At 41.8% G+C, this 115,693-nt stretch overlaps 4 protein-coding genes and 1 long non-coding RNA gene across 8 annotated transcripts; 4 read left to right on the forward strand and 1 right to left on the reverse strand.

Moving 5' to 3' along the window:
* The first annotated feature begins 9,809 nt into the window (after positions 1–9,809).
* On the forward strand, positions 9,810–18,666 carry LOC140122473 (sex hormone-binding globulin-like). The gene is made up of 8 exons (XM_072143388.1): positions 9,810–9,966; positions 10,988–11,097; positions 12,612–12,801; positions 14,451–14,618; positions 15,007–15,172; positions 16,095–16,237; positions 16,313–16,538; positions 18,322–18,666. The coding sequence occupies exons 1-8, from the start codon at positions 9,856–9,858 to the stop codon at positions 18,450–18,452; spliced, it is 1,245 nt and encodes a 414-aa protein (XP_071999489.1). The 5' UTR covers positions 9,810–9,855; the 3' UTR covers positions 18,453–18,666.
* A 4,294-nt stretch (positions 18,667–22,960) lies between these two features.
* Positions 22,961–35,486, forward strand: LOC140122474 (uncharacterized). The gene is made up of 9 exons (XM_072143390.1): positions 22,961–23,356; positions 23,874–24,022; positions 24,101–24,241; positions 24,432–24,571; positions 24,996–25,106; positions 28,124–28,259; positions 31,111–31,217; positions 33,684–33,799; positions 34,992–35,486. Exons 1-9 carry the CDS (start codon positions 23,225–23,227, stop codon positions 34,998–35,000), a joined length of 1,041 nt encoding a protein of 346 aa, XP_071999491.1. The 5' UTR covers positions 22,961–23,224; the 3' UTR covers positions 35,001–35,486.
* Positions 35,487–40,838: 5,352 nt separating this feature from the next.
* Positions 40,839–44,608, forward strand: RNF7 (ring finger protein 7). Its single transcript, XM_072143391.1, has 3 exons — positions 40,839–41,056; positions 43,134–43,181; positions 44,297–44,608. The coding sequence occupies exons 1-3, from the start codon at positions 40,900–40,902 to the stop codon at positions 44,413–44,415; spliced, it is 324 nt and encodes a 107-aa protein (XP_071999492.1). The 5' UTR covers positions 40,839–40,899; the 3' UTR covers positions 44,416–44,608.
* A 3,776-nt stretch (positions 44,609–48,384) lies between these two features.
* Positions 48,385–107,016, reverse strand: LOC140122477 (uncharacterized). Of its 4 annotated transcripts, XR_011854332.1 has the most exons (7): positions 106,625–107,016; positions 85,303–85,479; positions 80,615–80,734; positions 76,154–76,461; positions 74,484–74,643; positions 73,688–73,889; positions 48,385–48,741 (listed from the first exon to the last, which is right to left on the reverse strand). It is a non-coding gene; the product is annotated as an uncharacterized lncRNA (long non-coding RNA). The 4 variants fall into 4 exon arrangements; XR_011854329.1 differs by lacking the exons at positions 48,385–48,741; positions 73,688–73,889; positions 80,615–80,734 and adding an exon at positions 64,633–64,961 and having other exon boundaries at positions 106,625–107,014; XR_011854331.1 differs by lacking the exons at positions 73,688–73,889; positions 74,484–74,643; positions 80,615–80,734 and having other exon boundaries at positions 106,625–107,012.
* On the forward strand, positions 49,718–76,783 carry GRK7 (G protein-coupled receptor kinase 7). Its single transcript, XM_072143392.1, has 4 exons — positions 49,718–50,816; positions 57,166–57,603; positions 70,226–70,494; positions 76,175–76,783. The coding sequence occupies exons 1-4, from the start codon at positions 50,211–50,213 to the stop codon at positions 76,515–76,517; spliced, it is 1,656 nt and encodes a 551-aa protein (XP_071999493.1). The 5' UTR covers positions 49,718–50,210; the 3' UTR covers positions 76,518–76,783.
* Positions 107,017–115,693: the final 8,677 nt, after the last annotated feature.

Raw genomic sequence — 115,693 nt, forward strand, 5'->3', positions numbered from 1 at the left:
ATTAGGACATGCGCTACTTTTTAATGGCTCGGTTGTATGGACTGTTAAGATAACACCCATAGGCCATAATCCATTAAAGAGTATTGCATCTAGTGCAGCCATGTGCTGTCCATTAGAAGGGGTGATTTTCACTGTCTAGGGCAGGAGACTCCCTGCTGGACTAGGGAAGTCTACATGCAGAGATGGGCCATATCAGCAAGAAATTAAAGGTGTTCCTGAATGGCCAATATTTGACTGATGGGTGGACAACACCCAGTCCCCTAAATCAGTCAGCTGTTATTTTTTTCCATGATAAACATGGGACACTGAAGCAAAAGCCATCACTGCAGCTCAGGAAACCATTGAAAATGAAAGGAAAGTGTGGCTGCAGTACATGAATATACCCTATTAGTAGGATGTATGATATCTGATATCATATATAGGATATAATTTCTGGCCAGTCCCCTTGTTCTTTGAATTATCCCAATACAGTCTTTCAGAAATCCTTTTTTTTCTAGGTTTAGTGTTCCTTTACACTAATCATTTTCACAGCGTTTACATGTAATACATGGTTTGTCAAGCCCAGGGATTACATGTGTGGTAGAGACGTATTCAGACAAATCATAGCAGGGTAGATATTGCTGTAGGGAGGTTAGCATAGCAGAAAACGTGGGCATTTTATACCTACACCATCCAATTAAAAGGTAGTAGGACCACCCGCTAGGGAGAAGTTTACTTGCTTTTTACCTTGGATTTACATTATGGTAGTATTCTCCATAATCTAGTGAGATGAGTAGTGCAGCCGCCATGTATTGGAATGGATAACCTTACATTCCCTCTTCATTCATTTTGCTTAGGAATGAACACTAGATGGCCATGAGCCATTGCAAATATCATTCACAGTTACTCTGCATTTACTGAAGTATATACCGGCAGCTCGAAATGTGCAGAGCGGGCAATGCCACCATCATGAGTGCCACTAAATGCCATAGCCAGGAGAAGGTGTTTTGGCTTTGCGCTGCATCATAGCACAGAGCATCCATATTTGGCTTGCCAGGCATGTGTTACTTGCCCACTTTTTATCATGTTTAGCCTACAGATATTTTGGAGTATCAGCAGTCGTCTTCAAGATAGGAATGGCCACGGCAGGGCAGCCACTTTCCTTACCACTCTGAGCACTTTAGTAATCCGCTGTGTCCGGGTTACACGTGTCTTTTTGTTTTTTCTTTTTAATATAAGATGCATAATGTATCAAGTTGTTTTCTTCGTTAAGATCAGTTCCATGATCGATGCTGTAATTTCTTTTAAATGATAAAAAAAAATCATTGGAAAAAAAAAAAACAAGGTTTTATGAAATGTTTAGACCAAAGATGATTTATAATCTTTCTGTATATATTTATTTTGAAGTCTTTGCTTTCATTGTGGAAAAGATGAGGTTTGCTGTTTGTCAGTATTATATTATAATACAGGTACTGCTTTACTCTGCCTTATCACAGTATTGAGGGATTAAAGGGCTGTTCCCATTTCAAAAAATTAATGTTATTTTCTGCATTCTAAAACCTCATACAATTTTCCAATATACTTTCTATTTCAATTCCCCACAGTTTTCTAGATCTCTGCTTGTTGTCCTTCTATAGAAAGCTTCTATGTTTACTACCATTGGATAGAAATCTGACCCTGGTCACACAGGTGCACGGCTCGTTATATCACACAGATCTGATTACTCTCTGTGATACTAACGAGCTGTGCACCTGTGTACCTGTGTGACCATGGTCAGATTTCCATCCACTGGAAGGAAACATAGAAGCTTCCTATAGAATGACAGCAAGCAGAGATCTAGAAAACCACAAGGAACTGATATAGAAAGTACATTGGAAAATTGTATAATTATAATACAAACAATAACATTATTTTGCTGAAATGGTAACACTCCTTTTAAGCTTTTTTTTGTTTTGTTTTTTCATCCCAGACAAAAGGATCGTGTGCAAATTTTCTGGAAGTGTTTTGCACGGTTTTGATGGAAACCAATCTAAAAAAAAGAAAAGAATTTATATCCCGTCCCCTTAAAGGGATGGCCATTTATACTAAACTTTAACGCAGTATGTATAAGACCCTGATAGATTATACTTAAGCCTCATCCACACATCCATATGGGGGCCCGGGTCCCAGCTGCGTAATTTGCAGACAGATGACAGCCCCCATAGAGGTCTATGGCACCCGGTCACAGTGCAGGCAGCACACTCGGGAAGATATTTCAAAACTGTTGATGAATGCACCAAGTGTCCGACTCCACAGGTATATTCTATCTGGTTCAGTGTAAGACTGTGGAGTCGGACCTTAGACCAGCTATTAGTTGGTCTAGTTTACACCAGAATTTTGTGGTACATGGCTGAATTTTTCTGGCGTGCAGGCTTGGCCACACTTCTTTTTCGAAACTGTCTGAAAATGCTCTAAAACGCATAATAAAGGTGGCGCTTTGCATTTCTGGTGCAAATTACACCAAAATTATGGCGGACACAGGTTGATGTATCTCCCCCTACTGTGTCTCACCACACTGTTACCTGGCTCTCTACGATGAGGGGAGGGGTGAGGAGCGCTCACCCCCTCCATCCTCCACCCAGCTGTGTTCTACGCTCGGGGTCCATCATGTGTTTGTAGCCTTACCCTGTTAAAGTTTGCTGGAAGTGACAGGTCCTGTGACCTTCTGGCCTCTAGGGGATGGAGGAGGCTGTGCAGTCATGTGACCCACAGCTCCCGGCAATCTTCACCAGGGTAAGTATAATATGGCTGATTAGTATTTTTACCTTGCTCTGTTAAAGTTTAGTACAAGTGGCCAACCACTTTAAAAATTTCTCGGGACTGGAGTTGGGTCCCCACTACAAATTTGTGTGTGTGTATATGTATGTATATATGTATCTGCACAAAGAAAAATGTATTTGGACTTGTGACAAAAGAAACTATTTTAGCTAATGTGCTCAATCTATAATGTTACCGCAGAAGAGCAAACCCAGAATTTAAAGCAAATGTCCTTTTTTTTGTGTGTGTGCTTGTTTGCAAAGTGAATCAATATTGCAAATAATCTCAATTTTAGTTATTTAAATAGTTTTCTTTGTATTGTCAACATTATGTACCCCTGTCCTTCCAGGACTATAGACTGCACACTAGCTCTGTGTAGGTTGGTCCTGGGATAGACATGATGCACAGGTATACACAGAGCAAATGGCAGAATGTGTATTTATGTTATATAATGGTGTTTGCGTTGTTGCTGAATTAGTTATTTTCGATGCCTTGGAGCGAAAAATCTGCAATAATCCTCCCAACTACAGAAATCAATAGTACGAGCAAAGATATAAATCCTTGTGTTTATAGGGGGAAAAAATGCATCTCTTTAGACCCCATCTCTACTTTCATCTCTCTAAAATGAATCTCCATTCAGTTGCTGTGTGTAGAAGTCTATGGAGAGGGAAGGCTGAGGAAGAAACTGCTGAAGAGTGACACATGCAGAGTTCCTTATGGAAGTTCTACTTTTCTATGACATCATAATTCTGGATACGAGGCACAATCATCCCCGTCTGTCTAATCTCTTCTGCTGCTTGTGATGGAATGAATGAGGAGAATTAATAGTGTTGTCTCTGTGTGTGCCGTGTATGGGAGACCCGCGTAGCAGCTAGTCCTCTTGTCCCATCTTCTCCATAGGCTTCTGCAGGCAGCAAAGTATATAATCGGTGCAGGAGGACAACAAAGGGGAGAATTTACATTGTAAATTTGTATTATTGATCTCCAGGTGGTTGTGTACTGTCATAGGCACACCTTAAATCTTGGAATACACATGGACATGAGGGTCTATGCAAACTGGTGGATATATGTTGACCTTACAGGCAAAATCGATCACTTTCTCGGTGTATGGAGCCAGTACTAATTCTGTACATCTCAGCAGGTTAAATTTTGTATATCATTTGAAATATACAGGTTCGTCGTATTTTTTGGGTGAAGAATATGACCCAACGGTGACCTGTGTGAACCGTACAATCCTTTAGTAATCCTAAACCTTAGTTTATACAGACCTTTGAGTGCCATGATGTTAATAGCTAACAATATAGTTATTGGCAAGAGTAGAGGTGTCCAACCTAGACAAAAATCTTTCCTAAATAGGAAATGAGACCCTCCACGTGACCTTATATGATTGCCGAGCTGTCAGACCAAGCCCATAGATCTCCCAATTATTGGGAACTATCAAGGTGACACTTTGACAACCCGAGGTAATAAATATATTAACATTATGTGCAGTTTGTATTTTCTCCCTGTAGTCTCATTATGGTGTGGAATATATAATAAGTAATATTATTAACTCCCCATAAAGCAATATGACAATAATTGTTACGCTTAAACTACTTTTTTAAAATTTGCTCCAGCACATTCCTCATATATATATATATGTACACACACACACACGTACACGTGTGACAGGCTGGAAATTGTAGCCAGGTAACTGATCTATTGTCCTATGAACCATGTCTAGGAGATGTATATCTTTAGCTGCTGTGCTGCAAGTCCTTGGACGGGGCAGAAGGGTGTGTCGTGAGACCGAGTGTGCACATGGTCCACTGACTCTTATTTATATAATGTAATTTAAAAAAAAAAAAAAAACTTACGTATGAGAACAATCACTTTCTTATATGCGTAAACAGGGTATTTTTTATTTAGACCAATATGGACTTGCACACAATCATTCCTCCCATTTGTTTTGTAATTTTCCATTTTAGCTTCCAGCCGCTTACAGGGTTAATAGAAAGCTCCTGTTGCCCTCAAAAAAGGGCAGACCCAGAGGCAGAGCGCTTGTGGACGCTATTGTCTCCTGCGCTGGGATCGTGCATGGGCACTGCCAGTTCCCGGGACACTGAGCTATTCATTTTCCCACATTTTGCTTTTTTGTAAAGCTTCTCATCTCTCATCTCGCTGTGAAGTCTAGCTCCGTCTTTTAACCTTGAGAAGTCGTGGAAATGTTTATTTTAATTAAAAACTGTTTTATTTCTCATCAGGCGTATTTCATGTTTTGTTCATTTTTTTTATGCTTCTTTTTGTAAACTACTGGTTGGAGAAGAACCTCTACTGAATAAAATTTCAGAAATTAAAGCTCAGCAGTGTGCGCTTATTTTACTGCAGCCACGTTCACATGTAAATGAATGGAAATGGGCCTCGTACACATCACCTCGTGACTGGCCACATTGACCTACTCTATGTTTTGTGTCATGCCTGGTTAACACGTTCACCATGCCTTAATGCCCAATAAAAGGCGATGGGACTATGCATTAACTGCAGTTTGTGCGGCTTTCTCACTGCTCAAGTCCATAAGGCCCAAGAGCGACTTTATCTATGGTGCTTATAATCAGTATCCTCACAAACTTTAATAAATGGCAATTGGCGCTGTGTATGTCTAAGACATACACAACTGTGATCACTGGACGCAGGCAGTGATGTTACCGCTGCCTGTGTCCTTAGTGCGACCCAGTCACTGCCGCCATCGTTGCTTAGGGAATGGTGCCTTGGTTGAGCGTCCACTCCTCTCTATGACCCAGGCACTGTCACCTAAGCAACAGCAGCGCACGCCTGGCTCATAAAGAAGAGTGTGGGAGCGATGAGGAGCCGGCTGCTGTGAGCTGTTTTCTGTGGCTACCTATCTACTGGGGGCATGTGCAGTGACTACCTATGTATTTGGGGCATGTGCCATGGCTACCTATATACTGGGGGGGCATGTGCCGTGGCTAGCTGTGTACTGTGAGCATGTGCCGTGGCTAGCTGTGTACTGTGAGCATGTGCCGTGGCTAGCTGTGTACTGTGAGCATGTGCCGTGGCTACCTGTGTACTGTGGGCATGTGCCATGGCTACCTGTGTACTGTGGGCATGCAGTGTCAGACGACTGGGATACCTTGGGCCCACCAGTAAAATCTGATCTTGCTGCTAAAAGTTTTGTTACATAATCTATTAATATAGTCTTATAAATACATAGGAGAGTTGAAATGCTCTATGATAAATATATGTATAAATTACAGAGAGGGTACATTGTCAAGCACTACTTATGTAGGGCCTGGGGGCCCACCGGTGGATCCCCCTGTTCACCTGTGGGCCAGTCCGAGCCTGGACTGGATTAACTCAATAAGAGGGCTTTATTCCAACCAAATGCAATGTTTCAATGACATGTATGCTTAACAAAGATCACAATGCGATTGAAAGTTACTTATGTGATAGGTTCACAGCTGTGATGTGTGCTGAAAAAAATCAGCATGACCTCACTTTTAAATACTGTTGATAATTATCATCAACCATCATTAGTAATGATGCAGAAAATCAGTTACTGACTGAGCACTATAACAATATAAATGATATCTCAATAATTATAAAGATCTGACAAAAAAATTATCATGTCAATCATGATATAACAAACTACAATGGTATTGCAAATTTTTTTCACTCTGTAACCACCAAAATTAACTCCTCCTGCAATTATCCTACTCCCTTGTGGAAACAGGAATATAAAGTTGAGACTCCTGAAAGGCAGGCAAGAAAAACCTGAGGCCATGACCTAAATTGTAGTAAAAGGCTGTGTCCTAGAGGCTTCACTATAGGGGTCACATAGTTTGAATTTGTGACTAGCCTCAGAAAACCCCATTAATTCAAGGTAAGAGACTTTCCTATTCTGAACTCTAAAACCAGCAGTTGTCAAAATAAAAATAATTGCATACATAGAGTTCTCTTTTTTTTTTCTTTAATACAGAAATAATTTCTATCAAATATAACTTGGATTGAAGGAGTTTTCTATAACCCCTAGTGATGTTTTAAAAATCATTTTGAACGCCCTTTACTTTACAATTTTACCCAACTTTATTTCTGTTTTAGCTCCTATCACTCAGCGATGATCAGTGTAAGATTCCAGAGTTTGAGCGGGGACTCTCTAAGACACTTCATGATCCCTTTAGTGCTATGAGATGCTGTGTACTGACAATGTGCTTATATTATCAGGGTACAGGGTTTATATACACTTTTATTTAGCTTCTGAACATTGTACTAGTATCTGACACAAAAACCAAACTAATACAAAGTAATGCCAAATAAACTTTATTGATCAAATAAATATAAAAACTCATAAAAAAAATGAAAGGAAAGATTAACACAGGAAAATCCAAATGTACTCCCATAAATGACTAATGTGGGAGGTGTTAGATATCTCTAAACTGTAAGTATTCCTGTGCTACTCAATGAGTAGAAAAAAATGGTGCACAATATTGAGAACTTCATTCAGTGGTGTAACTAGAAGCTGATGGGCTCCAGTGCAAAGTCTGTACCAGGCCCCCGACTATAATGTATGGTTTATAGTACTAGTCTTCTCATATGGGAAAGTGACACCATAAGGGCCCCCTAAACCTCTTGGGCCCAGGTGCGATCGCAACCTCTGCACCCTTTAAAGTTACGCCCCTGAGTTCATTAGTACAAATGTCATGAGGTTACCCAGGAGACAGAAAACATATAATAGCAAAGTGCACGCTACATCGTAGCAATCGAAAAAAAACAAACCTGCTTACAGAAGTGACGATCAGAGATGAAGATATCCATGAGATATAACACACAATGACACTCTGAGGTGTGGTAACTCGCCTATCACACACACAGTCAGCTCTGCTATATGCCTCCCTCCTGGGTAATGACATTCTGTCTGTAGCTTGTAGAGTAATTCTCTGCACACACTTGCTTGCTAGCAGGAAGTGCCTGTGTCTGAGCTGGTCTTGTATTGCAAGGAGCAGGAGGCAGAGAGCACTGCAGCATGCAGACAAGAGAAGCTATTCATGAGAATAATTCAACCATAGAAGATTTATGGTCGTAAATAATAACTGTGAATTAGAGAATGTTTTATTTTGTAATCCTGAGTATATTAAAGAATCTTGTCATCGTGGAAATACCCCTTTTAACTTTTTTAAATTATTTCTAGGTAGAAGGTCTCCAGAAATGATGCTTATCCTGTAGGAATTTCCAGTGATGCTATAATCCGTTGGGGAGCCTGCTAAATTTCCCTATAACACCACCATAGGGTAGTGAATCATAACAATTATTAAGATTATGATCATTATTAAGATTTGTCTGGTGCCAGATTAGAGCTCCTGCTCTTGTAATGTGGTAGCATCTGGTCCCTGTTGGAGATGATAGATGAAGTAGTTTATAACAACAAGGACTCACTTTATGGGACCCAGCTGTCACATGGTCAATATGGGAAATAGCCCAGATCAGCTCTGCCACTATAGACCCCTGTTTATCCAGAGCTCTTATCAATGTGTTATTGTGGAAATAGAACCAAGATAATTTTTTTCTTGCTGGACTTTTATGTAGTAGTAGTAATAATAATATATACAAGAACAATGAGGAAATTATTTAAATGAAGTCCAAATAATAAACACAGCAGTCATTTTAGTGATGATCAAAAACAATGCACTCTTGTAGAATTTACTGCAAAACTTGGTATTATATGTATAGTCTAATTAGACTTTGTGTCTTGCCATAAAATCATGTAGAAGTCCACTGCCCAATAAAAAGGCGCTCGGAGACTACTTTTGGGTAGTGTGTTTTGGGTAATGTACCATGACATAGACATGACTGTACATTACGGACAGAAACTACAATATTCTGCACAGTTTACACCTTGATGCGCAGCACTGGAGTGAGAGAAGTAGGATAAATTGTAATAACTGGCCCACCATCTAGGTTGCTCTGATCTCGCCGTTGGGAACAGTGATTGTATGACGGCACACAACAATGGTCAGGATCACTATGCCAGCTGCCTGCTGCCTTTGCTGTTGAGCAATGCACTGTCCCAAATGCTGGTGTCTTAGTGGCCACGAGTGACAATCGTTCACCCCTAGTGGTAACAGGAAGAACACCGTGTAGCCTCAAGTGTTGCCCCTCATGGTAGGCTTTTCAACCAGATAACCAACACACACCAAGGGTTTCCCAGGGATGTCTACCCTGGCTTTATCACAAATGGAGCACTTTTACAGCATCTACAGTTCGGCAATCTAAAAGTGTTCAAGTTTTACAAACCAACTGCAACATCTGGGGGAAAATGTCCTGCAGAATACCCCATCCCCAACCATACCGCTCTATCTTATGCTCAGGCTAATGGCGGCCAATGGAGGTTAAAAATACATTTCTCGGCTTTCCATCTAGTGAATAAAGCTCTATGACTGGTGTATCCACTGGAAGCATCTCCAGGTATATATGTGAAGCCTCTGATGTGATGTCAATAGGCTCTTTGATCGTCTTCAGTAGAAACCATGTATGCTGTTGGATTCGGGGTACCTTGAGCCCACCAGGAGGATCATGCTGAGATCTTACACTCCATCTAAACATAACTAGTGCAGGTCCATTCGTCAGTCTATCCCATCCAATAATGGATCAAGTAAAAATCTAGTCAAGTGATTACCATTGTTAGTCTGGGTCCACCGATAAATACTCAAGTGGGGCCAGTCTGTTCCATACTGGGTAGTGATATTACCCGTGGTTATAATAAGGCAGTGTCCTTGAAGAGTGGGAAGCGAACAATCCTACATCCCTGCTTCAAAAACATCTTTCAAATCTACACTCAGGAATAATATTTTAGAGCCAATGATATATTTTAGGACCATGAGACTATATTTATCAGTACTGCAGATGTCACACATCGTTGAAGGGTTAAATGTATGTCTTCTGTGTTCCTGTAAAACATCTGCAGGACGCATGTTTTGGTTGCAGCCAAGGTTGGCGTTGGAATAAGGGACATAAGGAGAACCCGTCCCCTCCTATTAATATATAAAGGACAGTGAGTGTGTGACAACCATTCATAGCACCAAGAAAATGAAGCTTCTCATCGGTGTGTCCATACCTGTCATTGTATACCTTCTATCTTATGGAGATCCTTCTGTGGGAGCTATATTACCTGACCATAACCAGGACCACACAGCCAAGGTAACACTACTACTACTTTATATCATGTGTACCATAGAAATAAATGTATGAATGGTAAAGTTTTATGGGTACATCATTTATCATGTCATCAGTATAAAATCGTGTTGTATGTTTTGAATAATACAATAATATAATTGACTGGTGTTTCCTAACTTTTTATGACGTCTAATGAGTCTAAACATTGGACTTTGATCTTTTAAGGTTTTTGTTGGTTCTCAGCTATAAGCTACACTTTGGTGGTACTAGCCTTATAGGGTTAAAATCTGTGTACCTATCAGTAAGATCATAATTTTCCTTTACTGACTTTACAGTGGTGACTCTATGACTCTAGAATTGTGCAGTTTATATGACTCCTGACTGTTCCAACCTCGCATATTTAACAAAACAGTTCACCAAAATGTCTGACACAGACACCTAGTGTACATTGTGTACGTAATGTGTTTTTTCTGTTAGTCCTAAGTGAAAATGGTTCCTTGCCTACAGGTGATGACTTATTAGGAGGGGTACATGAAATAGTTGAAGGTCCCAGAGAAATTGTCACAAAAGTCTGAGATGGGAAAATCTATTAAAACATACTTAGAGTTTGCACATAATTCAATTAAATTCTTTATTATTTGATTGTTTGGGCTCGACATCCCACACCCACACTCATCAGCTGTTTGGATCTGGAACAAAGTCGGAGCAGGTGACTGTGTACCCTATGTGATGCCCAGGTCATGTAGCAAACTAAGAAGTAAATGGGAACCGATCCTGCAGTTTAGCCGCTCCGACCAATCAGATATTGATGAATTTCATTATATCATAAATTATGGACAACCCAATTAAAATGGCACAATCTCACAGGTCCCTTCTACATTGTTGTCTTTGACTTGTGGTGACAACTGATTAACTCTTAAGCAGCAGATCATACTGAATTGTACCGAATTACAAACTCATCAGAAAATTAAAAGGGGTTTTCCCCTGACAGAGTTTATGGGGCAGCCGTTGGACTATAATAACCATATGACGGTGTGTTTTTCAGGTTTCATGTTCTGTTGAGAAGCTGATGAGATCCTCAGAGAGTTTGTACATAGGGAATGGAGATGCTCGGAGTGTTCTGCGTCTGGAATTCCAACTTTCCGAACTAACAAGGTATTAACTGTCTAATTCTAAAACAGTTGTACAGTACAGGCAGTCCCAGGGTTATGTACAAGATAGGTTCTGTAGGTTTGTTCTTAAGTTGAATTTGTATGTAAGTCGGAACTGTACATTTTATCATTGTAACTCCAGGGAAATTTTTTTTGTCTCTTTGACAATTGGATTTTATAAATGTTGGGTTGTCATAAGAACCAGGATTAACAATAAAGCTTAATTTCAGGCACATTTGATTACTGTTACAGCTGATTATTGTAGCCGAAGGCTAAAGTACAGTAAATTACCAACATCCAGAGGTCAGTTTGTAACTAAGGGTCGTCTGTAGGTCGGGTGTTCTTAAGTAGTGGACCGCCTCAGGCAGTCCCCGGTTTACATACAAGATGGGTTCTGTAGGTATGTTCTTAAGTTTAATTTGTATGCAAGTCGAAACTTAACAATAAAGCTTAATTGCAGGCACCTTTAATAACTATTATAGCTCTTTATTGTAGTCTAAGACTAAAGTACACTAAATTGCCAACATCCAGAGGTCCGCTTGTAACTAGGGGTTGTCTGTAAGTGGGGTGTTGTTAAGTAGGGGACCGTCTGTAGTGTACAAGTGATATTCAGTTCTTTATCAGAACAGCGGATCCACGCTTAATGATCCACATAAACTGAGTGAATGGAGGCGGAGACCCATCTGTTTCTCTTACTCCATTCCATGGTGTTTCTGAACGAAGATTCAGTAGAGCAGCAGTATTTTTGAATATAGATGTCTACCTTGTTTCCCCCAGAAAATAAGACACCCTCTGAAGTTAAGACCTAGTGCAATTATTTCAGGCTTAGAAATATAAGGCCAGCCCTGAAAATAAGACCTAGGGGTAGTCATTGCTACACGCCATACTACTACCCCCAGGGCAGAGTTTGGAAAGTTATATGGATGTTAGAGAAGTTGTTGATATTCATATATACTAATATTGTTAAATGTATTATAGATTGAACTACAAAATATTACTAAATGTAGATTTATTTTTTTGTTCAACAATAAATGTAAATTCTTGTTAAAAAAAATGCATCCCCTGAAAATAAGACCTAGTGGCTCTTTAGGAGCAAAAGTTACTATAAGACACTGTCTCATTTGCGGGGGAAACACAGTAGAGGCAGTCCCGGGTTATGTACAAGATAGGGTCTGTAGGTCTGTTCTTTAGTTGAATTTGTATGTAAGTCGAAACTGTAGATTTTATCATTGTAACCCCAACCAAATTTTTTTTGGTCTCAGTGACAATTGGATTTTAAAAATGTTGGATTGTCATAAGAACCAGGATTACCAATAAATATTAACTACAGACACTTTTAATAACTGTTATAGCTGTTTATTGTAGCCTAAGGCTAAAGTACAGTAAATTACCAACATCCAGAGGTCCGTTTGTAACTAGGGGTTGTCTGTAAGTCGGGTGTTCTTAAGTAGGGGACTGCCTGTATATGTTTGTAATCTACATCCGCTCTGTAATGTGTTGCTGTCCTTTACTCCACAGTAATCTCTCTTCCTTTGATTTCCGGACCTTTGACCCAGAAGGGATCATCTTCTATGGAGATGTCGGAAGAGATAATTGGTTTGTACTTGGGGTCCGGGATAGTCGTCTTGAAGTACAGATGAGCAATGGAAATGGGCAGATGGTTCTCTCCAAGTGGGGGCCAAATGTGAGCGATGGACAATGGAGAAAGGTAAGATGAAATGATAAATCCAATAATTGAGAGGGGAAACCACAATGTAACTGATCATTGTTGTGGCCTGGTTATTGTCATTAACCTCCTAACCGTTTTTTTTTGGGGGGGGGGGGGTTTGGTGCACAAAGGTCGACTTCGGTGGCCAAAATTGTGCACTAAGCAAAAAATGGAATCAAAAATATATAAGATATCTAGAGTTCATAGATAACACAGAGGGCTGTGTGTATGCTTATCTCCTGAAACCTAACTAATGTGATAACTAAGGCCTCTTTTACATGGCCGTAATAAGGGGGCCCTTGTATTATGAACATAAAATGTCCTGCGATCCATAGAACAAGTGTTTGTAGGAGGTCTAGTTGTAGTGTCTGGAACATGAGTGTAAAAATGAGCCAACCAAACTACACATATAAGGCCAAAGTACTTTGCATATTTTATTACAACCACGGAAAGGAATATAAAATGTATCCCTCGATTAGTTAGTGGATGATGTTCAAAAAAAGTGTTTATAGTTTGGATGGCTCATTTGGAATAATAGATATCCTTAAAAAGCCACTAAATACTTATACATATAAATATATATATAGTTTTTGAGGTAAAACTGTTCTAGTTGCCCATGGAAACGAATCAGAGCGCAGCTTTAATTTTATAAACAGTTGTGGGAAAAAGAAAGCTGACCTCTGATTGGTTTACATGGGCAACTAGAACAGTTCTGCTCTAAGAGACTTATGATGGCAACTAGAACGGCAGTTCTCATTTAAAAATGAGAATCTTCTCTTGAAAACCACACAAGGAACTCATTTACAGAGTCAAAGGTAATGGCAGTTCAATTTTGCCTGTTTACCTGCAAAATGAGGGAAGCATCACTGCAGATGCAGGTTCTATAGAACCTGCTTCTGTAAAATGCCCATAGCTGAGTGCCCCCCATTAATATAATGCCCATAGCAGAGTGCTACCATTAATAAAATGCCCATAGTAGAATGCCCCCTTAAAACAATTAATTTAGTACTCATCCTCTGGCGATGTTTTTTATATAACAGAACATAAGCCGATCGGGGCATTCTCGGCACAAAAAAATTGTGCTGAAAACTCTGCTTATACTCGAGTATATACGGTATGACTTTTAAAGGAAAATTGTCACTGGTTAATAGTTAGGTAGCTCCCAGCCGGGTGAATACAATTATAAGTCAATTAGGAGCTCCTGTAATTTGATTATAAATGAACTTTAATCTTTATGTAAATAAAGTCGGAGTGCTCTGGGAGGTGTTACCAGAGCCCCTCTGGTCTCCAGGGTTCTGGCTCTGGAGCACGATTTAACCTCCTCCCACTGCATTCGCCCTCTTCCCTGCCACCTAGAAAGGATATATAAAATATGTTCCTGGCAGGGAAAGGTATATAGAAAAGTAAGTGGCAATCGCTGCTCGCAGTGGTGACAGTGATTGGCTGGCAGAGCAGGAAGTTCCTATGTATTGAGATGGTATTGGGTAAGAATGGAAAAGGCTAAGCTGGGATCGGTGGGGTGAGTATTAACCTATTCTGAGCCGTATATAAAAATGTTTCTGCTTTAATTGTTAAGTGCAGTATATACATCACAATGTAGCAGGAGATCTTCTACAGAAAATGTCATTGCTTACTGTGTTGTGTTACAGGTGACTGTGGACAGTACCATCAACACCATTGATGTCCGAGTGAATGGAGAGGTTGTGGTGATGTTGACTTATCATGTGAACAACGGGCAGGGGTCTCCAAGCTACTCCACGCTTGGCATCGTCCTGGGAGATCTTCCTCCAGGCAGTGATGTGCAGCTCCTGAGGCCGGTACTATATCCTTCATATAGACCCAGGGAATAATGTACAGGCAGTCCCCGGGTTACATACAAAATAGGGTCCATAGGTTTGTTTTTAAGTTTAATTTTTATGCAAGTCGAAACTATATATTTTATAATTGTAGATCCAGATAAAAAAAATTTGCCCGGAGTTTCAAAATTTTTTGCTGGGACCTTGGGACCAAGGATTATTAATAAAGCTTCAATAGAGCGGTCCGTCTTTAACTAGGGGTCGTTTGTAAGTTGTGTGTCCTTAAGTATGGGACCGCCTGTACTGACATTCCATAAATAACCAATAAATGTAGAAATATAGAAAATGTTCTACTGTGAGTTAGAGGATGACAGGATAACTAATGGCACCATGTGCTCTCTCTGTCTAGCTGGTCCCTGCATTAGATGGGTGTTTGCGTAACTGGGCTTGGGTGAAAAAAAATACAGAAGTCTTGGACAGCGCAATGGAAACAGATGAGAACCGGCGCTGCTTTCAAAATGAGGAACCTGGAGCTTTCTTCCCAGCTCACGGCTATGCTACCTTTAAACCAGCCGGTGAGTTATTGTTATTTTTAGTCTGTAGCTACTTGGGAATATAGGAAATTTTACTGGAGAAGCCAATACCATCAAATTAAGGGGGTTGGCCACTTTACCTCATGTATTTTGTAATGTGTATAAGTGTGGGGGGCAGGATATTAGCTAATTTACCAATAACATCTATTAATAGTTCTTCTCCGCTTTCTTGATCTGTAGAGTGAAGCCTCCTGTCTTTTAGCCAGACATTCCTGACCATAAAATGGCCGCAGATTGAGGGTCATGTGATCTCTAACTGTCCATGAGCCCTGCCAGGACCATTTCTTACTATCATAAGGTCCTGACAGGGCGATAGTTCATAGACAGAGATCACATGACCCTCCATCTGTGGCAATTTTATGGACAGGAATGTCGGGTTAATGAGGTAAAAGACAGGAGGCTTCACTTTACATGTCAAGAAAGCAGCGCAGGACTATTAATAGATGTATATTGGTTAGTTACCTAATATCCTTCCCCTCCACACTTACACACACACACACACACACATTACAAAAACATGAGGTAAAGTAACTACCCCTTTAATGGCAGTCTGTGCAATATATGAAAAAATGGAGCCTGTCTGGGTCGTAAAGATGATATCCCAAATGGGAACCCCTACTCTATGATGTCCTCTATGCTTCTGTTAGGCCCAGTTCACACTTGCATAAGGACCATCTTTATCTTACGGGCCTAAAATGCTAATAACATAAGTCTAACTGATCCATTAAAATGTCTATTGATTTCAAAGGACTGTTAATGAAGGTCCAAACACTGGTACATAACCTAGGCCTTAGATGACTGTTTTAGGAATTTGATGGAGATGAGGCTTTTTACCTTCAGTTTAGACAGCTTTCATGTATGGAAAAATACAAATATCAATGAAATTAATATTTTTTTGTTGTAGTGTTTTCAACAAAAGACAAAGATTCCTGGACATTCCGCCTCCAGCTCTCATTCCGGGTACTAGAAGATGGCGGTATCGTACTGGGACTTTTTGGAGCAGGGAACATTTCTGCACTGACAATAACTTTGGATTTGGAGAAGCAGGTAGCAACCTTTGATTTTATCATATCATTGAATGTTTTATGAGAGATTTTTATTATTATTCTTTATGGTCTTCAGGTTTTGGAAGTCTCCCTTCTGGGAAAATTAGCACATTCATTAAAGTTCCCACCAGGGGTGTGTCTCAAACACTGGCAAACTGTGGATGTGGTCATCCAGTCCAATCAAGTTGTGCTGAGTACTACTGAGGCCTCATCTTCCATGGACATTCTGCCAGCAGACTTTAAGGCTTTGGAAGACATATGGCTGGACCCTGATTCTCACATTTCTATTGGAGGCACTTCAGGTAAATTTTGGTTGTCTAGACAGTCTACAATATTTGCTGATATTGTCTCCCCTTCTCGTTTTCACGGGGGGAGGAGCCGAACCAGAGGATTTATCCCACAGTGGTATAAGTTGCCGGCCTCTGTTAAAAGGATAAATTTGGAATCCTCTAGACCAGTGGTGGCCAACCTATGGCACGGGTGCCAGAGGTGGCACTCAAAGCCTTTTCTGTTGGCACTTAGGCCATCGCCCCGAACAGGCCCAAATTCACCGAATCTTCCTGCAGTCCCAGGCAACTTAAGTGATTCGAAGTGCTATTATAAAGCGACATTTCATTGGCTGTTTGGAACTGTGGGAAAAGTGAGAAGGGGGTTAACAGAAGTGCATTATTTTTGGAGGTCATCCTGCTGGACCCCCCATTCTTCCTGTACAGAGAGACCCTGGAGAGAAGCTACAATGATAGTCTGAATTTGCCCTCCTTCTTTCAACTGTATTGGTGGGCTCAGGGGGCCGATACAATTGAAAGATGTGGAAAAACAGATGCAATAAGTTATTGCTTAAAATGCCATGTTGGCACTTCACGGTGAATAGGAGAATTTTAATTATAATTTGGGCACTCGGTCTATAAAAGGTTCGCCATCACTGCTCTAGACATATACTTACATTGGAGAAATTAAGTGTGACCATAGACATAGATGTGTCTAATACATTTATTAATGTAGTTATTGTTAGTTTTCTGCTTCTATTCCTGGTTTTCAAGATCTCTACTTGCTGTCATTCTATAGAAGTCTGTCCCTGGTCATGTGATGTCACACAGGTACACAGCTGGCCACTGGAAATGAAGATAGAAGCTTTTTATAGAATGACAGCAAGCAGGGAACGAGAAAACTGTGAGAAATTGATACAGAAAGTACATTGGAAAATTGTATCACATTTCATTATTCAAACTATGAAATTTATTTGCTGAAATGGGAGCACCCAGCGTGCCTCCAGGCCTAGTGGATTTTGCCTCTTTTTGACTGGAGACACTATTTACTAAGGGTCCCGTGGCCGCATTTTTCTCGGGTTTCCCGGTTTTTCGGGGATTGCGTGGGTGATTTGTATTGCACGCGATCGAATTGTGTTGCAATTACGCCGGCTTTCATGCGACACAAATCGTATGATCCGACAGATTGGACTAAGCGCGGGATTTAACATTTAAATTTGTGTCGCAAGCCATGCACTTACATGCACCGGGAGGAAGATGGTGAACTCCGGCGGACCTGAGCGGGGGAGCAACACATGCAGGATATCAGGCGCACCATCTTCTTCTTGAATCGCGGCAGATGTGCATTCCGGCGGACATTCGGGGATCGCGCAGGGACCGGGTAAGTAAATGTGCCCCACTGTGTTTGGCTCTGCCAATATATGCATAATAATCAGTAGTCTTAGCCATCACATATGAAAGAAAGTGCGGATTTATCCTGTTGATCCATCCTGCTCACATTGAACTGATGTCTTATCTTCAAATCCAAGTGGAAGCCTGAGGGACCAGAGCAAGGGAGCTGGAACCAGAGGGCATCTGGAGAGGTTTTATTTTTATTTTTCACAAAAATCTCTCTACCACTTTTTCTAAATCTTGAAAATCTATATATATAATATATATTATTATTATTATTTAGGACATGCCTTAGCTTTCTGAATGGTGGTGTAGGCCTGTTTCTGCAGTGTGTGTAGACCCACCTCCCCATTCAAACACACAGGTGACACTTATTGGTACTTGGTGTTATATATTCATCCTAACATCACATCATTTTATTTTGCAGAACAAGCTGAGCCTGGAGCACGTTTTTCTGGGTGTCTTAAGATAACTCTTCAAGGAACCGCAGTTGAGCTTGACTCGGCCCAGTACAAGCACCCCCTTATCCACAGCCACAGCTGCCCCTTGGCAATATAGAGAACAATGCAAACATCTGGAATGGTGTCTAAGTGTGTTTTATAATTATTTTTTTTACAGGATACTGATTGTTGGTTATTATAATGATCTTTTATTACTTAGTTTACTCAGTGGTCTTTTTCTAAGGGTCTGTTATCACATGAAAGGAATGTTGGTGTTCTACCTTCACATGGACGTAGACATGAAAAATAAATTGTATTTACATTAACATGAATTGTATTTCTGTCCTTCTTTACACATGTATCATCCCACTACATAAGGTATAACCAGAAGAAAGATAGAGTGGGACAATTATAATTTATGATGAAGGTCCCACCCCTCCGGTGATACTAGACACATCAAGAGTCTCCGGCCTAATGCCGGTCGAGCTACGCAGCCTGGCCTGGTGTAGATTTGCGCTATTAAGAAGCCACCGTTCAGCTTGAATGGTCGCTAACTGAAGCGAGTGTGCGGAAGGCCCCACCACTGCCCTGCTGACCACCCCCTCCCCTCACATAATAATCACAATTACTGACTTAGCAATTTCATAGTTTGTATCCCCTATAACTTTACTATTCTGAAGCACATTTCATTATAACTCTATGTTGTGCTGTTCCTCTATTATTCCACCTAGAAACTTATAAAATGCCAACTGGGTGTTACCATATATCCTTACAGGGGTTCTACCAAATTTAATTGTTGTCCTGTTGCTCTATCATTTAGTTAGAACAAGACAAGATTGGTGGGGTTCCATTCTCATGTTCACTGGGGGTCATGGTCTCATGATCGGTGATGGTCCTGTTAGTCTAATCCCCACTGATCAGTTTGTTATCTCCTCTCTTTTGCATGGGGATATCGATCAAACTTTGTAAACCCCTTTAAAGGTTTATTCCATTTCCAGCTGTCAAAAATAATTTTTCCAAAATTCACGATAAGCTGTAATCCTAGTTCTTACCTTTGCCTTTGCTTTATCACCTCCCGTTGTGCCCTTGGTAGTAATATAAATATAATTCTACAATGAGAGAGGAATAAAAAGATGGCAGCAGACTAATTCTCCTCTGCATCTGTACTAATAGTATTCAGTGCAGACACATATACAAGATGTCCACTGGGATGAAATTTCCACCATTATTTTTCATATTATAGACAAAATAATGATCACAATACAAAAATCAGTAGTGAAATATTTCTGATGGCTCACGTTAAAAAATATAATTGCCAGATTAAACTGTATGTTATCCTACCAAACTGCAATGTTTTCATTGTGTATAACCCCTTGGGTGTACCATGGGTTATAAACCCAATCGTTAGTTTAGTAAACGTTGGTTTAAAGGGTTTGTCCAAGGTTGTAAAAGCATGTCTGCCTCCTTCCAGAAACAGCGCCACACCTGACAATGGTTTGTGACGGTATTTTGGCTCCGTTTTTTTAAATAAATGGAACTAAGTTGTAATACCACATACTACTCATAGTCAGGTGTGGAACAGGTTTTTCATACCCCTTTAAGGTGCTGTGTTAGAGCTCTGTTATCTGATCTTAGACATTAGACATCTTATTTGTTTGTACTCTTACAAGGCGTGCTGTCAGTCCTCGGCAGTGTATATAGGTGTGGCTCAGCTGGGAACACGCTCAGGACTGAGCTGAGAAGAGAAGTTTGTAGGAACCATAGAAACCGCAAACCAATGCCAAACTTTTCCTTCACTGAGCTCCCTGGATCTCACTTCTATAGCAGGTACTTTCTATCCTGAGACAATATATTACATACTTATATACTGCACACCCCACTAGGTATAGAATTAGGTGCATAAGTAGTCTTATGTCTTGTATATACAATTACTCTAGGCTATGACTTCCATTCATTGAATTCTAATGAGGTTGGGAAAGATTTTAGTTATTTTCAAAGCAACATCAGTGCTGCAAAAGTTGCCAAAAGTTTCTAGGTATCCAGCGAGAATGGGGAGACACAGATATGAGCATAACCTGACATTCACAATAGCTTGTATGAGTCTGTATTTTGTCATTAGATCCTTGGATGATTGCTGCCACCACTAATCTAGATATCTGACACCAGAATACAGTATCCATTCAGGACATTAAACCACAGAATAACATGTCTTTGTGTTGGCGAAGTGACACAATCTATAAAGTGATGGAAATTGATAGTTAATTATTCACTTGTTAGAAGAAACAGGAATGAATCCTCTGCTTTCTCCCCATTGCATTGCCAAGGACGAAATCTGTAATAAAATCCTCTGCATAAAACCTCAGATTTAAAATAAAGTGAACCAATGAAGTAATTCTGTGCTACGGATCAATGTGAATTAGATACGTTTAAATACCACTTCACTGCAACTGTAAATCTCCTGTAAATTCAAGTTAGGTAACCCTTGGCAGGTTTTATTGGGTGTGCACCTGACATAAACTGTAAAAGCCATTTACTTATTCCCACTACAGGTTACTTAAAGGACATCTACCACCAGGATGAAGGGTTGTAAACCAAGCACACTGACATACTGGTATGTGCCCCCTCTGGCAGGATCTGCTCTTCTTTTAGCTTCTCATGCCCTGGTTTTTTACAAAATAGGCTCTTTAAAACTATGCAAATGAGCCTGAGGGGCTCCGGGCTCGTTTGCATAATTTTTAAAGCCCTTTTTTTTTCTTAAAAACGAGGGAATAAGAAGCTTTAATGAAGAGTGGATCCTGCCAGAGGGGGCACACTCCAGTATGTCAGTGTGCTTGGTTTACATCCTGGTGGTAGATGTCCTTTAAGGACACCCGACTTACAGAGGACCCCTAGTTACACACAGACCACTCTGCCCATTGTGACCTCTGGTGAAGCTCTCTGGTATCAATGATCAGCTGTAAGGTGTCTGTAATGAAGTTTTATTAATAATACTTATTCCCATGACAGAAAAGATTTTGAAAATCCAATTGTCACAGGGACAAAAACAAAATTTGTCTGGAGCTACAGTTATAAAATATACCAGTTCTGACTTATATAGAAATTCACCTTAAAAACATTCCTAATGACCCGGGGACTGCCTGTCTTTAAATCCATTTCAGTGTCTCAGTTGTGTATTTTTAAATACCTGTGTGTTTCTATTTTTTGACAAGCAGCGAATAGATTATTTGTAAAAGAACAAGGAGTGGGTTAAAATAAAAAGCAATACCATAATTATCACCATCACTCCCAGACCTCCTCCTTCCTCATCCCATCTCACTGGGTGCTCATTTATCCGGTCATTGACTAAGGGCAGCTGCCAATGTGCATAGTTCAGTCTGAGAAACGGTGTCCTTGCTATGGCAGGAATTCCCAAACCAAACCTTGAATCACTGGACTCAACTTCATTCAGTACAGATCCTTGGTTTTAGATTTGGTACGGGAAATCCCACCAGCGCACAGATTGGTGTCTCAAACCAAACTTGCTTGAGGGCTTGCTCTGGTCACCTATTCCCTAAAGAAGACTAGCAAAGATGCCTTAAAGGGCATCTATCACCAGGATGAAAGACTGTATGCAAATGAGCCTGAGGGGCTTCATTGAGCCCCTCAGGCTTATTTGCATACAGTATTTCATCCTGGAGGTAGATGTCCTTTAAGATTCAGAACAGAAGTAGTTAGGGATCTGCAATCATCTAATTTTAACCGGCTCTGAATTATTTTCTAATTTTGTTCCCTTCTGGACAGTCCTTAACTGGCCAAACAAATAGCAAAATAGTGTCTTTGAGGCCATCTACCCATGTATCATTGCAGGCAATCAATGGCCTCATCTGTTAGGTCAGTCCATAGGGCCGGTGATAGACTGCAGCAGTCATCTGATTGGACAGCACTACTTTTTACCCCAAATCGTCCCAATGATACAAAAGTACTTTAATTTATGGTGATGATAAGAACCATTGTCTATCCTCAGCATATGGCTGTAAGTCCATGTCGGACCATGAGTCTTATGAACAAAACTAACAGGATCTGGATCAGGATACTTATGGCTATAGCAGATCAAATAAAAAAAAAAATACATATTATCTCAGCAGCTTTTCACATCAAGTAATCAATTACATGCGTAATCTCACTGGTGTAATATTAAAATTCAAAAATCCAGTTGTTCAAACAATCAATCATGTAATGTAGATTTGTTTTCTGTCACATTTTGGTCATTTGCAGGTCATGGTACAATCACAATGCCTCTAAAAACCAAGAAGAAAGGGAAAAGGGCAAAGGTTAAAGCAGTAGATACATCAGCACTGAAGAAATTCCTGAAAAGATATGAGAATCATTGTGCTCAATGTCAGTCAGCTGTCAGCCCCTCCATCACCCGTGCCCTCAAAAAATGTATTCAATATGGATCCGAATACTTGAAGGTAAGTATCGGATAATAAATCGATACTGGTAATGCCATATTTTTATTACAATATTATCACACAAAGATATAAACAGGTGGTCCCTGACTTAAGGACACCCGACTTACAGACCACTCCTAAGTACAGACAGACATCTCTGCCCACTGTGACCTCTGGTGAAGCTCTCTGAAGGGTACTTTACTCCCAGATTGCAATGATCAGCTATAAGGTGTCTGTAATGAAGCTTTATTGATGCAGGACAACATTTTGAAAATACAATTGTCATGTGACAAAAAATAATTTACTCTAGAGCTACAATTATAAAATATACCTGTTCTGACTTGCATATAAATTCAACTTAAGAACAAAACTAAAGAACCTATCCTGTACGTAACCCGGGTACTGCCTGTAATATTATATTGTGCTCTATTTCCCACAGATCATCTTGTCCGGACCTGAGATGTTGTTGGATGCTTCTTCTCCAGTTTTACTAAGACCACTATTGATGACTATACGGGATGAGCGATATATGCTTGCCACAGACTTGTACTTATGGGGAGTTCCTCTCAGTAACCAGGATGTTGCTAGTCTTGTGCGTTTGTAGGTTACATGCATTTAGGATATTCTCATATTTAGAATTTCTCAATGACTCGGGTTCTACATCTGGTCTTATCTATTATCCGAAACCAACTATTTATATCCAGCCTGATGTCATTTGATATTACATTCTTATGTATATGCATAGATGATCAGTAGCGCAGCTATACTACAAATGTCAAGATTGTGCATAGTAAAGTAAAGCCATCTTTTGCATGAAGAGGAGTTAGCCACCGTGTAGCCAGTTGACAACCCTAGGTCACCCTTTGCCCACTACTATTACCTAAGATCCAGCATTTGATAGGGACTCCTTTGGCCCACAAGAGAAAATGATACTGCAGTCCACCATTTACGCTTAATTGCTTTAAGTATGCTAAACTTCTCGGACATTTTAGTAGAGTTTGCACTCACTGTAGAATCCTCTTGTATTCCGGTGGGTCAGTCCACCATTTTCAAGATCCACCTGTATCCTTTTATCCATTAGTTACACATGCTTTCTTTTCTTCATGCAGGCTATACTACTGGAGTTGAAAGGGAGAACTTCATATCCCTTCGTAAAACTGGAAGCTATAGCTTGTGGGATTGACTTGTGGTCAGTGGAGAGGTTGGGGAAAGCTGTTCGGTACAGCCAATTAACATCCATAACACTAGATCACAATGAGTAAGACATTGTTCTGCTGTATAACAGAAGCCATGGATACAGGTCAATCTAGAGACCGACATGTTATTGTTTCTTTAGATTCAGAGATGAAGGACTTGAAGGTCTTATCCGAGGTCTTGAAGGAAATATGAAGATGGTGTCCCTCAGCCTATGTTACTGTAACCTTGGTCCTCCAAGTGGAACAGTACTGGGTAAACTTTTGGCTGAATCGGCTATTAGGTAATCTTCAATTATATGGACACTTTATGCAGCTCGATCTACGATGGGAGGGTGCTGATGCCATCTGGTTAGTCATTACATAAGATTATTGGCCGATGACTGAACAGTGGTCCATTGTAGAGGTGACTGCATGTCGTAGACCAGCTCTAACTTTAATGGCTGACACCATCTCATCTTCTTTGTCATGCAGTGAACTGTATCTCACTGGAAACTACTTGCAGTGCTCTGGGGCAGTGGATCTAATTACTTCAATAGCAGAAAAAGTCCAGGAACTAACAACAGAGAAGCCAACTGAAGAGGCAACCAGTCTAGCTCATCAGATACTGGAAGGTAAAGTGGAGGTTGTCTTAATTTAATGAGCTAGTATCTAAAAGTTTTACCATATAAAGTGAGACTAGACAGTTTTGTACCCATTCAGCAACATATTAGATATCCAACCCTTTGTGACCAGAGCATAGAGGATAAAAATCTTAAGTTATAATTAAATTGAAGTAGTGACACACATCTCATGGAATTTGGCTCATAACTAAGCATTGTTCTTCACAGTAGACTTTAACCAGAGCAACAGGCCTCACGTGTGACCACCATTTTGTTTGAAAGCAACCAGAATTGGGGCTCAGTATCTCCCAAGTGAAGTGATGGTTGGGGGTTTCAGTGATGGGCCTTAAGCAATTATCCATTCGTGTGATCAGGTAATAAAAGTGTGTTATGATATAACTCCTTAAAGGAAATGTTCTGTTTTTTTTCTGAGCAGCTCAAGACCAATCTGGTATTCACACAATGATGTCAGGACCCCCAACACCAATGGAAACTCCTGCAATATCACCAGACAGAGGTTCTGAAAAGGGGAAGCGTAAGAAAAAGGGTAAATTTGTGCACAATCACCTCAACAGTGTATAGGATAATATCCACACGGTCACAGGGAGAACATGTAGAACTATAAGAAATACACTTCCCAAAAATATTAAGGGAACACTCAAATGACACATCCTAGATCTGAATGAATGAAATATTCTCACTGAATGTTCTGTACAAAGTTGCATGTGCTGCTAACAAAATCACAAAAAAATCATCAATGGAAATCAAATTTCCATTGTGTCCAGAGGCTGGAGGTGCTAGCAGGAGACCTGAAGGAGGCCGTAGAAGGGCAACAACCCAGCACCAGGACTGTGCATCGCAGCCTTTGTGCAAGGTGGAACAGGAGGAGCACTGCCAGAGCCCCTGCAAAATGACCTCCAGCAGCCACAGATGTGCATGTGCAACATCCCCCACCGGTGCCTAGCCTTTTCTCGGGGCCTGGAGTCAGCCGGGGCCCGCAGTACCTGAGTGGCTGGCGGTTGCGGCCTAGGCACGCTAGTGTCACGGTGCTGGGTATGGGGAACCGGAGGGCTGTCCTACAGCCTGGCAGGTCTCCAGCAGGGTGGTGTTGGCAAGAAATGATGAGGGAGAGGCTGCTATAGCGGATCTCCCTGGGGCAACCCTTTGGTGTCTAGAGTATGACAGGGTAATGGACAGGGTGCCTGTGATGATGGCAGCCGTAGTAGCAGGGACCAGACGGAGGCAGAGGTTGAACAAAAACAACTTACAGTTCTTTATTGGAACCGACAGGAACCGCAGCAACGTGCCTTTAACAGAGTAGTGGAGTGCTGAGATGCAAGTTGGAGGAAGCCACAGGAGGGATTCTCAGCCTGGATGCAGAGGGCAGGCTGGGAGGTAGCTGTGTCCTAATAGGAAGCTTCAGCTTTATCCTGGATTGCTTCAGGTATCACCCTTAAAGGTAGGATGATACCCCTTTCCTCACTAACTAGCTATTAGCTTCACTCTTCAGGCAGGGGCTAGGCTCACCTGCCCTTGGTCTGGTGTGCTGACTGCACAGACTCCTCTGAGTCTCTAATCTGAGAGAGTCAACTCTCTCCTCACACTGCACTCTCTTCTGAGAGAGGACTAACTTCTTCTGGAAGTTTCCAGGGATCTTGTTACTTCCCCTGGTCAGGTGGTGGCTGCTCCTCCAATTACATCTCAGCTCACAGAGACAAATTATAACACATGTGATTGGCTGACACATATGACATCAGACAAAACACTTAACTCCTGCCTTACCAGGCAGGATCTACCACTGCAATGTTCATCTGTGTTATGTAGTGACATGCTGTGAGGCTAATCAGACCCTACACAGGCTGCAAGCTATATGGTGGGACGTATTCGCAACCACTCCTCTGCCTTGCATCGGCGAGGGTGTTGCACATGTGCCTATATAAATGGATAGAAACCGACTCCATGAAGATGGAATTAGGACCCGACATCAACAGATGAGGGTTGTGCTCACAGCCCAACACGTGTAGGCCAATTGGCATTTGGCAGAGAACACCAGTATTGGCAAATTCACCACTGGTGCCCTGTGCTCCTTACAGATGAAAGCAGTCCGGAGACACAGTGGAGAGCGATCTGCTGCCTGCAGCTTCCTTCAGCATGACCGGTTTGGCAGTGGGTCAGTAATGGTGTGGGGTGGCATTTCTTTGAAGGGCCGCTCAGCCCTCCATGTGCTCGCCAGAAGTAACCTGACTGCCATTAGATACCCAGATGAGATCCTCAGACCCCTTGTGAGACCATATGCTGGTGCGGTTGGCTCTGGGTTCCTCCTAATGCAGGACAATGCTAGACCTCATGTGGCTGGAGTGTGGCTGCAGTTCTTGCAAGAAAAAGGTATTGAAGCTATGGACCGGCCCGCTCGTTCCCCAGTCCTTAATCTGAATGAGCACATCTGAGACCTCATGTCTCACTCCATCCACCGTCACATAGCACCACAGACTGTCCAGAAGTTGGCAGATGCTTTAGTCCAGGTCTGGGAGGAGATCCCTCAGAAGACCATATGCAACCTCATCAGGAGCTGCCGAGGCGTTGTAGGAAGATCATACAGGCACGTGGAGGCCACACACAATACTGAGCCTCATTTTGTCTTGTTTTACGGACATTACATAAAAGTTGGATGAGCCAGTAGTGTGTTTTTCCCACTTTAATTTTGTGGGTGTCTCCAAATCCAGGTCTCTATTGGTTAATAAATTTGATTTCCGTTAATAACAAAGAATAAAGTATTCAATGAGAATATTTAATTGATTTAGATCTAGGATGTGTTATTTGGGTGTTCCCTTTATTTTTTTGAGCAGTGTATATTTGTGGGAATTCATGGTACGCCGGTCTTAAATTCTCCCCCTACCGGAGCTCCAGCGCCCATATTTACTCTGAGGATCCAGGGCCGATTGGGCGCAAACTCCACCATTGTGACCTATGACCTGGTCTGAACTGGTGGAGTTTACTGCTAAATTCTCCAACTGTTTTCCAACAGATACTATAGTAAATCCATCAATCCATTAACGTCCTGCCTGCTGAAAACTGGAGGAGAAGGCATAATGAATCTGCTCCATTGCCTTAGAACATCATCTACCGTTAATAGTTTGATGTATAGGGTAGAGTATAATACATTACATTATTATAATACATTGCATTATCAGCCATCATTTCCAATATTGATCGCTATCTTCAGAGATTGCCATGGTCTCAATTCTCACTTACTGCCAGTTGGGTCTGCATCAGGACCATACACATATCATTCTTAGCAGTCCCTGATGTTGTTCTGTATGGTGGGACAACCATTGTTCCATTACAAATGGGCATCTCCAGAGTTATCTAGTAGAAGCAGCTACTTACTGTACACTGAGAAAATATATGGGTATGTTAGAAGAGGTAATAGACATCTATTAAAAGTCTATGGCCAAGTTTTTAAAGTGTCTCCAAAATTCCTTCCCTGCTGCTATCATGTTAAACCTCTGTAGATTTTTATTTTATGGAAATAATGAATACAGATAATGTCATTTTATTTGCCAGGAAGAAAGAAAAAGGATAAGCCCATTGCTCTCCCAGGACCCTGGGTAAGAAAGTTATTTCTGGCTAACAACGGCATTGATGCAAGGGGGATAGAAGGAGAGACCGGGGTCTTGGAATTCTCACAGTTACTTAGTAGGTAAGTACTATTCCCAACATCAACCTTTTACAGAAGCATCCAGCTGAGTTCCATTTATATGATCAGTTGTAAAATGCAAGTGTACTATTGCAAATGTACATGTACTATTTGCAGATGTGTCCCTGTTATGTCTGACATTATCCAATAAAATTTAAGTAATAACCTGTAGCTACTAGACCAGTGATGGGCAACCTTTTGAGCTAGGTGTGTCAAAATTCGCCAAAAAAACGAGCATAACTCGGGTGCTGTGTCACCTTTAGGAAAAACCTAATTTTGTAATAACATGTCCAGCAGCGGCCTCCCCTTATTAATAACATGTCCAGCAGCGGCCTCCCCTTATTAATAACATGTCCAGCAGCGGCCTCCCCTTATTAATAACATGTCCAGCAGCGGCCTCCCTTTACTACTAAAATACCCCTAGCGCCCTCCCTTTACTACTAAAATACCCCTAGCGCCCTCCCTTTACTACTAAAATACCCCTAGCGCCCTCCCTTTACTATTAAAATACCCCTAGCGCCCTCCCTTTACTACTAAAATACCCCTAGCGGCCTCCCTTTACTACTAAAATACCCCTAGCGGCCTCCCTTTACTACTAAAATACCCCTAGCGGCCTCCCTTTACTACTAAAATACCCCTAGCGGCCTCCCTTTACTACTAAAATACCCCTAGCGGCCTCCCTTTACTACTAAAATACCCCTAGCGACCTCCCTTTACTACTAAAATACCCCTAGCGGCCTCCCTTTACTACTAAATTACCCCTAGCGTCCTCCCTTTACTACTAAATTACCCCTAGCGGCCTCCCTTTACTACTAAATTACCCCTAGCGGCCTCCCTTTACTACTAAAATACCCCTAGCGGCCTCCCTTTACTACTAAAATACCCCTAGCGGCCTCCCTTTACTACTAAAATACCCCTAGCGACCTCCCTTTACTACTAAAATACCCCTAGCGGCCTCCCTTTACTACTAAAATACCCCTAGCGGCCTCCCTTTACTACTAAAATACCCCTAGCGGCCTCCCTTTACTACTAAAATACCCCTAGCGGCCTCCCTTTACTACTAAATTACCCCTAGCGGCCTCCCTTTACTACTAAATTACCCCTAGCGGCCTCCCTTTACTACTAAATTACCCCTAGCGGCCTCCCTTTACTACTAAAATACCCCTAGCACCCTCCCTTTACTACTAAATTACCCATAGCGGCCTCCCTCTACGACTAAAATACCCCTAGCGCCCTCCCTTTAAATATAATATAATAATAAACTTACATACTTACCCAGTGATGTCTTCTTCCCTGTAGCTGTACTGCAGGCGGCTCGGCTCCTCCAGGTTGCACCGCGCGCCTCCGGTCACGTGACTGACGTGACCTGACGTCAGGTCGCCTCAGTCACGTGACGAGCAGCGCGCATTGCAGTCTGGAGGAGCCGGAGGAGTAGCAGAAGGTGGGCGGACCAACGCGGCGCCGGACAGGTAAGCAGGGGGCAGAAACACAGGGACGGGGGCGGGACATTACCACAGGGACAGCACATTACACAGGAACATTAACACAGGGGGAGCACATTGCACAGGGACAGAAACACAATGACGGGGGCGGGACATTAACATAGGGGTAGGACATTACACTGGGGCCGGACATTACACAGGGAGGGGGGCGGACAGCGGGAGCTGGGCGGCCGCGTGTCAGCAAAAATGACTACGCATGTCAGTGCTGACACGCGTGTCATAGGTTCGCCATCACTGTACTAGACAGTTCAAAATCTGTGTATTTATAGTATTCCTCATATGGGCTAGAACCACCTTAATAGGTCTTTTGGCACCAGGTTTTACCTCATTAGTCATGTGAAAATCATCAGAGAAGAGTCATATTTTGCCAGAGAGGAGTCAAGTTTAGAGGCTGCATGGGAAGTGTCACTTAAGATGAATTAGGCTAGTTGTATGCTTGAGGCAGTTAAAAACTTAATTGGAAATTAGAGCTGCCTAATTCTTTACCTGCCTGTATCTCTAAGGCTACATTCACACGGCCATATGGGGAACGCATATACGGCAAACGTATATATATGGTGTATATACATCCCCCATAGACGGCAATGGGCGCACGGAGCTGTACGGGAGCGCTATGGTGCCGCACCGTACCCTTCTGCAGCCGGACATATACTATCTTCCCCCGGAATACGTTGCCGTGCGCCATATATCGCTATGGAGAGGGCCGGGATTGAGCAGTGCTCACCCCTTCCTCCTCTCTCCGGCGCCGACGTGTGCCCGACGTACTAAGGCATGTCGGGCACACGTTAGTGTGAATATAGCACACTGTAGATAACACTCAAGAACCACAAGCCTGATGCATTCTCAGATAAAATTCCTTTTTTCGCTATAAAAGACATGTTGCTGGGTATTGTAGAACATATGGTCCTTTGAAATGATGCCGCCCCTTCAGCCTCCAAACCTGACTTATATCCCATCTTCTCTGCACATGACTTTGGAGGTGATTCTTTTTATAGGTAAAAGGGCAAGATTTCACAAAAAAATGTGAATTCTAAAAAGGACATTTCATACCCCAGATGAGGGGGCTGGTAGTTTATTTGGGTATAATCTGGTGACAGTGTCCCTTTAAGGGCTCTCTATGGGTACACTTTAACATTGGCAAGATGGTGTAGGTTAAAAGACAATAAACAAGACTCCCCACCCCCGAAAAAAAAATCTAAACAACAATACGAGTAATGGGAAGAAGTGATCAGACAAACAATCTAACCCAATACATATTACATTGATCACAATCTCTGAAGAGACTGATTATAGTTGCAATGACATGAACTGTAATCAGTTTGTGAGTTGATCAATAATAATCACTTTTCCAGTCTCATCCGCTATTCCGAGCAGCTCTCCGAACTTGACATTGATGATAACTGCCTGGGAGAGCTGCCAGCCACCGACATCCTAGAGGCTCTAATGGAGAGAAATCAAAGTAAGTAAATGATCCTATCACTAAAAAACAAATCTCAAAAACAAATCTCAGCAGCTGGGACTCAGTCTTCCCCCTCTCCCTTACTCACAGCTGTTTTGTTATCTGACACCTCAATGAGCTTCTGTCTGTTTGCTGGCAAGATGGAATTCAGAAGGAACTTTAGGCTGAGAAGGATGTACAACAAGAGCAAAAGAGAAGATACTAATTTGTCTGATGAGTAATTTGTCTGAAGTTTCAAGACATGTTACTTGTCCGATTGATTTATGTTAATTTGGTTGCTGACTCACTTGACTGCTTGTTATAAACTTAGACCCCTATTAAATTTTTCATTCTTCATTTCAACCAATTGGTAAGATCAAAAAAGTTCTTTTTTTGCTCATTAATGTACACTCAGCCCCCATCTTGGCAGAAAAAAAGCAGAAATGTACAGTAGATATTTTGCTAATTTAGTAAACAAGAAAAGCTTAAATATCACAGGCTCATAAGTATCAGCCCCTTTGCTCAGTATTGAGTAGAAGCAGCTTTTCGTGTTTTTTTTTCTGGAGTTTACATTAAAGGGCACCTACCACCACAAATCTACCTATAAAGGTAGATTGGGTGGTAGGTGGATCAATGGGACGTGAGGATAGCCCTTTTAAGGGCTAATCCTCACGTCCCTGCACTTTTTTAATAACTTTAATTTGATATTTATTCAAATTTACTTATGCGGCTACCGGGGCGTGGAGTAGCCGCATATGAGATTACACGAGGCGGCTACTCCACGCCCCGGTAGCCACTTTACCCCTCCTACTCACCCATCTTCGGCGCGCAGCTCCGCGTAGCTGCGCGCCCTCGTCCGGCGATCCTGCCGTCTGCGCATGCGCAGAAGAGCAGGCCCGCGCCTGTTTCGGAGTTGTGACCGCGCAGGCGCGGGCCTGCTCTTCTGCGCATGCGCAGACGGCAGGATCGCCGGACGAGGGCGCGCAGCTACGCGGAGCTGCGCGCCGAAGATGGGTAAGTAGGAGGGGTAAAGTGGCTACCGGGGCGTGGAGTAGCCGCCTCGTGTAATCTCATATGCGGCTACTCCACGCCCCGGTAGCCGCATAAGTAAATTTGAATAAATATCAAATTAAAGTTATTAAAAAAGTGCAGGGACGTGAGGATTAGCCCTTAAAAGGGCTATCCTCACGTCCCATTAATCCACCTACCACCCGATCTACCTTTATAGGTAGATTTGTGGTGGTAGGTTCCCTTTAAAGGAAATCTACCATCAGGATGAAGGATTGTAAACCAAGCACACTGACACACTGCTGTGTGCCACCTCTGGCAGGATCTGCTTTTCTTTTAGCGACTCATTCCCTGTTTTTTTTTTTACAAAACAAAGCTTTTAGAATTAAACAAATGTCCCTCAGGGGCTCCAGGCTCCATAGGTGTTAATGCAGCCTGGAGCCCTACTGTCCATTTGCATATTTGTTTAAAGTATTTTTCTTAAAAACAAGGGAAGGTTGAAAAAGAGCAGATGCTGCCAGAGGGGGGACACACCAGTATGTCAGTGTGCTTGATGTACAATCCTTCATCCTGGTGGTAGATGTCCTTTAATGAGCAAAAAAAAGAACATCATATACATGAATATACAGTGTATACAGATCTAAACAACAATACGAGGTTATCACATGGTCAGAAGTATCAGCATCAACAATGACCTGGGGAAGGGAGAACTTTACAAGGGACATCAACTGAATAAAAGAAATAACGCAGCATGACGGCCAGATCTGTCTTGTGTTTTATCCTATGTGTGGAGAAGTTGATGATTCCTACTGGAGGATTTACCGGTCACGGTCTCTCAGGATCTCTAGCAGCGTGTAGTGGCACATTAGCTATAGCCTGCGCCTGTTTTTGGTGCAGTTTATAGCGCCAGAGCCTCTTAGTATACCCTGTACAGCTTGTGGGGTGGTGGAACATGAAGCACTGGCACACAATGGGGAGAAGTTAGACTGGAGTTTTTAATGCCAGTCTTAAAGTTCTTCCCGCTGTTGTTCCAATGCCCGGATCCACTAAAAGGCTTTGTCATCTTAGTAAATACAGGTGCAGGTTCTGCCAGTTCGCACTTGTAGATAAGATCTGAACAGTTTTTTGTTTTTTTTGCTATGGTACTATAGCAAATCTTGCTCGTACCAAGTGGTGTGCATGTAGGGGAAAATGGCAAAACTGGGGGTAGAGGGAAATTCATGGGCCTTTTCTGACATTTTCTCCACCAATGTGCAGTAGCGTAACTAGAAGCTGATGGGCCCCAGTGCAAAGTCTGTGCTATAATGTATGGTTTATAGTAATAGTCTTCGGAAAGTAACACCATAAGGGCCCCCTAAACCTCTTGGGCCAGGGTGCGATCGCAACCTCAAGTTATGCCCTTCCTCTCATGGTTTAATGATGTCACACGGTGTATGATTCTCTCTCTACATGAAGCTTCCTCTTCCTCTATCCTACCAGGGAAACTGCCTCGCTTGAAAATTAAAGTAACGGCCCAGATTTCACCTGTGACATTTAAATCCATCCTAAAACAGAGCGGGAAACTCAAAACCTCGAAAAAGAAGAGAAGAAGAAAGGTAAATGTATTATATACCAATAATCGTGTTGAAAGAATTGCTCATAAAAGTTGCAAAATTCTTTAAGCCTAGACTGTATTCGATTAGATGACTCGAGTCCTGACAAATTGTGGGTCACAACAAAACTGTGTTTCATTACTTCTACTCAAGACAGCGCCATACTGTGGGCATGTCATGTACGTCAAATACAAAAGCGCCACCTAGCCTAATCCTCAATCTACGTCTTCAATCTGATGATGAGATACATTTTTGGGTGGTATTGTTCTGTAATTGTATACAGGCAGTCCCCAGGTTAAGTACAGGATAGGTTCTTTAGGTTTGTACTTAAGTTGAATTTATATGTAAGTGGGAAAAGGTATATTTTATAATTGTTTCTACAGACAACATTTTTTAGTTCCATTGACTATTGGATTTTCAACATTTTTTTCAGTAATGGGAATAAGGATTATCAATGAAATATCATTACATACATCTTACAGCTGATCATTGCAGCATGGGACTAAAGTATTCAGAGAGCATCACCAGACGTCATAGTTGGCAGAGAGGTCCACCTGTAACTAGGGGTCGTCTGTAAGTCAGGTGTCCTTAAGTAGGGGACCGCCTGCATTGTACTTCTGTATTTCTCCCAAATCCTTCCAATATAGAGTACACCAATGACAAACCAATGGTTGTATTAGCGAAACGATGGAGAATTCTGCAGTTCTATTTTTTCCCTACAAAAAAACTTTGATACAGCGGCTTCTTCTCCCATTCTTCCTCCTCAGCTGTGATTGGCTATGACAGGACTGAGAGTTGCATTGAGTTAACTTTTGTGCACAAACAATATTTACAACAATTCATTTTCTCTAGAGAAAAGTAAAAAGAATGATTTCTCTCAAGGTCTCTAGATACATAATTCCAAGGTAACACTGAGTTCTTGTGTCGTTGTTTAATTTCCACTGAGTAATACAGCGAAGAACAGTTTGTGCCCAACAAGGGACCTTAAATGTCTCAATGAAAAACACTGCAGGGAGAAGCAACACATCTGGATGACCCAAACAGGGGCAAATATGAGGGGGGAACTATCTCTGCACCCCCAGTCTTAATACACCACATATTTTGGTGCTTACGTCTATAGATACAACTCCTGACAAACTGGGTGGCATCCAGCAATAATTTATCTTCTTTCTATGACATTTCATATTATTCACAGAAAAAATGAAGAAAGCGTCATGAATATCATCAATCAAACCGTAACTGGAAAACATGGAGGCTACTGACGGAAAGAAGACAATCAAAAGGATCAAGATCAGAAGCGTGAACCCTGGTTATATTCAGTGGTATCAGCCAGGTCACTGTGGAATAACCATTTTTTTTAGTATATTTATACTGAAGTTAGTCCTGATGTGGCTATTGCACAAGTCCCCAATCCCAAGGTTACCTACCTAGTTCTTTCTAAAGGTCCACTTACCTGGGTCAAGTGAAGGTCTGAGCTGAGTTACAACAGTAATGATGTAATTTTGTACAATACATTTGTAAATCACTATTATTTTTTGTTTGGGGGAAAAACATTACTAAACCCTACATTAATTCAAACTAGGCCCATAAAATATTTGAACCCTTGACCAAACCTTGAAATGAATCCAGACTCCAGAACGGACCACTAAAATTAAATCAGATTAGAGCTGTACAATTAAATAAAAAAAAGTTTTTTTGCAGTGTGTGTGGGTGTAAGTGTGTGTGGGGGGAAGGGTTTATTAGGCAATTTACCTAACCCCTACCAGGGCCGGTGTTAGTGGGCAGCAAACTGGGCATTTCCCCAGGGCCTCCAGTCCTAAAGTGGTCCCCGTATGTGGAGTTTTGTGGGCAGAGGATGTATTGCTCCATTAATACCCTTGGTTGAATGCTCGGGTGAAGATGCTTCTATGATCATCTATCTCCTGTCTATATATCTATTATATATCTGTCTCATATAACTTGTTTATTTATTATCTATCTGTCTGTCTAATCATTAATCTATCTAGCATTTTGTCTATCTATCTATCTATCTATCTATCTATCACATCTATCTCTCATCTATCTATTTATCATCCATGTACCTATCATCTGTCTTTTTCCTACAGTCCCATATTACAGACACTTACCTACTACTATCTGTAAACTACAAAGTGTTATTATTGTGCAGGGCTATAGGAGCCTCTTACGGACTGTGACTGTTCATAAATAGTTTTATTTTGGGGCCCCACTTATTACAGATTCTGCTCTGCTTTCCTAAGGTGAAGCCTCCTGTCTTTTACCTCATCAGCCAGACATTCCTGACCATAAAATGGCCACAGATGGAGGGTCATGTGATCTGTATCTGTCCATGAACATTCGCCCTGCCAGAATCTTGATCTTACCGTATATTCATGAACACTATCATAAGATCATACAGATTTATAAGGGATTGTTTTCTTAGTAACAAATTATACTATATACTATAAGTATAATATAATTATACTTATATTATAAGCAACAGTATTTAATATTCCACAGGGTGGTTCTTTTTCCCACTTTGGAATTTGTTATATTGTTATTACTGTTTTCCCACAGTTATTTGTTTATTCCTTACCCAGAATCACCAGCAGGTATGATTGTGAAGATTATGTTTGCCTGAAAAGGTGGCCTTCAAAGACCATCTCCATAAGGAGAATTAATTCCTTCCTGACTCATATCCTCTCCCCTAGCTTATCCGCTTTACTTTACTGCACAGTTGAGAGATTCTAACCAATGTTGTCTACAATTGGGCAACTATTCTTCATGGTTGCAATCATACATCATGTACTTAGGTTTCTTGAAAGTCAGGCATTGATCTAGAAGGTGCGTCTAAAGGCATCTAACACCAGGATGAAGGACTATATGCAAATGAGCCTGAGGTGCTCCAGGCTCCACAAGTATAAATGGAGCCTGGAGACACTCAGGCTCATTTGTATACAGTCTTTCATCCTGGTGGTAGGTGTCCTTTAACATATTATTTGTATATACCTTACCTCTAATTCCCAGCGGTGCATGCATGGTCTTTGAGACTCCGCACACCTGAAAAGGCGGCCTGCAGAGGGAATCTCCAGAATGAGAATTCCTGACCTACATCCGTGGTCTGTCACCTAGCCAACCCAGTTAACTATATAGTACTGTACAGACAAGATACAATAACTTTAAATCAACACCGTCTACATTTGGGAGTCTATTCCTTTTGGGTTTGGCTATTTGTTATGTCACTAGGCCTCTTTAAAGTCAGGTAGAAGGAGCTGTATTATATTATTTGCATATTCCTTCCTTAGAATCCCCAGTGGAGCATACAAGGCCTCCATACACTTGAATAGGTGGCCGAAAAAGGTCATCTCCAAAAGGAGGATGAAATCCTTCCCCGGTCAGAGCATACCCACAGCAGTTTTCCTTAGTAAATATTATAGGGATGTATACTATTATTATAAAAAGTAGTATCTCTAAAAATACATTATACAAAAAATGACAATTTTACATGTATCTTCAGGAATTGGAGCTCAAAACCTTGAGATAGAGTCAGCCTTGGGTCTCACTGGTTTCTATTAAGTAGGAGCCAGTTCTGGACCAGGACAGGGATAATACTGACTAGGACATTGGGTGTAAAGGATTAAAGTATTCAAGGTAACCTGGCCACAATGTTGTTTCTGCGAATCACCTCCAGCCCCGATGTCCTGGTCATAAGGTGTCATAGCCGATAGTCAGGTTTTGTAAGTAGTCAGAGCTGCAGCAGGCCTGATGGGGTTGGATTAGGGTAAGCTCTGTACACTTTTTTTTATTTGGCAGCTCTGCCCGACCCCCAGGGGAATTTTCAGCATTCCTGGAAAATCCCTCTTATCATACACATTACTTTAGGTCAGATCTTTAAAGGGATTGTTCAGTTCTAAGTTATTATTTTTAAATGACCAATGTTCAAGTCTAAGAGTACTATTAGGATGGTATATATCCTGAACATGTTCAGGGGCCCCTTATTTTCCAAAACAAAAATAGAAATTGAAGCAAGTGAGCCAGATAGAAATTGAGCCGGATAGAAATTGAAGCAAGTGAGCCAGATTTTCCAATTATTTCTATTGCATTGTGCGTACATGAACAGAAAATGATCAGGTCAAATGCGAAACAATAGCAGAAGTGTCAAGTCCACATGACGCTAGCAACAGAACATCATGAGGCGGCTCCATTTGTACAACTTCAGTAGAGCCCCCCATCTGCTATATATCTAACCAAAACAGGACTCACCCCTCTCTCTACCCAAACCCACAGGTGGACAAGGCGCCCTTGAATTGTCCTTATATGTACCACTAGGTGAAGGTGAATGGTTTCACTAGGTCAAGGTGTTCTGCCTGGTTGAAGTCATGTAGGAAGAAGTACTTCCATTTCTTGAATAACTTGCCATTAAGAGAGGATTTTTTTTTCTGCCTCCAATTTTTTGAGATGGAAGAGCTTTTTAATATGGGTAATCATGCTGTGCAGAGTGGGCACTTAAAAGGCACCGCTTGGCAACCGGGCACCGGTAATGGAACAATTTTGGAAGTCTTAGGCTCACAGATTTTTCCTCTCTATCACGTTGTGCATCATAGTGGACAAGATAAGTGAGATGTTCCTGGGGCACCTCACTTTTCACATTCTCTCCCTCATCCCTCTATTCTCCCACCAAAATGCAGGCATCCCCACGACTCATGCAAAAGGTCGGTCGCCGTGGTCTGCTAATTCGGACAGGAGGTTAAGCGGTATGGACATAGCGCAGAAGGAAAAAAATTAAAGCCAAAGATTGTTTTATACATTATCCTAAATTGGGTTTCCCATAATACCTTGTTCAGAACCCTGTTTCGTACATTTTGCCATTCCTTCAGAAAAGTTTTTCCCCAACGTCCAGGTCGGTTTACTGGGCCGCTTAACTTGTGAAGGAGAGAGCCTATTTATCTAAAGTAGTAACACTCCTTTTTTTCACAATGACGTTGGTTGAAAAATTTTTTTTGGGACTTGTGGACATTAATCTCATAGATTCTATACATAAAATATGTGGTGGAATCCAGGTGATTGGCTCATACTTGAGCCTCAGCAACCCCCTTAAAGCATCCGTTCCAGCATGAGTATCGCCATTTTATAGCAGTTTGTTTTTATGGCTGCCCCTGGGTCAGATGAAAGTCCCCAGGGCTTCCTCCAGTAAATCCCTGTTAGATCATGCTGAAAAGAATTCATATGCTGCAATATATCAGTATCTTAATATATTCAGTGTACAAATGATCATTTGTTAAAATCCAACAATGGGACAATATACAACTGTCAAAAAAAGCACAAATAAAATCATTAAAAAAAAGAATAAAAAGACACAATTTTGTTTTTCTATTTAATAAAACTTTGTTGAAACAAAAAAAAAGAATAAAAGTCTTTTAATGACACATCCGTACAATAAAATAAAAATTCTACTGAAGCCATATGGTGAAGGGCATTAAAAAAAACACACAAAAATTACAACATTTTCACATCTAAGCTCAAAAAGTAACATTTGCCCCATGATACCAATAAAAAGTACAACTCACCCCGCAAAAAATAAGCCCTAAAATGGGTCTGCCAACAAAAAAATAAAAGTGCTAAGCCTCTTAGAACATGGAAATGTAAAAACATTTTCGCCAAACTTTCTATACAGTCGGTCCCCTACTTAAGAACACCCATCTTACAGACAACCCCTAGTTACAAACGGACCTCTGGATGTTGGTAAGTTACTGTACTTTATCCCTATGCTACAATAATCAGCTATAACAGTTATCACAGGTGTCTGTAATGAAGCTTTAGTGTTAATCCTGGTTCTTAAGACAATCCAACATTTTTACAATCCAATTGTCACAGAGACCAAAAAATATTTGTTTGGAGTTACAATTATAAAATATACAGTTCTGACTTACAAACAAATTTAACTTAAGAACCAACCTACAGAACCTATCTTGTTTGTAACCCGGGGACTGCCTGTATGCTGTAAAACAAGTCAAAATAATGAAATAAGGTGCATCAAACAAAAAAATATTTTATTGTCAAAATATGAAAATTCCATATAAAGCCTCCCTATTGTTTTAACTAATGTGAGATGCTAAAAGGGTTAAAAACCTTACCAAAGGCGGTTTTGAATAGTGCGAGAGCTGATGTTTTAATAATAGAACTTTTAAAATCCCTCAAATATTTAATAATTGAATCTAAAATTACCTTGAAAACTCGAAAAAAAATTGCTATTCGATTTGTAAGCCTCCGAACGTCCTAATAAAATAAAATAACATGAATAAAACTTTGCCAACACAAAGTGGACACATGGTAAATGTTATTTAGTAACAAATTTGGGCTGTTGGCCTAACTGTATGATGTGCATAACTACCCTGTTTCCCCTAAAATAGGACATCCCCCGAAAATAAGACCTAGTACATTTTTGTTCAGGCTTAGAAATATAAGGCCTCCCCTGAAAATAAGACCTAGCGGCAGCCATTGCAGCAGCTCCCCCCACGCCATACATTAGTATTAGGAAATCTTTTATATGCTGCAGAAGGTTGTGACATTGGGAAGAATTCATGGATTCAAGAGATTGGGGCCAATGATTCTAATAGAAATGGAGTCACAAGAAATACAGCAGGAAATTCAGAGTTTGGAGAGTCATAAGGATGTTAGAGAAGTAGATTTTTTGTTCAACGATAAATGTAAATTTTTGTTCATGGAAAAATAAGACATCCCCTGAAAATAAGACCTAGTGCCTCTTTAGGAGCAAAAATGAATATAAGACACTGTCTTATTTTCGGGGAAACAGGGTATTAGAAAAAATTTTTAAAAAGAAGGGAAAAACCTTCATAGGAGACAGGAGTTCAGACAATGCAGTAAAATGACATAAAACGCGCTCCCCCTGCTGGTCTTCAACTGTAACTACTCCCTCACGGCATCACTGCCGATGACGTCATCGTCTCTCGCTGTTATTGGACGTGTAAGGCAATGCTGCACGCTCCTGCTACGTGATTGGTCGCTTCAGCCATCCGGGGTTCCGGTTTTTCCGTATCACTTCCCTGATTGGTCTCCCTCCGTCAGCACGCCGTTCTATAGGGCAGATGACATCCCGCCCCCATACCGGTATGGCTGATCGGCGGGCGGAGCTCACCCGGCCGAGTGTCAAGATGTTTTCTCTAAAGAAATGGAACGCGGTGGCGATGTGGAGCTGGGACGTGGAGTGCGACACGTGCGCCATCTGCCGGGTGCAGGTTATGGGTGAGGACGGGTGCCCGGAGGGGACAGGGCGCGGGCTGCGGCCCTGCACCAGAGCTGCGTGCACTGTACATCATTGTGTAACTTGCATGGAGGAGACCCTCAGCCCATGTCCTTTTGTTAAAGGGTTTTTTTCCCTTTATCATTGGTGAGACATTGAGTGATCAGACGCTTCCCCCTCTCCATAGGAGGAATGTGCTTAGGCTGAAGACACACAATTTTATAATTATGCTAATGAGCCTGAAGGGCTCTGGGAGGTGTTACCAGAACCCCTCTGAGCTGTAGCTCCACAAGCTGTTACATTGTGCAGGAGCTTTACCCCACCACTATCACTGTGAAGCCAAAACATGGAGGGGCTCTGGTAACCTCCACAGGAGCCTTTCTGGCTCATTAGCATAATTTTAGGAGGAAGCGGGCCGTGGATGACAAATATAAGATTACCACAGTCTCCACTGTCTTGTACCTTGATGGTAGATTTTCTTAAAGTCGTGCCTGAGAGGATTTAGCATGTGGAAGTGCAATGCACAGTGTGATTTCCATGATTTCCATTTATTATTTCTGCCTAATATGCTGTTGCTGAGATATTCTCAATTTAATCCTTATGCTAATGAGTATGTTGATGCATGAAGGTTGTGCCCTGAGCCCCTGAGCACAACAAATCCTGCATAAATCAGACAAATCTTCAGCTTATATGACAGAGGCTGGAAGTCCAGACAGGGGTAAGGTCTACCACTGCTGAGGACATGCCCCAAAATCACTGACTGCCTGATTAACATAGGGATTAAAATGGGAATTTCTCAGAAAAGGCACAAAGGTATGTTAGAAATCACAGTGCATTTCAACATGCATGACTTGTGGTAAACAGCAAAAAGGGTAAGTATAATGTGGATAACCCTATTAGGGTCTTAAAGAGAACCTGTCATCAGGATAACACATTATCACCTAATGACAGGTTCCCATAGACTTAATACCAATTCTCAGTCTACTTTTATAATTAACATTACTGGCTCAACTCATTTTTAAGAGTATATGTGTCTCCCTGCAAGCAAATTGCATCGGGTCATGGGGGTGTCTGCGGGTCAATCATCATCATCATTACCTGTTCTTCTAGACCAGTGATGGCAAATTTTTTAGACACCGAGTGCCCAAACTACTACCGAAACCCACATATTTTTAGCGAAGTGCCAATGCAGCAATATAAGCAGTAACTTATGACTCCCTGCTCTGTCAAAGGTTTAAATTGTAATAGCACCAATACAGTAGAAAGAAGAAGATGTTTTAAATTATCATTGTAGCTCCTTTGAGGGTCCTGGCTGTCTGCCGAACTCTGTGCTTGGGTGATGGCCGGGTGCCCATAGAGAGTGCTCTGAGTGCCACCTCTGGCACCAGTGCCGTAGGTTCGCCACCACTGTTCTAGACCTTCTTTCCTCCGACCCTCCTTCATGCAGCCCTTAGCTGTCTCCATGCTCAAAACAAATCTCTGTGAGATCATGTCTGCAAGAGGTACAGCGCTAGCAGAAAATAGGGGAGGAAATGATGATGCCAGCGGAGAGCACATAATGATGATGACGATATACGGATGTCCCCATGAATTAGTTTGCTGGCAGGGAGCCAGGTTTAACTTTTATAGTGAGCGACAGCAGTAATATCAATTATAAAAGCAGATTGGGAATTAATATGGGCACCCGTCATTGGGTGAAAATGCATGATCCATGTGACAGGTTCTCTTTAACATTACCCTGTTAAACTTTGGTATCAGTGGCCAGCCACTGATACCCCCCCCCCCACCCCACCACCACCCACACGTTTCGTTTTAAATTCAGCTTTTCTATTCTGGAAAATCTGCAGAGTAACAGTTGCAGTGTAGTTTATATTTCATGAACAAAGTACAGAAAAACTGCTGCGGATCCCAATGCAGATTGATACAAGTGGACGTCTCATGCATCTGGCGGCACTTCCCCTCTGGCTTTTATATATACCGCGCTGTAGAGAAACTCGCCAGTACTGCGCATCTAGTGTAACCTAACGTGTCGCCCGGCATTCTGTGGATGTGAACCTGATTTCATTTTATTATTTTTAGATGCCTGCCTCCGATGCCAAGCTGAAAACAAACAGGAGGACTGTGTAGGTAGGTTACCCTGTATTCTTGCACATCTCTACTTTAAGGAAACCTCCTCCCCACCGGGAAAACCTCCATCACAGATTTTTAAGCGCTTCACTCGGCATCTCCAAAGCTTCCATTTACTGTCTGTTAGTCCTAGTGATCACTGAGCGCTGTGCTCAGCCTTTTCTAACCCCCTCCCTTAGTATTAAATGGAGTAGCGGGTTGTGTGCTCATCCTGCGGAGCCCAGTGGTGGTAGTAGTTATCCTGAGCACAGATCGGCTTGGTATCACCTATCCTGTGGATTTGGGACATCTTAGTTGCTACAACCCCTTTAACGTAGACTCACTCTGTAGCCTTTACTGTGTTACGTGGTGGGGGGTCTTCCTCCTCAGTGGTCGCTGCAGGGAAATGGCTGCGTATTCTCTCTGCCAAATCACAGGGTATAAGGCAGTGTCTTAAAGGGGTTGTACTAAGTTTGATATCCCCTAATCAGAAGATGGGGGATATCTGTCAAAACCCCACCGATCCCAATGATCAGTAATTGATGGAGTGGTTGGTTCACATCTAGAGAAGCCCTTTAATATCACTCTGCTATGCTTTCCTATATTTTACCAAGAAAATATGCATAATTTTGTCGCATGACAACCTAAAAATCCCCAGACGCTGAATTCCTTCACCTCTGATACTGAACGTTGTGCTGCGTCTTTCTGCCTATGGTAATTTCCCAGGTTAGTAGGGTCAGGGACTGCCGGGATTAGCAGGGTCTTTACTTTTAATCTCTTTGGTCTCTTAAGAAGGTATTATCATTTGTGGGTAAGTCTCTTAAAAGAGCATGCTGTGTACTAGTACAGATCCCACATTGCTGGTAATAGCTGCGATCCGCATACAATTCGCATCGCCGCTACGTGAACGCAGGATAGGAAGCCCTTTTTCCTTCCGAGGAGTGCAGTGTCTTTCGTCTTCTTGTACCTCTTCTCTATAACTTTCCTTATATATACTGTATATTATTGTGGCTCATGATATGTGAATAATAAAAGCTGTGACTGCCGCCTCCAGATCCATAAAGCGTCCAGACCCCACACCTTGTGCGATCCATTATGGCGTCCTAATCCAAACACTGTGCTCTGTTCTCTTACAGTGGTATGGGGAGAATGTAATCACTCGTTCCACAACTGCTGCATGTCCCTATGGGTGAAGCAGAACAACCGCTGCCCATTGTGCCAACAGGACTGGGTGGTGCAAAGAATAGGAAAATAATTTCCCGGATCCAGACATCAATAATCGCTAGTATTCAACTCCGGTGCAGAGATCTCTGTACTCCATGTGAGGGACTGGAAATATTTAATAAGACACTAACTGATGGATACACGGATGGAAACTTCTGGAATACTCTCATGTATCCTCCGAAGATACTGATTATACTTATTGCTGAATAAAGTTACTTACCTTTTGTGTTGCTTATTATTAGAATTATATAAATTACCATATATACTCGAGTATAAGCCTAGGTTTTCAGCACAAAAAAAATGTGCTGAAACCCCAAACTCTGCTTATACTCGAGTAAAAAAAATATAGGTTTTACCAGGTTTTTGTGGTAAAATTAGGGCCCTCTGCTTATACTTGGGTCGGCTTATACTCAAGTATATACGGTAGTTATTCGTTTGTTTTTTTTGTTCAGATATCTGTGAAAGTGGTTAAAGGACATCTAAAACTGATGGTAGATATGTCCTGTTAAGTTCCTGAGGAACTAAAAATGATGATAATTCGTTTGGGACCTTGTTCTGATACAGGTCCCGCCAGTGCATAGAGCAGGTGAATGGCACGACAAGTATTGGAACGGGGAGGAAATAAATTAAATGGTGAGGCGCTCCAGTGACTTAGCCAGAGCGCCCCAAACCAAGTAGCATAACTTTCATAATACTATATTACCGCAATCACAGGGCATAGAGTTATAATTAAAGAAGTCCTGTGGATCTTCTTAGTAGGACACATCTACAATCGGTAAAACTGATGGTAGATGTCCTTTAATTGTGCCTAAAGTGAACCATTTAGGTGATTTCTGGTGCCTGGTCTGAGTAAGGGATATGGAAACAGGTTCTCCAGGGTTGGAAAAATAAAAACTTTAGGTGCTACCTTAACAAAGACAACCCCTTGTATGTCAACGTCTGACTTCCAAGAAGCCTATTAATAATAATACTAATAAGCCTTGTGAAGGAACAGACTCCCAAATGTACTTTGTTTTCTCTTCCGTACAGTGAAGGGAACATTTCTTTTGGATATGGTGTCTAAGAGTATAAAATGAGGGGGTGTCAGTGGGGTAATATGGGTTCTACAGGAGGATTTATTATACACAGGTGAGCCAGCATATGATGTAAACCGCACCCTTCCTGCCATGCCAGTAATAACAGAAAGCCTCGGCCTCCAGATATATCCAGTGGCTGCTCGGCAGTTCTACCTGCTGTAGAATGGTGCTATGACCTGTGCAGGGTAGAGATGCCTGGTGCCAGCCCACTCTGCTGCCCGACACAGCCCTCTCCACAGCCGCCTCATATGGAGGAATTATTTGCAATTCCTGACAGAGCCTGAAATTGCAACTATTTTATGGCTTGTACGTTTTTTGTATCATCCATATTGCGCCAATGATATATGATTAATGGAACAAATACACAGTCCATTTTAAAAAAAGTATTACATTTAGTTTAGCCGTATGTGAATAAGCCCCTACTGTCTTACCTTAGGGGTCCTGGTTGTATTTTCTTATGCTCAGAAACTCAGCGTTTCTCTTATTTATCTTCTACTGCACACTATCTTTCCTTTGGGAGATGTTTAAAACCATTGGACGGGTTGGCACTGGATCTGTTCCTCACATCAGTCAGCGGCTACATAGATAGTGACCATTATCACTGAGAAGCTGCTCAGCGTAGCTGCTGCAGAACCTCTATTTAAAGGGAACTTGTTATTGTAGGTTAGGGAGGTAACACACACTTTGATATCACTTTGACAACTTTCTTACCATGACCTGTAAATTTTAGTTAGAGAAAGAAATTACATTTTGTGAGTAGTAAGTGGCAATAATCTGCCATGGCCTGACATAAGCTAGAGCTGACCAGCCTGATGTCATTGAGGGCAGAATGGGCACAATCAGGCCAGGGCACCGTGTCTAGGAAGAGGGTACTTTTTAAAAAAAAATATATATATTTTTTTTCACTTTCATAAGTGTTTTTTTTTAACACCGGCAAACTAATATAGCGCGTTCTAACACATATCTAACCACCGGTTTACTTCATGAACCTACCTTATTCTAGCAACTACAAATCCCAGCCTGAGTATAGGTCTAAGAATCCGAACTTCCAGCATCACCAATATCTACATTGCAATTAGTTTAGGACATAAGACCAGCAAGTAATACAGGTATGTGTAGTGTAAAATAGATGGTACACTTCATGATGGTGCCCATTATGGAATCCTAATGATCTTTGGGGTTGTAAATTCTAGAATGATTGCAGACCTACAGCTTAATGTATTCCTATGATGCTGTGAAGACAGCAGGTTCAAGGCCAGGAGATGTGGCTGGCTCATGTTCCCCAGCTCCAATAGTGCTATCTGAATTGGATCCAAATGTAATGGGCACATTAGATTAAAGGTCATCTACCACCAGGATGAAGGACTGTGTGCAAATGAGCCTGAGGGGCTCCAGGCTCCATAGGTGTTAATGGGGCCTAGAGCCCCTCAGGCTTATTTGCATACAATCAATCCTCGTGGTGGTAGATGTACTTTAAATGAAATCTACCCTATGGATCATACTTATTAAAGCAGCTCCTCAGGACAAGACTTTTAAAAATATGCCAATTAATCTCCAGTGATCACTGATAATTACCCGTCTTCCTGAATACTGAATACACACCTCCCCCATCATGTTCTCACCACCTCCCTCTAGTGGAGGCGGGTAATTGTCAATGCTGCTGGAGCACAGAGGGGACCTGAGGGCTCCTGAGTTTCATTTGCATATTTTAAAAAGTTATAATTTTTTTTCAAACAGGAGAAATTAAAATCAAAATTTAAGAAGAGATCCTGGATGAGGGTGGCTTAGGAATCTACCACTAAATATCCAGAGGTTAGATCTTCTTCAACAGTTACTTTTTGGTAAAAAATTATTTTTAGGGCCCATGTGTTGGGCAGATATAACCCACTACAGTCGAACTGAACATGACCTGCAACGCTCGGTGCTGCAGAGCTAAGTTTGGGTTTTCCAACACACAGCCTGAGTAAAACAGAGCTCAGCTGTTATTTGCCTTGTCTTTCACCACCAGGGATTTCTTGGGGAAACATGTTCAAGGCTTATGTTATTACATGCTGATTTGTTCCCATTGCATTACCTAGACTATTGTAGGGAGGGTAAATAGTACAGACCGGCTGTAGCTGGATCACTGTGCTGCACCAGGCTAGAGAGTTCTGGCATTACAAGGCTCTTATTCAGGTCAATCATAGAGAGGAAACTGCAGTACAGCCTATAATCTCTAAGATTAAAATGCTCAGGCATTTGCATGAAAAAGAACAGCGAGGCAGGTGGCACCGTTTTTTTTTTCTTTGTAAAATTATGGACCCCATGATGTTACTGTCCAACTCCCATAATAAGGCAATTCCATCGCCACTAAAAGTTCAAGTGTGTTCTGCTCCTGTAACAGAACAGAACGCCGGAACAGAAAATGCAGATCAAAAAATTACATGAAATGGAACGAAGATACACTACACTACAATAATGCAGTATTGCAGTAAATATTGAATTCACTACAGATCAGGCTGCATGACAGTCCTGGGAGACAACCAATTGATGATGGGAGACAACCTATGATGATGTCATGAGACCACAGCACTTAACAGGCTAACTACAATTAATGGCAAGTGTCGCCTTTATGGAATATGCTTTCTCCATACAGCCCCTATTACACCATGTTGTACTATAACGTTGTGTTGCGTTACAGTGTTATAGGATTTATTCTTTGCCACAATTCAATTTGTTATTTTGCATTAAAGTGTATCTAAACCTGCCATAAAATTGTATAAATAAATGGTGCATAAAAGTAAACTTTGTAATATAACTTATTAACTAAATATGCCCATGTGTCCTTCTTTTTCCCCTGCCTTTCTTGTTTGTCAACAGATTTTACCCCAATAAGCTACTAGCCCCCTCTGGTAGTGTACAAAATGTGCTTCTAGAATCCCCTCTTGGATGAGTATTCTCTCTTTAATATGACCTCAATAGCATGTTTCCATAGGTTCCGTAGAGATAGGGGTGACACAAGTCATACTCCTCCTGTAGGAAATTCTTTATTGGAAATTCTGGAAAGGGCATTTCATACCCAACCAGAGTGGGCTTGTAGTTTAATAGTGTAAAATCTGGTGACGTGTTCCCTTTAAGCGGTTTGTGTAAATCAGCTTTCTGTCCTGTTCTCCACTGACAGAGCAGGGAGATAAAGTGTTGATTGACTTTATTGTTTACAGACAGTCTCTGGATAGTCTTCTCTCCTCAGAGCTGAATCACCAAGGGAAATATTCTTAGAAGAATTTCAGATTCACTGCTCACTAAAGGAGAAAGATGCAGAAAAAATGAAACAAAACGTTAGCTTCAGTTAGAACAGGGCCCCCTATTAGAGCTTTGAGTCAGGAGCTGCAGTATGGAATAGTACAACACATGCTACCACTGGGGTTGTTGTTTTTTTTTTACTGTTTATAGTCCTTATTTCCTTGGTATGACATCTACAAAAAGTAAATAGAAATAAATGCCAGTGAGTTAAAAGAGATGAGCGTAGATTTAACATTCCAAAAGAAAAAGTGAAAAAATTAACAAAATTTAAAAAAAAAAAAAAACCTAACCATAGCAGATTGGACTGATAGAGAAAAGGTATAAAGTATAGGATGAGGCATGTTCCATCTAGGGGAAAAAGGGAGGTAATTTTCTTTGATCTTTTTAAAGTTGGAACCTTATTTTCAGTGTATTATATTGCTTCCAACTTTATGGCAACTATTTTGGGAAGTCACTTTCTGGGGCGCATTGCATAAAAGTATTTTTTTAGAGAAAACCTAATTTTAATAAGCTTATGTGTTGGTCCACTGTTTGTACAATAATAGGGTGATAATGACAAAATACAATTTTTGTAACGTAATATATTTATTGTTGTTGTCTTGTATGATTGTGTAGTCAGAACCCCTTGTTATTAGTGCGCAGTGGTCTGTTCCAGATCAAACAAGGCATCACTCTCTGTTGTCCTAACTGCATTCTTGTGGCACATACCACTATGCACAGATGGAGGGGTTGTTGACTACATTAAGTCAGTTGCTCGAGAAATACTTTGCAGCTCAGCATTTAAGTATATAACAGCCTTCCCTTTACAATGCTCAGCCACATTTCCTAAACGTAATATACAGACAGTTTTTTTTTTGCTTGTCTGTACTTTTTAGTCTGTGGTTAACCTGCATAAGTCTTGCCAAATGTTTGAAATGAGAGAAGTTATATTTTTATACTTTTATACTTTGTCTAATAATCCATTTTCTATTTTGCCCAGAAATATAGTGGGAAATGGGAATCTGTCAGTCCTCCCATTGTTCTTTTATTTCTGATATAATTAGAGACAAAGTCAGCCCAGATTTGCACAGCTAGTATTTCCGTGCGGAAACAAGTAGTGTAAGATTATGTAATTTATTCAAACTTTTTCACAACTTCTGCTTTGCATATCCTTCTTTCTCTCTTGTACATGTGCTGATGTCCCTCTGCCTCTGCCTTGCTGTATGTAATCAGCAGCTATACATAGCATGCCAAAAGCTCCTTACAGCAGGGAAACCTCTTACCAGTCACTTTCCACAAATGGTACAAGCAAAGGGTCTTAATGAAAATCCCTTAGTGGTATTTAACGCTAACTCCGGCAGCTGGACCCTCTGTCCCAGTTCCTGTGGAGCGGAGGAAGAGAGCCACAAGAAGGCAGAGAGAGGAGAAGTCATCGGTCCTGTGACCTCTGTCCTGGCAGGCAGAGTATAGCTAAGGCTCCGAGGCAGCTATGTGTGACATGGGAGGACTAGATAATCTTATAGCTAACACAGCTTACTTGCAGGCCAGAAAAAGTAGCGAAGGCGATTTGAAAGAGTTACAGAAGAGGCGTAAGAGTCTTTCGCTACCTCCCAAAGATGCTTGTCGCAATGAAATAAAAGACTCTATCCCCCTGGACTATCAAAGTATCTGTGTAGAGCAACCCATCGGCAAAAGACTATTCCGAGACTTCCTAACCTCAGTGCCTGAGTACCAGGTGCCGCAAACTTTTCTGGATGAAATAAACGACTGGGAACTGGAGGAGGACGCGCTGAAGGATCAATTGTTGCAGAATTTTGTTACCAAAAGGTTCAAAGAAAGTTCTGAGAGTCAGCTGCCTTTCCTAAGTGCAGATCTTTTCAAAAAGATCCGGGAGGCACAGCTCAGCGCGCTCCCACCATTACTTCAACAAGCTAAGGAGGAGGTAAATAACTACCTGAAGGAGACACCATTCCAAGACTACCAGAACAGCGTCTTCTACGATAGGTTCCTCCAGTGGAAAGCCTTTGAGAGGCAACCCATCACGCACAAATACTTTTACGAATTCAGGGTACTGGGAAAAGGTGGCTTTGGAGAGGTATGGACACTTTACTGCTTCTAGCAGATAGATGTATTGAGTACTTTTCATAGTGGCACCTTTTAAGCATCTAGATATCTCTATTTCTGTCAGAAATGTAATAAATGCAGAGAACATGGAGTTCTTAAGACTGATAATGGGTCTATGAAACCAGTTTATAGCAGTTTGATCTCCTTTTGCAATGAAAGTTAGATCTGTATGCAATCTCTGGAGAAGAAGTGGTAGAGCATTGCTGGTTTATTCACTTCTCATCCTAACAGTAAGCTCAATTAATAGGCCATGTCCATGGATATATCTTGAAATCATTACTCAGATCTGAGTATTATTACTGCTTTTGAGACCACCACTTTGAGTTTTCCTTAAGACATTTAGCCACATAAATTAAGTGTAACCTCTTTGAGACAACCACCAAGAATTATATTTGATCCTTTAGGGTTAGACTGCCATTATTCATGAAATATGGTGGAACTCAAAATGTTGGATAGTAAATGTAACCTGAGTAATTGTTCCTTGACTTTTTGAGCCATTGATTTTATAGGCTTGTTACTTTCACCTAAATAACGTAAGGTTAGGTTGTCCATCGCCCATACAACTATTAAGGTGGGCACAGATATATTACCTTGTTTCCCCCAAATTAAGACAGTGACTTATATTAATTTTTGCTCTTAAAAAGGAACTAGGTCTTATTTTCTGAGAATATGCTATCCACGACCAAGAATTCATATTTGTTGTGGAACAAAAAAAATCTACATTTATTAATATACTGTAGTCCTGTCATCACTTACATCAGCACAAACATCTGAATAGAGTCTTGTGACTCTATGTACATGTACAACAATTCAGGGTACACTTAACTATCCCCGTCTTTTTTATTAAAAGACCATCATATCAACAACTTCTCTAACATCCTTATAACTTTCTTATCTCTGAATTTCATGGAGCTCCATTTCTATGGGAATCATTTACCCCAATCTCTCATGTTTAGCGATAGGACTCTTCTTAAATGACCCCTTCTTGTCCAGGTAGCTGCTTGTAGAGCATTTGCACCACCATAGTCAGTGATCCTGTCTAATGACAGTCGCTAGGTCTTATTTTCAGGTGAGGCCTTTTATTTCTAATCTTGAAAAAAAAAATTGCACTAGGTCCTATTTTCAGGGAAAATTTTTACACCTTTAAAAGATGGAAGTTACACTTTGTGGTGGATAGTTGCATATGCATGAAGTGATGAAAAATAGATCACTAGATCAGATATTAAAGGGGTCAGGAAACATTAAAATTACAATACCCCAACAACGTCCCTAGGACTTCCACTGGAGGGTTCCCGTCATTTCCTGAATTTAAAATCTGTTGGGTATAAGCAATTCAGACAAAAGTCAGATATTGAATTTTTAAAGGATGGAGAGACAAGGAAGAGGAGAAAAAGCACTGATAGAGTAGAAATTTCTGTAATAAGCTGTAGCTTGTGCTCAAGAGAAGAGGAGAGGGCCACACCAGATTTGGTTGTGCAAGTTTTTAGGCAGAACTATAAGTCTCTTCTCATATAGATACCATACGGTGCTGCTTTCCAAAAGGGGTCACAATAGACACCCTGGATTGAATCGCAGTAGGGAAAAGTTTAAATGTAAACAGCTGGCGCACACTGGTGGTAGGGAGGATTCATATAATTATTATGCTGGAAAAAGGAGTTTTATTTTTAATATCTCAAATAGCACAACACGCTTCAGGGTAGCAAAGAACCCCTTTTTCAAGTGAACAATGACTGATGTCTAGGGTGGTGTATTATTTGCCCAAAGCCATTCTATTGAATTGGCATGGTGCACAGAGTTGCTAGTGGGAGCCAAGCAGCACAGATCCTTACCATTTACATCCCCTGAAGATTTTTTAAAAGTTTTTTTTAATGATTTATAATTAATTAATTTGTTTTAATATACAGGCAGTCCCCGGGTTATGTACAAGATAGGTTCTGTAGGTTTGTTCTTAAAGGAAACTTGAAGTGGTAGGTGTTAGATGCATATACCGAGCACCAGCTCAGGGTGAGCTGGTGCCGGTGCTTACTTTCATTAGCGATACAGCGGTTTAGGACACTAATGAAAGTAAGCACCGGCACCAGCTCACCCTGAGCTGGTGCTCGGTATATGCATCTTACAACTACCACTTCAAGTGGTAGGTTTCCTTTAAACTGAATGTGTATGTAAGTCGGAACTATATATTTTATAATTGTAGCCCCAACCAATTGGACAATTGGATTTTTAAAATGTTGGATTGTCATAAGAACCAGGATTAATAATAAATCTTAATTACAGACACCTGTGATAACTGTTACAGCTGTTTATTATAGCCTAAGACTAAAGCACAGTAAATTACCAACATCCAGAGGCCCGTTTGTAACAAGGGGTCGTCTGTAAGTCGGGTGTTCTTAAGGAGTAACATATGAAAAGTGTAAAGGGTTTGGGCCAAGTATAAAAGTTATTCCCTATCCAAATTCTTGGTAATTGGTGGAGGAGAGCATTCAATATCAGAGTTATATTCTTTTTAATAGAATTCCAAAACTCATTAAGGCATAGAATATGTAGAAGCAAAAAAAATATTAAATAAAAGATCAGCTTAATTTATTATAGATTTGTACAGGCGTTCCCCTACTTAAGAACATCCGACTTACAGATGGTCCCTAGTTACAGACCTCTCTGCCAGATGTGACCTGTGGTGAAATCTCTGGATGCTTTACTTTAGTAATGAAGTTTTATTGATCATCCTTGGTCCCATTACAGCAAAAAAATGTGAATATCTAATTATAACTGGGACAAAAATAAATTTGCCTCGCACAACAATGATAAAATATGCCAGTTCCGACTTGAATACAAATTCAACTTAAGAACAAACCTAAAGAACATATATTATACTTAACCCAGGGTCTGTCTGTACTAGAAGAGTGAGGACCCTGATCACAAGAAAGAAGATCATCAACTAAAAGTAATTTTTCCTGATTGTGTTCAAGGAAGTTTGTAGCCCTGTTCCTATGTATTAATAGGCTCCTCATTTGGGACTGGGACTAAATCTGTGAGTGAGGTTTTCTGTATATGTTCTTCCTTTGTAAGAACTTATTTAGGAACTTAGATTTCCTCTCTTGCTTTCTTACATATTGGTAGAGAACATTGTGATAACTTGGGTATCATCGAAAGGAAGTTCTATAAATGAGTGATTATCCCTTACATTTCAAAAAATTCCATTTATCAATAAAAATTAAGCCATCCCGATAAACGTGATGCCAGCAATAGTGCCAGTAGCCATGTCTGAACATAATTTGTGAAAATAACTTTTATCTCTCGATCATTTAGTTAATGCTTCCAGTACTGGATGAGGATTAAATTATGTAGTAGAAAGACTTGGTGCTGGTCCAGGATTTATATCCTAGGATTTATATTGGCTTGAATTATATCAAATGTCCAAATCATTTGATTCCCTATTTGTTTATCTCCTACACTATGATGTGTGGACCAGAACAGTAGAGATAATTCTGCTTTCACCATTCACCTTAGCATAAATGAAAGCAAGCAATATGGCTTTATGAACCCCCTAGTGAATCACTGACCTTTGACTCAATCAATATCTAGTCAATATAAGCCATCGAGAGTTATGGCTTTGTGGTAACCACTTGATGAGAGTATAAAAGCCTGAAATATAATAACTATAATACTCATAATCAAAACTCACCTATAAGCTTCGATAAGATTGAGCACCAACACATAAATCTAGATGATGTAGAAACCATGAAAGCTAGATGATATCCTGGAGGGATCATTGGCAAATGATGGGTTAGCTTTAATATCCACAGAAGACATTGTAATATATAGATATGGTTGAATTAGTTTCTTTTGGAAGAAGTAAATGTGACTTAAGCCTTTGATGGCTGGTTTGATGTGTAGTCGATATGTGGATGGATTGTTCTACTCAATTCATAAATAATCGCAAAGTTGTTGAGACCCATGGATGGGACTGGCTGACCCATACCTAATATGGATAAGGACTATTGTTGAGCGGAGAATAGTTGGGCCCCCCTTACCCATCCTTAACACTCTTAAAATGTGCTGGCACCGATTGCAGGTGTTAACTCGGCAACATTTAAATCAATGTAACGTGTGAGCACTTGAAGTCACAGGGAGTGATGATCCACCCCAAAATGGAGGTGCCCCACACCTTTTGGATTTAAAATCTGCCCTCATCACTAATGATATGAGAAGAAAAAAGGATCTGGCAGTTCATATCTAAACACATAAATAATTATTGTTTTTTTTTAACGTAAGATAAGTAGCCAAGCTAGGAACTCTGTAATATCACTGGAGGCTGAGAAGGTCTCATCCCATAATGATGATGATGATCATGGCACATCCCTTGGTTCAGCCAACCACTGGCCTCAGTGTTCATGTATGGTGCATGTGCCAGTTATGTTACCTAACCGAGGCCAGAGATTAGATGAGAAGTCATCAATATGTTGGATATGTCTTTATCACTTCCAACCCAATAAAGACAGGGTCCTGTAATGTTGAAACGGGAGGTCCTTCAGAAAAACCTATTTTAAATGACTGAATGTCTATCTGTTTGATACAAATAATGGGTGGACTAGAAGCAAGGCCCAAGGTGAATGATTTCTCCTTGGAATTACTCTACATCAATGCAATTAGGAAGGACTTGAGACCTGACATCCCCTTCTACCTTCTCTAATTCCCTGTAATCCTCTGTATGCAGTGATGACTTCCCGCAGTGAAAAGAAGCATTTCTTGGGGTAATTACCAGGGTGAAGAGGTGACCACATCCAACCTGAGGCACAATTATACTAACATGTCAAGATTTAGATGGGCTGCCTTACAAAAAGCAGATTAGTGAACGGAGGAACACAAACAAGCTTGAGTGGGTGAGGTCACTCTTAAGTTGGTGAAAAATACAGACGTTTAAGACTCTTCTAATATTAGATTAATAGAATATTGGTGTTTTGTTCTACTAAAGAGACCCCGTCCTCACTTTTATGACTGGAGCCTCATTTTGGCACATCCAAGGCAGGTATAATAATAACTACATAGACAATGTTGAAATACTACTAGCAGTATGTCAATGCCAAATTCTGCTTTTCCTTAGCTGGGCAATCAGATTCAAATATAATCACATCACATTACCATTTATTATCCTTTATCAAAGCAGGTGACTCTTTTTGGGCCTGCTTGGTGTTATTAGAAACACATTAGGAGAGCATCCAATGCTTTAGGGCTCATTTAGACAAGCGTTATGGCGGCCATGATATGGTTGCATGATTTGCGACCAGATCAAGTAACCATAGACTTCTATGGCTCCCAATGACAGTCCAGTGAGCACAAAGTGTGTCACCACACCATCACCGAGTTGGGTGGCCGTGCTGAAAAATATAGGACATGGAGGGAGGAGGGAAGAAGGGGTGAAAAGTGCTTACCCCTGCTCCCTTCCTCCTCCTGCCCCTGTGCTCTGGTCTGGGTGAGCACCTGGCCATCTGAATAAACCCTAAGTAAGGCTTCCTACACACAAACATGTTGAATGAATAGAGATGAACAGGCCCAATGGAGGGGTTCGGAATTTGGGATCAGCACTAACCCGCCAATATGTCTGGGTCAGCTAACCGAACTGACCATCCGGTCTGCTCAACTCTACGAATGACTTTTATCTTCTGTTGTTTGTCATGGCTGATTTGTATCATCTTGGAATTAGCTTTTACCGTTTAATTCATAGCTCACCTAAAATCTAAAATGTCAGATAGCAGTCTGTATCGCAGAATTGGTTTAGTTATTATAACTTGTGACAAGAGGTCGCAACTGTGGACAATAATTTAGTAATTTTGTATAGATGTTCTTTACACCCCATCGCCTACATGATTAGACTCCCAAATTACTACCTCGGAAATGGACCATTGAGAAAAGATTAGAGGATACTTTTTTCTACATACAGGCAGTCCCCGGGTTACATACAAGATAGGGTCTGTAGGTTTGTTCTTAAGTTGAATTTGTATGTAAGTCGGATCTGTATATTTTATCATTGTAATCCCAACCAGAACTTTTTTGGTCTCTGTGACAATTGGATTTTAAAAATGTTGGGTTGTCATAAGAATCAATATTAACGCTGAAGCTCCATTACAGACGCCTGTGATAACTGTTACAGCTGTTTATTGTAGCCTAGGACTAAAGTACAATAAATTACCAATATCCAGAGGTCCGTTTTTAACTAGGGGTCGTATGTAAGTCGAGTGTTCTTAAGTAGGGGACCGCCTGTAGTTCAGCCTTACAGATCTCACATGGAAATCTTGATGTAACCCATGTGTTGTGTCTTGCAGGTATGTGCCATCCAAGTAAAGAACACGGGACAGATGTATGCATGTAAAAAACTGGACAAGAAGCGTCTTAAGAAAAAGAATGGGGAAAAGATGGCTTTGTTGGAAAAAGAGATCCTTGAAAAAGTTAACAGCCCATTCATTGTGGAATTAGCCTATGCTTATGAAACTAAAAGCCACCTGTGCCTAGTGATGACCATTATGAATGGAGGAGACCTGAAGTTTCATATCTATAACATTGGAGAAAAGGGTCTAGAGATTAAGAGAGTGATCTTCTACTCAGCTCAGATCTGCTGTGGGCTTTTGCACCTTCATTCTCTGAAGATCATCTACAGGGACATGAAACCAGAAAATGTTCTCCTGGATGACGATGGCAACTGTCGGCTTTCTGATTTGGGACTTGCAGTCAAAGTAAAGGAAGGACAAGCCATCACAACAAGGGTGAGTAGCACATTGTTCAATGACTACTGACATCCCATGGCAAAGGAGAAGAAGCAAGTGAGCTATTTTACCTTGTATTATAAGAGCAAGTCTTAATTCCCTAGGATTTGGTCTTCGCTAAGGACCTTATGAGGCTATTTAATTTAAAGGCAGATGGTAAGAAGATTTTGCCAATTAACCATTTGAGAACTACTTAGCTGCTAGTTTACTTGAGACACTGAGGTCTACATGTCTCTGATGGCATTTGTGTTTCACATGCTTTTCAGCCACGTGACGTACTATAAGATTGTTCTGTATATATTGGTGATGGCTGAGAATTGGTAGCCATATATTACTTCACTACAGGCAGTCCCCGGGTTATGTACGAGATCTATGGGTTTGTTCTTAAGTTGAATTTGTATGTAAATCGTAACTGTATATTTTATAATTGTACCAAAATTTTTTTGGTCTCTGTGACAATTGGATTTTAAAAATGTTGGATTGTCATCAGAACCAGGATTAACAATAAAGCTTAATCGCAGACACCTGTGATAACTGTTATAGCTGATTATTGTAGTCTAAGGCTAAAGTACAGTAAATTACCAACACCCAGAGGTCCGTTTGTAACTAGGGGTCTTATGTAAGTCGGGTGTTCTTAAGTAGGGGACCGCCTGTATTCAGATTCTAGGATTAGTCCGGCCTACGGTTGTTGATCCATTGATAGTTGCATCACTTTGCACAGTCAAATTTTGCTAAATATATGGACCAAACTAAGTATTAGGTAGATAATTGGATGTTTTTAAGAGTATAATACAAACTAAGAGTATTGACAACAAAAGGCATCTCTAAGAAAGAACAAGATAAGGAATTGGACATGCATGTAGCGTGTGTATACCTGAGAGTCTGTAGCATTAAATATTGCTATTTTAGGATCCAGGTGTGACATGACCATTTTTGAAAAGCGTAATTAAGTTTTCTATAAAATTGCACACATCAATAGTGCAAAAAATAATAGTAAACTTTGTAATATACTTTATTAAAAAATGTTTGTGTCCTTATTTTTCCATCCTTATTTAAGAAGTTTGTGTACATCAGCTTTCTGTCCTGTATCCACTGACAGCTGAGAGATAAAGGTAATGACTCAAAGAGTAAATAAACTAGCTATTTTTTTTAGAATAGATTAGGTGATAATGGTAAACTTTGCATGATAATTCATTTGTTCATCAAGTAGCTTCTCTGTACCCTTTTTCTGCTCTTCTACTGCATTGAGCAATGCATCTGAGGTCCACCCACATCAGACAGATAAGGAGGCTAAAGATTAACTCTTTCCATACCTAGAGAATATATCCCTTCATGATTCAGCTCTCTGAGGAGATTAGACTATCCAGGGATTGTCTGTAAAGTGGGAAGTCATTAGACTCTTTATCGGGTTCCTTTATCTCTCAGCTGTCGGAGGATACAAGCTGATGTTCAAAAAATGGAAATAAGGAAGAAAGGCAGAAAAAAAGATGGAAGCATGAACACATTTCTTTAATAAAGAATATAAAAGAGTTTATCATAATCTGCCATTTTTATTCCATTTTGTTGAAAGTTTATTGGCTCATTAGGCTGTCACTAGGCTGCAGCAGAAACCAGGTGTTGTATAAATACACCTTGGCCCAGATTTATCAAAAGTAGTGCAAACCGCACATGGGGGGACATGTATTATCATATCTGCTCCTAAAAAATGCAGTGATCTTTTCGGTTTTTTGGGCGCAGAATTGTTGCAGATCATTTATAATGAGTTTGCGCCAGAAAGAACAGATGTTTCCGACTATCCTGACTCCTCCGTCTTTTTTTGGCTCAAGTGGGTGTGGCCTAACTTTTCCACATTATCCGTCACATTTATGTGTATTTTGTCAGCATTTTTAGACCAGGAAAAAAAATGGTTAGAGAGCAAAATTAAGGCGCAGTCCATGTAAGATTTTGGCGCACATCTCATTGATGTCGGCATTTTTATGGCGCTCGAATGATTATTAACCCATTAATTACTTACACACGTGCGCCACTTTAAAAAGTCAGGCTGTGCTTTCCGGAGACTGATCTCTGATGCCGACAGTCGTGCTTGTTCCAGAATGTGTAAATCCTGCCCATAGAGCAGTTTACCTCATTAATGCGCAGGCTGCTCCAGATTATTGAATACTGGTGCATGGTCTTTGTTGATTTGGCGACCCTTGCACTGTTCGGGAAGTGTGCACCATCTTTTTTTGCACATCTTTAACATAGAGAGTGCAACACAATTCTTTCCAGTTGCGGTAATAAATGAGGTGCACTGAACGCCCCGGATCGGCATCGAACACCCCAGATCAGCATCACAATGCCCCTTTAGCTGCAAAGTCAGACAGAAAACTACCGCAAACACTTTAATAAATGTGTCCCATTGTCTCAAACCAGATTATACGTACCCATATGTGAGCGAGAAATTGTTCTATGTTGTGTCTGGATAACCTTTATTTCATCATAGTGCAACTAATGAGTTTCAACCATCCACAAATGTGATAAATTTGTTATTTTTGCTATTTGCATCTTCCCAAATGTATTTTTCATAGCAGATCTCTTACCATGTAATTTATAGATTTGTATCTTTCCAAAAAATGTCATGATTCATTGGTTGGATGGTTATTATGAAGTCTTTTCTGCTACCACTTATAATTCATCATCAATCATCTTGCATATTTTCCTTCCAAAATTTGTTCTCATATATGAATAATGATAATGTAAATTATTGATGCAGGACAAGCAGATATCAGAATGGGGTTGTGTATGCTAGGCTTTTATACATAGTATTGCTGTAGCTAGCATAGCTGTATCAGGGCCCCGTAGGTAAGTAGGACCCTCTATCACCCTGATGCAGGTTCCTATGTTTGAGATTACTTTTAAAAGGCTCTTTACAGTTTTTGCATTTGCATTTTTTTTTGTATTAGTCTGAGATTATAGCTTATCATATCATGTCGGACATAAGGATGGTGCTTTATGAAAGGAATTGGGATAATAAGGGGTCCGTATACTGTTTCTGTCATGGGTCCCCTCTAATGTCTTAAGAAGACTCAAGAAGTGGTCAGCAGATTCAGATTGCTCAAAGTAAAAAGAAAAAAAATAACAAAAAAATTGTAAAAGTGATCATCTTACCATATGGCAAATCTGTAATTAAAGAATGGAGGCACCCCAATGGTGGGTGCCCAGGCCTCAATGCTCCTGGGTGTTTCTAGTGAAGGGGTTTTCATCTGTTTTTGGATTTCCTGTTGATTCACCCTGAGACAGTTACTCAGCCTCTATACAATAAGGTATCAGAATCAGATATTGAAGTCAAAAGTCAGTTGTCAGAGTCAGTAGTCAAGTGTCAAACTTTGCTTAAAGGGGTTGGACATTTCTTTACATAAGTTGTCATTTACCTTTACTACCTTGTACCCTGATTGTCTCTGTGAGCTCCTGACTAGCTACTATCCACATTGGGACCCATAGGGATCCATTAGATACTACTGACCAAGGCTTCTAAGAATACTACTTGTTTATTAGTTGTTTAAAAAGTTGTTCTATGTATGTGGACTACTGTCAGGATCCTTGCTGCTCGCTGACCGGGAGACAGGGAGCCTGCCTGGTCTCACTGGACTTTGCTCTGATACGTCTACACCCTCAAGAACCTGAGTGATTATATAGGCTGACAAGACACCTAATATATATTATGCACCAATATAATATTACAGTCACAAATTAAGCTATCAATTTAGGTAATGTCTCCTCAAAGATATGGAATTGTTAGAGCACGAGAAGGCTCTTATTAAATTGAAGTTTAATATCAAAAGGACAGTGCTTACAATTATACAGGGTTATTATACAAAATGGGTGACACATTACACATACACATACAATGCAAAACATAACAGATTGGTTAAATAAAAAAGAACTGATTAAAACAGAACTGATCAAAGACCTAATCCAACTGTACACCTGGGACCCCCTAAGAATGGACATTTATTAGCTGGAGACTTTCATCTAAATAGATCCTAAGATTCCCTGACCACCCCCTTGTGATGACACCAGGAGGCCTGGCATAGGATAATTGCCTTTTTATCGCTAGTAGGTGTAAACCAACCTTGTAGCCTCAGAATCTCTCCTGGCTGATATCTTGCCCTGTGGGCATCCTATCCTAATTCCAGCTTTTCCCTTATAAGCCACCTCTTTGCCAGTGACCTTGTTACTGCAGAAGCCTACCTGTAATTATTACGGACATTGGTGAAGCATAAATGTCTATTATGCCACATTTTCCTATGATCTATGAATCAAGATGAGGACTTATACCTGTGACCTTTAGTGAGTAGGCCATAACCTATAGTTGAACTGGGGAAAGGACGTAGACGTAGAGAGGTTCTTCTCCCCACACCATTAATTATATAAGGGTGAGCACTGCTGGGGTGTTGATTATCCTGGCCTCCGGCCTGTCTTTAGAGTCTCTCTCTCATCATTTAGTTCTTATCACTACAACTTCATATCTGAGTTCAAGATAGGTGGTTAATTTAGTCTTTGAAAATTCATACTTTAAATATTATCCCTATTTGCTTAAAAAGTGTTGGCTACCTTTCCTCATGTATTTTGTACTGTGTGTGTAAGTGCTGGGGGCAGGATATTAGGAAATTTACCAATATACATCTATAAATAGTTCTGCTTCACTTTCTTGATATGTAAAGTGAAGCCGCATGTCTTTTACTTCATCATCCAGACATTCCTGTCCATAAAATGGCCATAGATGAAGGGTCATGTGATCTCTATCTATCCATGAAGAATTGCCCTGCCAGGACCTTAAAGGGGGTTGCCCATGAAAGAAAGTTCTTAAATTTTACTCAGTTTTATTGCTGTTTTAGCTCCTATCACTCAGTGATGGTCAGTGTAAGATTCCAGAGAGTGGACAGGGACTCTCTAAGATGCTTCATGATCCCTCTAGTGCTGTGAGATGCTGTGTACTGACAATGTGCTTACATTATCAGGTTATAGGTTTATCTACACTATTATTTAGCTTCTGAACATTGTACTAGCATCTGACACATAGAAAAAGAGAGATGAGACAGATCAGGGATGAGAGATGATGAGGTCCATGACATGGATATAAAACACAATGGGGCACATTTACTTACCCGGCCCATTCGCGATCCAGCGGCGCGTTCTCTGCACAGGATTCGGGTCCGGCTGGGATTTAAGATGGTAGTTCCTCCGCCGTCCACCAGGTGGCGCTGCAGCGCCGAAAATAATCTTAACGCCCCGGAATGCACCATCCCATAGAAGGTGAAGGTGAGCGCTCCCCAAGCGACACATTTCCGGTTTTTAAATGCGGCGGTTTTTCCGAATACGTCGGGTTTTCGTTCGGCCACGCCCCCCCGATTTCTGTCGCGCGCATGCCGGCCCCGATGCGCCACAATCCGATCGAGTGCGCCAAAACCCCGGGGCAATTCATGTACAAGCGGCGCAAATCGGAAATATTCGGGTAACACGTCGGGAAAACGCGAATCGGGCCCTTAGTAAATGACCCCCAATGTCCCACATTTATTAAAGTGTCTGTGCCAGTTTTCTGTATGACTTTGTACTGATTGTGTGCACAGTTTTATGTCACGGCTGCGCTGTGTACGACAAGACAGAAAAAATGTGCCACTTTTGGGGCTGTTACTGCTTAGTCAGACCGTGCGCCAATTCTGTCTGACATGTGCCACAATTGTGTCTGTGCCACAGTTCTGCAACATGAACAAAGTGCACACCTCCAGAGCAGTGCAGGGGTGCCAGATTCATGAAGAACGTGCACCACAATTCAAGAATCATGTGCACCTTGCTTAGTTCACATAGTGCAGTTTGCACTGTTTTGATAAATGTGAGCCAGTGACACTCTCAGCTCTGCTAACTCACCAAATCAATAAAACACACTCAGTCAGCTCTGCTATAAATAACTTATCTGTCTGTAGCTAGTAGAGTAAGTCTCTGCACACTGTTGCTTGTTGACAGGAAGTGCCTGTGCCTGAGCTGGTCTTCTAATGCAGGGGGGAGGGGTAGGAGGCATAGAGCACTGCAGTGTGCAGACAACAGAGGGCTTTTCATGAGAAGCATCTGACCATAGTCATAATATTTATAGCCGTATCCAGAGCCGTTACAACCAAAATTGTATACACCACCACTTGTTAATGAGAGTGAATTAGAGAATGTGTTATTTTGTTATCCTGAGCATATTTAGGAATCTAATCTTTGTGAGAATACCCCTTTAATCTTATATTCATGAATAATATCATAAGGTCGTGGCAGGGTGATTGCTCATGGACAGATAGAGATCACATGACCCTCCATCCGTAGCCATTTTATGTACAGGAATGTCTGGCTGATGAGGTAATAGACAGGAGGCTTCACTTTACATATCAAGAAACTGGAGCAGAACTAGTAATAGATGTATATTGGCAAATTACTTAATATCCTGTCCCCCTACACTTACGCACACATTACAAAAAACAGTCCAACCCCTTTAAGTTAGAAACAATGGGGAAGATTTACTTACCCGGTACTGTCACGATCCCGCAGTGCGTTGTCCGGACTAAGCTCGTGCGCCCGTGTTCCTGCATCCGTTGCATCCGCGCTGAGGTTCGCTGAAGTTCACCTTCTTCTTCCTGATGCATGTGAGTCCTTGATTTTACGACACAATTCCTTTTTTAAATTCCACGGTTTGTCTGAATCCATCAGCCCGCCCCCCGACTTCTGTTGCGTGCAAGCCGGCGCCGATGCGCCAAAATCCGATTGCGTACACTAAAATACCGGGGGAATACAGAGCAAAACGGAAATCATTGGGCAACCCGACGAAAATGCGTCCGCCAGAACCTTTGTAAATGAGCCCCAATGTTTCTTCAATTTCCTTAAGATGCACAATTTATATTATAACATTCTATTAAAACAAACAAAAATTGATATCCATATCCATGGGGTGTTTGATTAGAAGACTTTTGGCAATTCTGAGAAAGAAAAAGTAAGTAGAAGTGAAACGCGTACGTTTATTTTTGGATCCATAGCGTCAAAGTTCTTTGTAACAAGACATTTTATCCGACCTAAAAAAATCACCCGCACAGCACTGACATGGCTAGCCTTAGTTTTGATTTCCTTTGTATACATTACTTAGGCTACTTTAAGGATGAAGGGATATTTTAAAGAACTTCCAAATTAAATACATCATGCCCTACCAAGCGCAGTGTCATACATTGTACAGTGATTGTGCTTGGCCTTTCAGGTCACCCCCATTTCTTTATATCTTGTTTAAGAAAAATGTTTCCTTGTCCTTCTGCTGTGTATGGACTTGAGAAAGCTTTCAGATACACTGCTCACTACAAGAGAAGAAAGGAGCAAACAAAAATAAAGTACAATACAAAGTTTCTTATTATCATTTGCATGATTCACTTCTAAAATAATAAAAAAAATCTAGGTTATGCTTTCAGCTATGCAAAAATTTTTTTTTTTTTTTCGGGAGAAAAAGATTAACGTTGAGGATGTGGATGGTTCATTTAAATTGAAATCCCTGCATTGCACTTTTTGGAATTTACTTGTTGCAGTATTGGAATCATTTCCGTAGAAGTGAGTAGTAACATTTCGAGTACTTTTTTTTCTCTGAAGGACATCAGAAATTACAACATCTGAGTCATCTCCAGATATCATAGGGTGTATTAGTCTGTGGACTAATATCTGACAGCAATTATTTTCTACTTCTTTTGATATTATGATATAAAATGACTTTAACCTCATTTCAGCTCCAGAGTTTGCAAAGTTGTGAATCCCTTAGTTCTCTTTTTCCAGTAATAGAATTCTCTCTTCTCTCTAAAATGATGGCTAATTGGTCTGACACTACTATTCTTGGCACAAAAAGACAATCTCTGTGCGGAGCAGCTGCCAAGTTTTGCTGTGCCAAGTATCAATAAGTCTCTTATAAGGCATTTATTGGAAGGCACGGTTGGTTCTGAGCTGTGTAAGTGCCCGGGCTGCAGTTGCCGCACCCAGCCTAAGAATACCATAGAGCTTTTCCTTCATATTAAAAGCATTTGCAGTAAAAAAAAAAAAAAAAAGTGGTTATCATCATCCTAATGTGCTCTGCATACTGACTACATGGCACTCCGAGGGAAGCATTGCATTCAGGGTTGTTATAGAAAAGTCAGGAATTCATGAAGGAATCGTGACTCCATTGCCCCCTTCCACACATTGTTACAGGCCTTCTGGCTAGTTAGTATTTTTCCATTAAGAGTGGTTCTACTCTATGATGAATACCATGTAATACTGCACAGTGGGAAATGTGTCATGTTATATCCTGTGAATCTTGGGGAGAGTGAGCGCACACTGGCCAACTGCAATGCAGCAACAATAAATAATGAATACATGGAGAATTTCATATACACCACTAGAATCTAAAAAAAAATATTTTTTGGAAATTAAAAAAAGGAGCTAATTTGTTATAAATATGGATGTAGTATATTATAGATGAATGAGCTTGTTTTGTAATAATAATAATGATTCATTTATTTATATAGCGCACACAGATTACACAGCTCTACACAGAGCTTGCCAAATCAGTGACTGTCCCCATGGGGCTCACAATCTAATCCACCTACCAGTATATGTTGGAGTGTGGGAGGAAACCGGAGAACCCGGAGGAAACCCACGCGAACACAGAGAGAACATACAAACTCTTTGCAGATGTTGACCCAAGGCTTTAATGCTAACCACTGAGCTGCCGTGCTTCCCCTGCGTACTGATGAATTAATGAAATACGTCTTGACTTCCTAAAATTCTCTAAGCATTAGCAGCCATCACATCCGGGACATTTTGTTGGTCAAGTTTCATCTCTAATTGCAACCAATGAACCGACTTCTCATGGCTTGTATTCTACTTTAAGTATCTTGAACACACCTACCTAGATAATCTCGAAACTGGATTACAATCTGGAGTCTGAGGACCAGACCATATTCTTAGCACATGTTGTTGTGCTTTTAAACATCATTTTGTTATGAGTCATTATTTTTCTGAAACCACAACCACTGGACAGTATGGCTGTAGTGATCAGAGATTCTGAACCAAGTGGTTAGACTTTCCGCCACTGCCAATTAGTGTTATTCCAGCAACCTCCCTGGTTGTCACCCTTAGATCCCTCTACATAGATCTGGACTTTGCTTTAGGGAGATCACCAGACTTCTACATCTAAAAGTGGTCACAGTGTAGGTGATGGCCAGTCTAGGGCTCAGACACAAGTTCCAAGTAGATGTCAGCCAGAGGAGTTGTCAGGTACAAGCCGAGGTCAGGGCAGCTAGAGTCAGAGGCATCTTCTAGTGTTGTGGAGTTAGGTTGTGAAATATGTCAGGACCGGAGTGTCAAATACAGTTATATTATAATAATAATTATTAATATAGTGCCTACAGTTTACGCAGCACTGCACACAGCTTGCCAAATCGGTCCCTGTCCCCAATGGATACTAAGGAAGATCCCGGCACTCATCAACTAAATGCAAATAAGTTTTATTGTAAGTTCAACTTACAGCATGCTGGGCAGGGACACCCAAGAAATGGGAACGCGTTTTCGGCTCGGCACACGAGCCTTTATCAACCACATTAAATGACTGGACATAACAAACTTAAATACAAAGTGGCAAACTAAGTCCTGCCCACTGACGTCACATCCTACCGGAATCCTCCGCGGTGTGACGTCGTGGCCTCAGGTATTATCCTCATTTTGGCTGCGCTTCTGAAAAGAGAGGTAAAAACAAAGTAAATAACAAATATGAACAAAATTAACATTAGGTAAATAGATATAAGGCAAGCTACACATTGTGATCATGAGAAAAGACTTAAGTCATAATCGCGATTTAACCCTCGCGGTTCCAAGGTCCCCAGAGTGTGTATCCAGTACGCCTCACGGCGACGGAGAAGATTTTTAATATTTCCTCCTCTTCGGGGGGTTTCAATCTGTTCGATCACTTGAAATTTAAGCTGGGATATGGAGTGTTTCCTATCATGGAAGTGGTAAGGGATGGGTAGTAGTCTATTATTGCATCTGATGGTCGATTTGTGTTTATTAATGCGGGTTTTGACAGGTTGTATTGTTTCCCCTATATATAGATACCCACAGGGGGCACTTGATAGAATAGATCACATTTTGTGAATTGCATGTGTAATATCCCTGTATCTTAAAGGGCTGTCCAGTGTGGGGATGATATAATGTATCTCCACGGAGTATATTAGTACACTCAGAGCAATTGAGGCATGGAAATGTGCCTTTCTTCTGTGTCGCTAAGAACATTTGTTTGGGCAATTTCTATCATCCCCGCATCCCATTTTTTAATGGCATTTCTAAATTAGACAACCTCTTTCAATAATAACTGTTGTGACTAACTAACTTCAATGTGACTAACTGTTGTCAAATGTATAATTTACTACGATATTTGTGTAGGTTCACAGCACGGTAACATTTTGGGACTCAGCACCTGCTCAGTCCTGAACAATATAGAATTCATCAAGTACTAATGTACAATATGCTGTGTATACAGGAGCACACAGCTGCCAGACCAGCACAGGGATTCGTGCGACTCACAACCAACACACACTTGATTAATTTACAGTTGTCAGCACAATTAGTTATGGATGTCACATGCATCAATGCAATCAATAAGCCGTGTTGTATTACATTGGGGGAGGGGCTGCTTATTCTTTAGGGCACATTTAACATATATATTTAGTATAAATGCAGAACTTTTACAGAGATTGAGTAATGAGGTCCATGATGATGAGAAGGCTGTTAGCAAATTATAGGTCACTCTATTTGTATATTTGATATGTGGGTACAAAATAAGTAAATGGATTCCTGATTTAAAGGGGACTTGTCAGCTCCCCTGACGAGTCTATTCTATTTCCCCTGAATTTACCATCCCCTGTCTTACAATTCTTCCTTCTGTCATTCCTCTGTTGTCCCTCCTAGAAATGTATGAATAAAATGACAACTAGACGCTCCAGAAAATATCTAACTTGAAGGGGGCACTGTATACTACATATTGGGTGGGAATGAATATATTAATTTATGGCGGTCTGTATATATTCTATGGGTACAGTGTAAGTTTATAGTGTGTCCTGTAGTAAAAACAGTGTATTATTTATATGCAGATGATATTGTGTATTTTGGGATATATGAATGGAGCATAGTGTGGCCATTTACACTTTTTTCTAAAAAAAAAAATCAGATTGATCTTTACTGATTTTCCATTTTTATATAAAAAAATACAAAAATGTGTGCTTTTTTGTGGTATTTATCTGCGGATGGGATTTAGTTGTGGTGTCATAGGTGTTTTTTATAGGTGAAGGGGCAGAACGCTTTGGCGTAACTAGAAGCTGATGGGCCCCAGTGCAAAGTCTGTGCCTGGCCCCCGACTATAATGTATGGTTTATAGTAATAGTCTTCTCATATGGGAAAGTGACACCATAAAGGCCCCCTAAACCTCTTGGGCCCAGGTGCGATCGCAACCTCTGCACCCCCTAAAGTTACGCCCCTGGCAGAACGTGAACATTTCTGGTATCTGGGCTATTTGTGATACGTGTAACAGCCGATCATGGTCATTTGTGGTGTCTGGTGTTTTTGACATATGTAGAGACAGGGTATGACCTAATGGATATCTTTTATATATTCAGGTAGCACTGCACATTCAGTTCTGTTGTGTGGAGGAATTTGTTGTTTTTTTTTTACACAGAAGCAGAGTGTGGAAATTATGTATATATTAATTATTTAGATAATTAATAATATTTATTATTACTATACTGTAAGTGACTGGTATTTTTAGGAGCACAGTGTGGAAATATGCTGCATGGATATACCTAGGTGGAAATCTCTGTGTGATCATCATGCAATTCTGTGTCTGATTAAGCAGAATGAACAAATATCAGTTTCTAGATGCCGCTTCTGCCTTTGCCTGATCAGTAGTCACAGACTAACCTTTTAGTGAGTCATACAACTCTTAGGCTACATTCACACTAACGTATGGGGGACGTATATACGGCCGACGTATATACAGCCGATATACGTCCCCCATACACTTCTATGGGCGCACGGCACCCTACGGGAGCGGTACGGTGCAGCACAAGTGCGGCACCGTACCGTTCCGTACCCGGGAAAAAGATAGGACCTGTCCTATCTTTTCCCGTAATACGGCGCCGTGCTCCATAGGTTGCTATGGAGAGGGGCGGGGGTGAGCTGCGCTCACCTCCTCCTCCTCTCCCCGTACACTGCCGTTGCCCGCTACGGTACGGCACGGGCGGGCAACGGCAGTGTGAATATAGCCTTAGAGTGTATGGTGAAATTTCAGAAATGTCAGCTTGCTGAGTCTTTATCTAAAGCCAGGGCCGCAGGTGTGGTCAGTTATTATTAATGGTGTCATCCTACGACTGAAGTTCTGGTTCATATTTAAAGTTCAGGTTTTATCTCTCTTCATTGGAAGCAATAACTTCTTAGCAATTCTGGAACTGAAACCTGCAAAGGAGCAATTTTTGACAACATTAACCATATTTATTATGTAATATGACATTTGCAGAAGATCTAACTTGTGCTTTCTTTATGTGCATTGCAGGCGGGCACTAATGGTTACATGGCCCCTGAAATGCTAAAGGACGAGAATTACTCATATGCTGTTGACTGGTTTGCAATGGGCTGTACTATATATGAAATGATTGCAGCGCAGACGCCGTTTAAAGATCCAAAGGATAAGAATAAGGATGAGGTGAAACGCAGGACATTGGAGGAAGAGGTCAAATTCCAAAATCCAAACTTTACCGAAGAGGCAAAGGATATATGCAGACTAATGCTCGCCAAGAAGCCTGAACAGCGACTGGGTAGCAGGTGAGAGTCACTTGACATGACCAGATCATACGTTTTAATTCAGGCTTGGGATTGTTTCACTATCCAATATACAAGTAAGGCTCATGATGGGTGGTCCTAACCTGGCACCACCCAACTCACAGTACAGATCCCAAAATAATGACAATGATTACTTTGGAACATTTAGGGAAAAAAAATTCTAACAACACCCGAATCAGTGGAGTGGTCTTTTAAAGAAGAATTAGGGAATCACCAGGTTAACGCTGTCGAATTAGAGGATATTTGGACACAGGTTTTAGGACCTGTCACATCGTGACAGTATGAAGTAGTTTTCATAGTATCAGGAGAGGCGTGTACCTCCAATGAAAAGCGTCCAAGAAAATGACCACAAAATATGTATGCAATAAACTTTCCTCAATTTACTTCAAATTTATTCTTTAACAATTTCAATATTCATGAAAGTATAAAAGCAAATTCATAGTGATTCACCCAATAGTAGCTTGCAATTATCTAGACTGTAGACATCGTGACTATATACATTCCCAACAGTTCATTTACTTAGTCGCCAGTATAGTGTCATTTAAACGTCATAAGTGGAAAAAACTCACGTGTCTCGATCTCGGACAGAGACCCATACTGCTCCAAATGCCTCACAAAATGATGTAAGCCACAGACTGTGACGTTTCGGAGAACACGCCACCTGCATATGCTCAGTGGAAGCCATGAGGTATGTGTGCAAAGTATTGCATTTTCCGCCAGCAAGAAGCAGTGTGCAGAGACTTCCTGCCGACAAGAAGCAGTGTGCAGAGACTTCCTGCCGGCAAGAAGCAGTGTGCAGAGACTTCCTGCCGCCAAGTAGCAGTGTGCAGAGACTTCCTGCCGCCAAGAAGCAGTGTGCAGAGACTTCCTGCCGCCAAGAAGCAGTGTGCAGAGACTTCCTGCCGGCAAGAAGCAGTGTGCAGAGACTTCCTGCCAACAAGAAGCAGTGTGCAGAGACTTCCTGCCAGCAAGAAACAGTGTGCAGGGACTTCCTGCCGGCAAGAAGCAGTGTGCAGAGACCTCCTGCCGGCAAGAAGCAGTGTGCAGAGACTTCCTGTCGTCAAGAAGCAGTGTGCAGAGACTTCCTGCCGGCAAGAAGCAGTGTGCAGAGACTTCCTGCCGACAAGAAGCAGTGTGCAGAGACTTCCTGCCAGCAAGAAGCAGTGTGCAGGGACTTCCTGCCGGCAAGAAGCAGTGTGCAGAGACTTCCTGCCGGCAAGAAGCAGTGTGCAGAGACTTCCTGCCGGCAAGAAGCAGTGTGCAGAGACTTCCTGCCGGCAAGAAGCAGTGTGCAGAGACTTCCTGCCGGCAAGAAGCAGTGTGCAGAGACTTCCTGCCGACAAGAAGCAGTGTGCAGAGACTTCCTGCCGGCAAGAAGCAGTGTGCAGAGACTTCCTGCCGACAAGAAGCAGTGTGCAGAGACTTACTCTACAAGCTACAGACAGATAAGGTCTTTATAGCAGAGCTGACTGTGTATTTTATTGATTAGGTGAGGCAGCAGAGCTGAGAGTGTCATTGTATTTTATATCTATCTAATATATCTCATCATCTCTCATCTCAGGTCTGTCTCATCCCTCTTACTATATGTGTCAGATACAAGTAGAATATTCAGAAGCTAAATAATAGTGTAGATAAACTTGGACCCTAATAATCTAAGCACATTGTCAGCACACAGCATCTGATAGCACAGAGGAATCAAGAAGTTTCTGCTTAGAGAGTTCCCACTCACACTCTGCAATCTTACACTGACCATCACTGAGTGATAGGAGCTAAAACAGCAATGAAACTGAGTAAAATTGTAAAGTAAGGGGGTTATAAATGATCTGTATTGTGTAAATATCTTTCTTTCTTTCATGGGCAAACCCAGGAAGTGATATCAATGGGGAAAACACCCTGTACTTCACTGCCGATGTTCAATCCTCCTGTTTATAGGGGGAGGGGAGGAAAAGGACCACGTTTGGATAGGACCACAGTGGGATAGGTCCTAGCGCGCCCTTGTTATCACATGTCGGAAATTTGCCCAACGTACCCTTACAACAGAGGGCAAATAAGTTGTGCATGTCATTTGTACAAGTATCTAGTATGTAGAAATAAATATTTGCTCCAGTTTTTTTTATGTAATTCTGGTGCACTTCAAATAATAAATAGTCTCTAATGGTTTTTGTAACATAAAATTATCACATTTTGATAAAAATCTGTGTATACTGTCACGGTGGCTGAGTGGGTAGCACTTCTTCCTTGCAGCGCTGGGGTCCTGGGTTTGAATCCCACCCAGGTCAACATCTGCAAAGAGTTTGTATGTTCTCTCCGTGTTTGCGTGGGTTTCCTCTGGGTACTCCGGTTTCCTCCCACACTCCAAAAACATACTGTTAGGTTGTTTAGATTGTGAGCCCCATGGGGACAGGGACCAATTTGTCATGCTTTATGCAGCGCTGCGTAATCTGTGTGCGCTATATAAATAAAGAATTATTGTTATTATTATTATTAAAGGGATCACCAAGATATTGATGCATGTTTGTAAGCTATACAGTCAGTATCCGATTGATGGGAGTGTTACCATTATGAGTACTCACCCCTGGCCTACAATAGGTCCATATGTGAATTTCACATTCAGATTGAATAATACAGATATAATAGTAAGTAAATCCTAGAAACTCAATATGATCTTTCATAACAAAAACAGATCAAAAATGTAAAGTAGCTACCAAATGACCTTTGACAAAGAAGGACTATTGATGTGAATCCAACTATGGCCAAAAGGAGTAGATGGGGATATACACTTCTCAAACATTTGGATCCTCCAAACCCAACAACGGGTGTTCAAGTTTACATGAATAGCTCAACTTCTAGCTTTGCAAAAAATAAGGATCAAACGGTTTGGACTTTTACCTGATAAGTTTGTTGTATCGGAAACCACTTATCTAGAAGATAATAGAAGATAACTATAGGCAAACATGTATTTTCCAACAGCAAATAATGGACTCTACAAAGAAATGCTTACGTTTGTTATATAGTCTGTGCACCAAATGTATGCTATCCCCCAGTAGAGGGCGCTGTAGGTAACAGACAGCATCTGCCTTACACTGTCAACTCAAACTCGTAGCCTGAACGCCACTGAATTTACAAGGTTTTAGAAATATGTCTAAATCAATAGACGTGAAGATGAAATACATACTTTTTTAAGTTATGATTTTTTTTTCTATTGTTCTTCAAGTCGATTACAGATTTTGCGTAATTAATATCTTCAGAGATGGTGTTGTCTGTGCCAATTGACAAAATACAATGCAAATGACCTCAGGGGGGTTGGTAATGCCCAGTTAGTAATTTTTTAATACATTTCTAGATTTGGATTATAGAGAAAAAGACAATGCAGAGTCCTAAAAACAAAGATTGAGAATTCAAGAATGTACTAAAAAAATACTTGCCAGAAGAGTTGATGGGTCCAATTCAACATGACTTCATATTTCAATATGAAATTTGAATTCAATATGGAATTTTTACACTTTTAGACCCAATGGGGCACATTTACTAAGGGCCGCGCACCAGTTTTTGGACTTTGCATGTTCTTTCTAGTGCAAACTGCTTGAACAAGTATGTAAGAAGCGTCTACACCACATTTGCGAAGCGCAGCTGCACTATTCTTCATGCGAGACAAATTTTTGCACTAAAAGCAGCGTGCGAAGCGTGCGGCAGATTTAATCATGCAACGTCCGACAGAAATGTGTTGCACACCTTATGTTAAAGGCGCACCAGAAAAAGTTGGTGCACTCTGTTGGAGCAGTGCAGGGGGGCACCAGATTCATGAAAAACGTGCACCAGAAATCCTGAATCTGGCGCCCTCTGCACTATACACAGGCAACTGCACATAGTACAGACTGTACTGTTCTTAGTAAATTTAGTAAATGTGCCCCAATATACTCAATTTTAATTGCATTCTACGGAAAATAAAAATTTCTATTGCAAGACAGCACCTTAATACATTTCTTTACGGAAAGTTCCCATCAGGGTCTGGCTCACACTTTAATGTTTCCGCACATCCGCGTCCGACGTATTGAGAACTTCAACCCAACCTGGACAGAGATCAATAGTCCAAGACATGGAGCAATGCCCAGAAAACATCCATGTGTACAACTGTGTGGGGGATATTTATAGGATCTTATTTAAGTGGTAAAACAGGTCTCCAGAAACCTATCCGTTGTGCTGAGTATAGTTTTTGGCTATGCACAATAGTAAACTGTAAAGTAACTAATAAATATCTAATAAATTATCATTAATATTTTCATTTCTGTGGATCCAGTTGGGTCTTGGACATTTGTTTTCAGAAAAACCTTTATTCACAATCAGCTTCAATCTCTATCTGTAATTCTTGACTTTTCTAGTAATGCTCACTGTAGGATACTACTTTGTTGAGCTTAGAAAATGAAGATAACCACATAATATGCTATAAAGTCCATTAAAAGGTGAATATCCACCTCTGAAAGAGCCATGTATTAAAGGGGTGTTCCCATTTCAGCAAATAAATATTGTTGTTTGTTTGATGAAGTTCTAGAATTTTCCAATATACTTTCTGTATCAATTCCTCACAGTTTTCTAGATCTCTGCTTGCTGTCAATCTATAGAAAGCTTCTATGTTTACTTCCAGTGGATTGATAGCTGATCATGGTCATGTGATTTCACACAGGTGCTCGTTAGTATCCGAGAGTAATCAGAGCTGTGCACCTGTGTGACATCACATGACCAGGGACCCGTTTCTATCCACAGGAAGTAAACAATGAAGCTTCCTTTAGAAGATCTAGAGATCTAGAAAACACAGAGAATGAATGCAGACAGTATATTGAAACATTGTATACGATATCCTACAAATAATGACATTTATTTGATGAAATGGGACCCCTTTAAGACAATTGAGCCTCATGGACCCATTTACACCAATTCACGCCTGCTTTACTCCCTGTAGAGGTCATTGGACTTCTATGGAATTTGCAAAAATTGGAACTTATACCCTGCCACCCACATCAGAAAAATGTGCTGGGCTTTGGGCAGATTTACTATATGGTACGTTTTTTATATATATATAAATTAGGGTCAACGTGGGTGGTTTCCTCCGGGTCCTCCGGTTTCCTCCCACACTTCAAAACATACTGGTAAGTTGATTAGATTGTATAGAAACTAGTATAGGAAACCAATGTCTGAATAAGTTCCAGCACTGAGGATTTTTGTTTTTTTTTGTAACTTTAGTTTCTTTTCGCCTAGAATTTCAATGGGGTGGACATAGCTGCTTTCACTTAAGACCCAATTGTCAGGCACCAGTGATGCCCATCACCTGGCTTGGTTATGCCCATCACCTGGCTTGGTTATGCCCATCACCTGTTGGTTATCAGTCACCCTGAATTGCCTATGACTCCTCCTCAGGATACTTGGACCGCCCATGTGACTCTTTCCTTTATGCTGTAATGCATATTCTTTTGAAGCGGCATCTTTGGAAAGCTACTACTTATCTATATCACGCTATGGAAGAGGTTTAAGGGCTTAAAATATGTTGACAGGTTCACATTCTAGAGTATTGAGTGAACAAGCAGAAGGTCATTATGTCACACAGCAAACATTTTTTTCAGTATTGGTGCTTGTCTTTTTGACTGACCTGTTATATAATCTTTTGCAGATCCAATGATGATGACCCCAGAAAACATTCTTTCTTTAAATCTATAAACTTCCAAAGGCTGGAAGCTGGAATGGTAGACCCACCGTTTGTACCGGACCCATCTGTGGTCTATGCCAAGGACATTGCAGATATAGCTGATTTCTCTGAGGTCAAAGGGATTGACTTTGACGAGAAAGATGCCAAATTCTTCAAGAGGTTTGCCACTGGCGCGATTCCAATCAGCTGGCAGCAGGAGATCATCAACACTGGACTATTTGATGAGCTTAATGATCCGAATAGGGAAAGCTCTGGAAGATATATGAGCGGCGGGGAGAAGAAGTCAGGAGTATGTTCTATCATATAGAAGGCATTCATGTACATTAGCATGGGACGTATTCTCTAAGCAGCTTACTACACCTGAGAGTTTCATACATTAAGCCCCCACTGTACATTCCATCCAAATTTTGACTTTTTCCATAAGCTGAGCCTACGTGGCACAGGTAGCTTCCTACCGAGATCATCCATCATCTTGACTATGTATGTTTTGGTAATCTTTTACAAAAACCTCTTGTGTTTCTTCATTGTGACTTGTTACATAACAGGCTCCGCATTTATAAACTCATGACAAAAGTTTGTTTGTTTTTTTATTAAGTGGAGGAAGTTTGAGGACAAGGGCCGTCTGTGGCGTTCTGAAGAGAGTTGCTTAGGACATGGTATTGATTTCTGATTGTCTTGTCCTATTATATTAAATCATTATCTGCTCAAAAATAAATCATTCCTCGTTTTAGCGAGATAGTTTCTTGGGAAGGAACAGTCTGTGGTTACGAAAATGAGTTCATACATTCTGAACATAACTTTGTTTCATCTATTATTTGTACAGAGTATGTGGACTCTATGGATGTGCCATAAATGTACTATAGATACAGATCCCACCACTTGGACCAGACACTTGTGAATGATGTCCTAGAAACTAATGGTTTATGGATTTAAAAAAAACTAAACAAAATAAGTGATACTTAAAGGCAACCTGTCACTAGATTATACCCTGTTAAAATACTTCTCCACTCCGGTAGGATATGAAATGTTCTTTCTAGAATTCCCTCTTTTATTTGAAATCTCGCCCATTCACCTATTATAAATCTCCTTCAAAATCATGTGAAAATGAGGTGAGAAGAGCCATATTTTACATGAGATGAGTCACTTTTAGAGGCAGCGGCGGGATTGTCACTTCAGTATCTTTTTCTTCTGTTCTATAGTTCTTAGAAACATGCTAAAACAAAGATACAGACAGTTCAAGAAACAGGAAAGAAATGGATCTTTACCACAGCTTCCAATTATGGGGCTTATTTACTAAGGGTCGATGCACGCACTTTTGTTGGACTTTCTGCCGTTTTCAGGGATTGCACGGCTTTGACAGGTATTTAACAGGTCTTCGCTGGTATTTTGTCGCACATAATCGGATTTTGGCGCAGCTGCGCTGGCTTTCATGCAACAGAAATTGGGGGATAGCCTTCGGACGACCCCACTGATTCGGACAGAGTGCAGGATTTAGGTTTCAAATTGTGTCGCAAGACAATGCACTTACAAAGAAGATGGTGAACTCCGTCGGACCTGAGCGGGGAAGCGACACATGCAGGATATCAGACGCACGATCTTAGGGAACCGCGGCACAGTGCATTATCATCGGACAGGTAAGTAAATGAGGTCCTATGTCTTTAACTGTTTGTATCTCTGATTCTTTAGCTCATAGAACCACAAGCCTTATGGCATTTAAAAGATGATATGAGCCCTAAACCAACTATGGGTCTTTATGGACCTGTGGTTTAGAGTACCAAATGGACCTTTATGAGCGCTCTATGCAGAAAAAATGTAAAAAAACTTTTATACTTACCTAGATGTGAGTCCAATGAGGCACTCATTCGGTCTCACATCTGAACATCCCACGCCTGCGCCTCCTCTCACAATACGGCAATTGACACTGGCATAATGCCCAGGATTAATTTTGCATGTGCTGTACATATGGCACTTTCACAGTGAGGCTGGGGTGTACTAAGATGGCTTCACTTGCCGCAACATGCAGGCGCAATGGGAATGATAAAGTTCGTTTTCATCTAACACCTGCTTAAAAAAATCATACACGGTTATTTGGGACACTAAACCAATGGTCCATTGGGATCTATGGGTGGTTTACTGTCCCAATTTGCCATGACATGTTCCCTTTAATATAATATAGAAGTATATATACAGGTATTATATAACCGAAGTTACTCACCCTCCAGCCTCTAAAAGTGACCCATCTCAGGCAATAAATGACTCTTCTCAGCTTGCTTTAACGGAGATTTTAATCGGTGAACAGGCAAAATGAAGGAATTCTAGAAAAGATATTTAAGGGTTTTCTCCCCTGTTGCTTCTACTACCAAACGCTACTCTTTTCAGCAAGTATAACATCAGCTCAATCACAGGCCTCAGCAGTCATATGCCATTTCCTATGAGACCAGTGATTTTTTCTACTGGAATCATGTACGGTGACCATCACACAACTACATCAGGAAGGTAATGTCATTGCTGCAGCCGGGGTTGTATAGTAATCTACTCACCAGTTTATCACATAACGCGATAACCCCCTTTAATATTACATGCATCTCTTTATAATAGCACATTACAATTTGCAGATTGTTCTGACATGTACCAGGATTTCAGGAAGGAAGTATTGATACAATGTAATTCCCTATCTTTATTCATTTGTATCAATTCTCAATCTAAGAATAAGCCAGCAGATCCAATCCGATTAGTGCTGAACGTGATATTATTCTTACCCTTGTGTCCTCCTAGGAGCCTGGTGCATGGGAATATAATGATGGATATATACCAGCATGCCATGCGGTAACACTGGATTCTGTAGTCCAGAATGCTGAAGTGGAAGGTCAGTCATGTCAGGAAACTCATTACAATTGGCGCAGTGTTGCTGGGCCCAGGTTGGGTGATCCTTGACAAGGGAATAGCAGCAGCACTGGTGGAGAACACTCAGTGATTGATGGGACATCACCCGACTCATGGCCGTCACAGAAGCCTCTAGCACAAAGACGCTTCCTGGGTTTCTAAAGGGACTGGTGAGGAATAGTAAGAAGAGCCCGTCACTTCATGAAAAGGTTTTGTGAGGTTGGGGAACGTCCAGATCCTGTTCTAATGGCCGACCTGGTGAGGACAAGAAGAAACTGGGGACGGTCACTTATTTTAATGGCTTGAAAAGAACAACAGATGAGATATCTGCAAATGGTGACTGTGGTCTGAAGTGTCAGCTCTACTGATTTGAGGCAAAACTTTTAGGAAGTGTCTGCAAATAGTACATGGTCTACATAACCACTATAAACTAACAGAAGATAGAAAAATGGGGAGTATCTTTGTAGAGATATTCCTGGACGTTAATTTTACATTGTGTAATGTGACTTACACAACAAGAAGAGGAATGCTGAGGCAATGGCGTGGGGGTTTGGCAATGTGTACCAAACTTTAACAAGGTGAGTTTAAGACTCTAATAAGGGCACCCATTTTGTACTTATCTTGATAAAGTTTACCATTCGATGTGGGTCACGTGACTTGCGACAACAGGACTTGGGACTTCCTGGGACGTCCCCTGTCCTGTTGGCTTCTGAAGGATAGAAGGGGCAATGCAGTCATTACTGTATTAACTCTCCCCCACCCCCCTGTAATAACCACTCCCATATAAGTGGTTGGAGGGGTGTGCTGAGTTATCCAGATACTACTCCGACCACTGACATGGAAGTGGTTATGAATGAGAGGGTTTCCATACAGTAATGACTGCACTGTAATGACACCATTGGCTGGAAGGCAGCAGGACATGGGCTGTCACAGGAAGTCTTGAGTCCTGCTGCTGGTGGGTTATGTGACCGGTGGTGAACTGCAAACTTTAACTGGGTAATTATAACATGGGTCTTATACTAACACTGTTAAAGTTTGGAATTAGTAGCCAACTTCTTTAGGACAGCAGCACATTATAAGTAAGGGAAAGGGACAATTGCCTATCTTATAAGAGCCCCAGCTTTATTATCCTAACTAGGGACGACTGAAAGTAAATGTGAATCTTTGAAATTTTTTATTATATGTAATTAGAGGAAAGTTCCTCTTTCTCCACTTACTTAGGCTCTTCTTTTCTCATTATTTTTGTAGTTTAATTTTCACTCTCAGCAGAAATTTTGGCTGAATTCCCTCTTGCTCTATGCAGAGAGTAGTAGGAAAAGTTGGTCAAAAAAGTAACATTTCCTCTAAGTATCTTATAATAGCTCTGCTGGCATCATCCTCGGTAAACAAGGTGTGCCGATAAACATTGTTCTCTCCTTACTAGTGTGAACACTGCTCTGTTTCTTCTTAGCAGTGTTGATTAATTATGCACCACACCCAGTAGTCACCTTTCTGGTGCACTAATAGTTAAAGGAAACCTACCATCATGGATCTATCATCTACAAGATGATCCGAGAGAAATCCAGGAAGATGCATAAAAATTTGATTTTCTTTGGTCTACTCTATGCTGTCCGTTTGCTGCTGTAATGTTGATATGGATTTCTAAGAGATGAAATAAAGAAAATCAATCTGACTGATTCGGACTGAGCGCGGGATTTAGTTTCAGCTAGTTTTAGCTTTCAAATTGTGTTGCAAGATCAAGCACTTACATGCACCAGGAAGAAGATGGTGAACTCTGTCGGACCTAAGTGGGGAAGCGACAGAGTTCGCGATCTTAGTGAATCGCGGCACGATCATCGGACAATGCACTTTTGTGAACTCCGCAGGACCGGGTAAATAAATGTGCCCCACTGTATTCGTGCACCTGGAGGATTGCAAAGAGATCCATAAGGGTGAGCTGGCTACCTCGTTGTGTTTGTTAACAAGATGATCCGGTGACAGGTCCCTTTAATGTATTATAGCTTCATGCTTTTTTTTTTAAAAAAAATAAAACTGTTAGTGGCCCAGAACTTTTATAAAACTTTAATCAAATCTATATGCAAATATTTTTTAGGGGCTACTCAAAGCCCCAGCAACCTCTTTTGGTCCCTCTTACCAAGAAGACCAGCTTCATGCTTAAAACTTCTGGTTAGGAGGAATTGAAAGAGATTACTGGGGTCCCAGTAGCCTCTAAACAAAATTTGCATATAGATTAGATTATAGTTTTATAACGTTCTGGGCCACTAAGAGTGACAATTTATCTTTCAAGGGGCTGGTAATAATGACACATTTTACTTTGTCTCCTCTGGAATAATTAGTTGCAGTCATGAAAATTGTTTGCTCTGGGGTTGGCATTTCAATTTCAATATGTATTTTTGCAGGTACTTCCTGTAATGTTGTTACATTATATAATTATTATTTAAGTGCAGTAGTAAACAAAAAATGAAAAGTGTAAATTAGTAAATGTAAAAGGTGTGAATTAGAACACGTAAAAGAATAGTAGAGCCAGATATTAAAGCTATAGAATTTTATTATCTTTAAATTATTCGCATATACTGATCTAAGATTATCTATAGTCTACAACGTGACTATTTAGTAACATAAACTCAGCAAGGGACACTATAGAAAACCACTAACTATGGTAACTGTCAGTGGTATATCCATGGTCTGTTGGAGGTTCTTGGTTTCCAGGATGGGAAAGGTAGCCTTAATATTCAGAACACGTAAAAAAGTGGCTTCTGATGGCAATCTCCATAAAGAGATGTAATTCCTTCCTGACCTATGTCCATGGCCCCTAACTTAGCCAAACCAGTTCCCTATACTCTACTGATGAGATGTAATAATACTGAAACAGCGCTGTCTACATTTGGGAGTCTATCACTTCTGGAAAATATTTCCTGCACATTCGGCAATAAGCAAACTCCAGCAGCCCTATTGTTACCTGAGAGTAGGACTGATACATATATAATGTATATGGGCCTCATTTTATTGCAAACAAGTCAATAAGCTTTTGCCAGATAAATCCTGTACAATACAGAATGAAGCATTTTAAAATCCAACATGCTAAGTGACATGGGACTCAGAATTGCCTGGCTGAGCATGCATGTGATTTAAGTGCCAAGAGAGAAGTAATCTGCATTTGACACAGGGAAGCATTGATAGGACTCCTTACACGTTAGATGGTCAGCCGGCTTTACTCGTATCAGAGGACTGGACCAACAGTAAAGGCTAGAGGGAGATCAAAGGCCAAGAAGAAGAATCTCCAAAAACTTGAAGTACTCGAAATGTGAGTAAGTATACTTCATTGTTTTAACACAGCCAGATGTAGACTGGATAGAGCCCCCAGGGCAGAACAGGTATGGAATGTACCTTCTTATATTTAGATACTACCACACTTTGATAATATTAATTGAATAATCCCCCCATTCATTGGCAAAATAGTAGATGGGAAAGCAATATTGATACAGTGCATAATTTTGCCATCTGTACATACACACAATTTTGTTCCCTCATACTGTACATTTACTACTTCTTATCATAGGAAGATCAGACTGTGATCTGAGTTGACTATGTGGTCTACAGCACCGCAGTGAAATGGTCCTGGCCTGAACTGGCTGTCAGCAGGTCCCTGGGAGATGCTGTCTGTCACCCTGTTGGGGGGCATAATCCCCGTCCCTAAGTGGATGGATGTTGTCCCTGGGTAGAAGCCCAAGCCATTCTGTTTGTTTTGCAAGCTCAGATTCAGCTTAAGAAAGAAACAATAAAAAGGAAGAAACTGGAAGTATGGAATAAGAAGAGCAGATTGAAAGCTACAGTAGTTTATGAGTAAAGTTTTGTTGGTAAATAAAACGGGCTGTAGTCGCCTTGTTAGACAATGGGCAGATAGAATGATAGGCTGAGAAATGTCTGGCATAGCCTCTAGAATCTATAACATACAATGACCAGTGAGTACCAAGCAGGTACGCGCAGAACTTGCATTGCACTCTGGCCCATTGTAACCAATGGGTCTTTTCAGACTTGCATTTTCTTTCACGCACACACGCACGTTTAAATCTCGACATGCTCTACTTTTGCAAGTCACGGGCGTGATAAACGCACCATACAAGTCTATGGAGACGCATCAAAAACGCACTGCACTCTGAGACACTTGCAAGTGCAATGCGTTTTTCACGCATCAATTGCCATAGAAAAGATAGAGCTCAGTCCTCAGTCCATTTCAGTCCGTGAAAAACGCATTGAAATTGCATTGAAAATGCGCGTGAAAAACTGAGACACTGAACAAACTCTGACTGAAAACTGATTGAGCTCTGATGCAAAATGTGCGTTTTTCACTGACTGAACCCTGATCGCACCCTGATCAGACTCTGACGTGATCTGCAACACAAGTGTGGAAGGGGCCTTAAGAGTTTTTTTATGCTTAAAAATCACACTTTTGTTCTAATAGTTATTATACACGGGTGGCATCAGCCATGGAACAAGCATGTAAAACATTTCCCCTAAGGCCAGATTCCAGTGCCATGACAGATGAGCAATGTGAGCTAATGGCTTACTGCACTGTGATAGGATCTGACTTCAGATAAACGCCCTGGTCTTCATGTTGCCAACCTAGCATTTAGCATGAATGATATAAACTTGGAAAGGAGCTGGAAGGTTGTAATTCCCTTTAAATTAATGGACTTAGTGGTTCTTGGTAGTACAGTGTTTCTCCAGAACGGCATGTTGGAAACACGGAGGGATCTCTGGAATGGAGGCTCCATGGTCTAAGGTATTTCATGTGCTGGTCACAGTCTTTCAGTTGTGAAAATCTCTCTTTGACAGCAACTCACTGGCAGTTATGGTGCCCCACCCTTCCTACAACAAGGTACATTACCCCAGATATTACACGCTCGTAACTGGCTGGAGACCACCCTTAGCTCTTAACGTCGGCACAGCTTCTCTTCACCTATTTAATCTGCTGTCTTGACCAGAAGAAATGTCTTATTCAATATGTACACTTTCATGTTGTCCATGTTGTCCATGTTGTCTGTTGTCGCAAACCCAAACTTCAGTACACCATGCTAATCCAGACCCAACCTTCTCCACTTCTGCCTATATAACAACGAACTCTATAGCCAAAGTGCAAATCCCTTGACCTAGACCGGTGATACCAAAGACTTAGTAACTGGTCATCAACACTTTGCATGGAGCCATCTCTTGGACCATGGCCATAACTCCCCTTTCTCCACCAGCTCTCTCAAATACCCACATGATGATCACATACTTGTTTCAAAGCTGTCACATTATATTAATGGATGAAGGATTGTTAACCTGTAACACTGACATAATGGTGTGTGCCGCCTCTGGCAGGATCTGCTCTTCTATAAGCTTCTTATGCCCAGGTTTGTTGGCTCCATAGGTGGTAATGGAGCCTGGGGCATCTCAGACTCATTTGCATACTTTTGAAGCCTTTTTGCCTTAAAAACAAGAGCATAAGAAGCTTAAAGAAGAACAGATTCTTCCCGAGGGGGCACAACACAACAGTATGTCAGTGTTACTGGTTAACAATCCTTAATCCTAGTGGTAGATGTCCTTTAACGGTAAACAGCAATTATAATAAGTGCTCCTTATAATATAATACAACCCTGATACAATACTTCGCTGGCGATATGTAGCATATGACATCACATATATAACATTAATGCTGTCATAACACAGTGATAGTAACAGGTTCTATTTCCTCTGCTATGGAGTGTAAAGTGGGTTCATTTAATACATTTTACAAAACAAGTCTCTTGTCATTTTCCAAATTAGCAAAATTCAACACAGAGCTCGGACCACTTCTAGTCATGACAAGCTGCATTGAATTTATTGCATTTTGGAGAACACAGAGACAGACAGCATTTGTAAATGCAAAAAAAAAGGCCACTGCCACAGTTTTTCAAAATTATTCCTTAAATCAGTCATTATGGGTTGAGAATTTTTCAGTTTCAACATTTATGCAAACTTTATGCAACTTTAGGCTCCCACGTTGGTTGGCTATTCACAGCTTGAATCTAGAGAAGCCTATGGGATTCTTTCTACTTATTATGTATTCAAAACACTTAAATCAGAGAGTTTGCTGATTCTTCCACAGCGTATGTCTCAAGAATATTATAACCAGAGACTATATACAAGCATCTAGAACACGTCATCTTCTAATTTGTGTTACATACTTTTTGTTGAGCCGCAATCTTGGAAGGCACTTTTATTTCTGTTCTTTGTCTCTCTTCCGTTCCAAGAATGTTGGGGAAGTTGTGGTATTTCTCAGGAGTCTCAGCAGTCCATGCAGACTAAGTTTGATGGCTGGGAAGGTGTTATGTCACTCAAGTAACGAATAATTGTATGGTTTCCTATGTTATTACAGAATAGATGAATGAAAACATTAAGGATTGAGTTAAATACCAAAATGCTCTTCTGACTGAACACAATTTGCAGGCATGTGGTTCTTACAGTTCTTACAGTGGTTCTGGGAAACAGTCTTTGGCCACATGGCAAGTGCAGGTGAATCACATGGAAACTATGCACAGTATACAGCCATGGCAAATACACCTACCCTGTTTGAGGTTTTTCGTCAATGTGGCCACATTGAATATAACTATAATGACTCAAAAGGTGTTAGCTTCCTAATGTTCAAAATATGGGCACATCAGATTTAGGCAGGTTGGATAAGTATGTATGTTTTATGGTGGTATGAATGTATAATACAAGTCCAATTTGATGTTTCCACTTTTCTATATAGTTCTAACTTCTCTTAGAGAGGAACAAATCTTTTAACCTTACCTAGGTGCCAATGTTTTCTCACCAGGCTTCTGAGGAACATACTGTTCTCTGCACAGTACATGCAATGTGCAAAAATAAAGTCCAAAAACAAGGTCAAACTCAGACATACAAGAAGCAACAGTCCAAGACAGAAGTACGCCCCGGGGTGCCTCCCCCCACCTATGTCACTATGATGCCACTCATTGCGGAAAATGATAAAATCAGAAAGGAATGATCCAATGCTCTATCTACACTGGGATCTTGGTGTCATTTTATAACAGATAAAGTTATTTCAAAAGGATTCTAATAACCCCTTACTGTTCTATTTCTTACCAAAATAATCTCCAAAATAATTGGATAAATATCTATAGTCATGTTAAAATATTAGAATGTATTTTAACAAAATGGTTGGGATTCAGCAAAATTTAAGAGGATCTCCTGCTGCCATTTATTTGGACACAGTCAATGGTTATATGTTTCTTCCTGCAGGAAACATGTAGGGGCAATAATAATAATATTTATATACCTATATACTTTTTTAAACAAGAATCTCAAAGTTTTTAGGACTATCTCATCTAGGTCTATCTCATCTAGTGTTTTCAGTTAGGTCATGGGGGGTTGTTTTGCCATAATTAAGCTATTTCCTTGTGGTGTGGACAGGTCTGAACTGGCACGGCCTGGGCATCTAATGTCATCATTGTTCCCATTGTAAGTAGATGACGGGAGCTTCAAAGTAAATAACTGGATTTTGCATTCGACTTTCATCTTATCTCCATTGTATACAAGGGATTCAAAGGGAATGAAACATTGATTGAACCTTTAGGGAGGCCATCATTTTGCTTTAATGTTCACACTTATCTTGTATGCAATAAGTGGCAGGAAAATCAACAAAGAACGACTAACAATAGCAGTGAGTTTGTGTCTATAAACTACAGATAAACTACAAACATTATTGTTAGATGTGGCATTTTATAGTAAAACTCTATTGTTGCTTAACTTTTTTTAAATTATTTTTTTAATTTGTTTTGTAAGGGTATTGTGTGTTGTGTCGTTTTGAACCACTGGCACATTAAGTTATGGCTGACTGGATACAGGGTCTGTACAACCATGAAACATATCGAAGCCAATATATATCAAGACTTTTTAGAGTGCAAGGTATGGAAAAAGTCTCATTTTCAGCCACATGCCATAACTATTATGACTTTTAAACTTTATACCCTCCACTCAATACTCCACTAATACAAACAGACATTGGCTGGGGATGCCTTGTTCTGCCAGATTTACTGCCAGAAACCTGGTTGTCACGGCCGCACCTGCGATCCTCGGTATGGATTGTGGGTACTCCCGTTCCCTTCCCTGTGGCGTGGCAATCCCCTGGCCCGGAGTCACCTCTCCAACGGTCCTTCTTCCCGACTAGGCCACGCACTGGAGCGCGCGCCGGCTCTCCTAGCCTTAAAGTGTCAGCGTCCTCCTGATTGGCGCTGGCTAATCCGGCTCTGCCCTTATAATCCGGCACCTCCCTTCCTTGTTCACCGGATCTTCAGCATTGTTCCTTTAAGTGAAAGCCCTATCTTCTGCCCTAAGGAACTTCCATGGTTTCCATGCCAAGCTTCCCTAAACTGTTCCAGAAGAGGCGTGAGATAGTCTCCAGCATTCCCAGACGCTCCTGTGTTCTAGCGTTTCCAGGCGCTCCTGTGTCCTGTGTTCCCAGCGTTCCCAGACGCATCCAAGCCACCAGCTCTTCTCCACGGGCCAGTCCGTTTCTGTCTGCCTGTGTCGTGTGCCAGTTCCTGCTTCCAAGCCGTACTTCTGCTGTCACCCCCAGGCTAGGACTGTGGCCTGCATCTCCTCCAGCTCCCTGTTACCTTGGCTGCCACAGACTCTTCCCATAGAGACTCTAACAGTTCGTCCCTAAGTGAACTGTGACACTGGTGCAGGTTATAGCCAAAATGAACATCAGCCGATGCAATTAAAGCACAAGAATTATTAGGAGCATAGAACCATTTGATAATTTTGGCTCATCTAACAGTGAATTAGATAATTAATACTAGTGCACAAGGCACACTGGGGCACATTTACCATATCAAATTATATGCTGGCGCTAAGTGCACCAGAATATGATGTTCCCTCAGCCCCCCTGACGCACCAGATTTATTAGGAGGCTGCAGCGGCACGGCAGTTATGGGCCGGGCCTGACCCTGCATAGAATAGTACTAGAGGGAGTGCCTGAACAGCCGCGGGGCAGGAATGTGCCTATTTCAGGAATTGATTTGGATTTCAAGCATTCAAACCCTGAGAAATCTAGGCCCATTGTCTAAGTGCACCAGCATCCGATGTTCCCTCAGCCCCCCTGACGCACCAGATTTATTAATAGGCTGCAGGTACACCGTCGTGGCAGTTGAATGCCAAGTCTGGCCCGGCGTAGAATAGCACTAGAGCCGGAGCCTGAACATGTGTGGGGCAAGAATGTGCCTATTTAAGGGCTTTATTTGGATTTCAAGCCCTGATAAATCTGCCCCATTGTCTATATTCTACAGTAATGAATTTAAAAAATACTATAAACCTTTTTAGTAAGATCTCTTGACTACCAAGAAACCACATATTTAATTTCCTTTTTGTCTAAGAAGATTTTCCAAAAACCGAGATTATTACAAGGCAAAGAGGAGAATAAGGTCATAGCTTATCTTCCAACACAGAACTGGGAAAAGTGAGATCCAATATCATGGATTCTTCCTTTACCCTACTTTTTGGTCAAGCTGATCCCTCTAGATCAGGGGTCCCCAAACTTTTTACATAGGGGGCCGTTCACGGTCCCTCTCAGACTGTTGGAGGGCCGGACTAAAGTTTAAAAATAAATAGCGGTACATGTGACCGCATCCGTAATACACTGGGACCCCCCTCAATTAATATACTGCACCCCCTTGTGAACTATTTTATATATTGGCCCAATGAATTAATTAATTGGGTCAATTAATTCTTAAATATACGGGGACCCCTCTCCATGAATTATTTTCTATGCTGCTCCCCCGATTAATTATTTCCTTTGCTGCTACCCTCGTTAATTATTTTCTATGCTGCCCCCCCACCATTAATTATTTCCCATACTGCCCCTCCATCATTAATTATTGTCCATACTGCCCCTCCATCATTAATTATTGTCCATACTGCCCCTCCATCATTAATTATTGTCCATACTGCCCCTCCATCATTAATTATTGTCCATACTGCCCCTCCATCATTAATTATTGTCCATACGCTCCTCCATCATTAATTATTGTCCATACGCCCCTCCATCATTAATTATTGTCCATACTGCCCCTCCATTTATTGTCCATACTGCCCCTCCATTTATTGTCCATACTGCCCCTCCATTTATTGTCCATACTGCCCCTCCATCATTAATCATTTTATATAGTACCCTGCTGCTGGTTAAAAAAATTAAAACCATACTCACCTCTGACAGCGGCTCCCGCGTCTTCTTTCTTCGGGCTGCTGTCGGTCAGGAAGGGGTGCGCGGCCGTGTGATGACGTCATCACGCGGCCGCGCAGCCAGGTACAAGGAGCGATGTGCGCCGGGGTTGTCTTCCGGCCACATCGCTCCACCTGTAATAATAGTGCTCGAGCGGACACATCGGCCGCATCGAGCACTATTAAGGTACGGGCAGGAGCTTCCTGTCCGGACGGACGGAGGCTCCTGCCCGACTGCCGTGACCTGCTCTCCTCAGCAGGAGCTCCAAGCGGCAGGGGCCGGATGAAAACGGTCCGCGGGCCGCATGTGGCCCGCGGGCCGTAGTTTGGGGACCACTGCTCTAGATTGTCATGTGATCCTAAGCTGACCATACACAGTTCATCAATGTCAAACAATCCCATCATATCTTTGGCTTTGGGAATAGGGATTGGGCATTTTAGATTTCCTCTTCCCCAATTGCGGCACCAGTTTCTCTCTCTCTGGCACCTGAGGCAATAATTACACTGCTCATAGTAATACTCATCTGTTAGCTCTTGAGGAACAAAATTCACATGGACCATGTATTCAGCATATCCTGAATTATAAATATCAAGGATGAATTGCATTTTATATAATAATATGTAGTAACGTTCAGAACAGTGTGAAAACAAGACCTTGTAGTGACGCAAACTTTTGGCCAACAATGTCTCGCAGAAGTGATGTGAGTAATGATCTTACAAGGCAACGTAAATCACGAGAACATACCATGTTTATGTGAAGGGAAGAGATGACTTTGGTGTGGTGTTAATATGTCATTGTTTTATACACACTCATAGAGTCATCTGGGGATGTCTAAATTTAGGTCTGTTTGAAAGCAACAGGAAGAAATGAAGACAAAAGCTCTGTGATGTGTTCTTCTTCATTCTCATATAAAACAGATCATCGAAATATCACAAAGTCAGAAATTCTCACTCCTGACTATGGGAAAAGGACTGTAGGAATGTCAATAATGTATTCATTCCATATAATGCTGTTTTATTAGCAAAACTTCTTTTTTCCCCAAACCTCAGTACTGTGCATTGTAGGTAGAGGCACTATGTCTTACATGACCTGTAAGGGGCAAATCACTGTTGATAGAGAGACCCCTGGAAAGGTATGGGGTCTAAATGTTTACCTAAAAAGAAACAAGGACAGAATTAAATTTAGTGAATGAATTAATAGAATTAATAGGAATCCTACAATGGTGTCACCGAAAAATATAGCTCATCCAATGAAAAAGCAAGCCTTCAATCAGTTATGTTGACAAAGAAAACAAAAGAAAAGCTCATTGAGGACCAAACAGGCCTGGTCATCATGGGGTTAATTGCAGTGGGAGGAATTTTTTTCTTGATAGATTCCTTTTAGATCTTAGACCTTTATCTTGTTGCCTGCAGCTTATGGTTAAGACTCAAGGGAATACCCCTGGGCAATATCCCTCCCGATATTCCAGCCCACTACTGTCCTGTATGTGCATAAAATATGCCTGTGACCAACGTGACCTGCTCTGCACACACTGATCAAAACCCTGGTGTGCACAGAATCAATATTTATGGTAATACGGCCTTTCAATTAATGAGGAGCCAATGAGAACAGGACAGAGGTGTGAGGTTCTTAGACTGGATAATGGGAATCGCTCCAGGTGTTCTATATAATCCATAGACGCTGGAGGATGTCATAAAACACAATGGAAGGGTGGTGTTATTTTATTACAGGCTGTGATGGGTTAACAGTGCATTGGCTATAACATAATATGTGATTATAGCTCTTGAGTCTATAGGCGATAGAGGAGACTGGAGATGGCATAAGCGGGTTGCACTGCAGAGATACTGCAGAACATTCTGAGTGATATATGACAAGACAGAGAAGAGTCAGCAAATGCTGCAGAGAAAATAAAGCCAGGAAAAAAAAACACAGCAGGAGAGGACACAAAACTGCAAGGCTGCAACTCTAGCTGACTATTAAAGGGGACGTCCCCAGGATCCTGCCGAGCCAGGGGTGAGAACACTTTGTTTATGAATTCTTGGGAGCAGGTCCCTCTCTAGGATGCTGATATGTCAGCACAAAGACGTTCCGCCTTATCATAAACATCTCTACGCTACAAGAGTAGACTTATAATGAGGTCGGAGGCTTGAAGAAGAACTACTCCTCAACCTCAAAGGACTTTTCTTTTGGTCGATGGTGGATTCAACATTCTTGACGAAATCAAACATTGTAAGGACTTGGCTCTGGTCCTGCAGTGATGTCATCTTCTTGCCTGGAGGTGGTGTGCCCGTAGTCACTGCATTACTGTGGAGCCAATCACTGGTGTACGTCATGTGCCTGCTGAGGTCAGTGATTGGCTGTAGCGTTGATATAATGAAGACATGTATATCAGGACCGGCATAGAAGTGTTAATGGAAGCAGAGGCATAACTGGAAGCCGCTGGGCCCAAATGCAGAATATGTAACACCCCCACAGTTATAAAGTATCGTTTAATGGACCCCTAAGGCTCCATGGCTCAAGAATGAATTTACCATTTGAACCCCCTAAAATTATGTCCATGGAATAAAATGTCCCTTCTTTTGTTATGACATGTTTTATCCCTTGAACTTTTTCCATGGATAAGGATTTATAAAAAAAAAATCATGAACCCAATAATTTACTAAAATACCTCGATATCCAAAACCAGTGGCTTCTACCATTGCTTAGTTCAGTGGAAATCAATAAATGAATTACAGAGTCTGATGCAGATCTCTAAACCCAGGTATTGACCTCCATATTGTCATCACTTCCACCAACATCAACACTTTCAGGCTAAAATCGATGCTGCTCCGCTCATTCCAGCGCACTTGGAATTTTTTTTAACAGGATGTTTCTTTGCAACAACCTTTAGGTATTTATAATTAATGGGAAAAAATAGTAAATACAAAAAGTAAATCACAAATAATTTATCTTGGTTCTGTATGGGAGACCACTGACCTAAAAAATTGATACATGCCTCCAGCACTTAAAAACTCAAAAAAAACAAGAAAAATAAAGTTGGCCAACAATACTTAGTGTTGAAGCATGCACTGTACGCTAAGTATTTGAAGAGAACCTGTTACTAGCTATACCCCCTGCAAACCCCACACAGTACCGATAGTTCAGTGTATGTTTTTCATTGGTGGCTTTATATAGTTTTTTAATGTCACCATTCTTCTAAAATGCACTTTTACTGACACCCTTGATGAAGTCGAGGAGGCTGGGGAGCTTTGGAATAAAGTCAGGCTACCCCGCCTCCGCTCGTCCTACTGTGCATCTTATTGCAATGGGAGATGCACAGGGCCAGCGCCAAGCTCACAGGCGCACTGCTAATGCATAAGAACTTGGCACCACAAGAGAACAACATAGAGTAAGGGGCTGCGTTAGGAGTGTGAGGAGACGGAGGAGGTGGGGAAGCTTTTTATCAAGTTTAAAATTTATGCCAGGGTTCCCCAGGCTCTTTGATTTTATCAAAGGGTTAATAAAAGTGAATTTTATAAAAATGGTGCATTTAATGACTTTATAAAGCCAATGAAAAACATATAGTGTACACTGAGTAGGGTTTGGGTATTGCTGGTGACAGATTCCCTTTAAGAGAACCGTTCACCACCTCCACCAAATCCAATTCCATGCCTCCTTTTATCGGTGCCGTTCCATTGATTCCAGCACAGTGGGAATAAAATCTGTAGCCCCAACCATTCCCGGGCAAGCAAAGCAAATGTATTTGCCTATTATGGAGACCACTCTCTCTCCGGCCTCCTGACAGTACAGAACCTAAGTGGTACATTGGGCATGTGAATGATAGGGCATAAGTGGAGCAGAGCTTACTAAAGAATGAAAATGTGCCACCAGTTATAAGACTCTTACATTTTGAAGTGCAGGTAATCATCTGGAACAGATATTCATTTCAATGTTTACTGAAGTTATTGTTAAAAGGGCCAAAGAAATTTTTCATCCCCAAACAATTTTCATTTGTTATCAGCTCATTTCCATAAAACATGCAATCGCCCAGAAGGTTAGCTTATCATTGGCACCTTCAAGAGAAATTTGACCATAATTGGTCAAACAGGACAATTGGAAATTAACAATTTGATTTTAGGCTTGAGAAAGCGCGTAGTTGCGCGAAACGGCCCGTCACCTGCCGTGGTTGGTGTTCTCCCCGCACTGCTACATCGAATAATAAATTCAGTTTATATTTCATCTGGCCGGTGAGTGCCACTGCTTTTTTCTTCACTATGTGCATTTGTATCTTCCTTTTTCAAAGTTGAGCACCACTGAGGAGCTATACATATTGATCAGTATATACGCTGTCTTGCTCCTTGATGACTTCTACTTGTGGATCCATTGGGACTGTTGCTTTGTGACTCTGCTGTGCCTCAGAAACTTTTTTATTTTGAATTTCAAATATTTCCTTACAGATCATTGTTCTACTAGTCATTTGCTCGCATCTTGATAACAGATTTTTGCATATCGGGCCACATTTATCAAAAGTAGTGCAAACTGTACTAGGGGCCTTTTGCCTGTGGAGTGTGCAGAATGCGTCAGATTAATCCAAACTGGCGCGCGGTCTTCATTAATCTGATGCTCCTGCACTATTCGGGAAGTGTGCACCATCTTTATTTTTGGTGCACCTTTAACACACAGGGGCCTATTTACTAAGGGTCCGTGGATCGCATTTCCATTGGACTCTTCATGGTTTTCGAGGATTGCATCGCTGTGACAGGTACTTAGCAGAAGATTGTGTCGCACGTGATCCGATTTTGGTGTGGAGGCGTAGGCTTTCATGCGAAATCAGGGGGCGGGTCTTTGGATGATTCAACTGATTCGGACTGAGCACAGGATTTAAGATTAAAATTGTGTCGCAACCAATGCACTTACATACACCGGGTAGAAGTGGGAAAGCGACACATGCAGGATATCAGGTGCACGATCTTAGTGAATTGCGGCACAGTGCATCATCGTTGGACAATGCACTTTTGGGAACTCTGAGGGACCGTGTAAGTAAATATGCCCCATTATGCGTAGCACCTTTCTGCCGAGTTACAGTAATAAATGTGGTGCACGGTCTGACTCTACATCGGAACGCCCTTAGGTCTTTATGTCTTGTTGGACACAGTGCAGCCGTGACACAAAACCAGCGCAGACACTTTATAAATACATGTACAAGCAGTCTGAACCTTCTTTTCAGTGCAAAGTCAGACAGTAGACTGGTACAAACACTTTAATAAATGTGGGCCATTATCTTCTGCATCATTTTGCATAATATTTTTATAGTGGAAATTTTGGATGGTACTACCAGATGTAGTTTGTTTACAGGGGCAGGCACACACTGCTTCCGAAAACTTCCACCTGCCTGTCCCAGCATTAATTTCAATGTGTATCAGGGGACAGGGGACTCTGCCAGGCATCTGGAAAATATATATGGCACCAACTGACAGCAGTGCGGGAGAAAGGGAACCACCCCTCCCCAGGCCACCTGTAGATTTTTTTAACACACAACCCTTTAAAATGAATCATTCTTTAATTCCCATTACAATTTTTTTATTCAGAGGTTTTTTACTATGATCCATAGAAAACGTATGTTGTTCAGCCACCACCAGCTAGAATGCCATGCAGTAGGAGAGATAGGGCTTCCATCATATGTCTGCGTATAATGTATTATGTATAGAGATGAGCGAACACTAAAATGCTCGGGTACTCGTTATTCGAGACGAACTTTTCCCGATGCTCGAGTGCTCGTCTCGAATAACGAACCCCATTGAAGTCAATGGGAGACTCGAGCATTTTTCAAGGGGACCAAGGCTCTGCACAGGGAAGCTTGGCCAAACACCTGGGAACCTCAGAAAAGGATGGAAACACCACGGAAATGGACAGGAAACAGCAGGGGCAGCATGCATGGATGCCTCTGAGGCTGCATAATCGCACCATTATGCCAAAATTATGGGCAACAGCATGGCCATGACAGAGTGACAGAATGAAGCTAGATAGCATCTAAAACATCCAATAATTGACCCTGACACTATAGGGGACGGCATGCAGAGGCAGCGGCAGCAGGCTAGAGAGTGGCATGGCGACATACCCTAAATGGACTCAGGCTTCAAACCAATGGGTGGCAGAGAGGAACCAAAGGAGGTGAGCAAGAAGCGCTCAAATAATATCGGTACATGATAAAAGTTTGCCAGTATATTTTGTGGATTACACAGCAGGGTGGCGACAAAGTTAACATGGAAGCCATGAAAACAACCCAAAATTCTGCCTGACACAGCTCGTTTGATAAGGGGACCATGTATGGAGGCAGTGAACTAGTAGTAGATTAAAGGTGCTGCAGTTAAAACTATGTTAGTTGGATCTTGGCATGGAGCTGGCGCTCCGCTGCCAGGCGAGCTTTCGCCAATCCAAGCCCCTGTCTCTAGGCTACTCCCCAAACAGCACTTCTAAGAACCTTTTGTATAAGATCAAGTGTAGTAGCGTTCTTATAAGTTTAGGATATGCCGGGTGAGGGGAATGTAAACAGATGCGCAAGAAGCGCTGAAATAATATCCCTAAATGGTAAAAGTTTGCCAGTATATTTTGGGGATTACACAGCAGGGTGGCGACAAAGTTAACAACTTTGATGTGGAATCCATGAAAACAACCCAAATTTCTGCCTGACACACCTCGTTTGATAAAGGGACGATGTATGGAGGCAGCTATATGGACGACTTTTGGAGGTAGCAATGGAGACAACGTGTGGAGGCTGCTATGGAGACAATTTAATTTGGATAGTGCCTGTATGTGGCAGTCCCAAACATTTTTCAAACCAGAGGAGCAGGTAGGTGGCCCTCCAGTAAAATGGGATAGATTGAGTGCCTGTATGTGGCAGTCCCAAAAATGTTTCAAACCAGAGGAGCAGGTAGGTGGCCCTCCAGTAAAATGGAATAGATTGAGTGCCTGTATGTGGCAGTCCCAAAAATTGTTCAAACCAGAGGAGCAGGTAGGTGGCCCTGCAGTAAAATGGAATAGATTGAGTGCCTGTATGTGGCAGTCCCAAAAATTGTTCAAACCAGAGGAGCAGGTAGGTGGCCCTGCAGTAAAATGGAATAGATTGAGTGCCTGTATGTGGCAGTCCCAAAAATTGTTCAAACCAGAGGAGCAGGTAGGTGGCCCTGCAGTAAAATGGAATAGATTGAGTGCCTGTATGTGGCAGTCCCAAAAATTGTTCAAACCAGAGGAGCAGGTAGGTGGCCCTGCAGTAAAATGGAATAGATTGAGTGCCTGTATGTGGCAGTCCCAAAAATTGTTCAAACCAGAGGAGCAGGTAGGTGGCCCTGCAGTAAAATGGAATAGATTGAGTGCCTGTATGTGGCAGTCCCAAAAATGTTTCAAACCAGAGGAGCAGGTAGGTGGCCCTCCAGTAAAATGGAATAGATTGAGTGCCTGTATGTGGCAGTCCCAAAAATTGTTCAAACCAGAGGAGCAGGTAGGTGGCCCTGCAGTAAAATGGAATAGATTGAGTGCCTGTATGTGGCAGTCCCAAAAATGTTTCAAACCAGAGGAGCAGGTAGGTGGCCCTCCAGTAAAATGGAATAGATTGAGTGCCTGTATGTGGCAGTCCCAAAAATTGTTCAAACCAGAGGAGCAGGTAGGTGGCCCTGCAGTAAAATGGAATAGATTGAGTGCCTGTATGTGGCAGTCCCAAAAATGTTTCAAACCAGAGGAGCAGGTAGGTGGCCCTCCAGTAAAATGGAATAGATTGAGTGCCTGTATGTGGCAGTCCCAAAAATTGTTCAAACCAGAGGAGCAGGTAGGTGGCCCTGCAGTAAAATGGAATAGATTGAGTGCCTGTATGTGGCAGTCCCAAAAATTTTTTAAAACAGAGGACCGGGTAGGTGGCCCTCCAGAAAAATGGAATAGATTGAGTGCCTGTATGTGGCACTCACAAAAATTGTTTCAAACAGAGGACCGGGTAGGTGGCCCTCCAGAAAAATTAAATGCATGAAGTACTATAGCAAGAGCCAGTGGGCCCTGTCAAAAAATAGCCATTTTCCTCTGCTTTACTGTACAAAGAGGAGGAGAAGGAGGAAAATGAGGAGGAGGAGGAGGAGTGGATCAATTATTCAGGTTGAGCTTCCTTCACCTGGTGGAGATTGGAAATTCTGAGAAATCCAGCCTTTATTCATTTTAATAAGCGTCAGCCTGTCAGCGCTGTCAGTCGACAGGCGTGTACGCTTATCGGTGATGATGCCACCAGCTGCACTGAAAACCCGCTCGGACAAGACGCTAGCGGCAGGGCAGGCAAGAACCTCCAAGGCGTACAGCGCCAGTTCGTGCCACATGTCCAGCTTTGAAACCCAGTAGTTGTAGGGAGCTGTGTGATCATTTAGGACGATGGTATGGTCAGCTACGTACTCCCTCACCATCTTTCTGTAAAGATCAGCCCTACTCTGCCGAGACTGGGGACAGGTGACAGTGTCTTGCTGGGGTGACATAAAGCTGGCAAAAGCCTTGTAAAGCGTACCCTTGCCAGTGCTGGACAAGCTGCCTGCTCGCCTACTCTCCCTCGCTACTTGTCCCGCAGAACTACGCACTCTGCCGCTAGCGCTGTCAGAAGGGAAATACTGTTTCAGCTTGTGCACCAGGGCCTGCTGGTATTCATGCATTCTCACACTCCTTTCCTCTCCAGGGATGAGAGTGGGAAGATTTCGCTTGTACCGTGGGTCCAGGAGAGTGAACACCCAGTAATCGGTGCTGGAATAAATTCTTTGAACGCGAGGGTCACGGGATAGGCAGCCTAGCATGAAATCTGCCATATGCGCCAGAGTACCAACGCGTAAGAATTCACTCCCCTCACTGGCCTGACTGTCCATTTCCTCCTCCTCCAACTCCTCCAACTCCTCTTCTTCTGCCCATACACGCTGAACAGTGAAGGACTCAACAATGGTCCCCTCTTGTGTCTCGCCAACATTCTCCTCCTCTTCCTCCTCATCCTCCTCCACCTCCTCCGATATGCGCTGAGAAACAGACCTCAGGGTGCTTTGGCTATCAACAAGGGAATATTCTTCCCCCGTCTCTTGTGACGAGCGCAAAGCTTCCGACTTCATGCTGACCAGAGAGTTTTTCAACAGGCCAAGCAGCGGGATGGTGAGGCTGATGATGGCGGCATCGCCACTGACCATCTGTGTTGACTCCTCAAAGTTACTCAGCACCTGACAGATATCAGACATCCACGTCCACTCCTCATTGTAGACTTGAGGAAGCTGACTGACCTGACTACCAGTTCTGGTGGAAGTTGACATCTGGCAGTCTACAATCGCTCTGCGCTGCTGGTAAACTCTGGATAACATGGTCAGTGTTGAATTCCACCTCGTGGGCACGTCGCACAACAGTCGGTGAGCGGGCAGTTGGAGGCGGCGCTGCGCTGCCCTGAGAGTGGCAGCATCTGGGCTGGACTTCCTGAAATGCGCACAGATGCGGCGCACCTTCGTGAGCAAATCAGACAGATTGGGGTATGTCTTGAGGAAACGCTGCACTATCAGATTTAACACATGGGCCAGGCATGGCACATGTGTCAGTCTGCCGAGTTGCAGAGCCGCCACCAGGTTACGGCCGTTGTCACACACAACCATTCCCGGCTTGAGGTTCAGCGGTGCCAGCCACAGATCAGTCTGCGCCGTGATGCCCTGTAATAGCTCTTGGGCGGTGTGCCTTTTGTCGCCTAGGCTCAGCAGTTTGAGCACCGCCTGCTGTCGCTTAGCGACGGCACTGCTGCTGTGCCTAGAGCTACCGACTGATGGCGCCGTGCCCACGGATGGTAGTTCGGAGGAGGAGGTGGAGGAGGGGTGGGAGGAGGAGGAGGCATAGTAGGCCTGAAACACCTGGACCGAGGTAGGCCCCGCAATCCTCGGCGTCGGCAGTATATGAGCAGCCCCAGGGTCAGACTCGGTCCCAGCCTCCACCAAGTTAACCCAATGTGCCGTCAGCGATATATAGTGGCCCTGCCCGGCAGCACTCGTCCACGTGTCCGTGGTCAGGTGGACCTTGTCAGAAACGGCGTTGGTCAGGGCACGGATGATGTTGTCTGACACGTGCTGGTGCAGGGCTGGGACGGCACATCGGGAAAAGTAGTGGCGGCTGGGGACCGAATACCGAGGGGCGGCCGCCGCCATGAGGTTGCGAAAGGCCTCGGTCTCTACTAGCCTATAGGGCAGCATCTCCAGGCTAAGCAATCTGGAGATGTGCACATTAAGGGCTTGGGCGTGCGGGTGGGTTGCACTATATTTGCGTTTCCGCTCCAGCGTCTGGGGTATGGAGAGCTGAACGCTGGTGGATGCTGTGGAGGATCGTGGAGGCGACGATGGGGTTTTTGTGCCAGGGTCCTGGGCAGGGGGCTGACTAGCAGCTGACACAGGGGAAGGAGCAGTGGTGTGCACGGCCGGAGGTGAACGGGCTTGTTGCCACTGAGTGGGGTGCTTAGCATTCATATGCCTGCGCATACTGGTGGTAGTTAAGCTAGTAGTGGTGGAACCCCTGCTGAGCCTGGTTTGGCAAATGTTGCACACCACAGTCCGTCGGTCATCCGGTGTTTCCTTAAAGAACCTCCACACTTCTGAAGATCTAGCCCTCGCCGCAAGAGCCCTCACCACGGGAGCTTCACTAGTTGACAGTGGCGCTGATGCACCAGCTCTGGCCCTGCCTCTCCGTCTGGCCCCACCACTGCCTCTTCCAACCTGTTCAGGTCGAGGACTCTCCTCCGTCTCAGAAGCACTGTGTTCACCCGGCCTCTCAACCCAGCTTGGGTCTGTCACCTCATCATCCTCCGATCCCTCAGTCTGCTCCCCCCTCGGACTTCCTGCCCTGACAACAACTTCCCCACTGTCTGACAACCGTGTCTCCTCATCGTCGGACACCTCTTTACACACTTCCACTACGTCAAGAAGGTCATCATCACCCACAGACTGTGACTGGTGGAAAACCTGGGCATCGGAAAATTGCTCAGCAGCAACCGGACAAGTGGTTTGTGACTGTGGGAAGGGTCCAGAAAACAGTTCCTCAGAGTATGCCGGTTCAAATGCCAAATTTTCCTGGGAGGGGGCAGACTGGGGGGGAGGAGGCTGAGGTGCAGGAGCTGGAGGAGTGGCGATTTCGGTGACATGGGTGGACTGCGTGGAAGACTGACTGGTGGTGGACAAATTGCTCGAAGCATTGTCAGCAATCCACGACATCACCTGTTCGCACTGTTCTGGCCTCAACAGTGCTCTACCACGAGTCCCAGTAACTTCAGACATGAACCTAGGGAGTGTAGCTCTGCGGCGTTCCCCTGCTCCCTCATCAGCAGGTGGTGTCTCACCCCGCCCAGGACCACGGCCTCTGACCCCTGCAGTAGTTGGACGCCCACGTCCCCGCCCTCGTCCTCTACCCCTAGCCCTCGGGTTAAACATTTTTAAAATGAGAGTTATAACTTTATTTTTTTTTTTCCTTTTTTTTGTTTTTTTTTGTGTTTTTTTTTTTTTTTTTGTGTTTTTTGTTTTTTTTTGAGTTTTTAAAACCAAACAATGCTATCCTATTGCTATGGCTATTTTCTAGCCAAGTATCAAAGGAAGCACAGTACTATGCCAGATGAGATGACACTGAGTTATTGCCTAATAGAAATCCAACCCCTACTGAATTTTGCCACTTCGGCCTTTGCTATGGATATGTGCGCCACTAAGCGCAGAACACAGCGGTCGCAAGTCCCACTACAAATTGCTCAGAATTGGCAAGTACATGCACTGCAGAAACTACAGCCACCAGCAGATCAACCAGAAATCAAATATATAGAACGCTACTGTAGGCTTCAAGATCAAGAAGCTGTTTGTATTCTCCTATGGCTATTTTCTAGCCAAGTATCAAAGGAAGCACAGTACTATGCCGGATGAGATGACACTGAGTTATTGCCTAATAGAAATCCAACCCCTACTGAATTTTGCCACTTCGGCCTTTGCTATGGATATGTGCGCCACTAAGCGCAGAACACAGCGGTCGCAAGTCCCACTACAAATTGCTCAGAATTGGCAAGTACATGCACTGCAGAAACTACAGCCACCAGCAGATCAACCAGAAATCAAATATATAGAACGCTACTGTAGGCTTCAAGATCAAGAAGCTGTTTGTATTCTCCTATGGCTATTTTCTAGCCAAGTATCAAAGGAAGCACAGTACTATGCCGGATGAGATGACACTGAGTTATTGCCTAATAGAAATCCAACCCCTACTGAATTTTGCCACTTCAGCCTTTGCTATGGATATGTGCGCCACTAAGCGCAGAACACAGCGGTCGCAAGTCTCACTACAAATTGCTCAGAATTGGCAAGTACATGCACTGCAGAAACTACAGCCACCAGCAGATCAACCAGAAATCAAATATATAGAACGCTACTGTAGGCTTCAAGAAGCTGTTTGTATTCTCCTATGGCTATTTTCTAGCCAAGTATCAAAGGAAGCACAGTACTATGCCGGATGAGATGACACTGAGTTATTGCCTAATAGAAATCCAACCCCTACTGAATTTTGCCACTTCGGCCTTTGCTATGGATATGTGCGCCACTAAGCGCAGAACACAGCGGTCGCAAGTCCCACTACAAATTGCTCAGAATTGGCAAGTACATGCACTGCAGAAACTACAGCCACCAGCAGATCAACCAGAAATCAAATATATAGAACGCTACTGTAGGCTTCAAGATCAAGAAGCTGTTTGTATTCTCCTATGGCTATTTTCTAGCCAAGTATCAAAGGAAGCACAGTACTATGCCGGATGAGATGACACTGAGTTATTGCCTAATAGAAATCCAACCCCTACTGAATTTTGCCACTTCAGCCTTTGCTATGGATATGTGCGCCACTAAGCGCAGAACACAGCGGTCGCAAGTCTCACTACAAATTGCTCAGAATTGGCAAGTACATGCACTGCAGAAACTACAGCCACCAGCAGATCAACCAGAAATCAAATATATAGAACGCTACTGTAGGCTTCAAGAAGCTGTTTGTATTCTCCTATGGCTATTTTCTAGCCAAGTATCAAAGGAAGCACAGTACTATGCCGGATGAGATGACACTGAGTTATTGCCTAATAGAAATCCAACCCCTACTGAATTTTGCCACTTCGGCCTTTGCTATGGATATGTGCGCCACTAAGCGCAGAACACAGCGGTCGCAAGTCCCACTACAAATTGCTCAGAATTGGCAAGTACATGCACTGCAGAAACTACAGCCACCAGCAGATCAACCAGAAATCAAATATATAGAACGCTACTGTAGGCTTCAAGATCAAGAAGCTGTTTGTATTCTCCTATGGCTATTTTCTAGCCAAGTATCAAAGGAAGCACAGTACTATGCCGGATGAGATGACACTGAGTTATTGCCTAATAGAAATCCAACCCCTACTGAATTTTCCCACTTCGGTCTTTGCTATGGATATGTGTGCCACTAAGAGCTAAACACAACGGTAGCAAGTCCCCCTGCTAATTCCTCACAAAATGGTAAAATATGCAAATTAAAATAAAAAAAGTAGAACGTTATTGTAGCCCTAAGAAGGGCTGTTGGGTTCTTTGAGAATCACTCCTGCCTAACAGTAAGCTAATAGAACACCCTAACGCTTTCCCTGAGCAGCAGCAGCTCTCTCCCTAGCGGCATCCAGAGACAGAATGATCCGAGCAGCGCGGCCAGCGGCTAGTCTATCCCAGGGTCACCTGATCTGGCCAGCCAACCACTGCTATCGACGTGTAAGGGTACCACGTCATGCTGGGTGGAGTGCAGAGTCTCCTGGCTTGTGATTGGCTCTGTTTCTGGCCGCCAAAAAGCAAAACGGCGGGAGCTGCCATTTTCTCGAGCGGGCGAAGTATTCGTCCGAGTAACGAGCAGTTTCGAGTACCCTAATGCTCGACCGAGCATCAAGCTCGGACGAGCATGTTCGCTCATCTCTAATTATGTATTATAAATATTGACAACTATAACTAATAATACCCTCACACTGTGCAGCCGGCTCACATTCAGTCAGACGTGGACCCCTGACACTCTGACTGACACATGCTGACAGTTGTCTCACTCACTAGAAGGTTAGTACCAATCAGACACAGTTAGAAGTGGCAACGAGCAAGTCACAGGTAATGATTTGCTCCATCGGGTCCAGAACTTCATGGTGACTTTTCCCAGCCATGACATATCTCTCCAGAATTGTACGTTCTTCTGTCCTCAGCTCTTTGCAGCACATCTCCACCCAATGCATCTAAAACTATTAAAAAAAATATAAAATATTCCTGAACTGCATTGATAATCCCTACCATTATTTTATAGACTTGGCTATATCATACATTAATATTACTTCCAAATATTTAGCATACTTTTAGTTATGCTGATTCTAGTCATGTAACTGTGTCATAGAGAGCAGCTCTGCTGCGCTTCTCTCAGAATCAATAGAATCTATGTCTTAAAGATGCATTCATGGTTGATTCAGGGATCAGACATATGTACTTGCCAAATAGCTCTCAGCAGGTTAGTTATTTTGGTGGGTGATTTGGGTGGCCACAGCTAATTTATTTCTCTATAACGTTTTTATTGAAACTCGTCATGCTCAGAATGGCTTTTGGGTAAAAGCACCAGCTCACCATGAGGTCAATACATGAAGATTTGATGTCTGTTACAGCAAGGTTGAAACAATTACAGATTACATGTTACTAAACCAGAAGTAAGAAGATTATGAGATTAGTGCTACATATATACTTAGCCAAAAAAGGTGGGGAGCTTAGAGTCCACTGTGATGCAACAAGGAATTCTCCATGACCATGTTGCTTATTATGCGCACCAATGTTAAGCACAGAAATCAGGGGACGTGAGTTACACTAGCGTCCAAGACTGGCAATGTTAACTATGACACAGTCCTTATATAAAGGTATAGCCCATGTATTCATTTAGATTTAGGAGTGGTGCTCAATAAACTTAGACATATTTAGCACTGAGCCAATTTTCTATATAATACTGAGCTCCAAAATACATATAAAATAAGCACAAAGCAAACCAAACCTGCAGCGATGTCCAAGGACTTTATGTTCCTTTCTCTAGTCATATGTATTGTGTAGTATATCTCAGGCTATGCTCAACAATCCCAACCCTGACAAATAAACGGATTATCCCGGATTAGGTGAATTCATACAGGTGGCATGAAAAAATGTCACCAAATCCTGTAGCATGTGCCTAGTCATTCATAATAACTTCACACACGTGTCCTTAATGCTGAGAAGATGACATTCCCCTTCAAAAATGTATAGGCTCTTTAAAAGGGATATTTTAAATGGAAATTTTAAGATTACTGATTTATAAGGAAAGAAAATATGGAATGTGGCAGCTGGATCTGATGTGGCAAAACTATTATTGTGCTCATATACAACCATCTATCACAAAACAGTGTATGTGATCTAGAGGTAGAGAAGAAGGAATAATTAGAAAAAGAAGATCTAATGAAAGAGAGACAACAGAAATAGAGAAAGGGAAAGGGGTGATATACAGTAGAATGAAGATAACGCAAGGAAATGGTAAATGCTCACATTGAAGATAGAGCTACAGAGTGTAAGCTCTTGTGAACATGGCCCTCACTGCTGTTGTTTCATCAGACCATGTTATTACACTGTAATGTCTTATTTTGTCTGTACATACAATGGGGCACATTTATTTACCTGTCCGACAGGGTTCATTGAAAGTGCATTGTCCTACGATAATACACTGTGCTGTAAGTCACTAAGATCGTGCGCCCGATATCCTGCATGTGTCGCTTCCCCGCTCAGGTCTGCCGGAGTTCACCTTCCTCTTCCTGGTGCATGTAAGTGCATTGTCTTGCAACACATTCTGAAAGTTAAATCCTGCGCTCAGTCTGAATCAGTCGGATCATCCAACGTCACGGCCCCTAATTTCTGTTGCATTAAAGCCGATCACGTGCGACACAATCCCAGCGCAGATACCTGTTAAATACCTGTCACAGCCGTGTAATCCCTGAAAAAGGTGCAAAGTCCGATGAAAGTGCAGTGTGCAACGCTTAGTTAATAAGCCCCAATATGTGCCATCTGGTCTGTAAAACACTGAGGAATATGAGGTGTTATAATGGAATGGAGTGTGGGCATAAGGGAGTCATCTAATACTGTGAGGCCTCTAGGACTGTTGTTATAGTGGCTGTATGTAGGCTGTGAGAATATTGAAGTTTTGACAGTGAGGTTAAAGGAAATCTACCATCAAAATCCATCATGATAAACCAGGGACACACACTCATAGATCCAGGCACCGTGACTGTGGTAATCTGCTTATATTTGTTATACATGGCTTCCTTCCTTTTAAAATCAACTTTTAAATTATGCTAATGAGTCAAAAGGACTCCTAGGGCAGTTCCTGTGCAGCAAATTCACAGGTTGTTAGACTCCCCCCCCCCTGCTCCTTCAGCAACTTCCCCTCTCCATCTGCCTCATGTAATTTCAGTGCTCCGAGGAGAAGCCCTTTATGCACATTAGCATAATTTAAAAAGTTGATTTTAGTGGGAACGAGGAAATGGATAACAAAAAAGATTTGTACAGTTTCAGTGCCTGGATCTATGAGTGGAAACAGTTATCGTGCTTCATTTTGATGGTAGTTTTCCTTTAATTGTCTTTAGGAGTAGAAGCACAACTATGGGGCTCATTTACTAAGGGTCCAAACGCCGCATTTTAGTCGGGTTTCCCGAATATTTCCGTTTTGCAACGAATTGCTCCGGGTTTTTGGCGCACGCAATCGGATTGTGGCGCATCGACGCCGGCTTTCACGGGTCAGAAATCGGGTGTCCGTCGGACAACCCGACGGATTCGAAAAATCCACAGAATTTAAAAAACGATTTGTGTCGCAAGATCACGCACTTACATGCACCAGGAAGAAGAAGGTGAACTCCGGCGGACCTCGGTACAGCAGCGACACCTGCTAGATATCGGGCCAAGACCTTAGTGAATCCCGGCAGACCCGAATCCTCGTCGGACTACGAGCCGCAGGATCGCGACTGGACCGGGTAAGTAAATGTGCCCCAATGTTTTCCCATGAAGACCATTAACTAAGAAATAGCTTTAGACTTGATCTCCCTTGATAACAAAATACTGGCAAAATACTGTGTCATTATATTACCACAATGTATAAGGACCATTGATGGGGGAGTGTTCAGACTTGGTGCCTGATTTGTACTTACAGTCCCCGGGACAATAACGGCTTCTGATGACTAACTGGGATCTCACCGCTATGAATGGCTTGTCAAGTCACAAAGATGTTTAGGATTTCTGGGAATATCTTGCTCCCCTCAGGCAGGTCCTGGGATATCTCTATGTGTAAAAATATCAGCACAGCAACATAAACTGTAACGGGACAAATGATAATCCATTACTTTACTGCTTCCTGTGTAATGTCATAGTCGGGAATCAAATAAAGAAGTGCCTCAAAACCTCTCACATCCGGGCTGAACACTGATTAATATGGTTCTCACAATATTTTGGGTTTAACTCTGTAGTTCCTGAGAAATAAAGTGAACCTCTGTGGGAATTATTGTTGTGAGCTGACATAGGGAATCCGTTTCTTAGCTGCCACAATCAGCCTTTATCGCAGCAGCTGAGGGGTTAAACTGTCAGTCTCTTGCTGATGTGAGGGCACCAATGTTATCCACAGGACGAGTATGCCCGTCCTGCGTGCGGTTAATCATACTTTTGCTGATTTTGTTAATTTTTGTCTACATTTACCTCTAGAGGACAAAATTCTTTTTTTACGCCCCCACATCATAACGTTCTTACTTTTACCTTTAAGAGCCATATTATACTTTCATGTATGGAACTCTGTAAAGGATTTGGCCTCTTTACCTCATGTTTTTTGTAATGTGTGTGTAAGTGTGAGTAGCAGGATATTTGGTAATTTACCAATATACATCTTTTAAAATTTCTGCAGCTTTCTTTATATGTGAAGTGAAGCCTCCCGTCTTTTACTTCATCAGCCGGACATAAAATGGCAGATAGAGGGTCATGTGATCTCTAACTGTCCGTGAACAATCGCCCTGCAAGGACTATGATCTTATATTCATGAATACTATCATAAGGTCCTGGCAGGGCAATTGCTCATGGACAGTAAGAGATCACATGACCCTCCATCTGTAGCCATTTTATGGACAGGAATCTCTGGCTGATGAGGTAAAAGACAGGAGGCTTCACTTTACATAGCAGAGCAGAACTATTAATAGATGTATATTGGAAAATTACCTAATATCCTGCCCCAAACACTAACATGCACACTACAAAAAGCATGAGGTAAAGTGGCCAACCCCCTTTAATTGCTTGCTTTTTTCAGGGGGAACACAAAATAGCCAAGGAGAGGGTTCAGTAATAAACGATTGTCCGGCCTCGGAGTCTTTAGAAGGCTCTCAGCTGCCATGACACTAGAGCGGCATCCAAATTCACACCATGAGAAAACTATTCCAAAAGAAATAAAAATGACATTAAAATGATATTATGGTCACATTTGTCTATAGCATACCAGGGATTAAAGGTCTTTTAGTGAAGGCAACTGCATGTCTACTGTGTGAATGAGCACAAACCTGCCAGCTAACGCACCTGCTGAGCTCTTAAAAGAATTTCCATTCTTTTGTGTTACATGTACTTACTGTGTGTTGCCTTTGAAAATTTTGAAAATTAATAAAATGCAATTATAATTGTGAGCCATTGAGCATCACAATAATCTATTAGTGGGCATGCACAATGACCTCTACACAGGTCACAGAGCATGCCCACAACGGTAGCTCAGGCCAGGCAATATATATATATATATATATATATATATATATATATATATATTGAATGCACATGTTAATAAAAGGGAGGTTTTTCTTTTTATGGAGATATTTTAAAAAATCCATGTTATTGATAGTAACAATTCTCTCCCCGGATAAAAATAATTCCAATTCAACTAAAGTACTTGTATTTGTTTTGACACAGCAGAACGTCCTAGGGATTGGGTATAGAGTTGCAGGTACAGATCAATGCATCCTATGCTCTCTGTAAATATCCTCAATAATTCATACAATAGTTTATCTCTAGAAGGAAGTAAGGTGAAACAGAAAAAATTATTTTAATAAAAATATTTAAATTTCAAATATTTAGATTCCTAAGAACCTCATTCTCTTTGAGTGAATTTTGTGTCTATATGGTAAATCTAGCTGGGTACGAGGTCATAGTGTACTGTCTCTGTTAGCTTCCAGGACTTCCAATGGTTTATTTTTGCATTTTGCATTCCCAATTTGTTTTCTGCTCGGTTGCAGCCATCCTGGAATTTACATAATGTGAAATGACATCCAGGGCACTAGGAAGAAAGAAAACAAATGCGCCCTTTCCAGCAGCCTGCGGCCCGCTGAACTCTCATCCAGTCGTCTTTCTTCAGGTTACATGAAAACAGTATGAGAATTTGTAAATGCCTTTAATACCAATAATAGAAGTAATTATTATCCGCTAACACCTAGAAAAATGGAAGTAGAAACAAAATTTTTTTCAGATCCAAATATTTCAGGGGTCCGATGATGATCAAAATATAATACATGGTTATTGGCTATGTTATTGTGTCTGGCAAAATTCTAAAAGCAACCAAACAATACAGGTGAAAATAAGCAATTTTGTAATATATCATAAAAAGAATTATATGTTTTTCAAGCTGCATCCTATATGGTCTTTCAGCTCTAATAACATCTATACCTGCTTTTAGAGTATGACACAGAAGTCTTTGGAGAGGGAAGGCGGCAAAAGAAGACTTCTCTACACAGCCATGCTATTTGTCACCTATTGTGCAGAGAACTACTACACAGCCCTCATTCTGCAGCACTGGCAGAACTATAAGCTCATTGGGGGGAGGGGGGGGCAATTAAGCCCCCCAGCAGCTTCCAACTTTATCTGTATTCTGCAGAAGCAGATAAGGTTGAATGCAATGGTGATGCATGAAACCATCAGCTCCCCACATCCCTATTTATCCTCTGCAGTGGCTTTATGTGGCAGGGCACTGCAGATGTGTTGTGATGATGCCATAGCGCAGTGATGGCTAACCTATGGCACTGGTGCCAGAGGTGGCACTCAGAGCCCTTTGTGTGGGCACTCAGGCCATCACCAGAGATGACTCCAGGTAACTTCCTGCAGTCCCAGACTTGCTGTGCACAGAGCTAATTTAAAGTGACAGCTCTACCTGGGACTATTTTTTGCTGTATTGGTGTCCTCAGGTGCTGGTATCAATGAAAGCTGTGACAGAGAAGGGAGTATAAATCATAAATTCAATTATTGTGTTGGCACTTTGCGATAAATAAGCGGGTCTTTGTTGTAGTTTGAGCACTCGGTCTCTAAAAGGTTTGCCATCACTGCCATAGCGCCTGCTCGCTTCAGAGACGCACACAGCCACAGCAGAGAAGAGGTGTGCTGCATGGGAATTATGAGAGATCAGTATATGCTTTTATTTTAACTAGTTCGCAACCGCCCGCCGTGTATTCACGGCGGCGGTCGGGTCGTGCTGCATGGAGAGGGCTCACATTGTGGAGAGGGCTCACAATGTACAGTCGCAGGTTGGGGGGGTCCCCATATCAATTCTAGTTGAGCCCCTGTTCTGCAGAGTAGAGATTAAGCTAATGGGACCTCAGTGCCCCAATTATTTAGATGGAAAGGGAAGGTTATAATCCTACCAGTTGTGTTACAGCAAATCCTAGCAATATGCAACAGCTTTACAAGACGGGAAATATGCTGGGAAAAAAAATCCCATACAAATGTCCTATGAGAACACGGCCATACCCTGGCTTATTTTCAGCCCTGACACAATTATGGCTCTGAAGCTTATCCGTCCATTTATTTTGGCAGAGTTATATGTGACAGGTTTCACTGAATTGAAAGGCTTTTGTTTATAAGGTTTCATTAACAAGTTCAGAAGGACGAAAGCTTCCTCTGTAAATGGCCCCGAGCCTTACTATTCCATAAATCTCTGATTCAATTTTCAGACTAAAACTTACTTTATAAAAGAAGAAGAAGAAGAAGAAGAGTGCTGCCATATTTCTATTATGTTTTACATTTTTGATTATACATTTTTACTATTTTCTGTCTATGCTTGTAGCCAGTTTTCCAGAGCTCTTTTAGCAGCATTTAATAGCATATTATAATCCACTACTGTGGGTGCGCCCCGGGGCAACCCGGGACATATTGCAAGATTGGCTGCTGAACAGCCAATAGAGGCAAATTAATGCCCCAAGCTACTAGCCATAATAATAATTCCTCTATATAGCGCACACAGATTACTCAGCGCTACACAGAGCAGTCCCTGTCCACAATGGGGCTCACAATCTAATCAACCTACCAGTATGTTTTGGAGTGTGGGAGGAAACCGGTGGACCTGGAGGAAACCCACGCAAACACGGAGAGAACATACAAACTCTTTGCAGATGTTGACCCTGGGAAGGCTGTGATTGGCCAAGTGGACACCCCTATAAGCCTACAAATTAGATTGTTATCTGCTGTGTCTATGGGGTCCGGTATTAGGTTACAGCCTGGGTCCACGATGGATCCCCCGGTATCTGATGGGCCAATATGGGTTCACCCGCTATTCACCTGATTATCGTGGACTAGGAAACACGGTGATCTGTGTATTTTAAGGAACCCTTCTAAATGATGGCATTTGGCCAATGCAGAAAATCCACTTTATTATGTCCATGCCCAGAAAATAAGTGGTACGATACAGAATGTGCTGAAATGATCCAGTCAGTGTCATCCTCTCGGTTCTTGGCACTAGTGTTATGTCAAAGATGATTTTTCAAATCCTTTTAAATAAATTTATCTAGAAAATTATCGGGCATCCTATGAGCCCTCGGCAGCTAAGCCCTGTATATAAATGCTACGCTGCCAGTGTAAGTTCCTTGGCCCGCAGCCCATACAGCACTACAGTAGGATGTGATTTGAGTGAATTATCACTTTGTATATGTCAGAGGACAGAAGGGTCAGAAGTCTGTGTCACATATGCTAAACATGCAGCATTCAGCATCCTAATCTTCTTGTACCGTTCCACCCCCAATGGCTGCAGCCAGCTGACTCCCCTGCTTACAGCTACAAGATGCGTCTGTGCCATTTATTCTCCTTACAGCGAGTAAAGGTGGTGCAGATATAGACTGTGAAGGACAAGCCAACTTTCCAGAGAGGCAAGGCTACAGTGTAATAGATCCACAAATAATTCTCTAGCACGGAGGATCCCAATGCACTTCCCAAGTCAAGACCTCTCTACACAGCAAATTTCAGGATATATCTGGACTGGGTGGATTAATAAGTTCACAGTTGTTTTTCTTTCTCTGCTTTAAGGCAAATGAGCCCAAGTACATGTATGTATTGAAGAAGACACGCTGCAGCTCTTCAAATACCATCTGTGGCATGCTGCAGTCATTTCTTTATAGGCACGTATGCTCTATAAATATAACTTTCCTCAGCCCTTACATTAATTCTTTGTGGCAAATAATTAAAGTCTATCTATTACTTCCAAAATTTAGACTTATTAGTGTGGTGGGGACAGGGGGGTCAAATAGAATATTTTTACAATATTCTTTATTTGACAAATCAGTATGCTTTTATTAAAATCCTCTTGGTTAGAGAGTTGCTAAGGAGAGACAATTTTGACTGCTGTGTCTATACCAGTGATGGCGAACCTTTTAGAGTCTGAGTGCCCAAACTACGACCAAACCCACTTAAAATGCAAAGTGCCAACATGGCAATTTTAGCAGTAACATGTTACTACCTGCTTCATTGCGGTTTTTAATTTCATCTGTGTCCTGAGGACACCAAAGCAGTTTAAAGAAAGAAGAGAAATTCAGATTATCATTGTAGCTTCCTTCCAGGGGCCCCTGAACAGGAAGAATTGTGGGGTCCAGAGCAGGAGCTCCAATAATAACACAGCCTTGTCTGCACCTCCTTGCTCCTCCTGTAGTCCCAGGCAGATAAGGATGTGTAGCTTTAAAATAGCACTGATCACTGCACATCCTGGGTGGCCAGGGACTGCAGGTGGTGGTTTTGAGTCCTGTCTGGAAACTCTGTGCTGGGTTGATGGCCTGGGTGCCCACAGAGACTGCTCTGGAACCCGTGCCTTAGGTTCTCCACCACTGGTCTATACTGTACACTGCATGTGCCTTCCTGTATCACTGACCAGCAGGGAAGTCTGCTGCTAAGGAGGACTTTACCTACAGAACAGCACACTTACAAAGGAGCCCTAAGGAGACAAGTCAAGTTTCTGACATCCATGCCTTGCATGTCGTTATGTAATTTCTGTGGCTCCTGATCTCAATTCATAGGATTGGTTTCCTTTGTTATGTCACTGCTGACCCCATGCCCACTTGTGACTTCATCACACATGACATAGTCTCTCCTATGATATTTGCAATGCAAATAAAGCCAACAGTCATTAGATTAAAGAATACATTATTGCCACATCAATATTAACCATACAAAGCACGGTGGCTTAGTGGTTAGCATTACAGCCTTGTAGAGCTGGGGACGTGGGTTCAAGTCCCAGGGTGAACATCTGCAAAGAGTTTCTATGTTCTCTCTGTGTTTGCGTGGGTTTCCTCCAGTTTCCTCCCACACTCCAAAACAAACTGGTAGGTTGAATAGATTGTGAACCCCATTGGGGACAGGGACTGATTTGGCAAACTCTGTGCAGCGCTGTGTAATCTGTGTGCACTACATAAATAAAGGAATTATTATTAATTTAATTATTATCACCATACTTCCCATACCCCAAAGCTACATCATCTACTCGGGAGATTAAAAGCAGGAACTGCAAATGTATATTTTAATTTATTTATTGCAGGGTGCGGCCAACTGGACAGTCCTAATGTTGAAGATATACCTTATTTGTCCCCTTTTATGTGTTTCAACTTATTGTCCAAAGTAAAATCATTATTTAAATTTCTTGCACAAAACTAAAACGTACAATATACCGCAATTGAGAAGTATACTAACTAATATACTGCATGTACTAGCAACTAGTGACTGCACGTAAATTTTTCATTGTGGAGCAGATTTGCAAATCATCACTGTGGAGTCAGTAAGCCACACCTCTGACTCCGCCTCCAACTCCTCGATTTTCCTAACTCTGACTCCAAATCCCACAAACAAGTTGTCACGGGTGCCCCTGCAACCTCTGTCCTGGGTCGCAGGCGCACCCATGTACCTCTGTGTGGGCCACTGCGCCTCTTACCTCGCCGGGTTCCAGCGACGTCTCACGCGGCTCCTTGCGCTCGTCCCGCCACCTAGGGTGTGCGTGTGCTGGCTCTGTTAAATTTAATGGGCCAGTGCTGACCAGCTACCTTTACTGGTAAATTCCCAGCTCGGATCTTTTTGCCTCATAGCCCTAGAGAAAGCTTTCCTGATGCCCTGTGCGATTATCCTAATTTCCCGTTGTGACCTTGATTCCGTTCCTGACCATGCTCCTCTGCTGCCTATCCTGGTGGTACCATGCTAAAGCAAGTCCAACCTGCTTTGTGGCGGGCTCTAGTGAAAACCGGGCGCCACTTAGGCTCCGCTCCCAGGTGTCGGCTTAGTTCATCGTCCACGGTGGTCGAGAGGGTCCACTATCCCTGATCCTGACACAAGTGATACATTTACAGTAATAAAACAGCTTTATATCACCACTATACTAAAATAACCAAGTTATTTAGGTAATGGAAAATATTTATAGGAATACAACATTTGAACTATAACTTTAATCAGGTCATATTTAGTGATACAACTTCAGTCACAAAAGAAGAAAAGATTGTTTTGTCTCTTTTTGTTTCGATGTTAGGTAATATGTAGATTAGTATGGAATATGCCAAAAATATGAGTTTCTTAATTGTTTTTAAATCCTTACAAATAAATGGTATGTTATCAGAACTGTTCTTTTATGTTTTTTTTTTAAATCAGGAAACCATAAAGATAAAGTTAAATAGGTCCCAGTTGCATGTTTAGGGATAAAATCATCTAGTTCACTGGGGCGTACACATTTCCACCAAACAAAAAAAACGTTGCCATCCTCCTCTGTTTCCCAGTAGGGAAGCAGCTAACTTTTTTCAGATTAGGTTGTATAAACTTCAGGGGATGTTCTCATAGACAGACAAAAGCTGGGGAAGAACAACACAGATGTTAGAAGTAAAGGAAAAACAAAAGCAGTCAGTGTCCTGAAATCATAACAAGAGAATAATACGATCAGGAAGAACAAAAGTAATGGTGCCGCCACTTTCTCCAGTAAAAACAGAGCACACTATCAGGATACATACAGGAGGCACATAGGAACATCTGATGTGGCGGGATATGAAAGACCTGCTCTCACTGGCCTGCTTTGTAGGGATATATTTGTAATGATCTCTCTCGCCTTTTCAATCAGAACCAATTCAGACTGGCCTACAGCCTGCATGTCATAAATATCCCCTACAGCTGACAGGGGAGGTGAGCAATGAATACTGATTACTGCTTCTATGGTGGGGGCACTAATTCATGTCTCTAGCCGGCTCACAGACTCTCACATCACACAAGCTGGCATTGTACATCCACTTGATTCACTCTACCGCTATTTTCCCGAGGGAATACAAAGTATCAACTCAATTTCAGATGCTATAAATTGCTCTAAAAGTATCCTGTATCCTGGGTTGAACCTAAATGGAGTATTATTATATTCTTAAATGTTGAGCAAAGTAAAAAGAACTAGAGCATCTGCCGCAGGAATCTATATTCAGTTCAGCCAATTACTTGTGTACATGTTGCTTTTTTACAGTGATTGACCTCCACTGCAGCAGAATTATGGAGGTGACATAATGGGTCTTATTTACTAAGGGTCCGTGGAACGCACTTTCGTCGGATTTTGGAAATTTTCGGGATTTGCGCCGCTGTGACAGGTATTTAGAAGGGGATTGTGTCGCACGTGATCGGATTGTGCCGCAATCGCACCGGCTTTCCTTAGGGGGCAGGCCATCGGACAAACGGATTTGGACTGAGCACATGATTTTACTTCAAAATTGTGTCGCAAGACAATGCACTTGCATGCACCAGGAAGAAGAAGGTGAACTCCGGCGGACCTGAGCGGGGAAGCGACACATGCAGGAAATCGGGTGACGATCTAAGTGAATAGCGGCACAGATCATACCAGTCAGACATTCCGGATTCGGGAACGTGCCAGGGACTGGTAAGTAAATGTGCCCCAATATGCCTATACGGGCAGTTCCTGTTAAGTTGAATTTGTTTGTAAGTCAGAAATGTATATTTTACAATTGTAACCACAGCCAAATTTTTTTTGAT

The sequence above is a fragment of the Engystomops pustulosus genome, chromosome 3 (genome assembly GCF_040894005.1).
Source record: "Engystomops pustulosus chromosome 3, aEngPut4.maternal, whole genome shotgun sequence".
Taxonomy (NCBI): Eukaryota; Metazoa; Chordata; class Amphibia; order Anura; family Leptodactylidae; genus Engystomops; species Engystomops pustulosus.

What these genes read in the sequence shown, in the direction of transcription:
- RNF7 (XM_072143391.1), top strand. Translation starts at nt 40,900, where the DNA reads ATGACATCCCGCCCCCATACCGGTATGGCTGATCGGCGGGCGGAGCTC. An exon ending in CTGCCGGGTGCAGGTTATGG is followed by an intron (nt 41,057 to 43,133) that starts GTGAGGACGGGT and finishes TATTATTTTTAG; the next exon opens with ATGCCTGCCTCCGATGCCAA. An exon ending in CAAACAGGAGGACTGTGTAG is followed by an intron (nt 43,182 to 44,296) that starts GTAGGTTACCCT and finishes GTTCTCTTACAG; the next exon opens with TGGTATGGGGAGAATGTAAT.
- LOC140122473 (XM_072143388.1), top strand. Translation starts at nt 9,856, where the DNA reads ATGAAGCTTCTCATCGGTGTGTCCATACCTGTCATTGTATACCTTCTA. An exon ending in TGCTACCTTTAAACCAGCCG is followed by an intron (nt 15,173 to 16,094) that starts GTGAGTTATTGT and finishes TTTTTGTTGTAG; the next exon opens with TGTTTTCAACAAAAGACAAA. An exon ending in TTCTATTGGAGGCACTTCAG is followed by an intron (nt 16,539 to 18,321) that starts GTAAATTTTGGT and finishes TTTATTTTGCAG; the next exon opens with AACAAGCTGAGCCTGGAGCA.
- LOC140122474 (XM_072143390.1), top strand. Translation starts at nt 23,225, where the DNA reads ATGTTGTTGGATGCTTCTTCTCCAGTTTTACTAAGACCACTATTGATG. An exon ending in TTGGCTGAATCGGCTATTAG is followed by an intron (nt 24,242 to 24,431) that starts GTAATCTTCAAT and finishes TTTGTCATGCAG; the next exon opens with TGAACTGTATCTCACTGGAA. An exon ending in GGGGAAGCGTAAGAAAAAGG is followed by an intron (nt 25,107 to 28,123) that starts GTAAATTTGTGC and finishes TTTATTTGCCAG; the next exon opens with GAAGAAAGAAAAAGGATAAG.
- GRK7 (XM_072143392.1), top strand. Translation starts at nt 50,211, where the DNA reads ATGTGTGACATGGGAGGACTAGATAATCTTATAGCTAACACAGCTTAC. An exon ending in GAAAAGGTGGCTTTGGAGAG is followed by an intron (nt 50,817 to 57,165) that starts GTATGGACACTT and finishes TGTGTCTTGCAG; the next exon opens with GTATGTGCCATCCAAGTAAA. An exon ending in GAACAGCGACTGGGTAGCAG is followed by an intron (nt 70,495 to 76,174) that starts GTGAGAGTCACT and finishes AATCTTTTGCAG; the next exon opens with ATCCAATGATGATGACCCCA.